General features: G+C 40.0%; 4 protein-coding genes and 2 long non-coding RNA genes across 8 annotated transcripts; 2 read left to right on the forward strand and 4 right to left on the reverse strand.

Annotated features, from left to right (window-relative positions):
* Positions 1 to 26,216: 26,216 nt before the first annotated feature.
* On the reverse strand, positions 26,217 to 37,265 carry RWDD3 (RWD domain containing 3). The gene is made up of 4 exons (XM_032118026.1): positions 37,156 to 37,265; positions 31,303 to 31,781; positions 30,476 to 30,591; positions 26,217 to 30,377 (listed from the first exon to the last, which is right to left on the reverse strand). Exons 1-4 carry the CDS (start codon positions 37,238 to 37,240, stop codon positions 30,263 to 30,265), a joined length of 795 nt encoding a protein of 264 aa, XP_031973917.1. The 5' UTR covers positions 37,241 to 37,265; the 3' UTR covers positions 26,217 to 30,262.
* Positions 37,266 to 41,825: 4,560 nt separating this feature from the next.
* Positions 41,826 to 45,717, forward strand: LOC116448258. The gene is made up of 2 exons (XR_004241857.1): positions 41,826 to 42,040; positions 45,577 to 45,717. It is a non-coding gene; the product is annotated as an uncharacterized LOC116448258 (long non-coding RNA).
* LOC116448254 (cytochrome c-type heme lyase) lies at positions 44,011 to 49,788 on the reverse strand. Of its 2 annotated transcripts, none has more exons than XM_032118409.1 (7): positions 49,683 to 49,788; positions 49,110 to 49,259; positions 48,269 to 48,417; positions 47,519 to 47,667; positions 46,266 to 46,385; positions 45,632 to 45,718; positions 44,011 to 45,389 (listed from the first exon to the last, which is right to left on the reverse strand). In XM_032118409.1, the coding sequence occupies exons 2-7, from the start codon at positions 49,222 to 49,224 to the stop codon at positions 45,191 to 45,193; spliced, it is 819 nt and encodes a 272-aa protein (XP_031974300.1). In that variant the 5' UTR covers positions 49,225 to 49,259; positions 49,683 to 49,788; the 3' UTR covers positions 44,011 to 45,190. The 2 variants fall into 2 exon arrangements, with proteins under 2 accessions (XP_031974300.1, XP_031974301.1); XM_032118410.1 differs by lacking the exon at positions 49,683 to 49,788 and adding an exon at positions 49,422 to 49,523 and having other exon boundaries at positions 45,019 to 45,389.
* Positions 49,789 to 53,383: 3,595 nt separating this feature from the next.
* On the reverse strand, positions 53,384 to 79,968 carry TLCD4 (TLC domain containing 4). 2 transcript variants are annotated; one of them, XM_032118411.1, is made up of 7 exons: positions 79,771 to 79,968; positions 74,581 to 74,746; positions 70,002 to 70,091; positions 67,095 to 67,153; positions 65,154 to 65,248; positions 63,156 to 63,229; positions 53,384 to 59,964 (listed from the first exon to the last, which is right to left on the reverse strand). In XM_032118411.1, exons 2-7 carry the CDS (start codon positions 74,733 to 74,735, stop codon positions 59,649 to 59,651), a joined length of 789 nt encoding a protein of 262 aa, XP_031974302.1. In that variant the 5' UTR covers positions 74,736 to 74,746; positions 79,771 to 79,968; the 3' UTR covers positions 53,384 to 59,648. The 2 variants fall into 2 exon arrangements, with proteins under 2 accessions (XP_031974302.1, XP_031974303.1); XM_032118412.1 differs by lacking the exon at positions 79,771 to 79,968 and adding an exon at positions 79,396 to 79,548.
* Positions 79,969 to 80,574: 606 nt separating this feature from the next.
* Positions 80,575 to 94,667, reverse strand: LOC116448257. The gene is made up of 4 exons (XR_004241856.1): positions 94,276 to 94,667; positions 87,806 to 87,971; positions 85,021 to 85,234; positions 80,575 to 81,672 (listed from the first exon to the last, which is right to left on the reverse strand). It is a non-coding gene; the product is annotated as an uncharacterized LOC116448257 (long non-coding RNA).
* On the forward strand, positions 94,618 to 115,491 carry ALG14 (ALG14 UDP-N-acetylglucosaminyltransferase subunit). Its single transcript, XM_032118413.1, has 4 exons — positions 94,618 to 94,801; positions 97,382 to 97,533; positions 102,108 to 102,230; positions 115,110 to 115,491. The coding sequence occupies exons 1-4, from the start codon at positions 94,669 to 94,671 to the stop codon at positions 115,338 to 115,340; spliced, it is 639 nt and encodes a 212-aa protein (XP_031974304.1). The 5' UTR covers positions 94,618 to 94,668; the 3' UTR covers positions 115,341 to 115,491.
* The last annotated feature ends 13,338 nt before the right edge of the window (positions 115,492 to 128,829 follow it).

A 128,829-nucleotide genomic window follows, 5' to 3' on the forward strand; every position in this document is an offset into this window, starting at 1 on the left:
AACAGTCTTAAGCCCTCCTTTCCCCCACTCCTCTTCAGACACTCCTCTCCACCCAGACAGACAGGTATGGTCACTGGGCAGCTTTGCTCTTTTTCCACACTGGGTTGGACGCTGGAACAGGCAAGAAAACGTAAGGCAGAGGTGGCTGCTGCGAACACATCAGCTGGCGTGCCCTCCCGCTCTACCCAAGGGAAAGTGCTGCCTCCAAGACAAGCTTGCTTATTGAGTAAACCAGGCTGAGGAGGGAGAAGATAAGCATGCCTAAAAATGAAGGAAAATAAACACACAAACATCACAAAGAAACTGTCCATGTCTACCTGCCACAGGAACAGTCCTGCACCACCGAAACAACAAGGGCACAGGAGGAGGTCCACATGTGCTGAATCCAGGCAACCAGAACTGTGTTTCAAACCACATTAAGCCAAGTGCACATGCTTAATCTGATGGTTCCCTTCTCCATTTTGGACATCGACTCTTTTCTTTCTTTATCCCATACACCTGGCAAGCTCCCTGAGATATCTCCCAAATTCCAGCAAATACACCAATTTCTGACCATTTGAATGAGGCTGTTGCTAAGCAACACCATTTTCCTTTCTCTTTTGGTTTGTTTTTGGGTTTGGTTTGGTTCGTTTGGGAGATTTTTTGTTTTGGTTTGGGTTTTTTTGTTGAATTGAACTTAGGAGAAAAGCAACATAAGATTAAAAATCCTTAATGTTTTTTATGAAAACAGTGCCTCAAAAAGAAGCTCACTTTTGTGGAGACTAACTGCATTTCCTATATTGTTCACACGAAGTCTTCAAATGATAAACAAGGTTGTTAATAACATGATGTTACTAATTCTTACCTACATCCCATTTTATACTTTTGGGGGCTCCAGAGCTAATCAGCTCCCTTACATCCATTCTTTCCTTCCCACCTGTACAGCTACTCCTCTATGTAAAAGAAGGAGGACCCTTTTCCCAACTGAGTTACAGTAAATATATGAGATTAAAAAATCCGCATAAGAGATGACCCAAAGTACGCAATACTAGTGGGAGATTTTCTTTTAATTTCAACAGATTTTGGATCTGAAAGGAGTCAGACCATTTATAAATTTCCTTGCAAACACTGCACATAAAATCATGAAGCTGTTTCTGTAAAGCGGCTCATTAATTTAAAAGGGTGGCTGATCCCTGAAGGGAAGACCCACTTCAACAGGAAGGTTCTGATGTCACACCGGGATTTCATTAGTGTACCGGCTAGAAAAAATGCTGAAATAAAATGTAAATAACTAACTAATTATGCATGCAGTGCAAAATGGAGCGCCTCCAAAGTAATTAGAAATGTCCATACATGGCAGTCGGAACTGCAAGCTGAGCACAGAGGGTTTGTGCTCTCCAGCTATGACAACAGAGCGATCACAGAGACCTTCTAGGCTGTGGTGGGGCAAAAGAGATGGCATTTCCTGTGTGCAGCCTGTGACTAAATTTAAATTAACAAAATTATGGGGGATTGAACCATTGCCAAACAAAGACATTGGTTCATCCTTGTCTGTCAGAGACTCGTGTTAAGGAAGGCTGAAATCTTACATTAGCAGAGAGGTAGAACTGGATTGTTTTCAACAGAGCTGAACCTCAGTAAAGACAAATATAGCTCTGTATATTGTCAGTGAAAATGGTGGGAGCAACAAGAGAGGATGAACATAGTGACGAGTCAGGAACTAAGATGTTTCCCTATCCCTTCACCAATTAAAATTTTCTTTTATTTTCATGTCATTATTCTACCTGTAAAACCAAAGGATTCAATGTAAATGCTTCATTATTTTTTTAGAACTCCTTGTTAGATCTTTTTAATCCTTGGCACAAAGAGATGTCATTTTGGAATTATTTTCCTTCTAATGAAAGTACCATCTTTGCTAGGAGATGTAGGAAACTTTCTTTGTAGAGAATACAATTATGTAGAATGGCACGAATTTTGCTGTCATTTGTAATCCTAAAACTCCTGTGGAGCTATTGAAGCTACATGGGCATTTCAGAGAAGAATCTATTTTAACTCTTAGACACTCTCTGCTTTTTTTACAGCAAGAGCTGTCACTTCCCACTCAATTCTTCTGCCAAGACGTCACTTCTCCTGTGCTGCAATCTGAACTGAGCCCTGTTCTGTCACAGTGATGTGATGCTTACTCCCCGGGCCAGAGGTTTCATTCTGTAAGTCAGGTCACACCTGTAGGAGCATTATTAGCAGCCAGAAAAAACACCACTACTCAGCCTGTGGGTTTTTCCCTTCTAAAGCCTCCCCTCCATTTTGATTTAGAAATTGGTAAACTAAGGAAGAGTGTCTCATGTCTCTTGTTCTTGGCTGGGTGTTGTAGGTGCTGCTGCTAGTCCCTTCGTTTTGGTTTTTTGTCGTATCATAGTAAAACAAGAAACACCCATCAGTTTTAAGGTTCTTTATGGTTCACACTATTGTCACGCAAGCCACAACATTTCCTCCTGTAGATCAACTTTCTGTGCTTCATGCAAAAGTCTGCCTTGTTGTTGCCTTTGTCACATCTATTCATACCATCTTCTACTCCTCCTCCAAAAATGCTTCTATCTAGGAAAGCCAGACTCCTCCTCCTATCTTCAGAGTTATTTAAAGTATTACATGTTACAAGAGGCTTTCCAGCTCAACTAGCAACAATTTTACATATGTTTGTGTAATTCCTTATATGCCACAGGTCTCTTACGTTTAACCCATACTAGATTAGGAAGCCTTGTTCTCCATCTCCCCAAGGATGCCCTGTGTTTAACCTCTTTTGCACCTTTAGGTGAAAGCAGAGCTTGGCCACCCCCTAAAACAAAGTCCTCCTCTGAAATGGCATTGGTCTAGTTAGTAGGAACTCCTGCAAAATGAGAGCCATCGTCATCACACTTGGCACAGTAACCTACATTTTGGAACAGATGCTAGATAAAGTGCAAACTACTTTTACTGCCTAGTTTCAATGTCTTACTCAAGTCAGGTTTCTGATGCATGCTTCTGGAGCAAGCACTGCTGTTCCCCTGCTCTCACCTCAGGTCAGCAAAGGCTGCTTTATTAATAACTGAATTTAAAAGTCAAATAAATTTAAGGCAAGTAAACACTCCTTCCCAAACAACGAAAGAGCTGATTATGTGATACCTTACCAGTGCCTTCTGGTAAGATCCCAAGATTATCATGGGCTTGGTTATGATTTCTGTGCAGTATTTTTTTAAAGTGTGATGTTTACTTACCTTGGGTGTTTGGGGTCTCTAACCCAGGGCTGATGTTCCCATGTTTTGAGGGAAGGAGCCTGCCCATTGGGAAGAGCACTGTGAGAGCGAGGCAGGGACGGAGCTGCACACCAGGCTGCGCCCATGCAGCAGGCACAGACCCCATGGTGCGGGGCCAAGGAGGGCTCACCTCGCACCAAACCCCAGCCTCACCCCTACAGGATGTCACATCCCCAGCATGGGGGAGTTGCCATGGGAACCACCTTATTTTCCCAGGCAGAGCACACAGATGCATGCAACCCACCAGGTTGCTCACAGTAAATTACTGTTTTCTCAAGGGTTCAGTAACTTATGGAGGTGCTTCTTCAGAAGCTGCTTGAAGTGTTATTAAATAAACTCTTTTTGGGGCACTGTAATGACACCTGTGCCACAAAAGGCAGGTGTTGGCCAGAGAGAGAAGGGCAGGGGGACAGAGGTGCTGGGGGGGGAAAGGCCACCTGGCACTGCTGCCTTCAGAGCTGCTGCACAGCCCTGGAAACACGGGGACACAGTTAAAGGAGGGAACTCCTATGTAGAAAATTGTGTTATAGAAATAAAATTTCATCTTAAATACATTGTGAATATTGTGAATTGATTGATCAATTATAGCAGACTTCAATGAAATCATTCTTGTAAGTTCCTAAAACCCACAGGAGTTTTTTTAATAGCCTGTAATTTTAAAAACCACCTGCAAGTTTGAAAACATACCTAGGTTGAAGTTTAGAATTGAGAACAGGGCATGAACAAGGTGAGTTTATTGTGGTATGGTTATTAAATAAAAATAAATTATCTTTTCAAAGTTTTAGAAGTGAAAAAGAAACAGTTTAATAATGCAGATACATACTGTATACCCTTTCAGAATGACCAACAAAAAAGGTCAGAAATCCCTTGAGCATAGAATTTAATGGCCAAAATAGATTAAAATAAATAAATAAAATAAAATCAGTGCATTCACAGTCAATTACTTCTCTGCCTTAATAAACTCTTCAGAAATAAACATACATTTCTTAAACTTGAAATACTCTATTCTGTTGAAGTCAAGGGGCGAACACCGGATTCTAAAAAGACAATGGATCCAAAGGGCAAGACACTCAAATTTCTTTGGGAAACATTTGCTCTGTGAGCAGAGCATTTACAACTCTCTATGTGCAGTCTTTGGTTTTTTCTTTTTTTCTTTTTTTTTTCTTTTTTTTTTTTTTCTTTTTTTAGAAGATAAAGACGGGGGGAAGGGGAGAGAGCTGCTTCTGGTTTACAGGCTACAAGATGAGATTTGCAACATGCCATATTTTGTGTGGTCTAGCAAGCTACTACTGGTTCAGGGAGCATAGTATTTGCAACTGTTTTCCTGGATAATAACACCACATGCAAGTGTTTTATAACCGAATCATATAGAAGGTTTGTAATCCAAATATATAAATACTCAAATAACCTCGTGTTAAAGCAGGTAAAAATGCCAGAGGGAAAACAAATAATAAGAAATCATGTTTGAGGAAAAAAACCAACCAAAAAACAAAAAACACGAGAGTGAGGGAAGGTGCTACTGCCATTTTTCTCATGCAGCAAGGTGGTTTGTGAGGAGGTTTACATCCCTGGAAGATAATGTTGAATTATAACCATATTTTATCCGTTCAAATCAGTAACAAGTCGATTTAAACTATCTCCTGCTGAGGACTTGATATGGGGGTAGGAATACACAAGAAAGAAGAAGGTGCTTCACTGCTTGCTGTATTCTGGAAGTATTACTTAAATTATATTCAAGTCATCAGATACTTATGAACTTTCTTTTCCTTTATATTTATATGGAATATTTATTGAATCGCACAGTGTGCTTTTACAAGAAAGTGCTTTTTACGTTGGTTTCTTTGTTCATCCAAAATAAAACTGACAGTTATCCTTTTATAACCTATTCTGAGAACATTTTCTCTTCTTTGAAATTGATTGATGCACTACTTTAAATGTTCCTGCAAATATCGTTTCAATTCAAGTTTCTGCATAATGTAATAAGAAGATAAAAGAATTCTATACTTTAACAAGAGACATTACAAAGCAACTAGAGACATTATCAAGGGCATTAACAAGCTCCTAATAGCAATAAAACCTTTTAACTGTCTGATGTAGAACATGCTCCCACCAAACCACCACATATTATGGTAATTAGCTCCAATTTCTGAATCTTTCATTGTAAAGTTACAAAGAGTTAGGTAGAACTGAAAAATGAACCTGGAATTCACAGTTCAGTTGCTTATCTTCTTTTTGTTATTGTTATGATGGTGTTTTCTGTACAATACACGGAATCAGCATGAACTCCAGCTGCAGCAGCATCATTTTATATTCTGGTCTAAGATTCCTGAGCCTCATCTTATTCTTGTTTCTCAATATTTAAAGGTATATGGTTTTAGTCCTTCCAACACCTTATCATGTAAAGACTGTTACAATGTGTGAATTAGTCATATTTCGGCAACCTCATTTGCTCATTCACTGCAACACACTTCTTCTGAAAGTTCAGAAAATGAAATAGAACTTAACTTCAACGTTCTAATTTACCTTAAGAAATAACCTGGGGTAACAGTTGCTTACTTCTCTTTTTTGGATTCTCCTCTCAAAAACAAAGTTCAGGCTTCACCCAGGGTCCCACAAAAATACATACAAAATTCAGTACACAATAAAAATGAAATGAGAACCTGCAGCAGAGAAGTGGAGAAGTGACATGAGGCTCTCTGGTGATTAACCTGCAGTGTAAAGCCATATGTCCTGCTGACATGTCTACAGCACCACTCCTTTCTTTACAGGCTGGCAACCTGTTTACTTGAGAAGGGCAATCCAATGGGTATCTAGAATCATGGTCCAAAAAAGAAGTTGTCATTTCATGTCTCTGGAACTATCCTGGCTTAAAGGACAAGACACCAAGAAAAAATATAATGCAAAAGGAACTCCAAGGAGAAAAAAAAAAAATCAACCAACCAACCAAAGAAACTTATAATGCTTCCAGACCAAAGCTTGTTGTTCAGACACCACCAAACCTGCCAGGCTTGATCTCCGTTTAACTGACAGGCTTTGGGGGTAGATGCGCAAGAATTAGAAAAGGGACACACACTGGAAACACCAAACAGGATAACTGGACTACACACCTGTCTCTCTCAGAAGAGGGAGGAACTACCTCATTTCTGAAGTTCTGGCTGATGGCCGGAAAGACAATCACTGGGACTTCAGTGAGATCATAAAAGCACAGCACGCAATTTCTACCTAGCCTGGAAAAGCAGTTCCACTATTTCCAGTAACATTTAATGGCACAATCCTTTCATTACAGTGTAAATTAAAGCAATCTTTTATTATTGCCATTATCAAAGGTTGCTTTAACTAGACTCACTTAAAGATTTGTTAAGGTTTTTGGCAACAGACCACACAACTATTACAGTTACAAACAGGCTTTCAGCATGGTTACTGACAAACCTCCTGAAACCTACTCAAAAGAAGAACATAACCAGGACAAACAAACTCCATTTCCCCTAAAGCTTTGTGACTGTGGTCCTTCTACTGCAGTTGTTGTAAAAGTTTGGGAGATTAAAACAAAACAAAATTAAACCAAACAAACAAACAAACAAACAAAAATTTAAAAAAACAGCTTGAGGAACAACAGACCAAGCATACCAATTATGTAGGTGAAACACTTTATCAAAGCATTTTAATTACCATGACTTCATTTTCAGAAAATACAAAATGGAGTTTTTGCTTGACACCAGGTTTTCTCCATAAATTCCAGTGAAGTCTGTAAAGCCTTGCCTTTGCTTACTTCAATCTATTGTATCTCTGGTATTAACTCATTAACTATTACAAGTGAGATATTAGCCTTGGGAAAACAGAAATTGCATTACTCAATGCCATATTACCTTACACATTTCTGTGTTGAAGGAAAGACTACTGTGGGGCTGGTCTCCACCACAGATCAACCTTTTGAATGGTAATATTGCTAAAGACATTTTTAGGGCGCTTTAGATTAATTCCATTGTTAAAACAATACCTTTACAAATCATTATTTTACAGAAATCGAGCAGAAAGAAGCCAACAACTCCAGAGCACGGCAAGAGGAATAAGCAGGGACCACGACACCGTCTTTGGCATATAGCCAAGATAAAAATTGCGTTGATACTGCCTCACGGAAGGGAGACGCGTGAGTTATCCCCCTGCGAACACATTCCTCTCTGATTATCGCTGGGGCTGAGCGACAGTCGGCCCTTCACAGCGTACCGGCGGGTCGGGACCCAGTTTAAATCGCCGCGCTCATGCCTTGGGGCAAAAAAAAAAAAAAAAAAAAAATCCCGTGCGGGGAATTAATTAATTACAGCCCGCATGGAGGGGCTGGCGGGGGGCGGCAGGGGAGCGCCCCGCACGCCGCAGGGAGCGGGGCGAGGGGAGCGCGCAGCGGGGCGGTCGGAGCGGAGCGGGGCCCGGGCCGGCCCGGCCGCGGTGCTCGAGCAGCCCCTGGCGGAGCCGGGGAGGCGCTGCCGCCGCTCCGCCCGGCCAAGGGGCAGCCCCGGCCGCCGCTCCGCCCGCACCGGCCCGCGGGTCCGGCTCCCCCAGACACGTACCGCTCCCTTCGCCTGTGCTTCCACACCGTCTGTCTCCTTCTGGCACTCGGGGAGAGGAAAAACCAGTGGGGAATGTTCAAAAACGTCGATTCGTCTCGTTAAAATGCCGTTATCTTCACACAGGTGATTTACCAGACAAGCTGGCAATTCTACAAAAATTTCGTCTCAAAAACTTCCTCCGATCGCGGCCTTTGCTGAGTTTAAAAGGGCACCTATGATATTTGGCGTTGCATACGGACCCCAGCTTTAGGTATAACGAAGACCCCGGGAGGAGCCGCGGAGTGTCAAGGGTCACCCCCGCCAGAGGCCACCTCCCCATCCCGGCTCCCAGGGGAGGCGCAGCTGCCCCCGGCTCCCCACTCCTGTCCCGCAGCAGGACGTGCGGAAAGCTCAGACTGCTCCACAGCCCCGGCCCAAACTTGGCTCTAACAAAGACTGTTGAGCTCTGCAAGGCTGAACTGTTCCTTCAGTACGCAGGAAAATGAAAGGGGCAAGATCAGACAGTTTCTGGTTACAAAAATCAGTTTGATTATGAGTTAAAAAGATCAATGAAATCAAATAAATCACTGAAGGGGGGATAAAAAGCTCCACTGTAAGTTTCTACTAAATGTCACTTTATTTGAACAAGAAAGGGAGGAATGAATGTGAGGAAAGCAAACAGTGTGAATAATCTCAGCCCTAATGATTAATAATTGCTACTTACCTGACATCCGAAGGCCTCTCGAGAGCCCTGGGGACAGAGCTCTGCAGGCACTGACGGGGCTGCTGTGCAGTGACTCGAGGGGTTCATGTTAAACCCCAAGCATGGGGGCATCAGGCTCCTGCACGTGGGGTCTCTACACAATCTCTTCTGCATCTTTGTAATCCACTAAACGCAGCAGTCTGGACACACTGAGCATGAAGTACAGGAGCCACCACTCAGTTCTGGGTGCCTGCTCAGGAGCTCAGGCCACTTCACCATGACACCCTGGGCCGACATAATCTCACAATGACCTCTTCATGAGGACAAACCAAACCACACCACTACCATTTCTTCTCCTAATCCTGCCTCCTTTTTACAGGCAGAGCTGTGCAAGCACAAACCCATCCATGGGTTAGGACAGCACCAGCAGCTTGTGTGCTGCCACTGAGCTGTGGGAACTGACTGCAGGAACTGCCGTACCGGTTGGAAGTCTGAGATGAAGCACATCTGCCTAAATCATAAACTCTAGCACAATGCATGACTCATTCTTGCACCTAGAAAAGGAATTGCTTTTGCTCAAGTGGCACCAGCAGCTGAATTTTACAACCAGTTTTCCAGCTTTGTTTGCTTCCTCCTATATAAAAAAGTGGGGCCCTGCATTTTTCAGACAGCTCCTGAAAGTTGTCTACTTCACTGTGCCTGCATAGTACTTAAAACACACCCCATCCTAGACTACCAATTTTTCAAAAAATAAGTGGGCAAAATCAATCTCTTAATAAAAAAAAAATCACAAAATAAAATCCCAAAAAGAAAAAAAAAAAAGGGGGGAGGGGGGGAAGGAAAAAAATACCTACCTTTAAGAGCCCCATCTGAAGTTACAAATATCTCCAGGGTCATTCAAGCACTAGGACAAGTAAGTGGGCCCAGGCTGACCTGAATAAAAGCAGGTAAATCAGCTCACAGCATTATTTTCAAGTAATTATCCAACCAGAACAAATACGAATGATTAAATTTAATCTAAACAGACTGCACTAGGCAAACAGATTCTGGGCTGAGGAGTCCACAGAAAACTAAGTGTTTAAGAGCCACAACATTAGGGTGTCTACCACTGAATTTTTGAGCAATATATTTTGATCAACTCTTCTTTCTTCCCACTTCCCCTCCCACCACTTTCTCCCCCTTTTTCATATTCAGTTGTCTGAATTATCAGACAACTCAAATTGGAAGGGAGGACAGGAGTCCATCCTATCCAGCCTGTGCTTAGGACAGGGTGAGCCAGGAGACCAGACCAAGTGACTCCAGGCTTTGTCAGGTTCTTGACAACCTCCAAGGGTGGAGGCTGCACAGCCTCCCTGGACCCTCGCTGCACTGCCTCCCACCCACAATGGGGAAAGTGTCTCCAGCAGGCTGCTGGTAGGGGACCCAATCCATCCATCCATGCCCTCCCCTGGCTGAGCAAGTCCCCTTCCCTCAGCCTCCGCTTACAGGGCTCCAGCCCCAGACCAAGTTGGTGGCCCTTCACTGAAATCCACTTTAAGGATGTCTTTACTGTATAGGAGCTACAAACTTGATGGATATCTAGACAAGATCTAGCAAGTCCTGAGGAGGAGATAATCACTTTCCTCAACTTCCTGGCTTCGCTCCTGCTAAGAGAGCCCAGGATGCTATTGGCCTTCGTTTCTGCTTCACTTTTCCACAGACTTGTCTTCAGCCCATCCCAGGGGAACCCTGGGGGTTTCTCCTTCCCCAGGGCACAACTTTGCATTTGTTGCTATTGAATTTCATGAGGTCCCTGGCAGCTCACTTCTCCAGCCTGGCTAATATTCCCTAAAGAGCAGCCCAGCGAGTATGTTGAGCAGTATCCCTCCCCAAGCTGCAGCTGGGGACATCTGCACGCTTCCAAGTCACATCCCCAAGTCACTGACCGGGATGTCAAACAGGACAGGTCCCAGAATAGACCCCTGCTACCACACTTGTGACATGCAGAGCAAGACCCATGACCCACAACATCTGAGACCCACCCTGGGTTGATATCCTCATAGCTGTCCACCCATCCAGGTTTTAGCATCCTAATCTGGGTGCCTGCCAGCCTCCTCCTATTTACAAGTGTTTTCTCTTGTACTGATGTAACACAAAAAGAAATGTCACTGCACAAACCTCCTCCATAGGCAGTAAGCAACCCAATCACTGGAAAAGACCATTACTCAAAGACCATTACAACAAAGATTGGAGAAGTAGGAAAACCACAGGAATGTCCTACACTCGACTTTAAAGACAAGCTCGTTTATGCAGCATTGCCTTATGCCATAAGTGCCTGAGCAATTCAAGGAGTCATTACAGAGCATAACAGATGTTTCAATACTTTACAGATCTAACAAGCAAGTAAAAGCCACTCCATGCTGCTGTCACCTGCTTCAGTGCAAGCAAGGAAAATGTGAACCCCAAGCCCATTTTTTTTTCACATCATTAACTTACTTCTTTCTTCAGTACTGCCTCTCCTCCAAGTCCCCACTGCCTGTGCCTTTCTGTCTCCCTGTGCCAAGGCCCCCATCTCCCCACTGTCCCTAGAGCCCCTATCTCAGTTTCTTCTCTCCTTTCTACTTTCACTCCTGAAGGACACAGGCAGCCAAAGTTAGTCAGGCCAAAACAGACATTTTCCATGGTAAGAGAGACCCAGGTGAGCCTCTCCTGACTCTCACCTGTCTCCTGCTGGGGCTTTGCTGCAGGTTGCCTCCAACATTTCATGGCAAACATTTTCCATTCCATTTTCCATTTCCAGCTCTCAACCTTTCTATCATATGATTTCAGGTTAAAACAGCAGGAATTTTGTACAGCTTATCTAGTACAATATGATTTTTCTGTCAGCTGCTGAAAAAAGATTGTAGATGTTAAAGCCAAAAGCCAAAATCCAGCTGTGATTCATCTCCAACCTCACCCTAGAAACTTGACCTCATCCCAAATACCAGAGTTTTTCTAACTGAAACCAAAGGCTTATACACATGAACCAACATCTGTAACCTTAACACTCACCACAACACACTTTCAGCTACCATAAACAGATTTTTCTCAGCTGTGTAGGGTTTTTACTGATTAACATAATACAGCTAAAATAGAAAATACTATGTAGTTTCAGCTACTGAACCTGTATTTAACAGCTGCTTTCTGCCCTGTGGGACTGCCAACGCTGCTTTTGCTCTAGGCAGATAAAGAAAGAGTGTGAGAAGAGTCATGTTGGCTTAGACCACCAGTGCATCCAGGCAAGGACTCTCACCACGGCCAACAGGGAAAAGGAGGAGAACACATACACCTACAGGGATATTCCCTCTGGCTATCTCTGGCCTTAGAGATAATGCCTTTATATTAATAAGAAAATATACAGGGAAGAACACCTCACTGCTGTTTCCCATTGCATTCCTGAAAAAGGGGGAGAAAGCTTCTGAAAAAAACAGTTCTTCCCCAAACTGACAGTCTGCAGTGCTCCTGTTAGAACAGCTCTTCCAGGACACCCGGAGCAAGCTCATGCCCTAAACCTAATGCATAACAGCTCTATAATGCACATGATTTATATGAATTCTACTGGATTAGGAAAGAGACAAATTATATTTCTACCGTTTTAAAACTACTCCCATATTTAGACTTTTTATATAGTTTCACAGAAGGCTCCATACTCTTGTGTTAGCTGTCTCATCTGTAGCAGGTTTTCCCATATTTTCCATTTTCCTCATGTCAAAGCAGTGATTCCTGAACTGTAGCCCACCAAAGCAACTGATCCCCAGGGAAAGGCACACAGATCTGCATTGCCTTTGTAATGTTCAATAAAGTTTAGTGAGGAGGACACTTCATTCCTCCATCAGCCACTGCTTGCAACTTCATAGTTGCCTGTGCCGGAAAGGCAAAAAAGCTTGGGAATCACTTTCTGCTCTCCGTTCCAAAGAATAATGGTTTTATAGTGGAATTTTCCAATGAAAAAATTCATCTGATCATATAACCGATTAGGATAACTAAGAAATTCACAAAAGTATGTCTCTGCAGCAAAAGACAAAGATTCCAGAATTTTGCAAATCCTACTCACTAACTGGCCTGATCTTCTAATTTATACTGACATGTTACAATGACCTGCCTACATCTGACATTAAGCATAATTTAATGCTTGTTAATCAACAATGAGGGGAAATGTAAGCCCTGTGTTCCTTATCTAATGCTTTCCCTTTCCTCTGCTGAGAGAGTTAGAGGATTTGCCTTGTTCTGTCTATCATCTTCTTTGGTAAATACCAATCGCTGCAGTAAATCTGGTAAGCAGGCTGACTTCTGACCTCTTTGTTCATATTTGTGCCATATATAAATATGTTGCTGGCAATATTTTCTGGTGGGTTTTTTTTAACACATTAAACAGAAATGCATTATAGAATAGAACAGAAGGGAATTTCAAAGTATTATAAATATAGGATTAGGAAACTTGCCAGCAATATCTATTGCTGACAGCTGACTTTATTAAAGTTCATCAGCATTAATTGCCTCATTGTTGAATGACTTTTGCATGTAATTATCACCAGTCTAAACACAGATTGCCTCAGGTACAGTATCTAATGTGATCATGCATTCTGAATCCTATTAAAATAGCCAAGATGTAGCAGAAATTATTCTCTCCCTACCAGTAAGGAAGTGAAAGATGCAACAGAAACAGGGGGAATTTATTTTGTTCAGCCTAAACAGTGTTATTTCTCTGTTTCATTCCAATGTTTCCAGCAATACTTTGGTGCCATGGATGCTGAAGCAAGACTTAAGAGATGCCAATTCTATACCAGTGTCATTTATCTCAAGGACAAGTGAAAATTCCTGTGCCCCACTAGAAAGACAATGCCTGAGGCATGATTGCTAAAATGGGCTTTAAACGTCATGCTATATTTTAATAGACAGAAAGATGGATACATCAATGTCTAAAATAATAATTCTTAGATTATATTTATCAGAACAATGCAAGGCTGGAATTGTAATTTGTAGAAGTCTGAGCTCCAGTACCGTGAGCTAATATCCAAGGAGAGAGGACACACAGCTCCTTCTTTGAACTTCTGTGCTGTTTTAAGATGTTTTCAAGATCTAAAGGCTCAGCATCAAATACAAGATTTCATACTTTTTTTACACCACCCTAAAATCTTCATACCATATTACTATCCCATTCCCAAACCCTACTTTCTCAATAAAAAAATAAATAACTCAATTACTATTCCCTTTCCTCAATGTACCAGCTCTTTTGAGACTGAACAGAATACACTCTACTCTTTGGAATCATTACATGCAATAGACATATGAAGGATTTTTAAAAAAAATGAAATAGAATAAAATTTTGCAATTTAGCTTGTAGATTTATTTAAATTTTTCAAAAGGATCATCTTAAAAGCTTCAATATCATCTTAGAAATGAGTTGCTCATCATAGCCAATTTTGTCAACGTCAAATACCCACCATTCTACTGCATACACCTCCTTATATGCACATCTACCTATCACCTGCCTGGGTTCTGGAGTGACTTTTCAGAGAAATTCATATTCAAGATTTTGCTTCGGCCACAGATTTAACAGAAGAGGGGTTCAAAACTATTACACAGTATTTAGAAAAACAGCATGAAAACCTGTGTTGAATGTGGACTTTCAGCAAAGAAAAAAAGATTTGACTATGGTACACAGCTTCAGAAGTTCTACAGTCTCTTTAAACGCTACTAATCTGTTCTCCATTTGATGTTGTCTGTTGTCAAGGGCTTTTGCAGTTCTCTTGTAAGAAAAGTAGCTGCAGACATAAATGCTTGAATAAAGACAAAACTTGCCACATGCTACCTTCCCTTACGCCTCCTCACATTGCTTTTTCTCTCAAGTTTATTAACATTAATAACTGGAAGCACTGATGTAGCCTTTTAGGGTATTAGACCAAACCTGTAAATTAATGCATTGGTTCATCACAATTCATTAATCAAGCCTGTGCTGGATTTAACAGACAGCAGATTATTAAAGACACCAAATTACACAGACGAAAAAACCCAGTTCCCAGAGGGTCAGCTGTAATGTGAATGGTTTTGCATAAAACCATAAACCTGCTATTAAATTAAAAACAGGAAAAAATTATGTCCATTGCTTATCTAAAGTAATTTTTTTTTAAAAGGGATGCTATGCTAATTTACTTCTTAACTGGTCCTGGTTACACAGCAAAGGACTAAAGGTTAACGGCAATGGCTCCTCTGATGCTTGGTTAAGCAACTTACACTAACATATCCTGACTGAGGTGAGGAAATTAATGAAATTACTACTGTAATTCATTACTAATGGAAAATTGTCAGTGTTTTCAGCCAGCAGTTCACACAAATTTTCTGCAGACATGAAGACCTAGTACAGTGACTCATGCTCTTAGACTTGCTACTCTTATTTCAAGTCCTGGCACCATTCATCACGGCCGAACTTTATGCCATGCAATCCAGCAAAGTTGAGCAACCTTTGATCTCAGTAGCTGAGGTCTTTCTGCTTCTGTGACACAGGTTTATGAAGGAAGAAAAAATAACATGCAATTTTCAGCATCAATCTAGGGAATGCTAAAACAGAGGAGAGAGGCAGAATCACTGCAACCAGAATCCAAAGTATAACAAACAGGAAAGGTTGTAATTTTCCAACTAATGATGCCAAAAACAAACAGTGTAAATTAGTGTAAAGTTTATATATCAATTACCAATTTAAAGGACAATATGTGTAACAAATAGTGAACATTAACAGTTAGTGAAGAGCCTAAACAAGATTGTCCTGTTGTGCTGCGTGGTCCTGGTTTCTCTTTATATTCTTCACTATACCAAAAAACAGAACATCAGACCAAGGATAGTAAAAGTTTCCATCCTGAAAGACAGATTCATCCGTGACTACTCTAGTAGTGGTCATATACAGAGAGGAAGAACATGTTATATTCAGTGACTTTGAAATAAATAAAGTATTTAATATTACTTGACTGCATATAACAGGAAAATCCTAACAGGAACATCCTTTTATGTTAATTTATAGAACAATGTTAGTTTATAGGACATAATTTTATGGTTGTGGAGTTATGCAGGGAGGAGGATAATGAAGATAATCTTTATGATCTTCCCATTGATTTGCTTTTCATTTGTGAGCAAGAAAGACACTGTTTCTAATGGCCATAAATGCCCAAGAGATGAGAATTGTGCAGCATGCTTCCCAAAGGAGCAGCAGGGTTACATTTATGCAAAAAAAATTGAAGTTTGAATATCAGTATGGTTTCCCCCTATGAGGAAGAGCAGAATTAAAAGTAGTAAGGAAATCCCTACCCATATAGGAACTCAACAAAGCACATCCAAAACTGCTTTGACTCTTCTGCGCATCCCACCACGTAAAACGGAAAGATCTGGCACAACGGTAGTAACATCAGCATAAGGAGAGTTTTTAATGGAAGAAGATGGCAGATTTGCTGTCACATTCTTCCCCCGCTGTGGGGAGTGGGGCTCTGTGGGTAACATGGCCAGAAAGTCCCTGTACATCACCTATTTTAAGTGATAGATGGTCTCCTCAGGAGAAGCCAGTGCGAGTAAAAACCAAAACATGGACCAGGGAAGAGCCTGCTGCCCATTCCTTGCTGTTGCTCTACAAGCATCCCATCAACTGCTCACAGGGAACAAATGCTGAGACAGACAGGACCTCAGTACACTCCAACTGGTATTTCTCAGGCTAAGCTGAGTTTAAAAATTAGCATTTCTCATAACTCAGAGCAGGGTATTATAAGAGCTCTTACTCAAACTCCAGCTAACCCTGGCATCACAGTGCACACCGGGAGCAAAGCGCTGTGTGAGAAAGTGTCTGCCCGCTTCGCTTTGAGCTGTTACTCCTGCGGATTAAAACAGCAGCAGAGTTCAGAAATGCAGCCTAGAAATCGCAGGAACAGTAATGTCTTCATGGAAAAAAGATGCTCAGAATGTATTCAGTGTAAAAGTTTCCAGTTATGTTATTTAATACATAAAAATTGCCTAGACTTCTAAGCTAATTCTCACTGAAATGAGAGGAGTATTGCCTTTGCATACACATCTATAATATACTGGGAGACTACAATGTACTGCATCAAGCACAGTCCTTTTGCCAGTACCACAGGCCAAATCTTCAAACATTGCACTCATCTTACAATGCAAATCAGTAACCCTTCTATCAAATTTTAAAGCATTTTAAAGCATTGTTTTATTTTTATTCTATATTAATGTTTTATTACTATTATTATTATTTTAATTTTAAAACATTCCAAAGCATTATTTTGCAAACCCTAGTCTAGCATTCAGTGGGATGGTACAACATAGTCCCATCCTTTATGCCAAGCGTCCCAAATCCCTGGAGGATTAGGGAAACACTTAGCACACATACACAACACTGCTGCAATAGCTGGACTTCTCTATATTACAAGCAGGTGAAAACAACAACTGTTTTAAGAGCAACAACAAAGCACACCTTCTTAGCACTATGGAAATTACAAAACATTAATGTTGAATGTGTTCCTTAATTATACAAAACTCTGCAAAGAATAACATGATTTAAATTTATTATTCAAATGCTTTTAATTTATAACAGATTGCTACTTCACATACAAGTATTAAATCTCTATTAGATTCGTTGAGGTAATGCACTAATATGCATGACTGAGATCTTAAATTCCTAAGCAGCAATAGTGTTGGCTAGATGCAATAAGGATTACCTTAATTAAAACACTCTCCTCAGCATCTCAGAAGATTTAATCCAAATCTTTATATAGGGCACATTCATTATCTATCTCCAGTTAATAAAAATATGACCTACTTTGGTTACATTTTAGAATTTAATCTTGATTACCATTTTGTTAATAGAAATAAGATACTAAAGACTTTAAAGACAAGCCAAAAGCAATTTTGCCAGCCTAATTAAAATACTATTTAATGGCCTCAGAAGGAGCTTTATATTTATTCATAACTGTGGATGTAGACTTTTTAGAAATGTTTTTAAAATATCAAATTAAACAACAGACTCCTAAAAATATACCTAAGAATAACAAGTGAGATTTATAACCAACAAGCTTAAAGTAGAGCCTGAAGAGATTCAGAGAAGAACTCCTAAACCCCACAGGGACACTTTGGAACACACGCGCTGTTCTGATAAGCTCAACAAGACACTGCACTTCTGTGGGAGGAGGCCCATACCATGTGTCTTTGCAGAAGCAAGGCTTAAATTAATCATAACACTCCAAATGTAGCATGAAGTTACTGCTAAGTAGTAGTTTCCAAGGAGACATGATGCTTATCAAAATACTCTGATGCACTGGAGGCTGCCAGATCTAAGACAGCATCTGAATGGTTTAGTGAACTTCTTAGCAAAATGCAGCTTATTCTGCTTTAAACCAGGGATGCAGCAGGCTCAGCGAGAAGGCAAAGTTTTGTGAGAGAAGGGGGAGGACACATCCACACCATCAACCTTCTCTTGTACATACTACTGCCATATTAAACAGGATATAAGGAGTAAAGAGAGATCACAGCCAGCCAAAGCATGTGATCAGAGCACCTATGGGGCCACCACTTCTTCAGAGCCACCCACTCACCTCCATGGATTTCTCAAGCTGAAATTGTCCTTTCAGAGCATTGCTCAGCAAAATGTAACTTCCCTGCACGTATCATTTTCTCCATACAGAAAGGTTGGACAAACGCATGCATCCTATGGAAGCAGCATGTCCTTCAAACCCCTACAAAGGTGTCACTTACAATATCCTAAAGCAAAATACTTATTTTTGAAGGTAAGAATGTCAAGTGATGGCTGAATCCAAAGCCTTGTCCATTTATCACCCAACAAAAAATTTTAGCATACAGAGTTCCGCTTGAGAAAATTAATTTAGATGGGACAGCTCTAGCTATTACTGGGTTTCATTTGTTGAAAGGTTTTGAGAGATGAAAGAACCTTGCTGCTTTCAAGAGACACAATGCTTATGGCTTTCTACTGAAAGTGATTATCAATTCCTACATTGAAAACATGAAAGCATTCTGGGTGAACAATGCCACAAACCTCTCACCAGGGCTCTCACCACAAGAGGCAATTCCCAGTTTAATTAAAGTCAGTACTCACTGTTTTCTCTTGATCTCCATCATGTAGAAGCCACCTGCTCCAACAAGGGATCCAAGCAGTCAGTGGCTACACTTGGAGTTTTCAGAGGCTGGGAGACCAAGTGACACGAGTGACACTGCTCAGAGGAGGCTGCAGGGAGACAGAGAAGCCTTGCTGCGGCCTGTGGTCTCCACTCACACTTTCTGCTCTAACACACTGTGCTCTGTCTGGCACGCTCTGCTCCCCTCCCTCACACTGGTTTTAGCATCAGTTTCTAGTCCAACATCTTTTCCCTTCTCCCTTGTTTAGTATTTTGATTCTATTGCTTCTCTATTTTGTAATTCTTTGCCAGTCCCTTGTCACTAAAAAATGATAAAAAAAGCCTCTTCCCAACTCTCAAATACAGTTTCAGAAAAAAACAAGGGTAATGATGCACTTTCATAGAATCATAGAATATCCTGAGTTGGAAAGGATCCACAAGGATCAAGTCCAACTCCTGTCCCTGCACACTACCATCCCCAAGAGTCTCACCATGTGCCTCAGAGCATTGTCCAAACTCTTCTTGAACTCAGTCAGGCTTGGTGCTGTGACCACTTCCGCAGGGAGCCTGTTCCAGTGTCTGACTACCCTCTGGGTGAAGAACCTTTTCCTGATATCCAACCAACAATTTTGGATGCTGTCACTGGTCACTACAGGGAAGAGATCAGGATCTGCCCCTCTTCCTCCCCCTGTGAGGAAGTTGTAGACTGCGATGAGGTCTCACCTTAGTCTCCTCCAGGATGAACATTGATTTTGCCACGTTCAGTCCAACAGCAGTAGCTGTTGCCCAGAGCCATTTTGACTGCTAAGTGCCCATGGTCAGCAGCATCTTGTCCTGTCTCTCTGTGGGTTCCCAGCTCCACACCCCCCCCAGTGCTCCCACTGGCACACACACCCGTGGGGCTGCTCTCCGCAGCTCCCAAAGGCTGATGGCCGAACATGAGGAGTTAATTTTATAAGAGAGGCAATTTTGTAAGCCTAAAAAAAACTGATGACATTAGAAAGCTCATCGTAAATTTTACATAAAGAGGTCTTGTCTCTTTATCATGTACATAAATGTCACCCACTGGAAGACTGTTGTCACAAATGCCTCCCATGAGTGCCAGATCTGTCTGTAATATGGCATATAAGATGCTTGTTCTTCTAGCATCTGCACTTTTCAGCAATTATTAATTCCTTAAACATTTAAAACAGACCTTTTCAATTGTGCTTTCACCTCTTGAGGTCAATGCAGCAAACTCAGCTTGTGTGGCTCATAGTCTCCCTTTTAACATTCATTTTCAAAGACATATAAAACACTCAGACAAACCAAGAGTCAAAAGCAGACTCCTGAGGCTAAGATCAGTTTTTCCCCGAAAACTCTTCCATATGTTAATATGGAACCCTTTTACTAGGCTTCATGCATGAGACAAGGGATTCTAAAATATTCCTTATCTCAGGGAAAGCACAATAGTCAGGATTTTTCCCCTTTCAACTCTCAGCTATTCCTCTCCATGAGACCATAGGCTGCAAAGATGATAAGGAGAATATTCTAGCAGATCTATCCCTCTCTCTTCCTCTATTATTAAGAAATGGAAAAAATAAAAAACCCATTACTTCCAAAATGGAGGTAGGCTTTTTGTAAGATAAGCCACTCCTCCACATCATGTATTCCACCAAAGGGATTCATATTGGGCTCAGTATCTTCTAATGGTTTCATCAGTTAATATTCAATTGGTTTCAGATAGGCAAAAAGAATTTTCCTTGCACTGCACTAAATAATTTGCCTTTATATAGACTGCATAAACTACATTTCTGAAGAGGAACAACAATTATTGTTCCATTTATATAAGTGACAGATTGACAGTCGACATCCCATACTGTCTGTAGTTTTGCTGTGTAGTTGACTTTCATCATTCAGTTATTTTCTTACTGCTTACAAATGGAAAGACATTTCATGGTAAAAAGACAAAAGGATGGTGTTCTATAGCACAAAGCTCTGGAATTAAGGTCTTCCCATCCTCATGACAGCAAGATAGTCCCTTTGTCAGGGTTAGAAATGCCCATATATACAAAACCACCCATGTAAGTTGGACAGTTGATGGGATAATGTGGCATATAATGTATGTGGGGTGACAGTCAGGTATCCCCACAGGCACTCTCAGTACCAGTTCTCATGCAGCCTAAAACCAGCTTTGATACCCACCTAACCCCTTGTGCCTGTCACAAGGTGGCCAGGAACAGCCACTGCTGCAAACAGCCTCTGCCCCCTTTGCCTGGACAGAAAGGACACTGCTTTCCTGTTTGTTCCAGCCCCAGATGCCAAAGCCACTTTCTCAGCTCTGGGGGCAGCCAGAGTGAAATCCTGCCCATCTGGCACCCCTTCAGCCAGCAGCTGCACCAACACAAATTGCAGGAGAAAGCCAGGGAGAACGCTGCTCTCAGCACGTGCCTGCTCCTGGAACAAGCAAACCTTTACTCTCTTTACAATACTCAGGTCAGTATTGGCAAGTGGAGACACTGAAGTAACACCAGGCCTGTCCTGACCACAAGCACCCTCCATGGAAAGCAGTGGCTTTACCATGCCAGATACAGTTTTCCAGGGCAATGACCCTTCATCACTGAAAACATCATAAGCCAATCACTACACCTTTAATTATAATTAATAATTAAATTATTATTAATAATCATTAGTCCTTTAATTACCCTCCTGTCTGCTTTCACTACACAAGGGGTTGTGAAACAAAATGGACCAAAGAGCAACATTAACCCATTGCATATTCCTGATTTTTACCATATTGTGTAATGATCTTCCAGAATTGCCAAAGTTTCCTATTCTCTGAAGAACTTCAGTCTTCATTTTATCAGCGGAACATCCACCTTTCTTACTTTGGCTCCAAACATAACGAGTACCTGTTAAGGAAGCTTCCCTCTCTGGCCATCCAGGAGCCATTCCTGCAGTCCCTCTCGCACCACCGGAGCTGGGCCTGAGGCCCTTCCCAGCTGCACATCCCACACTCGGTCACACCATGCTTCCTTACCGGCTCGAGCCCAGGTGTCCCACGGCAGAGCCTCAGACGTCCTGTTCTGAAAATAATTCAATTGTCATGCAATAACTAAATAACAAAGTAACAGCTGGAGCTGGTGCCTCTGAGGAAGGACCCCGAACAAAGGAGCGACGGGGCTTTTATCCCCTCACAGCCCAAGGGCGGGAAAGTCTGGGTTCCTGCCGTATCCCCGAGTGTCCGGTCCCCAACTGTGCCACAGGTCAAGGGCCCTTTGTGCTGCCAAGTGTCGCCAGTTCAGGCCCTTTTCCTGGGGCTTGGGCTCACCCAGAGCTCACCCTGCAGCTGCTCTCAGAGCTCCCTGCACTGAATGTATTCCTCAGCATACCTTTGGAACAACTCTCATCATGTTTGACCTTGAGGGGCAACCTGAGGTTTACTGCAGATTATTTGTTCGTATACTCGTTCTTGCTCAAATGTTTCAGCACATTCCAGCATCCCCTCTGGCTTTAACAGGAAAAAAAAAAGGACAAAACAAAACCAAACCAAAAACCATCCCTCACCTGTGCAGACAACAATCTCTCAAATACATGTGCACAACCTAAGAGCTATCACTTCAGGTTGCCACAAGCTGTATTTTACCATGAAAGTAATCTTTTCCCAGACTGTTCTGGGGTTTGCTTGTGTTTGGTTTTGAAACTTACAAATGAGGCCTACAAATTTGTTAGAAGTTCTGTTACCCCTTCACGGTATTCCAGAAGTATATCCCTTTTCTTTCTGCTGTCAGAAAGTTGGCATAAATAGAAACTCTTGCTGCTGGCTAAGAATAAAAAATTAAATCCTTATTGCTATTTAGAAAATTCTGACCCCCCTTGCTGCTAATCCCAAGGGTCCCACAAAATACTGAATAACAGGACTTATATTCACAATTTTCTGCTGTAGTTTATTCCACAGCAGTTGGAATTTTCTAACACTTGTTGCATTGCTTTAATGATTTGCTGTTAATAAGAAATTTTAGGGAGCTGTAAGCCATTCCTACTTCAGATCCATAAGAAACTTAACAGTTAAAACTTCTCTTAGAACTCTCTCACATTCTACCTAAAGCAGGAAAAATTTTGCTGATAAACAATTATCCACAACTCATTTGTTTCAACTTAGCAATTAATTTCTAGAAAAAAATCCATAATTAGATGAGCAAGAATCAATTTTTTCCCCTTTTTTTCATTCCAAGGATTAGCTTTTCATTGTCCCAGCTGCCAAAAACTATCCAGCTTTCAAAAACCAGTGTTCTCCAGTACTGAACAGCTTCACCCTCTACAGTCACCACCTCCCTTTGGGACTGATTACACAACTTCTATTTTGTTATCTTTTCCAATAGATTTGATCAGTTAAATAAGAGCCAGTACCAGAGCTCCTGTGGCTATTACTAACAGTGTTACACAGTGAGTAGCCCAGCTTTCATGGCCGTTGAAAAGCTGAGACCCTAAAAATTGTTAGCATGCTGCCTGTGCTTCCAAGCTTTACCTTTAGCTGTCCCCAGTCTTCCAGCACAAAAAGCTCTTTAGTGCCAGCATAGGGTACTACTGTGTGGAAATACCTGTTCTCCTCTGCTAAGCATTAACATCATCTTCTGCCAGAGCTCAGACAGATGGTAACTCTGGACCACTGAGGGGACATGTCTTTATTCCCACGCTGCTTTATGACTCTTCTTCGTCTGACAGATCTTTTTTTTCACAGCTCCAATATGTAAATTAACAGCTTCTCCTGAGATTTTATCTCTGTTCCTTTATTTGTTTTAAAAATTATTCCCCCGCTTCTTCAAAATTAATCTGAAGGAAACCTGTAGCATCTTTTAGTAATTAGTATTGTAAGAAGTAAAGAACAGAATTCATAGCAAGCAACTGCTATCTCCTTTCCTGCAGCTGCTTTCAAAATAAAAATTAAAAAATAAAAGGGGAGGAAAAATAAAGAAATCTGGTGCAATGCTGGAACAGAAGATACACATACTGTGCCAAGCACTGTACAGCTCAGAAACTGTGACTGACACCCTCACATCCAGCTGAGTTTACAGCATTTGGTTCCTTGTCAATACAAAGGTAACCCTGAAGTTCTCCTTTGCCACACGAGTACCTCAGAAACATGATTTTCTGGATTTCTTGTAGCTATTCCAGTGGAGTGTTTTCTTTCCCTCCTGTTTTTGTTCTTATTAGATATGCCTTGTCTAATTCATACTTAAAAGCTGTTTCTTAATTGCATTGCAAATCCTTGATCCAGAATAGGTTTGCAGTACTTCAATCTTTTCATGCCACTGACCACCATTATCACCCAAAATGATCTTTGAAATTGATGTGGAACTGAAATAGATCAACTTCCCAAGACACTAGACGCTATTTTAGCAAGGACCATCTAACGTCTCCATACCAGGTGTCTATAGTATCAATGCAGAAAAAGTCTTGTAAAAATTAAACACTTACCTGAATTCTCCGATTCCACAAATAAGCAGAATTTTTTTTCCCCAAAAGCGATTTGTCAACCCCCTTAGCCCTTGCTTTCCAGAATGCCCAAATTTTGTAGAAAATCTGGTCCTGGGAGCTGCTAGTCACCTCTTCCATCAATGTTCCCAATCGCTCGGAGCCATGACAGCCTGGTTTCCAAATGATGAGACTTTTGGAGTTTGTTGCCTCAACAAAGTCTCTGTCATTCCTGGGTCATCTGAGGACACTTTCTAAGAATTGCATTAATTCCTTCATGGACAGCCTACAGCTCTTGAGTGAGGTTTGTCATTCCTATACTCATGAAAACTTCCACTACTTGCTCTCAGTTCTACATGCCGCTTCTGCTAAAAAGAGAAATGACAATGAAGCTGCATATTTATTTCAGACATTTCTACTTGAAGCTTGGATACAGTAGCAACTTCTTTAGTAGCTCATACTCCCGAATTTCTTTCCAGAGAGAAATCAACGCAAACACCCCCTCCTTCTGGCTTCTCTGAGAGCCACATCACCAGTGTTTTTATTGCTGTCTGTCCCTTTCTAACACCTCCACTTCCACCAAATAAAAACCAGCCTCTGGCACAGCTCAATTCATACAGCTCAGCTTCTGTTCAGCATCTCACGTGGACAGTGTTCTCACAAGTAAGTCAGTTATTTTACTTCAAAAAAGAAGTGCATTTTATCGTATCTTGACTGAAAGGTAGTCGTAGCACCATCTCCTATAAAAATGTACCCTGCCTCTGTATACCACTACAGATGAGTGACTGACCAGAGACCAGCAAAATCATTTTCCGTTGGTCTTTTTCCAAAGTACAACTGAAAACCAGAATTTACCACCTTCAGTCTTAAAACTGTGGCACTGATTTTGCTGTGCAGTGTTCCCAGTGACTATCAAAAGTGTAAACTTCAGCATACTACCCTCCATGACATTAACATAAAAGGAGTACCAGAGAGCTTTCCTGATGTAAAGGTTGGATCAAGCAACAGCCAACCATTCACCTTCTGCTTTGGTGGAATTCACTCCCTCGATTCTCTACACAAAGTTCAAGAAATATCCAGCTAATCCCTTCAGTGGAGCAGTTAGATGTTGTCAAAAGTGGTCCCATAAAGGCCTGGAGAGCACCCTGCCTCCACCCAGCTGGCATCAAGATCTGATATAACACACTGGCTTGACTTGTCAAGTTCAGCTCCAGAAAACTCTGATCATTTGACAGCTTCCCATAGCCGCAGGAATGTAAAAGGTGACAATAGGAAAAGCAGCAGAAAAGTAGAGTTATTGTTCTCATGCAGAGACCTTTTGTAACAAGTTTCATCCTAAAATAATGCTTTGCATTCAAGGTGTAATAGATAACAATGTATACATATAAAGAGTCATAGATATTTACAATGGGAAATACTAATAAAATGTTGACCCAAATTCCACGATCAGCTATGTTCTAAAATAGGATACAAACAGATTACTGGTATCACATTATGAAACACAAAGAAAATTTAAAAGTGCAGCAGTTGCTACCTTATTAGCATAAAATTAAAGCATCTGAGTGCATAATTAACTCAAAACATTAAGGGATTCATTTTTAGAGTCCAAAGAATTCCTTAAATTAATGTATTTTAGGCAAATTTTTCTGTCACCCTGAAGAGTTCTCTTCACTGACGGTTAATACTTTGAAGTTAGACAACATAAACTAATATAAAAGCCAATACATGAACATAGCACAGAACAACAGCTGCAAAATGCTATCAGCATATTTATATTCCAAGTTCCGTTTATGTCTATAATTAAGAATATAAGCAATCATAACTCTTGCATAAGATAACAAAAAATTAAGTATACATACAAAATACAAAACCGTAACAGAGTGCTGCATGTGTTACACACAAAAAGACAGGATGATAATGCTTAGTACTACTGTAAGATATATTAAAGTTGATTCCAGCAATTGCACTATTTCATAATATAAGCAATTTCAGTCTCAAACTCTGGCAGAAACACAGTGAGTGCAACATTTCATCATCTTATTTCAAATGTACTATAGCATGATTAGGTTCATATTTTCACAGATACAGCTGAAAAAATCAAGGGACACTAGGCTTTAAATCATCCATATGCAGGGTTTATTAAACTATTTTTAAAAGAAACAACATAAACAAAGTATTTTTTCCACTATGAAGTTTCTTAAGGCTCATTACAGTACTTCTGCATATAATTCATACTAATCTCAGTGGGTTTGGTGGGTCATTCACATCAGAAGTAAGAGACAAATGATCTTATTATAGGAAAATGAGATGTAACTACAAAACCACAAAAATCAGCCTTATTCACAAAACAACCAAATCTACTTTCAGTTATTTTTAATTTATTATGTCAAGGATTTTCATATATGACTTCCTACAGTGTCTTCTCCTCCCTCTAACACCAAATAACAAATTCAGGAGTAGAGGGGGAGGAATTAATGAGACTGAATAAGTATGAAAAACAGGTAAATCCCTAATACTGATGTCCCCCATTTTTTCCCTTCTCTGGATCTTTCTTGTTTCCTTAACCCATTTTTTCTTTTGTTCACACTTAATAAGCCAAGGTATTCAAAAAGACCAATCAAACCTCAGTTTTGTCCTAAAAAACTTGATTCTTCAAGTTGTCAGTCCTATGGCAACATCTTTCCTTTTAGCCTGATTTTTAAAGGAAACTATGGTTATACATCTGTGCTGTCCGTACAGAAGTAAGCGTTATTTACACTACAAAGTCTTCCTAGAACTTTTGAATTTAAGTCACTTCAATTAAAATGAGAGATTAACAAGCTGAAAGAAACCAAGTATCTACAACTTTGATGAAAAAGTTAACAGGTGGGAAAATGCTATTCATATTTTAAAGATTTATGCAAGCAATAATCAATTTACGCACAATCAATACCAAGCACTGGGAAAGCCACCTGGGAGAACACCATCAGGAATGTATCTCTGGCAGGGAAGGCTTCATGTGTGCTACAGCTTAGAAACTAGCAAGGCCACAGGAAACAAGGCTTTACTAACCATGCTGTTTGAAGAACTATTTATAACACAATATCTACAAGAAAGCTAGCTTCTAATTTGTTAAATCATCTTTAATTTGTGGATTTCTTCTTCCTTTCAACTGAATTGTCAGATTCTGATAGTTACATACACTTCACTAACATTTTAGACACTGATATGCATTTTTTTCCCTGCATCTTATTCTTCTGTATCTGTGCATTTTGTTCTTGTGTGTGCTTCGATTCCCTTGGAAGGCAGAACATGCACCACAGGACCCATTTTGATGACTTTTGTGCCCCAGAGGCTTGTAGGCTAGCTCATCTCTTTTTACAATGAATGCAAACAAACCATCAGTTAACAGACAGCTGCAACATCCTTCCAAAAGAACAGCCTTTAAAAATATTGTTTACTTGTCTGAACAGAAGATATCCTCCTACCCTTCAAAGTAAGTGACTGTTTGATAGGGAGGAAAAGCACTTGCTTTAACAGAATCAGATTGACATCAGTTTTCATGTACTCTGCTGTCTGAACAGTACCAAGGTGATCAGATTTGTAATTCTCCTGAAGCACATCAAACCAAGCTAAAAAACTGTAGCCCTTTCCTACATTGAACTTGTGGATTTGTCCACTGTAAGCTAGTGAATAACAAATCCAACTAAGGTAAAAATCCATTGTATAAAATGCATTTTCCAACTCCTGAAACACAGAAATCATCTAGCTTCTTACAACAACTTCATTTTGGCAGGATGATGAGTAAATGATCAGGAGAGAGCTGCAACTTACCCAACTGGCACTTTTTCTTTTTAGTTGGCTGTTGCAGAATGCCAGCTCTGACCAAATAGTTGACTAAGAAGGCATCAGGCAATAAAACTCAAAAAAATATATGGGTTTATATTCAAGTGCAACTGGCAATCACTGATGGCCACAAATGGCTTTTCTAGTAGGCAGGAAAACTTTAGTAAGTCTGCATCTAATCTTGCAAGAAAGATGATCACAACAACTTACGCCTCCATTATTTTTGAAGTCACATGCAATTTGAGATCACATGAGTAGGTATGCCATTCAACCTGATTCCTAAAATCAGTGGATTTACAATGCATCTGGCAAAATCTGACAACATTCAGTTTTGCAGAGAGATACTGATTATGTTTTCTTATGCTGTACATGCATAGGCCTTTTCTTGAGTTTGATACTTGTCAGATCTGTCACACAGTATGAGGAGAGAGCCTCTGAAGCTTTTCAAAACTTTATACTGCACTGACACACAATTTTTCAACAGATATTTTACCTGAGAACAGTTTGATTCTGGAAACTGTAATTTAAAATACATGTTATTTTAATATTTTAAAGATACTTGTGTTTTGTTCTTCCTTATAAAAGCAAGAAGTCATCTTCACATACACTTAAAATGATAGAAAATTAGATTTCCTGTCTCTCAGGAAGCCATTTCAAAATAATATAGAACAGATTTGTAAAACCTGTTCAACCCAGTCTGTTTTCTACTGTGCCTGAAGTATTGTACTGATAAACATGAAAGACTCATTAAGAAGAACTTTGCTACTATCTCATTAAATTAGCATCAGTCCCTAAAATAGCATGCAGCATACATATTTTAGACACTCTTTATTAGGAAAATTACCAAACTCCTGAAAAACTTCAGAAACTTTCAAACAATCTACAACCCTTTATGCATCTGTTATCTCAAACAGTGAAACATAAAATCTTCCCAGTCTGCTTTAGCTGCTTACCGAGAATATACAAAGAAAGAGGTATGATCTCATGGTCTGAGTATGAAACAGGAAATCAGATCCTACATGATTAGCCAAACTGCACTTTCGGAACTAAACATATTGCACTGGTCTTCCCCCAGCAGAATGGAAATAAATTAGTTTATACTGAATTGATCAAATCTGTTTAATTAACACAGAATACATGAGACATTTGGCTTCTGGGATTGAGTTTTAGAGAGCAGTAAAGCACATGTTTAGCTACATGCTAAAACCAACTGAAGTAGCAAATGGCAGTGCTAAGTTACTAAGAAACTCATGACTGCAAGATTTTTATTGCTAGATAATTTATCTAGTCTTGCTACAGAATGGCTTCAGGTAAAATAAAAATCAAGGGATACACATTAATAATCCTAAGAAATAAGTATCCAATTCTCCCTAGGTAAACAGAACTTGCACAACTTGCACAATTTATAAAATTATGCATATAATTGGTAACACTATACAGATGTAAAACACAGACTACTGATAAAAAAAGAATATATAAGTTGGTCAAGGCCAGTGACCAATTCAAAGAACCCAAACAAACCTTGACAGAAGTCTTGAAAGACAGAAGACTGAAGTCTGCATATAAACTGCTCCAACAGTTTAATTGAATCAAGATATCTAAAGCTGCACAGACAGTAAAACCAGATAAAGTGTAAAAAGACATCTGTAAACTATCAAAGAAAATATTAGAATTGGCTTTAACTCAGCTTTTAATCAATTTAAATCCTCCATGTGGGTGTTTTTATGCATTTTAAAACAAAAACTAATATTCAAAAAGACACTTCTAAGTTTTTTCAGGCCCCAAGTGACATGAGCTTTTTCTTCAAATCAACCATCTAGCATTTACAGTCAATTAAATGGAGAGAATGAAAAATTAGCAGATGAACTCTTAAGGGATATTAAGTGTACGCTGTCCTCACGTATTCAAATCTGTGTTTGCTATGTTTCTTTATAGAAATATCTTCATATAATCTTACAAAGCAAAATTAATCATGCTTTCCAGCAGGCCATTATCAATAAACTCTACCATGAGAAGGAACAAAACATTGAAAAACAGGGACTGCAAAACAGAGTCTGACTAGAAGACTATGTTTTTAACATTATTTCTTCCCAATCTCTCATGCTTGCCATGCAATTATCACAATCAACATCACATTGGTTGGAAAAAGCTATTAATACATAAATGCCAAAAAATTATCAGTTCTTAATGTGCCCCCTTCTTGCAAAAGGATGACTACTACTGGTATTTTTTGCAGAAATGCTTCAACATTGTTTGCCACAAGTCCTTTCATCTTCCATCAGCATCTGCAGTCAACTACTGCTTTGGTCAAAGGTCCAGTGTTTTCTTTTAATTTTATTTAAAGAGAGGAGGGACAAACGCAGAGAAAAGAGTTTTAAGTCCTGCAGCTTCAAATTCCTTTTGTAGCTCCTCCAGTGCTGAATATTCTTTGATTTCGAATGTCTGAAACCTACATTGTGAAAGAGAAAGACATGAATATACCTAGATTTGTCAGAATGCAATTATCAATTCTGTTACTTTTCTATCCGCAACAGTACTAAATTATACCTTTTATGCTGTGACTGTATTTCTGTCTCACACAGTACACTCATCATTTTCTCTTTGCATTTCTTTCCACCTGAGTCCACATCTACCTTAGAAGTTTTCTGAAGAATCAAGTACTCCTAAAAGACAAAAAAATCCCAAAATATTACATGCCACCTAGTATTTTCAAAGTTTAGTAAAATAAAAAAGCCCATTGAAAACGTAGACTTTTTTTCAGAACATAGCAATCAAACTTTGAAAGTGCCCATCCCAAAAAGTGCATGACTGCTTCTATTAATCAGTTTTAAGTTAAGTGCATGCCTAACTGATTTAGAGAACATGATTAGAAAAGCCAAAACATTCTCCTCCAACATCACCACCAAAACCAACCTAATGCAATGGGAGGTCAAATGTACAGGCAAAAATTTCAAAGCTCAGGCATGCAGTAGCAGCACCATGTGGTTTTAAGTCAAGGAAAGAGACTGTTAGCAATGAGTTAGAAATATGTCTGTTATTAACTTCTCACCAAAAATTTTTCAACTTTCTGGGGCATTTGGGAAATACAGGAAACTGAATCTAGGCATATTAAGGTCAGGGAAAAAAGGGATACAGGGTATAATTACAGTGGGAAGCAATGCAATACAGGCCACAGGTGTACAGGTATCACTGTAGACAGAACAGAATACCTTCTTTTTTTTAAATACAGAATAAAGTTGCTGGGCCTTCCTACTCTGATAATGATCAATTTGTTTCCAAAATTGTTAATCTTAGAAAAACACACACAAAATATTCAGACATGGAGGTTTTAGTGGTAAATCAATAGAACTAGTCAACATTCATTGCTCCTGCACCTTAATGCTGCTCCTGTCACCCTGAAGAAGAATCAATATTATCTTGCCCATGAACATCAGTCTTCCAGTCAGCCTTAGATTTGAAGCCCATTTTTCCACAGTTTTCACATATTTTGCCTTTGCTCTCATGTGATCTAAATGCAAAAGGAGCATCCAGATACCATCTTCTGTTCCTTTTGACAAAGCAGTTTTTTCATTGCAAACTGTTGCTGATTGCTTAATGACATCTTTAAGATGCTGCTGTACCCAAAGAATCAGATCATGCACCATGGGTTCAGAAAGATGCTTCTTTGCTTGTTCAAGTAATTTATCTTTCACGTCCATGCATTGGGCCCTTGTAAGCTGGTCTGAGTTAACAGAAATATCCGGTAGAGTTGATGGGTAATTGACTGGTAAATGAAATAACAGCTTTAAAACTACATCTGTATCCAACACTTCTTTCACACTGATTTGAATTCTAAATGAGATTCCATGTGTTTCTGGAAAATATTAAAAAAAAAATAAACATCAATAGTTTGCTTGAAGTTGAAATACATATATATCACTAAACCATGTTATTTTCTTTAACAATTCAACACAAATAACTGCCATTTCCTCTAAAATAAAAGGAGGTGATTTTTTTTGCAGGGTGGGGGCTTGCAACCAATGGCTCAAGCTATACCTGCAGGGAATCCTGAAATGAAACACTTCCGTAGCATAGTAGAAAGAAAGTTATTAACACATTCTAAAAAGCATTCACACCTTTTGGTTCTTTCAAAGTCTAGACAAGCCAGTAATAAAGAATTGTCTCTCTCAAACACATAACTCAGCTTCTACAACTCAACAGCAAAATCAAGGACAACTGAAAATAGAGACTCTGCTGGATGGACTCAGCACTGCTCTAAGTTTGCTCCTAAAGAAATCTGTAAGACTTCTAACACCAATACTAATGCAAGGCAAACAGACTTGCACGGGGTATTTTTTAAGACAATCATTCAAAAGCAGTTCCACACTTAGGAGAGACTTGGAAAGAAAAAAGTCAGATTCTTTGTCCCCTACAACTTGCAGAAAAAATATGCTTAAATCTTTTCTGCCAACTCCTCTATAACAGTTGCACTGACATAAGGAAAACATCTCTGTTGGACACCTGACCCTAGATACCACATATATAAATATGCATGTACTCATATTAATGTATGTTTATATATCTTCATATCTGCTCAAAATATGTTGCAGGTCTACTTAAGAAAAGAATTATTTTCAGAGTGAAAAGGATACACACAGTATGCAGCAGGAAAAGCTAAAGACAACATCAACCTGATAAATCATAAAATCAAAGGTGCTTAATATGAAAGTTATGTACAGTCATTCATGAAATAAAACCTTCTTAACTGAAAGTGTCACACAAAAACAATACAAAACTTGACAAAGTGAAAAGCGGGGACAAAGACCTAACCTACTTTTGCTCCTCTGCCATGAAGTAAGAGTGTATCAATCAGATAAAAGATGATCTTCTTCAGATGTTCTCTGCTTCACCACTTTGATGCATTCTAAACACTTCACCCCTTTTCTTTCAAAAATTGCTAAAATGTCAGGTTGATTCACTCTATGAGGGCAGGAGAAGCCAGATTTGAAAGGCAGATTAGAGCAGAGCTGAGTTTCAGAGCAGGTCTTTTGAAGTGACTTGTGCTCTTCCCCCCATACCTTACCTTACCTTCCTTTACAAGGCAGTCAGTTGAATTATGTTTGATTAGTATTGCTGATCCCACTAACCAACCTCTCACAGTGCCCTCTATGATTTTATATTTCAAATCTACTAAAAAAGTGAAAGAACCTAAAAGTGACTTGGACAGATAGAAGTACTTTAGAGAGCTATCCAAGGGCTTGTTTCCAAACCTCCTTCCTGGGTCATACAAAGAACTCTCAAGGTCAGAGAAGCCACAAAGTAAAATCAGAAAACCCTCCAAGCCCAATAATCAAATCTAGCAGTACCATGAAGACCACCACCTTCAAACATCTACATCACTACCTAAGACTCAAATCCAGTGGTGAAAGCAGTAGATGCAGATCCATTGAATCCAATGAAATCACACCCAACCATGCCTGTCCTTATGGGCACCATATGTTAAAAGAGTCGCTTCCTGTCAACAGGAGTTTGTCTTCAATCCTCCAAGACCCTATCAAAGGCTCCAGACTACTTTTAGGGCAAATGCATTCCTCAGAAAAACACCAGCCTTGGAAGAGACCCTTGCAAGTGGTCAGTAGCTACAGAGGAGGACCTCAAACCTTCCCATTTCAATCTCTGTCTTCTGCTGTCCTGACAAATGTCTCCTCCTGGGCCCCAGCAGCGGTAGCTCCTCTGCCATTACGCCAGGCTCAGCACACATAACCACAGACACGGGCAGAAAAGCCTGTCCTGCGCATCCCGGGGCTGCGGTCACCCCTCTGGCCACCACAGAGGTGTCTGCACACACAAGCATTGCACCAGACAAAGTGCTGCTACCCCATGCCCTTCAGCTGCCCCCTCTCAGGGCAGCCCCACCAGGTACACAGCCAGCTGGCATCTGGCTGAACGGGATTAGCATTATTGTACTTCTCCCCATGAATCACTTTATTTTAAACTATGTCATCAAGAGATTTTAAAATGCACAGCCTATACAAATTGAAAAATACTACTCTATTGCCGGCTTAATTACAGTGACAGAAAAACATGTTACCTTTCTGATAATCCTCCTAAGATTTTTCCACTAGCTTGTCACAACAGATCTCACCACAGCTCAGAAGTAACAGAGGGATAGAGAGGCCAACCCTGCCCCTTTGACAAGAGCCTCCTGCTGCAGTGATCTTATCTTAAGCCTGCAAAAATCTCACACCTTTCCTTGTGATGAACTAATCTGAAGGAAGCAAAACAGCCTCGCATCCCAAGGTGTATCACCCTGAGCCATCGGGTAAAGCCCAGCCGTGCTCATTTACATCTGCTTCAGACTTACTTTTAAAAAGAAGAATCAGTTCAAAACCTTTGCAGGGCTACAGCATCTAAAGTTTATTTAAACCTTGCAGCATCCCTTTTCTGCACCAGCGCTGCAGACACTGGCAGAACAAAGAGCAAACCACCGGCGCCCTGCGCAACCTAGCTCCAAAGAAATATTTCCTTTGTTTGCACATGCTACAAGGGCCGAGTTGTCTTCACAGCAACACAGCAATTATTTCTGAAATAAAAGGTTGGGTATGACTGTTCTGCTGGCATTTAATGTGCTAATCAGACTAAACTCAATACATTTTAACTCGTTTTCCCCCATAGCTGCATGCTTATCAGTATATTTAGCTCTAGCATACTTCAGATTTTTTCTTATGTTCCATGTCAACCAGACAGATATCCCCCTCCTCTCCTGCCCAAAGGCATTTTATGCAACACATGCAGTCTATTTTTAAATTCAGAAAATGGCACCTACTAACGTACAAGCTTAGAATATCTAAATATACTTTTATAGCAAGCTTGGTGAACAGACCAAAAGAGAACAGATTAACAACTAAATTACGGATTTCTATCTGTAACACTAATCTTTGCAAATAGATATGTAAGGTAAAAAAGATATGCTATAATTAGTTTATTTAAATTCATCCACACATTGGTTTTGACAAAAACACATTTTGCATTCTGAATACTTCACTGTTGAATTCCAAAAAGCCAAAGTTTTTACCATACCAAGAGACCTGTAAAAGCATTCTCTTACATTCCTCAACACCATGAATCCCCAATGGCCTGCTTTTTGATCCCATGGATCTACACACAAATTACTCTTAATGTCTTAGAGATTGTATAACATAACAGTCTTCCTGGAAGTTATGTCTGTGCACCATTTGTCAATGACAATTTACATGGTTTGAAGAGATAAAGGAAATGTAAGCTAATGACTAAAGCAAAAGTTAATTGTATACTAGAGGATTCTGCAATTCCAACAAGTAAATTCCAAGAGGATGAAAAATACCAATAATCATTGTTGTAAAGAATCTTCTCAATTCCAGCAGAAAACTATGTAAATCAATCAAATATACCTGATCCTAACGTATCATGAACACAGCGTGGTTAAAGGCCCTCCAAGGTCACATAACATTAATATAAATAAAATAGCCTGTTCCTATTGTGCACTTGTGACACCTCATTTTATGTACAGGAAGGTTTCTAAACCTCTTACATTCTGGCAACTTATAAACACAAAATCATTTTTCCATATATGAAGCACAGAGAAGAATGTGCCTATATTTCTCAACAGATTTGGAGGAACAGACGTGTATATGCAATGTTCAGATACGCTCACATTTTTTAAAATTAACATCTGATAAGCCTGGATACTGTGTTTTTAAACTATGCCCAAAATTAACATTCTTGAACTTTTTCACTCAAAAATAAAGCTCAGTTGAAACATTTCATCAATCATATTTTAAAGATACAACCCTAAATACCAATTTTTTAAAAAAAAAGGCAGAATAGCATGCCTGCACTGGAGCAGGCGGTGCATCATGCATATTGAGATACAAAATTCTGGTTTTAGATTACTGTGATTAATTGTGCTCCCTGCAGACACTAATGTCTTCATCCAACCTCTCCCCTCAAGCACAGTCACCTACAACAGGAACAACTGCCCAGGACAATATCCAGATATTCTGAATATCTCCAGTGAGGGAGACTGCACAGGCTCTCTTGGCAACCTCCAGCACTCAGTTACCTGCACAGTAAAAACGTGTTTCCTTATCAATCCCAGTTCTTTAGGGCTCGATACATACATGTGCAGACAAAATCTGACACCAGACCACTACATCCATCTTTAGCAGCATTCCCCAGGACTTCACCGCAGTCCAACCTGCAGGAAGCTCTCCCTGTCCATCACTCTGCTGGGGAGCAGCCCTCTGCAACAGCTCCCAGGACACTGGGGACCTGTGATACAGAATATAGGCATATTCTGTGTGCATATGTGCATGTGTATCTCTCCCCAACAAATACATAAGAGTTGTCACATCTGTGGTAGGCACTAAGCAAAATTTACTAATTGTCTGGATCTGAACAGACACCAACACTTGCATATCCAGCCTGACAGCAGCTCCTATTATACACTGGAACTATTGAGATTCATTCTCCCTTGCTGAAGGGGCATCTTCACAGCAGTGTACAGTGCAGACTGATAAAAACCATCTCTTAATACTACGTTCTGATCAGTGGCCACCAAGACTGTTGCAAAAACCATGGAGGCGTCCAGGCTTCCAACATTCCTTGCCTACATCATCCAGCAGATGATGGGGGCAAGTACTACCAACCTGATCATTCCACCTACAGCAGACACATCAGCCTCGGTACCCCGTAAAACCTACAGCCGTACACATCTTGCTGAAGCAGGAGAACATCTGGCACGTCACAGTGCCCCGGTGGTCACCTTACCCCAGAAAAATACAGAGATGACCCAACGCTTCTCATGCACTGCAACAGCTGTACTCCTAGTCAGTCTTACCGGATAAATACCTCGTCTTCTTAACGCGTACAAGATTCACGTGCTTGTTTACCTAGAGGGCAGCCAGCCCATTCTCAGGCTGCCCCTCGCTTGCCCCCAGGGCGTGCAAGGGCCCTGAGAAGGTCCCTAACTATAACCGAGCAGGGCCCGCTGGGCTCCGTGTCCCAAGCGAGGCCGGCGGCACAGACACGCGGCGGGGCAGGGACACGCGACAAGCGGCAGCAGCGAGGGACCGAGCCCGTGCTGCCCCGGGGGCCGAGCCCCGCCGTGAGCGGCCACGGAGCGCTTCCTCCCGAGGCTCTGCCGGGCCGAGCCGCCGCGCGGGCAGCGGGAGAGCCCGGGCTGGGGGCAGAGAGCGCGGCCGCGTCACCTGAGGCCGCCAGCACCTCGCAGGCGCCCGGCTCGCAGTAGATGGCGGCGAGCGCCGACAGCTCCTCCCGCGCCAGCTCCGACATGGCCGCCAGCGCGCCGCAGCGCCCCCTGCCGGCCGCGGGGCCCGCACCATGGCCGCCAGGGGGCGCCGCCGCGCCGGCCCGCGCCACAGGGAGGAGAACAAAATGGCTGCTCTGCGGCGGCTGGGGCCCGCGCTCTGTCCCTCTGTCTGTCCCTGTCCCCAGGGGCCCGCGCTCTGTCCCTCTGTCTGTCCCTGTCCCCAGGAGCCCGCGCCCTGTCCCTCCCTCCATCCGTCCGGCCCTGTCCCGAGGAGCCCGCGCCCTGTCTCTTTGTCCCTCCCTCCCTCCGCCCCTGTCCCGAGGAGCCCGCGCCCTGTCCCTCTGTCCCTGCCCCGGGGTGCGGAGCGTTGTGCGACCATCTGACCCATAGTGAGGAAGAGCCGGCTCGGCCTCGGGCTGCACACGACCCACGGAGTTGCATTCGCACACAGCCCTGCACAAAGAGTTACTAGAATATAAAATTATGTTTCTTACAATCAACTACTGTGACTTCGCAATCCTGTTACAAGCGCTCATACCGAGGTTGTGCACTGCCAACAGTACAATTAACTCCCAGGCAAAATCATTCCGTATCTTCTGTTATTACAAAAATCACTTTAAAAAGCAAGGGCTGGGGGGGTTACTTTTCAGGAGATTATATCCTGCTACTTTTAAGCCCCTAACTTGTGTTGAAATAACAAGAACTATGAGGGGGCTTAGCAGGGGAGGAGGGAGATGCTGGGAGAGAGCAGCACTACACTTCGCAGCTGTCAGAGAGAAGGCTGTGGTGGCAATTGGCCTTAGAAGTGTCTCCATTCTATTATTAAGAACTTCCTTGCCCCGGTCTTTCCTCCTTCTCCTCTGCTACTTTGCATATTCCATTTCACATGTTTAAATAAAAAAGTCGATGTAAATGTCTTGAATTGACACTATCACTAGACATGGAGGTCCCTATGAATAAGTTACTGCACTCTGACATTTGGAAGTCATCAAATGAGACAGTATAATGTCAGCTTGATATTTTTCACTCTATGAAAAGATCAGCTTCATGTCAAAGATCTAAATTCCATCTTAATGTAATAATTTTTCTTGTATTCACAGACAACTGAAAATGCTAAATATTTAAATTTGAAACGAACTTCTACAGTTACAATCTGGCCTTCAGAGTCTATTATTATGAAATTGAAAGTCAAGATCTTATTTCCCCTCTTCCTTTTTTTTATTTCTTCAACCATTGCAGTGTTTGATAGAATATTAGCCATATTCTCTAAATGGATAGTTTCCCATCAACATGTGGCAAATAAAGTTAAAAAAGAAAAGTCTCGCTTTTTAGAGTAAGCCTATATTAAACCAGCTCCAACATCCTGTCACAAAATGATTGTGCCACCACAATCTTCCACTTTGCCTGACAAGGCAAACAGAATGCAACCTTTCATACATAGGTAAGATTAGTCTTCCCAGTGTTATTTGCAAAAGCAGTATCCTTTGCCTTCCACTCACTATAATTACAGCCTTAATTAGGTGTTGTTTCAACAACCACCAGTGAATACATATAAAATGGTGCGTTTAGACCGGTTTTTCCCTAACCTAACAAGCAAATCAGAGGAGTAGACAGACATTTGGAAAAGAGTTAATTTGGAACATCCATCTTATTCCTTTTACCATCATTTCCATGCCAGCCCCTTTGCCATCTCATTGATCGCAGCTGCAGGCAGTGCTAAAAACACACATTCCAGAAGGCATTAAAGGACTACTAGGAAGTCTAGATGTCACTGCAGTTGCCCATTTTGCGCTCATGAGACAGACACTAATGAGGAACCCATAACCACAGCGAAGGTGATGGCTGACCAGTGCAACACAAACCACCTCCGCCTTTTGGCACTGCTGCAGGACAGCTGCAGTTCCCATATTTTCTGGTACAACAGTGCTGCCAGCTCTAATGCAGCCAAAATGGCATTCTTACCAGTCAGAACTGTTCTTACCTGAGTTAAATAGCACTGCTTTTTCAGAGGCCTGAGAAAGAAGCTACCATTTCTCTAATAACAACTGTAAGTGTTATTGCAGTGGTAGAAGTCTTAACCAAAGTGGCTTGTACAAAAATGGCAGAGAGAAACCAACAGGAAACCTGTAAAATCTCTCCAAATAAACTAAGAGGCAAAAGCTTGAAGAAAACAGAAGGATAAACAATCCCAGTAATTGTGTAAATACATCATAAAACATGGAATTATTTTTCCCCCAGTATTCTCAAGTACAGTTAGTGCAAAAGTTTTCTTTTTTCTTTTCTTATTTTCTTTTTCATTTTTCTCTGTCTTTTTTACAGTTGAAATAAACTCATTTAATAAAAAGTTTACATTGCGAATTAAAGCTGCCAAAAGTTGCGTTGTTTGCTGTAAGGTTAAATTTTCATGAGATTTTGCTTTTCAATTCTTGAAAATGAGATAACAAATTCTCACTGATATATTAAAAAAAATCTCTAATTTGAGGAAAAAGCAAAGCGGAGGAAAAACCTTTTCTACTACTTTTCCATTACTTTTCTTTGTAAGTATTTTAGAAGCAAGTTTTTCATGGATTTGTGATCTAGCAGTGCTTTTTAAAGGCACTTGCATTTATCCTCCATGCATCAAACTGCTCTAAGTCAATTCCCTGAGACACTTAATCTTTTGGCAGATGGAAACTCATTTTGAAAGTGTACTAATGATCAATTAAAGCATTAGCTATCTCTGCAGACAGGAGGTTTATGGGGTCATAGTCTTCAGAAGCTGGAGGCAAGAACAGCAGCATGTTAGCAAAATAGCTAAAACTTTCTGTAGTTACCACAAAATTGGCAAAACATTGGAAAACAAAAAACATGACAGGTTGATTTTTTTTTGCCATATTATGTAGAAAACAAATGTAATGGTTTCTATATTATGAGAGGCACAATGGTTCAAACTGAACATCAGCAAAAGAAATGACCTAATATTTTAAATTTTCTTAATGAAGCCTAATAACTATCCCAATATTTCCAATAAATTTACATAATCCTTTGAAAATTGGATTCATTCAGACTCCAGTCAAAAATATGTACCCACGCCACAAATATGCAGACACGTATTATGAGGAGCTGCCATCGGAATCTGTGGCTCCCTGGTAAATAATGTGTCATTTCACACATGCTCAAGGCTCCACAATTAGGTTTGAAGCCAAGTACTCTGCCCAGAAGTTTCTATGCAATGTGATGTGCAAGTATTAAGACCAAATAGCTGTAACTGTCACATTCATAAAAGAATATAAGATTCTTCTTCTAGGAGGTTGACAAGCCATTTTTTCTTGAAGGAGAAGCACCTAAAAGTGATTAGCCATCTAATGCAAAAATCTAATGCTTTTTATGACATGACATGTCTAGTATGACCACAGATTCCTAATACTAACATTGGTGAGAGAATCAATACTTACTTGATTCACTGCATAAAGATCTTTGCATGCAATTTACCTTGTACAAACATAGACTAATAAAGAGAACATATTTTCTTTCAGTGAGAATAAAAATGCATGAAGTTGCCCACTAAAAATTTGTAAAATCTAGCAACCCTGCGCATTTTTAAAAAGAACATATGTAAAAATACTTGTGGGTAGGGAAGAGTATGATACTGAGGACATAAGCACATCTAGCATCAAGTAGTATAGCCTATCCTCAAAACGTTCAGCTTCCACATCAAGTACATTGACTTGTGGAACCTTACTACATGGATCCTCCTCCAGGCGTAAGCAAAGGGAAACAGAGAATTAGCATGCCATTCAATTTAGTAAGTGTTGGGAACAGATGTCTTTGAAATGTGATGATTCTGAAAAAGGCATTTCTACCCTCTATAAAAACCAAACTTCAGTAGGAGTCCAAATATTAGGCAGTGCTTCTTAGTCTACCAGTTCATTTTTAGCTGCTGAGCTACAGCAATGTGCCTGTGCCTCCATCTTTTGCGATTAGGCACATTAACTACTCTTCCCCCACACTTTGATACAGGAGTGGAACAAACACAATGGGAGTGCATAGGATGACAGACTATTTATGACTACTTTCAGAGCACTGAGAGGTCCTTTGCCACACTCACACCTTTTGAAAGTAGAACAGTATTCATCAGCACATTTGAGACTTCAAATTTACAGAGCACATTAAAGTCCTGATGGTGAATACATTATGTAAACACTAGACAGCATTTCACACTAAACTAGCATGCCTCTTTCACCTCATAATTCAAAAGTGGTAATTCAGAACATTTTGCTTTGGGAGTAGAAAGTAGCAATAATCAAGAAGGGACACAACTATCTTCTTACAGCAACACAGTCTCCTTCTTTTACAGCAAAGCAGGACAGAAAATTTGAAGGCTTAGCTTAAAATTCTTAGAGGAATTGAAGCTAGGACCATCAGCATAGTATGAAAGGAAGGAGCAAAGGTGTTTCTAGGGCACAGGGGAAAGAAAAATAAATGAACAGGAGAGCTACAGCTCCCCCTTCCAAACTGCCTGCAAAGGCAAAATGTTGCAGGCTCAACAGATGTCAGGAACTCCAGGCATCCCAGGAAGATAAGCCTCTGAATTACTCCCCAATTACAGAGCACTCGTGTTGGCCAGATCCTCACAGGACAAACTGCAGAAGAGCAGAGAGCTGGTCCATCGTGACTGAGCAGGGAGGGTGTTGGAGGCAGAGCACCCAGTCTGGTGCCCGTGTAGTGCAGCAGTGCCAGGCACCCCAGTGCAGGGGAGCCACTGCAGCCTGAAGCAACGCCAACAGCAAGTAGACAAAACCCATACCTGAACGCAGAATGGCTTCCTGCTCCAGGAAATAAAGGTCAGTACCATTCCTGACAGCATGTGACAGCATGTGCATGACCCAAGGCCTAATTACAGTTGGAAGTGTTATGCTGGAGTCCTTTTCCACCAGTCCCAGAGAGTGCAGTTTCTGGGCACTGCAACATCCTTCAGAACACGTCTCCAGGGCAGGCCAGGAGGGCACCCCTAACTTGTTTCGGCTGCAAGAGTCAAACACCATAGGTCAAGCAGGACTTTGACAGAGTAAAGCAGAACACGGGTGAACTTTAGATATCTAAATACAGAACTAATTTTAGAAGCAGCCTTTTTTTAGCGACTGTCTGCATTTTCCCTTTGGAATGTGCACAAGGTTAACCTTGGTTTGAGATGTTGGGTTCCAAAATTCTGTTTCAGCCTGACCGGGACTGGGAACCTGATGTCACTGCAGAATTCCCTGAAAGGGCTGGATCAGGGTACTTCTTCACTTTCTTGGGCTCCATGAACTCTCCATACCTTCCTATACTTACAAAGAAAGGATATAAATGTATTTATTTATGCATATACACAGATTTTTTTAATATAGCCTGAACAATAGCTTTTCAGTTAAAACATCCTTCCTAAGGATTAAAAAAAAAATCAATTAAAATCACTGTTTTTCAAATTTACATTGGAATTATAATAATTCTGACATCCATACATCATGCATCAAGAAACCCAAGCCTAAAGAAGAAAACTCCATTCACTTCCTTAAGTCTTACTGCTTGTAGAATTTAGTTATTTTCATTTACTCTTTTTTTTAAATTTCCTTGCATTCCTCTCAAGTTAGCCAGACTCAGGATGAATGTATTTTTTGTCATAATATGTAATATTATATAATATGTAATATTACATAATATGTAATAATATGTAATATGCTCTTATTCTCAGAACTGCTCTTTTAAGTTAGCAAACATCTGAATTTAGTTCCTTGGGTTTTTGTTCTATATTCACCTGAAAAATGAGTAAGTATATATTCAAAGATGTGACAATACTTAAGTTGTAGTAATATACAATAATACCTAGTAACGATATCAAATATATCCTCCATAGCAAGATTGTAGTTGCAACAGACTATAATCTGACACATGCAGAAGCTCATCTTAATAATTCTTACAGCTAAAAGTATGATCACCAAATACCAAAGTTAAGAAAAGTATATTTATTTGATTCTCCTTTTAGTTGGATGACAAAGTAGTACATTTCATTAACAGTAGCACAGAAAAGAACAATTTTGAATCTGTGGAAGATGGAACGTAACAGGAGATAGTAAACACATGAAGTGGCTTGTGACAGTTTCCCCAGATTTGGCAGCAATTCCAATTTCCATAATGCTCTCCACATCATACTGCTGAAATCAACAAAGCAAACTCGTGCTTTTGAAGCTTCTGAAGTACTCCCTACAGTGGTGTAGCCTTTCCGTATTTAGTTATGAGAGATACAGAATCCTCAGTGTATCAAGCTGCCAAATGCATAAACCAACAGCTACAAAAAAAAATCCCAAAAACAACCCACCACCCCAAAAAGAGTGCTCCTCAATCTTTACTGTTAGAACAGAGCAGTTCCTTCATTGTCAGATATGCTTCATACAAACTCACTTTTCATTTGTATCATCCATACAGTGCCTACTCAGATGGAATTTTTTTCTTCTGTTTATCATGCATATATCTATATCTGAATCACTGAAGGTGAAAAAGGAATAAGCAAAGTGGATATGGGCAAGAGCATGGTTTTCCTCTTAGGATTCTGCATAATATTTATTTCTACCTTGCACAATAGTTGCCTCTGAAGTAGGAACTATTTGTGACCAAAAAAAAAAAGCTTCCAATGTCAGTTAAATATAGGCCACTTTCAGAAAATGAAATGTACAGCTAGTTCCCCGTTAAGGCTGGGGAGTTTCAAGAAGGCAGCTTCCCCTATCTGAGAAGCTACAATGTAATATTGTCTTACTCCTTTCCATTCTCAAGTGTTTTGCACAGCACCCGAAACTTAATGAGTTGTGCAAACTTAAAGCTATTACAGTGGAAGACTTAAAAGAGAAAAGTTAGTTTCCCTTACTAAGCACAAACAATAATCAAATCTTTACACGGTGCATCACTCCTAGAAAACACTCCAATCAACCGTGGCACTTTTCATACCCTTTTAGCCCAGTTATATACACACCTGGAATATACCTCACTATACTCACACGTGTGACTGTGTAGTCACTCCCCCTTGTGCAATTCCTCATGATATAAAAACCCAAGCTGTAATATCATTAACACAGCCAGAATGCTGAATACAGATGCACTGCAGGAGGTTCTTTAAATAAGGCTTAGCTCTGTCCTGAATTCATTACATGACACACATTAAGGACATAAAAATACTAAAATAATGCATTTTCTTACATCAGAAAACCACCTTCAAATTCAATATTAAATATTCAAATAAATAGCCATTAAATATCAATTTTTTGTCCTTTTAAAAATGCTGTTTTAAAAGTAACACTCATTTCCTGCTTCTAACTGGTGTTCTTCTGCTCAAAGATAAATTGCAGATTAAGGCAGGAGTATATTCTCCTTTTCTACATAACATACCTTTAAAATACTCATACTACACTACACCTCCTTTAACTGATTAACTGAAGTTTTCTGAGGAAGTATGTATTTGAATAGGTAAAATGTGAAAACAAATACATGGTTCTACAGTGTAAATAAAACATGTAATTTGAAAGAGTCCAGATCTTTTACCCTTTATTCATCATGGAGGTATCCAAATACTTTAATTATGTGAAATAATTTATGAAATTTCCAGTTTTCACTAAGTAATACTCAGAACTCCAGTCAGAATCAGAATAGTAATGTATTCGGAGCAGCACTCAAGTCATTAAATGAAAAGAAGGCGAGCTTACGCAGAATCTGAGACAAAGTAAGAAAGGCTTCCCAGTTTTTAAGAAAATTAAGATACATGTTTTTGCCACTGTAACTTTATTATTCCATTTGAAACACCACATCACATTGGTGTACTTAACAAGAGATTTTCCCACCCCCAAAGAACAGTGGTGATGATGAAAGCAATGACAGCTGCAGTGAACTTCTCTCTCAAGTCCTGATATTCACATGTCCCTTGTCTAGGAGGAAAGTGGTTACTGTTTGAGTACACACCACAGGAGCAGTTAGGAAGTCCAGCGCCACCAGGCCACCTTCACTCTGTCCCAGACGGCCGAGAGCGAGTCCAGCGCAGGGCGCACATCCAGGATGGTGAACTGGTAGTTCTTGTCCACTGCCCCGCCATCATAGTAATCGATAACATAGCGCACTTCCTTCCCACAGCGGTCCACTATCCAGTCATGCCGATCAAAAGGCAGCTCGTACCTGGAAAGGACAGGTAACAAGCCATGGAGATATTTTAATGGATGTTATGAACCTGGGAGAAGGAGTGAAGCCCAATTCAAAGTTTATTTGTCTGTAAGATCCCATTAGTACTGCTATTTTCTGGCAATTCTAACTTGCAATACCAGTTCTGAAACATCTTTAAATTAATTCTACGCCATGGTTTCAGACACACATCTCTAGCCTCCCATCTCACTGGAAGACCTTCTTTCCTGCCCACGTACCCCATCCATGAACGTATCCTGGCTCTTGGTGAGTACTCCTTTGCTTTGCCTCCAAACCGCATCAGTGACGGCCCACATGGACATTCCCTGTGCACACAGTTAAAAAGGAAAATAGTTTTTACCTTTTAAAACAGTCTTATTTTCAGTGATTAAACCACTATGGTAATTTGTTTTAGTAACATAGAAACTGAGCAGAAGAAAAAGCAACAGTAAAAAATTAATTACACATGATATAAACCAACTTTTTTTTCTTTCTTTAAAGGTTTGAAAAGCCACCCAGTCTCTGCCAGCACTTACTGCTGGTACAATAAAGTATCTCGGATATGCTCCACACCATTGTTCTAATTTGTCAACAAGGCAGTTCTCTGCAAATCTAATCCACAGATTTAACAGATTAAAGAACAGAAAATCATAATCCAAACTACTGTGTAACAATGATCATGAAATTTCAGAGAAAAATATATAATACCAAATGCTTAACTAGTCTGTCTCTTGTAGGAACAGGGACTATGCTGACCTAAACAAAAAGTGACAGTTTGCTTTACAAGAGTCATGCTAATCTAAGTTTACAACTCATATCTTTGTCATAACATAATGACAAATATTCCATATGCAACATTTCATATGTACGTACATAGCATGTAGAGCTTCCCACTTCAAAATCTCCTTCCAAGCTTGCTCATTATTTTGGTTATGAATCTTAATAATGTTGGTCATGTCTTCACTTGTTATGTCATCGTCTTTCCACCTCCACCTAAAAAATAAGAAGTTGAAAACAGTTTATAAACATTACAACGTAACTACTCCACCTTCCTCAGTTTATCTGAGGAACTTTTGAATTGAGATTTAAGGTTGTATGCCAGACACAAGACAAGTATGCAAACTTCTGGCTCATCTGCTTAAGCATCTTGAGAATCACTTCATTTTCTGTGCAGAAGCGTAGTTATCCAACTTATCATCAGAGAGATCCACAAATCCTACATAGCTAAATTAACAGCTTAACTGGATCAGAAAGTTAACAGAGTGTGCAAACATCACCACATCCACAGTTTTCATAAAAATACTTAGGAAAAATCCCACTTGTATTCCTAATGCACGGAAGTCCTGTATTCAATACATTTTGCAAACACTTAGAAACACTTTTCATCTCTCTTGACACTGCACTGTGACTGTATGTGTGCTTCCTTTACAACTGGCATAACATTTAACACACTTCAATGTTTACAGGACCAAAACCTGTATGTTCATACAGGCTGCTCACGTCATACTGTGTTATGAACCATATCAACACACAGAACAAAGAATTAACTTGTTCCTAAAGTAAACCACCTGTAAAGTTCACCTGTTCGAGAATGACAAACAAATCATTACAAAAGAATGAGGAAACACAGCACAGGAGGGTTTTTAGACCACAGGAGACATTAATCATTCAGTTATTTCTTGTCTACGCTAAATTCCTGTAAATACCGAAAATATCTACTTGCAAATTTCCCCATTTTCAGCAATTCTGCAAAGTTAGATGCTCTCACATAGAACTTCTGCTGTCACTTTATATGATTAGCGTGAAACCAACTGAGTTTGAAAGCTGGCAATCATGGAAACTTTGTCTATGACTGTGCATGGACTTTAAAGATAATTTTCTGAGCCAGTAGCAGTTGCTTGACATTCCTTACTATCTTCCTGATCACTAGAAGACACATGGCCTTTGAGACCAACTCACCCTTTAAAAGAAAGAGGTTTATAAAAATAGTATTTTTTAAAAGAGCTACTTTATTATTTACTGGCTAAAATCCACAAACTCTCAAAAAATAATGAACAATAACTAATGATACTAGTTCATGAATTCCAGGCTCATAGACACCATCTGATAATTCACAGTCTATTTACCCTTTTCTTAGCATAGCATTCCAGAACATTTGCTCTGAAGGGTAGACCCATTTCTTGTCAGAATGTGCTCTAGGAATAGAAGATTCTTCTCTAACAGTTGACAGTGGAAATGGTTGACCTGGGGATGGCTGCTGATTGGGAGGAGGCATCTAGAGAACAAGGAGAATCAACAACAAATTAGAGTATTAACATTTTTTTAAGTTACAGTGTTCAAGAAAAATCAAAGCATAATCAGTCAGCTCCTACAAAGATCAAGAAGTTCAGCCTTTATTTAAATCCAGTGAAATTATCTTTTTTTGCAGCAGAAGTCTCTGCTCAAGTTTGTCATCAGAAGACTAAAGGAATGCTTTCTGCCTCAACTTCAACTTTCAAAAGAGCAATGCTTTTTGTAAATCAGAGGAAATCCTGGAGAGACACTAATCAGAACTCAACCATACTGCTATTACGCAGAACCTAAAATGCACTAATGTATCATAAAAAACATATATGGAACTAGTAAGTAGAGAGCAAGAGATATTTAAAAACTGGAAAACCACCAGAGATGCAAATTTTAATACAATGTTAAGTAAGATGTAATTTGTTTTGAAATAAAAATTTTCATACAAAAGGAGAAAAAGCAGCATTTAAAAAAAAAAAAAAAAGTTACTTCCCAGAGTTTCCAGCTTACATTGTAACACTATTTACATTTCCAGGTATAATACTTCAGAAGAAACAAGACTAAACAAAACATGTGAAATAAGCAAAAGTTACCATATTGCTGGGATCTATGTCATCTTTCACTTGAGAAGCACCAGACTTCACAGGACATGCTACAAACTCATAAGCTCTTTCTTGATGTGCAGGAACATCATCTGTATTCTCAGTTCTATGATCAGCAGTCTTCACGTGCATTGGACAACCTTAAATACAAGAGTAGTATACATTCTGCTACCAGATGAAAACTCTAAGACGTGAAATGGAAAAGTTCACTGAAGGCTCACGTAAATGCAAATGGCTATTTCACTCTTTCTTCTGAGCTTTTCAACAGTTTTAACTGCTCTCTTTCCTGCATCTCAGGACCCAAAATCATTATAAGATCTGAGTTTCCTGTGTAGTCTTTGAATATTCATTTCCTACCCCATGCTGGCCCCAATACTGAATTGTTTGTACTTAAGATTTCCTCAGGGGAGCTAACCCAGTGCGTTGACTAAGTCAACGGAAGAGCTGATGTCCTTCTCCAGGCATTCATCTCACCACCCTTCTGCAGCCCTTTTCCAGATGCACGGGTTTTAGTGACAACCAGTCAAGCAGTCACCATCTCTGTAGGGGTTCCCTGACCCTCTGTGGTGTACCGCACCACAGAACAGATTTATATGGCCCCTGTGAAATGGGACAACTGGGGGTAACCCACAGGTTCTACAGCAAGCACCTCCTGTCTCTCCAAACAAAGCAGCTTACACAGCATTCTGGTGAACAAGTGACTCTTCCTAAAGAAAGTTTACTTGAAAACGAAAAACTGAAGTTTATTTGAAGAATTTCTCCCCTACCCCCAAAATTTTTCAGTCTGGTTTCCATGTAGAGTTTAATTCATTTAGGTTTCAAGAATGATTACCGCTCATTTTTTCCTGATGCATGGGACATTCTGACGGCGGAGACGCCGTGTGATATTGCCTGGATGCATTCGGTGACTGCTCTGCAGCAGCCGGGGAGGACGCGGACAAACCCATGGCCTCTGCACACCGGGCCTTTTTAGATCAAGTTTCTGAAGAAAAAGAAAGCAAACATTCGTAACACAAATCTACACTGGTTATTTATTAAGGTGAACGGCAAGTGCAGATACAGTGCTGCACCACAATTAAAAAATTAACTGAAAAATCGATTTAAGTAACAAGCTTCTAGCCCAAACAGAAACCCAAGCGCCTACCAGGGCTGCCCCGAGCTCCTCCCCAGCCGCTCCTCACGGTCACTGGCGGGGGCTGTGCCCGCACACCCCGTGAAGGGCAGCGGCTCCCGCCGGAGCGCCCCGGCCCCCGCCGTGACCGACCCGCAAGGTCAGGGCAGGCCCGCCCCTCTGCGCGGCCCGGCGGCGCCCCCGCCTCAGCGCCCGCCCCCAGCGCCGCGGCCCCCGGAGCTGCCGCTGCCCCATCGCACTCCGCATCCTCCTCCTCCTCCTCCTCCTCCTCACCTCGCCCGGCCCGGCCCGGCCCGCGCCTCCGCGGCGGCCCCAAGCTCCTCGCGAGAACGCGGCTCCGCTGCACGCCTGCGCCCGCCGGCGAGGGGCGGGCACGGGACCGGGCCCCGCCCGCCCCGGGGCTGCGGCCTCGCCCGGTGCGCAGGTGCCGAGGTCTCGCAGCGCGGGGGAGCCGGCGGGGAGCAGCGCCGGGGACAGGAGCTGGGGCTACGCTTGCCAGCGACAGCGAGCTGTGCGAACCGAGGCTCGCGGTAAGCCCGGGCAGCTGCGCTAGCGAGAGCTACGTGTGCTTGTACCTCGTGCTGTGGGCTTGTTTGCGAAATCGTTATCCCTTATAAATAATTGTTTAAGTGTAGAAAGGACTCACAACGTACTAGCAGCACGCATCGTTACCGTAAAGGTGTATCCTTTTTAGTATTAAACTTGCAGAGATAGTAAGGTTCTTTAAGATTATTTTTGAACATCAACTAACCAAGAAAAGTATCACTTCTCTTTTAAGATGTCCTAAGAATATTGCCTTATTTCCAAGCCAGAAGATGCAGTTTAACTATATATGTGAAATACCGTGCATGACGCACAGAAGATGGAGCTCACTGTGCATCAGAGCATGGAATACTGCCTTCATCCCATCCCTTTTTGACCAACAAGTGATAAGACCTGGCTACGTAGTAACCACTGTAACAGTAGGTACAAACCCCACCGGACTATTTCAATGTTCATCCCACCACATGGACTCTCAAGGGGCTGTCGAATACAAAAAGCAGGTGGGGAGACGAGGAACATTCATTATAAATGTATAACAGTTAGAATTGATCCAAAAACAACCATAGCTTTTTCCCCAAATATTCTATTTCATTGCAACAATTAAGAATAAAACTAAAGTAGACAGGAATTTAGTCTTCAAGTGATACAGTTACTACAGTAGCTTAGGATGAAGAAAAATCAAATTCAAATCTGAAAGAAGGGTGCACATAAATACAGAAATGAGTGATTCTCTCCCATTTCTTTCAAAAAAAAAGATCACAAAGATTTAAAAAGACAAATTCTAAACCACACTGAAATAGTTCTAAGCAGCAGTATTTCAAAATATATAACTACCTGAATTTAAAAAACTTTTATATATTCCTCTCAAGAGTGCTTTTAAGATAATTTTCACATCCCATCTTTCAAAGTAGGATCTTTCTTATTAACAAGGACATTGCCATTCAGTGTGAACATGAAATAAAAATACAAGTATAAAGCAATATCAAATATTCATCCTTTCAGTCATTTTTGCCCTTTTATAGTCCTGATTACTTAAGAGGAAGTTGTTTTCTACCCTTTCTGCATGCAGAAATTATTACCATATTGAGAACCTTAAGACAGAAATGTAGCATCATGTCAGTAACTGAATCTCTACTATATGCCCTAGAAAACATTCTGATTGCCTCCATCATTTCCCAATTTAGGCATATTTGGCCTTTCTGTAGTATCTAAGACTACACTCACAGTAACTCCTGTGTAAGCAGCACTAAACAATCATTTTAAGTCTTCACTTGCTACACATACAGAACCACAGAACAGTTTGGGTTAGAGGAGACCTTAAAGATCCTCTTCTGCCAACCCCTCTGCCATAGGCAGGGACACCTTCCCCGACACCAGATAGCTCAAAGCCTCATCCAAGCTGGCCTTGAACAGGGGCATCCACAGCTCCTCTGGGCAACCTGTACCACAGGTATCACAGGGAAATATTTCTTCCTAACATCCAATCTAAACCTGTCCTCTTTCAGATTAAAGCCACTCCCTCTTATCCTATCACTACTTGCCTCTGTAAAAAGTCCTTCTCCAGCTCTCTTGTATCCCCTTTACATACTGGAAGGGGCTCTAAGGTGTCCCCAGACCCTTCTCTTCTCCAGGCTGAACAACCACAAGTCACCCATCCTATCTTCACTTAACAATACTGTTTAATAAGATCCTCCCACAGAGCAACTGAAATCTCTGCTTCTAAGTATTTCAAGTCAGTGGCAGAAGGACTCTACGGTAAAATAGATTTTCTCTCTCTGATGTTCTCAAATGGAAAATTGGTTCTCCTCTTTCCTCTCAAAGTACATAATACTGTAGATGTCAGTGTGCCATCTCCCTGCTTTCCGCCATCACGCTCCACCAGAAGCAACAACTGCACTGTGAGCCATTGTATACATAATCGTTTTCACCCTCTGCTAGATACGCCAAGTAGCAAATATTTTTTATGCAATATAAAGCACTTTTTACAAAGAAGACCAAGGTCCCAATCTCAATGAAGCACACGGTCTACCCTTAGGTATATTGCCCTGTGAACTCCAGAAAAGCAGAGCAAAAGATACCACAGTAGCCCACCATCTAAAAAATTACAGATATCCATTGCGAAGATTAAATAATTTTTTTCTTTAAATCTTAGTACAAAATTACCACACCAATACAAGGAGTGAAACAAAAGTTTTCAGCAAGAACATGAAGACTAATAAAAAAAATCCTGGGGAGAAAATGAAAAGCAACTTTGCACCTGAGTATGACAAAGAAGTGGATATACAAAATACTTCCTATATCCTACATCTTAGGGAGAGATAATGTTTCTCATGCTTTAAGCAAGACTTGTTGAATGCATCAGTTTAAGAATGGCTCACTGAAAGGCATCCCTTGCTCCCAGCCATGCTCAGCCCTTCCTTTCCACCACTCAGTGTTAAAAGCTGCCTAGTGCCAATACGAAAGCCTCTTACCAAGCCCCATTGTCCTTCCTCAAGCAGTTGGAAATCTGACCTATATAGCATCTGACCCCAAAGAATGTCTGTTTCCAGAAATTCCCACTCACTTTCTAGCAGACCAACTAGTTAATGAGTAGTTTACTACACTAGCAGTGTAAAATTAGTACCCTAAGTATATAATTTACAAATGCAACCAAATACCCTTCAAAAGATGAGAGGAAAAAAAGTAAAAACACTGGACTGCTTTATGTTTTCTTCTAGTAACTTAACCATTGCATAACTCAAAAGAAAACACAAAGAAACATGAGTAATTCCTGTGCTTGGAAGCCAGTGGTTAAGATATAAAACAGCAGCAATCTCTAAGGATGCTCGAAGAAACCTCTGGGCTTTACCACACAATTCATGCTTCCATGCATACGTTGACTGCACATATAGAACCTAGGAACTGCCATACTGAGGAACTGAATTGCTCATCTTAGTGTTCAGTAAGGGAGTGTGTAGTGCATCACATTTATACTGCACTGACAATAGCAGCTCTTTATCCTTAGAGCCTTCAGACAACTGTCCAGCCTATGCCCTGACACATGTGGTATTACAAGAGAGTAATACATTATATATATATATAGATATATATATAAAATATATATATATAATATAATGATACTATCCAATCCAAAAGTTCTTCCCCAATACACAACAAAAACTTAAACTGTAAGTTACATTCCTGGCCCCACTGATGTCCTACACAGAATTTCAGCATTGAAAAGTTCACCCACCTGAGCAACAGTGTGGCTCAGACCTCATACATTCATCTTCACCTTCTTTAAAATAAATAAGATACAGCATGGAATCTCAAGATACCATGAAAGCCAGTTGTTTCAGAATTGAACCCCGCAAAAATTGTTCTTTCATGATGCACTCATTATAGGTACATAAGCTCTTGTCATATTAAGAAAGAAAAATTCACAAAATAAGAAACTGTGTTCCTTTTCTTTATTATGAAGTACCAATACCTTGCATACAACATGCAATTTATTGCTTATTGACATTATTGCATATATCAAAGGGAAAAAAATCAGCCAATATCATTTTATGCAAGCTCCTAAACTGTTCAAACAAAATACAGAAATGCTTTACAATATCACTGAAATGCTAACAAATAATTCAGATTTTTTTCTTATAATAAAAAGTATATTTAAACCTATAATACTTAATCATTCACCTTACTATGACAGATTACTTTTATCACCAATCTTCAGAATCGTTATATTGCATTTTTAAGTTCTTGCGCCATGATAAGGATTGCTACTACAATCAGGTCACGTTACTAGTTGAATTTAATAATGTGATCCTGACATTTTGTGACAGTATTAGAATTTACTGCAATCCAGATTGTCAAGATTTACCAGAAATCAGTCTAGCAGGATCTACAGTTTTCATCCTTGCTCTGCACATCAGTTAGATAAACTCATCAAGTTTCTTCTTAGACAGAAGATTATATAAACGTTTTTGAATTACAGGCTCCATTACTTATGCCTAACTTGTAACTCATTTGTTCCAAACAGGTTTTGTAATTTGATTTTATAACAGGTTAGCTGTGCTTATTCTACATATATAGGTGTCTGCCAATATTGAAGAAAACACTGGTAAATGCATGCTAGAAGCAAATCCAGGATATTTGGATGTGTGCATATTAAGTGTGCAAATTATATAGCCGAGCTCATGATTAGCCCTTTTCCTCCCTTCCCCCTATGATTTGATGGATTTTTCTTGTGAAACTGGAATAGGATTACTATAAACAAAACCACATTGCATTTAAAATTTTGTATTCGTTATTACAGCTTAGTATAAATATTTAAATGTTGCTTTCAAACTTAGCAAATTTTTAAAAATACCAAAACTTTAAAACTTAGAAGACAATTTACATGCAACGTGTTCCATCTGGGTGCAGATTCTCATATACTTAAATACTTCTAGGCTCGTAAAAGCATGTCCTGTCCACAAGACAAGTACAATGTTTGACATCCCACACATAGATTAAAAATAAAGATACAATACAGAATATTTTATTTGCTCTTATATTTTCAATTTCAGTAAGTAGGAAGTTATAAATAGCACACTGAATCATTATATGGTTGATACCAAGCCATGCTGAACTCTTCATACTTTACTCTCTTAAAGACACTTCTTTTACTTACAAGAAGGTTAAAAATGTATATACTTCATAATAAACAGATGCCCTCTCAGTGCAGGACATCACACAATGAAACTGTTCTCAGAAGAAATTTTGCCAAAATATTTCTTATACCAAACAATAAAATTTATTCTCCATAGCTACCTTCCATTCTTCACTGAGCTATAAAGTGCTTGGTTATTATAAATAGAACAAGAATGTCAAAGGAGGTAGCTAGTAGAAATTTTTAATGGATAAGAAACCTTACGAAGTGTTACCATCTAAAAGTATGACTTGATGCTTAATCCCAGATCCCTAAACAACCCAGGCAGCACATATTTCATCTTCTCTGCCATAAAAACAACTTTCAGGTTGCTTTCAGAAAATCCTAAGACCTTCACCTGTCTAACAGAGATTTTATCCAGGTTTGGATTAATGTTAAAAGTTCATAAATATTATCACTATTTCCATTTGACTGCTATCAATCAGAATATCAGCAATGCTTGCTGATAGTACTGTTCTTTTTCTGGCTGTATTCCACAGACAGAGAAATTTGACCAGGAGCAAACTTCCCCTCGTGAAGTTCCTTGTAGCTAGATAATGCTGTTGTACAGTAGGCTATTAAAAATATCAAAGGGGCTTGTGATACTTTTCAAAGTGTTCTACACTTGCACTTTTTCATCTGAAAATTCTAGTCCCTTTCTGTTTGCTTTACCAATGGTTTTCAGCAGCAGCCAACACCACACCAGACCCTAAACTGGAGTAATTGTAAAGCAGCCCTTTATTTTCCTCTGAATGGCTCAGCAGAAGCATCACAAAATTTTTCAAACTTCTCTATTAAATGGTCTTTTACAGAAAGCTTGTACGTACATATGCTTAAACACACACAAGGCCATGAGAAAAAGTCCTCTTCATACAGTAATCAACAACTGGTATTCCATTTTATACAGCTTGAAAATTTTAAAGAATAAAGTTTCATTTTCCATTGCCAACAGAGACACAGAAACACCTAAACCTTTCTGCTACGTATCAGTCTGCTGTTGTCCCAGCTACAGCAGTAGGAAGACATCTGGATCTCTGTGTGTGTACTCAAAACCTCCTCCTCCTCTCCTCTTTAAGCCTGCCTGAATGCATGTCTTGGGGTGACTTTATGATGTGTATCCCATGTCGCTGGCCTATGCCCAGGAATTAACTTTGTGCCTTTCTATGCCTCTAAACTGATGCATTTGCTCACTCATGTAAGCTTTTATCCTTAGGGTAACGTTAGTTCTGCAATATAAGTAATCTTCTCCCACAATATTTTAAGTAAAGTAATTCTCTTCCAAACACTGTAACTAATTTACCTTTTTAAAAACTTTAGTACAAAATTTGGAATTGTTAAGAATTTATATATTAAGTCAGCTCTCCTCATTTTCCTGTGCATATATTTCATTATTAAATTGATTGTTTTTTATGCAATTAAGTTATTAAATTACTGAGCTCAGTCAAGATAGCAAGTACTTACAGAGGTAGAGTAGGCTTCAGAGATGTAATTCTTACCACTGAAGAGTTCACACAAATAACCCATACAGCATCTCGTTTTGTGAGATTTTCCACTGAAATCCACTGAAACACTCACTGAGAAAATGAGTATTTGAAGTATAATTCCTCTCTGCAAGTACTGATTCCACAAATCAGTTACAGAAAGCCTGACCTACCCTTCTCCTGTAGAGTTCTGAATGTGATATTTACTCATCTTTTGATGAAAAATTAAAGCCATAAAAAAGGGTTAACTTGCATTTCTACATACAGCCTAACGGGTACAAATAGTCTCTCCCGTGATCAGCGAGCTAATTTTATGTCACCTGGTATTGAAGAATGGAAAAGAAAAGATAAACAGCAGTTTTTACAAGAGTCACTCCTTCCATTTGATATGCCTACAGAAAAGACACCTTTTTGGTGACATGCCAAGAGTCTGCTTTTAGAATGCATCTGTTAAAAATAGAAGTTTTAAGCCACTAATAAGATATTACATTCAAAAGCATTTGTTACAATGCTAATTATCATGCATTTACTTTTTTGCATAAAAAAGCAAAGACACAAGCTTACAACATTAAATTTCATTATTTCACCACATTTTTAAAATTAATAAAGTGCAATTAAAAATGGGTTCCTCAGCTATCTAATTTGCTGTATTATAAGCTTTTAATGGCAGGTAAAAAGTGCCCTATATACTACTGTATTCAGTACATCACAACTTTGCTGCCTGTTTACTAAAGTCTTTGCTGAAACCACAACTGTTAATAGTTTTTTCATAAGAAAATTTTCTTCTGATGCATCAGGACATAACTGTAATAACTTTTTAAAAAATGATAAAATTTGAAGCTAATGCATTGCAAAATAAAATTTTAATTACACTAATTTTGTGCCGCAATCCAAAATACTAGGTGTTCTGAAAGAATTTGTCCTACTGCTCTTCAATTCTGGACTGTTGGCCAAAGTGTAGTATGCAGAGTTTTGGATTGTTTTTTGTTTCTAAATCTAGTTTTAACATTAATTTAACATTTTATTATAGCTTGACTTACTTTTTTTTTTTTCCCCTATCAAACACAAGTCTATCTAGAAGTGGAAGAAGTAGACCATTTTAATGAATGGCCTCTACTGAGACCAAAATATTTAAAATACTGAAATATTAAAATCAATGCTAAGAAATTATAAATTTCAGATACTTTTCATGAGTTATCACCCCAAGAGTTTCTCCAAATCATCTTCTCAATTTTCTCATCCTACTTCCCTAAAAAGAAAAGCAGACTTCTGCTTTCAAGCATAATTCTCCAAAATGCTTGAATTTACTCAATTTATTTTAGAAAAGAACAAGCTATTACAAAATTATTAAATCACAGGGATCTAGTGATTTAAAAAGCAAAGAAAAGAGTATTTCATATCCATCTTTAAATCATAAAGATGATAAAAACACAGCCTTTTCACAATTTTGCATTAGGTACACTGAAATCACATTTTAAAAGATACCAGGTTCTGCAAATTAGCATAAAAGAGAGTCTATTTCTTGGAGCAAAGCAAGTCACAGGATCAACTCTCACAGACTGTGGATTTACTGGTACCCAAACGAGGCACTGTGCTCACTCAGATCATACAGCTCAACAGATTAATTGCTAACTCTCCCAAGGCATAAATAGATTTTTTTGTCTGTAGGCCTGTGAAGTACTAATAATCACAGGGTCCAAAAAACACAAGTACTAACAATCCTTGCTATCTCCCTTAAAAAGGCAGGATTGGGAAACTGTTTTAGAAAAAAAGCCTGCCCAGCTGAGCAATGGAGCTAGGCTGTTAAAAGTGCATTTTACACAAGTCCAAACAATACTCCCTGACAGCATTTTAACTGGGAAACTAAACTCATTGCAGCTGCCTTGGTAAAAAGGCATTTCAGCCTATGCATTCCTCTTGGGTCTTACATCCAGCTTCTGTAAGCGGGGAACGCTGAGTCCCTCACCAGGGAGGACAGCACGGGGCACTCACACCTCTGACTAGGGAGGGGAGAGCTCACATCACCCAGCTTTGTCAGCTGGAGCAGGACTAGTCACCCAACACAGGGCAAATATGCTATCTTTCTCTTTGAAAAGAAATTGCTTTAACAGATTGCTACAATAATTGGGATGTGCGCTAAAGTCTCAGTGAAAACAGACACTTTTAGCAAACCTACACCAAGGAAAAAAAACAGAAGTTAATCAGTCCCAATTCCAGTTAAAAGAAGTGAAACAAAACAAATTTACACTTAAATATAGCTCTCAAAATTATTTTAAATAAAACAGAACTCAGAATTTCCTCGAATTGTATTATAATTGAGATTTAAGACTATTCCTAGATGGCAGGATTCCTCTCTGATGACCTCCAAGCCTTCAAGTTCACAGAAGGAGGAACTGAGTACCTATTGACAAATGTGTGGTATAAAAAAATATATGTGTCTACAGAGGTCAACTGTTCCTTCTGCAGAATTACCATACAGCTTTAGAGGAGTTTGGCACAGTTGATACAAGAGCGTTTTTAGTCAACACCTCAGATTTCTGACTTGATTAACAAGGAAAATGTGACCAAAATTCTGAACACTTCGTATCAAATAGGTCATTTCTGTGATAAAAGAAAAAGGTATTACTGAAAGTTACACATCACATATACAGAAGATTTTTATTTCTTTGCTATTAAACTTTGAATCCAAATAGCCAATGGTTAAAAATACTCTGAGAAGAACTGCAGCCCTTCTCAAAGGTAGTAGCAGCAAAGGAAAAAGCGCTTCAGTAAGAATTATGCCATTTCCACGCATCATCTACCATATTAACTTACAAAAAAAGTTCCATGGGGAATTTAGATGTACTATTGCATGTAACCTAGCACAGCAAATGGTAATCCTTCCCATCAAAATGGGAAATCTAACAACTTTTAAGAAATCATATGATCTTATAATACAGCATTTTAGATAAAATTATTTCATAAATTTCCCAAAATGGTTTGCATTCATATAAGGCAGAAAAAAAAGCAGTAAAAGACTTCACAGAATCAAAGCCAAATTTTTAGCTTTTCTTGCAAAAATTAAAAAGTTGTCAAGAATGAAATCTTGATTGTTATTCCTAGAAGAAACCATAGAAATGTGCCTGGAAAATTGCACCATAATCAGGAGTTTGGGGAATTTTTCATTTTCTAAAAAAACAGATACGTCAGTATTCACTGGATTTATAAAACATTTTGATCAGAGAAACCTGAGAAAAACACTTTGAACACACTGGTGGACAATAAGCAAGTAATCAGTCTCCTCCTTTCTAATTTCTGATGCTTGCAACTGCTTAGATCAGGCATGTGGAACTCATCTGTGTGAGCTTTTGCTTTTATTCCTCACTGGACAGGATCCGCAAAGCGTGGCCCTGGGTGTGCAGGCAGTGTGGCTAGGGAAAGAGTAAGATCAGTACAGAGGTAATACCTTGTTTCCATAATAGGAGCATTCCATGGCAGAAATGTGCACTGTTTCAGTGAACCCAAAATATTTTCATAGCAGAAATTTCATTTTATGTATGATTTCTAGGCAGATTTTCCATTTCTATGAGTTTTCGCTTCGTCCTGTCCAATAAGACAAATGACCTTGTAGCATCCTTTTGCAATTTTGACCATCCACATCACATTCATAATATCCAAGACAACACTTGAGATAATCCAGGCACTCTGGGCTGCAAATCCTAATCTCTGGAAACCTTCTGTTCCAAATGAAGAAATTACATGGCTGTAATATACAGGCATGACGGCAATCCTCACCACGAAGAACACAACTGTCATCAGCACACCATTGATGATGTTGGCCTTTGAAGATCTGGGATATCCCAGTACTTCAAAAAACCACCTGCAAAAGAAGTGTTCACAAATACCAGGCAGACTTGAAGCCATCTCATTAAAACTTATTCTACGTCATGTTTCTTTTTAATTCATCATTTATTAATTCTTTCTACCTTTATTATTTCTAAATTATTGCACTGTGTCTTGGCTTAGTTAAAAATTCTTCTGCTTAGCTGCACTTTTTACCCACCACTTAAGCCGTGTATGATATCCAGTATATTGCAGAATAACACACAGAATACCCTGATATGAATTGTAAACCAGTTGACAACCAATGTGCATTTCAGTGACTATTGTGTAATATACATTCATAAAATTATCTTTTAAAATCATAAAGACATATTTATTACTTGCTATTATAGTTCATACCAACAGCAGCTAAAATTCTCTTTGTTTCACTGAAAGCAATTCTAAAATTGCATTTGGATTTGGTAATCCAAGTGGAGCTCTAATTTCCCATAATTGGGATTTTCTGACTGCTTCTGTTCAGCCCAAAAACCAGAACATTTTCAGAACCAGACATTGTAAGCTCTTGATCATATCACATCTTGGAATATTATGCAATTAAAAAGATAAATCTCCCTCTCCATCTACTACTGGGTCATAAATGGGTTTTAAAAAAGAATTCTTGCAAATTTATTCCTCAGTAGCCAGGCATAATTTATCTATTGCCTAGCACACAGAACCCAAGGGTTGAAAAAGGAACAACAGACTCCTCTAATCCTTTGTTATTCACACTTAAACCAGAATAAACACAAGTAAAATTTGTGCAGCAATGGCAGGCAGAACGAGAGCAAAACAACTTAATGAGGGATGGGGAAAAGAATGAAATAATCTGGTTTTTTCCAGTAAGATACAAGGCTAAAATTATTTAACAAAAAACAGTTCTAAAACTGGTTTTAAAAGTAATGTTTAATTTAATTACCTACAGATTACAACCCAGGTAATTACAAATACACTAAAAAGATTTGCCAGACATCCAGTTCTAACAGAAATATTCCAGAAATTCATTAAGCATGCAATTAGGACAACTAAAATACAGGCACTCGAGGTGGCAGTCCAGCTCAGAAGCAGGATGCCTCACCACAGAAACACTTACTGGCATGATGAAGAGAAAAACCTGATATGTTTGGTCAGACTTTTACAATCAAAGCCTTTGCTTTCAATGATATATACAATGCAGAAAAAAAGTGATGTAAAAAATGGTTTTCAAACATACTGCAATATGCCAGTATAGGTAATTGGACATCTAGCAACTTCCTTCTCCCAGCAAATTAAAAAAAAAAAAAAAAAAAAAAAAGTCTGTAAATAACAGTTACCATTACAGTTTTACCCACACAGTTCAGAATTAATTATATAAATGCTGATACTAACATTAAATGATCTAAATGCTTGGCATGGAGACAACCTCCAATTAGAGAACCCTAACAACACAGACAGGAAATACACAGACAGTTCTGAGATTAGAATATCTTTTTATATTTTAATAAGAGCTCTTTTGGTAGTACTAAGAATGCAAACAAGAAACATAACGTAAGTCGTTATCATTATCCACTTCTTACTGTCTTAAGGGTCTGATTCACTTCAAATGTAATGGAAAAAAAAATCATGCACTAATGAGATGACATCCCTTAGTGCAAGGGACTTTATTATCTCCTGCAGCAATTTCTGCTTTTCTGAGAGAGTGTTAAATGTCAGTATTCAAAGACCCATAATCTCACCATAGGCATTTTGAAAGTATAACATAAATTACTTTTAAGAGCCAGATGTACCACAATACCTCCTAACGCCACAGTCCAAAAGGTAAGCGTCAGTGTAGGAACCCACAGGAACCCAGCATGACATCCTATTTTGGTAGAAGCTGGGACAACAGCCAGTCACTAGGGCATGAGTATCAATATAAAACCTTTTTTCTTCATTAAGTCTGAAGGAGCGTTTATTTAGTCTTTAGTTTCTCTGCACACAGAGCACAGGCTACGACACTGTAATCTACTCCTCAGCTGCACTGGGGCAGAGGAGAGCAGCCTTTGGAGAGCTCCATAATCTCACCCTCTCCTCCTGTATGTTTGAGTTTACCAAACTAATGTTCAAAAGGGATCTCAGCACAATCTTTTTTATTCGTAAGAGCTCTGAGGAATGCTACAGTGTCATAAAACACTTCAAAGATTACAGTCACAATGCAGTAATAGGCAATAGCCTGTCTGCAGGAGGAATACAGTTTCTATTTGCCTTATCCTTTCTCTAACAGACATCTGGAAAAGAAAACAGATGCTACACATGCATCAGTAAAGCAGGAATGCACTCCAAAAAGCATGGGTAAGAAAAAGGCATCTGATACACTGAAAGTTCTCATCCTACATTGCAAAAAATTGGAGGAAGAGGAGAAGACTGCAGCACTGCTCTGTACCAAAGCCCCTCACCTGAGGTGAAGCCTTTCTGGGCAAATTCCTATCCCCAGCTGCGTCCTGGTGGCTACAGAGTAAAGAGAGAGGCCACCCTCCCCACAGCACCATGAAACTCCAATGACAGCTTTCCCCTTGCAGCAAGGCTCTGACTCTGCAGGAAAAGCTTCTGCCCCTTTGTTCTCTAATCACAGGTGTGAAGACTTACTATTTAAGATATATTTAAGTGCTCAAAATACAGAAGTATTTTTGAAAGCAAATAAAGAATATACATTCATATTATTCTAGACATTCATATGCATATATTAATATTGATCCACATGTGTGGGATATTGGAAAATAGACTTCCAAGTTATACAGGGCAATGCAATTCCATTCTAGGATCCTGATGACAATATTATCTTGCTTCTTTTCCTGGTCCACGATACCAAGAAAAAACATCCATACTGAAGATGGCTTCATTATAAAAATTATATTAATATACAAAAGTTAGTAAACAATATTTTATTTGTGAACTTTTTTGTTTGGCATTCTCATAAAAATCTGGCATTTCATAAAAAACCTGGCCTAACCTAAAAAGGAGGTCAGGGATGAATACATTAGTTACACTGTTGCAGCTATAGCAGCAAAATGTTTTCATAGCAAAAAAGACTTTCATATAGTAATCCTTAGTTCAATATATATAAATTCCCTCTCAGCAGACATACAACAACTATAAAAAGACTTCCTAAGTGACAGAAATAATAATGCAGATTGAATTTTAAAAGAACTATGGAAAAACTCCCTGACCACTTACCGCTGATTGACAAAAGGAGTGGAGAACTCTGCAAGCAGACGGAAGTTTCCAAAGTAAGCCAGGAGACCTTTGCTCTGGTTAGCAAAACAAAAGACATACAAGAATCAACAATGTAGATGTGAAATTGTCATCGAGTCTCTAAGTGTACACAGAATGATACATTATCTCAACTTCTTCAATCAAACTGAGTTTGCCAGCTGAGGCCACCTTTCTTGCACTTTCAAAAGAAGGTTTATCACAAAAGCTGCAATTGTCCTTCAGGTATTTCCAATCAGTAGCTTCTTACTTCAAATAAATCTTTATAAGACCTACAGTTAAACGGCCATGGAAAGCTAACTAGAGAAGACCTGCACAAGTAGTCATAGATTATTAATTATCATCATAGTATTACTGTCTAAAAGAATTATAAGTATTTTTGACTTTTCGATGTTTAAACAAGCCCAAAGAGAAACACTGTATCCTGAAGAAAAATCTCCCTGCATTGTTTTAGGACCATATTTCGCGAAAGCGAAGACGAATTCTCAGCTCTTATGTGACAGCAGGAAGGGCACGTGAAGCCCTTTCTTCCCTCCTGCAGAGGGCAGGGGCGGCCCTTTCCAGCAGCTCTGCCAGGTCCCTGCCGTGCCCGTGGGTCGGAAGCCGGGCACAGCTCCTCCCTGTGCCACATTCACACCACACCCCTCCAGCTGAGCCCTTTCCTCCAAGTGACACAGCACAGCCTTGGATCTGCCTTATCAGCTGGTTGTGCTGGAAACAGTATCCACTTACACAATGGCTGGGTAAACAGCAGTTTGCAGATGTAGAGATAAAAAGGTCCGGGGGTTTTAATTTCCATAGGTTTCCTGATCAACCTATGGAGTGTGTGTCATGATTCTTCCTTCCCCCATCAAGCAAGCAAATACCCACAACTTCAAGCTTCTCATGTCAGTTTGCACTACACCAAACAGAAAATCTGTGTGTTTAACCAAATTCTTTCCTATCCTCAAAAGTCAATTTGGAAATAACTTACTTAGGAGTAACTTTCTCTGAAGACAACAGACTGGGAGCAACACACTGACATCCATGGGCAGAGCTATATCCACATAGTAATAAATGCTTCAGAAGAAGTTCACACTAACACTGTGCTTTCTGTTTCCTCCAGAAACAACTAATGAATTTTCTGTAACGGGGATTAGCCTTGGTAGTGGTATTTTCATTTATCTAATATTCAGCTCTAATTCACTTTCATCCATTATAATATTAATAGATGTAACTATCTTCAACCAGAAACAGAGTATTTATTTACTTGTCAGTGTACTTCAGCCCCTTTAAACTATTACATGGGAAATCTGACAGTAATCTGGCATCTCAACACTTTTAATATTATAAGCCTGGGATTCACACAGTAGGCAGGGAAAACATCATTACGGTTGGAAAAGACCTTCAAGATTGAGTCCAATAATTAACTGTGCTCACCACTAAAGCATATCCCCAAGTGCCACATCCACACCCCTTTCAAACTTCCAGGATGGTGATTCCACCACTTCCCTGGACACTTGCCTGACCACCCTTTCAGTGTAGAAATTCTCCTACTATCCAAACTAAACCTCCCTCACACAACTGTGGCCATTTCCCCTCATCCTCTCACTTGTTACCTGGGAGACAGAAGCAGAACATAAGCACTTGAAACCATTTCCTTCTAACTTTCCAAATATTCAAGCTTGTGGTTTTATTTAAAACCCTTTTCTATAACCATATGAAAAGCTCTTCTGTCAAAGTCTCTTTACAGCAAACACTGAGAAAAGTTTTTAAGTTCAATGAAGTTACACATTTTTGTTGGAGTGTAACATTGAAAAGGCATGCCCTTACCACAAATAACCGATAAAAACATTTAAAAATAATGATTCAAAGTATAAATATGCCTCTCATTAATTTTTTTTCAACATTAAGCAAATGAGGTCTATAAAAGCCATGTCTGTAATCTCATCTGCTTATGTTACAAGAAAATACAGCACTTACCAGTACAAAATAGTAAGCATACAGAGCTGCCAAGTGATGTATTACAAAAAATTTGTCACCAATTGCTTTCCAGTAGTAAATAATAAGCAACAGATCTACAAGAGAGCAGAAATAACTATAAAGAACAATTTATTATACAACCATTGACCTCAGAAGAGTTTTTCTAAGTTTTAGAGATATACCAAGATATGGCATCAGTAGAAACCCTCTGAATTAATGATCTCTGAAGAGAACATTTTTATCCTAAAGACTTTACTTCAGTCAAACCATTAAGCAGCAGTATTCTCCCAACAATTTCCACAAATGGTTACTTTCCACATCAATGGAACTACAGATGCAATAACCTTAGCCAAAGTATTTTGGAAGGAAAAGGTGGATCCTGAATCTCATAGTGACTTTTCACACTTATGACCCCAAAAATCTGGAACAAATGACAAAAAAAAAAAGGCAGGAGGGTCACCAGGGGGCATAGCAAGCATACAAATACGTGCAACAAATGCTACTATAGAGAACCTCTGAATCAAAAAGTAATTATACCAGTAAATAGGGAACCATTTACCAAAAATATTTTGCAAGAGGCATTTGGAGTAAGAATCATATTGGTTTTATTTAATCCAAATTTTCCAGTTACTTCAAAAATGACATGGCAGACCCAAGTTAGTGTTATAAAGAAAGCTTTAACATAAAACAAAGCAAGACAAACAACAACAACAAAAACTTTCTTCTCCCATGATGGTCTGAGAATTCAGAAGATTTTCTTTTCTGTATTGGAACAAGCAATTTCTGTCCCTACTTCCTGCAAATGAGTACTTTGGACTGGAATATTATTGACCAAGGTTCCAAATCGAAGACTTTACCCCTGTGCCTTGATCTCTTTTATATTCGCTATCCTCAGGCAGGGCTCTACATCATCTGACATAGCTGCTTCACTTCCTATTAATAATTAAACATCAACTATATAGGGAAGTGAGAGAGAATGAGTGGCCAGGTTGAGATGCCTGTTCAAAGGCATTCATTAATTCATAATGAAACTTTAATGTATAATTATTCAAAAATAGATACTGATTAATTTTAACATGGCAGATGAAGCTATGAAAAAAACCAGACACTTAAACTACTGCACAGTTTAACTGAGTATGCTGATCACCAGATTATCACTTCCACTGGGCTGAGAAATCTAGTGTGAGATAACTAAGTCCATGGCCCAGTCTCTAACCAGAGACTTCATCCTAACATGAGAAGTTTTCACTGAAAATAGTCCAAGTCACAAGTTTTTGCTTTGATAAGCCAGTATTATCCCCACACAACAAAAAAGAAAGCTCCAATCCATTTTTTGTAGCAAAATTCCCATGCCAGTGTTAGTTGACAGCAAAACTAAGAACATAAAACATATGGAGGAATAAATAACATACCAAGTAAATAATATTAAATTACCATGTTTTATACATGAATAAATTTTGACTTAAATGAGACTAAAAGATGGGCAGGCAGGATCCTATGGTATCATTTGCCTCAGCTTGTATCGAGGGTTACTAAAATTCTTCTGCCAGCATTGTGAGGTCACAGGAAGAAACTCATGATAGAAGAGTTAGGAGTTGTAGGCACTGTGAAGAGAGTGAAGGGCACTGCTCTAACACCTTCTCAATTGGCCAAGGGACAAAACTGAGCTGGAGCTGGTGGTTGCACATCAAACCATCACAAAGCCACACAGTGGCATTTCCTCAGTGCTTGAGGAGATAGTCCATCTTTCATATCCACTAGCAAGATCCTGTGATTTCCCCACAACCCACAAATCCATTAGTGATTTGAAAAGCCACAGTAGAAATTGTATTGTATGCACATATCACATCTTCACCATAGTGGCTCAGTATAAACATACAGGTATAGCGACTCAATAGAAATAAACAGGTTGTGCATGTTATATACATGTTGCATAATTACCAGAAATGAGGTAGCCTGTGGTAATAGCAATATTCAGCTTCACAATTGAAGGGTCACCCCTGCAAAGATACCAAAAATACATAGTTACAGCCTAATTTACAAAAGACATACACATCTCAAACACAATGCCCATCAGAACACATTATCCTTGGCTCATCAGTAAGGTATTATGCAATCTAGTTAAGAAGGGTTCTAATCATAAAAGTGGATTCCTTTCCCACCCAGATAAAAGATATCTACTAACCACCCTCATCACGATCAACCCCTGCCTTGGCATAGAGACTGCCCCAAGAGCCTTGCTAGAGACTTGAACTGACACCCAGCAAGCACTCTGAGCTGGCTTCTCAGGAAACTGAGGATAAAAGAGAACAGTGCAGTCAGTGCCTCTTAGCCCTTTAACTGACACTCTGTGTCTCCATTTTTGTCTTCTGCCAGTGCTAAAACTTTGGTAAGGATGATAAAAATATCTTGCTCAGCTGGTGCTTTTTATATTCATTTATAGGGATAAACAGAGCAGAAGGACACAGGAAAAGAATTATTTGCCAGTTCTTTGGAGCCAAAGAACCTTTGAGCAGAAATGCTTTTCAGAGTAGTTTCCACACCTTCTATCCCTTCCCTTTTGGTGCCAAACATTCAGCAGGCAAAGCTCTTGGTAGCACACACAACTTCCGTTTCTACAGAATGTTCAACAAACCCAAACTTGTGAATACAGCTCAAGAAAGGGAAGCATCCACATTACAGCAAGCAATGTTTGTTCTTCCCTCCACTGTCCTCTGTGCACTCCAACTTTGAGGAGTTTGGTAAGCAAGTCTTTTTTCCTTGGCATAAGGATTGGAACTTAATTTTTTAATTAAATTGTGCAACTAATCTAGCTATGTTTTGTGTAAATATGAATTGAGCTTCAAGTGACAGGTCAACAGATTCATAAAACGTGGACTGCTCAAGACAAGCTGTGAAAGTAAGCCTTGCTCTAAACCTTTCCAGAAAAAAGGAACCTAACTGTGCTTACAGCCAACTCCAATACAAAATCTGCCTCAGCCAGAACACAGTAAAATGCTATTACTTAACTATTTTTTCTTAATCCTGTTGGAATTGAGCAGTGGAAGAGATTTCCTGTATTATTACAATCTGATCACTAAATTCTAAGGCTTTCTTAGTGTCTAAAACTAACTGTTTCCCTCAGTGAGAGGATAGTTTACAGGAAAATAGGACTCACGAAACCAGAATTCTGCTGCTAGGTGAAGAAAAATCATTACCAGGAGAGTTTGGAGCTTACTCCATCTATTAAGACTGGCCACAGAGGCTCTTTTAAATACTGCTTGAAATAGGAACATTTTTCCATGGTTTCAAAACCTGATTTCATGAGCTACATAGGTTGTGGGCTGAGTGCTTCTTTAGGTTTAGACATAGAGCATAAACAGATGTGTTCTCATAACGTTAGCAGAAACTCTTTACATAGAGCCCTCATGTTAGAGCTCCCAGCTGCAGCAGCATCATAACTAAACTTTTAAGTGGTCCCAACACAGTTCAGCACATCACCACCAAGATTAAGCCTGTGCTCAAGAGCCTTCATATTCTCCAGAGAACATGCTAAGGACTGAGTATATGAAATTGGTTCCGTGATAATGGTAGACATGACTTAACTGGATGGGACAGGGAATGGTTCACTTTCCTTCTTTTTTTCCCCCCAGAGAATGGTCACTTTGCAACAAACCTTCTCTAGGCTTTCTAAACCAACACTTCAACAGCATATATGGCTGCACTGTCCATCTGTCACACCCCTTCAAGAGGAGTCCATGTTAGAATCCCAAATTAACCTCAATAAATGGAAAACTCAGAATTTAGTCTAAAATCTTCCAGATTTCTTGATCTATCTCCTTGAATAGAAAGTGCAATGGAATTAAAGGGCCCTGATGTTTGCAGGCCAGTTTTGATGCAAGCAAGAGTGTGGAATGACAAACAGAGAGTGACTTGAATAAGCAAATGGGAAGAGCTCTCTGGTGATTGCTAAGGAGGTATGTGTGGCAAACATGCACAAGCAGATAGAACAAATGAAAGCCCACATGACTGACTTTTTTCCAACTTCTTTGCAGATAGAGTCATATAAAATGCTAATCAAACACCAAACTTGAAAAACTGTAATGACTGTGAACAGTAATAGGAAAGAGCTTGTTCTCCTACGAAGCTACAACTTAATCCACTTATTTACATCTTCTCCCTCTCCTTATCTGATCTCTACCACCTCCACATTTTCTACCGTGTGATCCTCACCACCACAAAAACAATTTCTACACCATCTATGTTAGCTAGTCTCTAATACATACAGAAAAAAAGGAAAAGTTTTATGAGAAGTCCTAGACCATCAAAAAATGTATACATACACAACACTGATGCTTCTCTGGAGCTTACTGTCCAGCTTACTGCTCCAGTCTTTTTTATGGTCTACTGTATCCATTTTCAGGCATTACCTGACAGTAATACCACATTTTCTCTGCACTGAGCCCAACCCTTTGCAGGGTTCAATGGAGAACTTTCACACAGATAGACACTATCCAGATCTGCTACAGCTTTTCAATTTCACTTTTAAATGATTACTGTAAATAGCAGAGTTTCAGTCATACTGACTTAGTTACAGTTTACTCTTTAGCAATTTTATATGCTATTTCAAATCAATTGCTTGTATTTTATCTATTCCACTTCACAGAGACACACTGAAGACATTAATACTCACAAAATAATTATCAAATTTTCACATAGTACAGACATAAAAATGAACACATCACAACTGCATATTTTAATGGAAAATGAAACAATCATTCAGTACTTAATACATTGCAGGATTTTTTTTTTCTTCTCAATTATGTTATTTTTACTGTGTAAACACAACATATATGTAACATGCCTTACCAGATACGGTCAGCATTAACAGCATCATCGTACAATAAAATATATAGGCAAAACCCTCCAACCACCAAGGCGTGGAATGTGGACACTGTCCTGAAAAAGAGATCACAGTCACAAGGAGGTACTGCCATTCACAACTCCCCCTGCTTAAGGCAGGATGTTTCCAAAGGCATTCTCAACTGCACCCAGATACTTCTGTGGAAGACAATCATCTGTTCTCTATGCTACATCTGATCACTTACACAATGACAGGTGAGAAAAACAGTCAAAAAGAAGGACTCTTAAAATGGGGTGGGTCTCGTGATATTAGATACAAAATAGAGTCTATTATATCTTAATATAAAATATTAAGATATAATAAACTGAGATCCAAATTTTCCTCTAATTATTCCATATATTAATGAATCCTTAAATACAGTATGACATCTAGTTCTCTAACAAATGTTTTCTGTATTGTCCTATTTGCTGGAAAATTTGTATGCTTTTCATACTCAGATTAGCCCAAGAGTCCTGCAACAGCAGGTTTCTCCTTTCAGGCACCAAATTAAAAGACCCATAATAAATCTAGTTTGGGTTTGGAAAGTGGCATTAAATGAAAAACCCTAAATTTCAGATAGAATTTCTAGTGCATTTGAAGTAGATTCTGGTTTTCAAAGAGAAAACTTGTATAACAAAAGGTTGTAGCTGAGTACCTGAGGTATAAGAGCTACAGGTTTATATCAATTAGTAGCTCACAGCTTTGTATCGGACAAGAGAAGTATAAAATCAAACTCACAGTAATCAAGGTTGCCTTGTCCCTACCTGGGTATTGGACACTTTTTTCCCCTGAAGACAACAGTCTCCAGTATACAGGCTGCATGCACAGTGTAGATAGACTCTGCATGTTAACAAGCATTTACTTATAGAGAAATATCTATTTACAGAAGCCCCAGCAGGGTTTCTGCCAGCACACAGGCCAGGGCCACTCCTGCCCTATTGAGTCCACATGTATTCTTGGAAGGTAGAACAATGCAACAGGCATGAGTCCAAAATGTGTAACCTTCCTCCTCTAGCCATGGATTTAACACTGATATAAGCTGCATCTAATACTGTGTAACTACTGTCTGCTTTCCCACTTTCCAAGTGTAACTAGAAAGAAAAAAAATGATGTGAAAAAATATCCATACTGAATCACGGATACTGTTTGAAAGATGAGAACTAAGTTCAATGCTGTGTGATTGGAAACACTTCACACCATATTCACAGCACCAACAATATGCACACAAATGTACAGATGCTGTATTCTTGTCTTTGTACATATTGAATACATGTATTTGGAAGTCATTAATAATTTAAATGTCCTTAAGACACTCTCAGGAGTCTAAGCTCTACCATGCAAGATTTGAAGAAAACATCTTACTTCCTACAGAAGACTTTGCAAAGAAAGAGAAAGTTATAATCCCTACTCCATTTATATTGTTATCTATTGGCAATATGGAAGATTCTGTAACTTTTCATAAAGGAGACTGTATTTACAATTTTTTTCAAGAGTGTCCCTGTGCTATTTTCAGCAGCATTTTCAACAGTGTTCTAAAAAATGAATGATTAGTATAATATGAATAGTCAAAAGCTGGGTGAGAAAAATTAATAACCATTATAGCACAGGCTGCCCTCCTGCTCTCTCTTCTTTTAACAAAGACAGAAAATTTAATTATCAGAATTTTAATGATAATTAATAGTTTAATTAAAAGGTCTACTCTCGCAACACAGGATTTAAAAGGATAGGAACTTTTCTTTCTTCTTGAAAACAAAGTACAGCATGCAATACTAGTGTCTGAGAAATACCTGGAATTTTTGAACTTGAGGAGAAGATAATGCTGCAAGAAGGAAAATTTGTCCTAAAATATAGCTCATTAGTTTACAGTTGCAATTTGTCTCTGAAGAGGCTGTTTATCTGAACCTCAGTGTTTAGAATACAAGCTATACACAAGTAGAGCACTTGAAGAGGGTGAAATAAAAATAAAAAAAAAAAAAGAAAAGAAAAAGCAACAGATTTCCTCCTTAACTCTGGACTTTGAAGCTTCTCCGTAGAAGACAAGGCAGAAGGGAAATAGTACAACAGTCCATTTTAATATGGAATCTAGGTCAAGCTATCAAGCTCTGTACATTTCCTTGAAATTTTTGTCAAAGTTTACATCCTTTAACCCCTCATTAAGCTGCAAACAAAAAAAGTTGCACTGCTAAGCTGCAGATTTGCTCCTCTATTATTGAGTATACATATTTTTTTAAAAACTAATTAATAGCAGCACAAGCATGTATTATAGGAGAGATGACAGGAATATATGCACAACAACTTGAAGAGTTGGGACAAAATATAGCTTTTAACTCACTTTGAGTGTCTGCATACTTTAGATGCCAGAAGCAATTACTTTATTGGTTCATAATTCTTGGAAGGTCAGAATGAACAAACTGACAGCATGGAAAATACAGTCAAGAGCTGCAGCTCAAATGCTTGATTACAAAGCCCTCCAAACTGTAACAATATATTTTCAATGCTACAGCTCATTTCAGGCAGATGCCCTCTTCCAGACCCAGCTGAGCTGATAAAAATGCATAACCATCCTCTGTGCCAGTTTCCTTAGCACTGCCAACAGAATCATTTGTGTGTGCACTCCCTGCACCAGTTCAATATAGGACAAAATAGCAACCATCCACTTTTAAATAATTTAAATTAAACCAAAGGATTTTACTGGGACATAGTAACTGTCTCCACCTGCAGAGGTCTGCAGAATAAATACATACTCGTCTACATTCTCTGAACTTGCAAGGTACTCCTTGAGGTATCTCTTCATTTTGGTGAAATACTGGAGTGACAGGGCAGTTTGACAGAGCACTGTGTTTGGTTAGCAGAGCTGAAGTAACACAAGCACAGCTAGCCTTTCTTTCCCTTCATGCCCTCCTCAGTTATAACATCCACAAGATGTTGATGAACCATGCTTTGTGTTTCATGCCTTCTAACTCCAGAACTGGATGAAGCCTGGGATCATGACCCATCTGTGTCCTAACATCCACATCCTGCTATTAACCCCAAGGAAAAAAAATGTGCAAAGAGGTAAAAAAGGACATAGTCTGGGGTACTGTATCAAGTTGAGCAGTTAAACACCTTACTAGAAAGTAGCCCAGAGATTATGGAGCAGCTTATTTCCAGCACACTTGTGATGTGTAAAACAATTCATGTTATTATGCAAAGCACTACACCAGCATAGCGCTACCAGGCATGGGGTAAGTTCTCATAAAGCCTATTACGCAATTCAAGGGCCATTTGATGTGGCTTACAGACAATAGTTCAGCTTCAAATGGAAACAGTTTAGTTTACTTTCCCTGTCTGCCTCTATTGTTAATTGTAACAGAGAGATAAACCTAAGCTGCAGTGATACTGTGAACTGGCATCCTACACAGTTGTTCTGGCAGATAGGTAATTATTCGAAGATGGAACTGAAATCAAAATGGTGCCTTTAAGAACACTGCAAGTGGACATTTGCCAAATGGAAGGGCAAGGCTATTTGAGTTGTTAATGCTGCCTAGAACAATGGAAACCACTTTAGAAGTATCCACCAGATACTAAACAGCACTGAGGAAGAATCGCTTTAAATTAGGGGAACACCTGAAAAAATATTTTAAGGCTGTAATAGGCTACTCAAAGTCATACTGTACCAATTAATTCCAACTGGAGAACCTTGTGTACTATACAGACCCTTTCAGAGTAGTATGTTGCAAATAAAACCTCATTCATCATCCCATTTTCAATTACTATCTTAGGCTTCCTTTACGGCTTAAAAGATTCACTGGGTCAAACAAGTTTCTAAAAGTCCTGTATCTGAAGAGACAAGTGTAATGCAGGTAGATCCATCCCACTGACGGAAGTGCAGAAACACAAAGGGAGTGAGGAATGTTTTTGGACTGAGTTTCCACAACTCCTTCCTGCACGTGCACCCTGTGTCTGCTACAGCTTCCCCCTCCTCCTCCTCTTGCAGTCTCGTTCCCCAACACCACACACATGTACCTGACTCTCTTCAATACTGCACCAAAGCTTCATTAAATTCCTTGGAAAACATTAACTTATATAAAGCAGTTTATAGTGTAGTAACACCAAGAGAACAGAGAGCAAATTGTTTTGCTCCCAAAAGCATGACCAGAGATACACTGGGATTTAGAATAAATTGCAATAATTTTGATTTTCATATATGTTTGAAAAGGAATTTTATATGAATTTTATATCTCTTCTCTTTACTAGAAGCATCACAGAGCATCCCTTCAGCTTATTACCTCTCACCAGTCACTGTTTTCTTTTTTTACTCACCTTCACTTGGGCATCACTGTCTAAAAAAGCATTTAATGTACGAGTGTTTGTAATGCTGTGTTTCCATGAAAGGGCCTCAACCTTTCACATGCATAATTTGTTCAGTGCCTGGAGCCAGCCATCTGATCTTAACAGACATTTAACTAATAGGGCTTTCTGCAGTCTTACACATACACACACAGATGGTTCAGGTGTCCATGATTTCAGGTAGGTCAGTAGCTGCTGTTGTTTTGAACATCCTACCTTGAATTCCATTCAATCTTCCTTTTTTGGCTGAGATTGTTAAAACCAGGTGTTATTCGTGTTGACACCCAAGAACTTAAAACATGGAACAGGAGCTGAAATACAGTAAAACTGGCCACAGCAATGCCAATAGTCAGGTTGCTGAAGTAAGCCATTGTTCTTCAGCCTGTGAAGAGAAGCAGAAGGTAATTTCACTCTGTTCTCCATTTAACTATTTTAAGCAGACACAGAAAGTGTTTTTGACACCAAACTTGTCAACAGAAATATTATTCACTAAAAGTTTCTACCTGTTCAATATTTCTACTTAAGTATTAACAGTATAAAGTAGGCCCAAACATTTAAAATAAAAGTTACATTTTGGTTTTGTTTTTAACATTTGCGTATTATACATTTTTGTGGCCTAAAATTGCATATGTTTTATCTACACAGAAAGGGCAGTGGAGACCACTGACCAGCGCAACCACCAGCTCTGAAGCCTTCACTCCTGTCCCAAGAAGCTCTAAAGTTAAAACTTGTTTCATTATTGCCAGATTGACTGCTGCCAACACAATTTTAAAGTGCAACAATGAAATCTGCTAAGCATAGAAGAGAGGTTTTTGGGTCAGCTCAGAGAAGCAATATCCTCACTGCAGCTCTGTTTGTACACTTCCAGAGGCAGTAGTTCCCAATTCACACTGTGTTCACAGTTGAGAGCTTGTCCTTGTGATAGTCTGCAGGCTCTCACATTTGAGCTTTTTTCCTTCACAAAATTCCAAACTTCGCACAATTTCACACACACTGAAAGGCTTCCTATCATCACAGCTGATTGGCTTTTCAGTTGCTGGTTGTTCAGCTATTTCATGAGGTCTAAATACCAAAACAATTCCAAACGTAAGTGTCAGTCTCTAAATGCTTCAGCCATTTCTTCTGAGTCACCAGTATTTGCAACATTGAATGATATTTTCCCAGAAGCCACAAACTTCTGATATACATCTCCAATTTGACAGTGAAGTGGTTTATACTCCAAGACTGGCAAAAGTAACAAACTCAAAAAAATGTCAATTTATATTACATTGAACAGAAAAGGGGGAAAAAAGCCAAATGGCTTCATTTCAAATATTTAAATAATTATTTTAATATCTGTAAAAACCTGCCGTCGCTTATTTTAGTTTTATTTAAGAAAATATCTAAAAATAAAATGAAGATTTATAGCATAGCATAATTTGATGTTACTACAGAAACCTAATGGTCAACAAAAGTGATCCATTATATAATACATTTATGTCCACCTTTATTTCACATGGATTACAGATTGACTGAACACGCCTTAGATTTTCGCAACTCTATCTGCATTGCCAATGGTAAGAAACTTGAACTTCAGGAGAAAAAAATTGAAAAAAAGTCCACCATAATAACAAAATAACAACTTTTTAAAAAATTAAGAACACTGTTCTCACTTTGGGGTGTAAATGGTGAGTATATTGAAATACATATATCAGAAAAAATATACTTTCATCTTCAAAGATTTAGAAACAGAAGGTTCAATGGTCTCAAATTTCTCCCCCTCAACCTCTTTCTTTTCTATTTATTCTCCCCAGAACTGAAGTTAATAAAACTTCCTCTGACTAGTACCCACAGAGCTACATGTATAAAAACAGAATGCAGGACAAGTAAGAGCAGAATTTACTGAGTGAAACCTGCCTCTATCATCCGGATTTCAAGTGCTTACTTCAGACCAGCTTTAATTCTGTCCTAGGGACTCCACAGCTCTTGGAACATATTTGATGTGCTCCTAGGGCCTATCTTCCTGCCCAGTTGAACCCAAAAGGAATCCAGCTTGCATGCTCTGGGACAGCTACGCAACACAAATCAAAGGGGGTGACCAGATGATACAGTTTGTAAGTGCATTTTTAATCCAAACTAAAATCTTCATGTACACAAGCTGCAGTGCATTGTATCACAATTGATTCCAGTTGTTTTCTGATGACCTGTTCTAATGCAGCAGCATATAAATCCTGCATACTTTTTAATGTTACTCTATCAACACCTCCAATTTCAATTACTATCCTGAATATTCACTATTCTTGATTCTCCACATATTTCTCCCTTTGCCTCCACTGACCAAGAAGATACAAAATACAAACCAAACTTTATACCTTTTTCACATAGTTTAAAGTACCAGAGACAATGGGTGTTAGGCTAAATTTTCTAAAAGCTTACCATTTAAAGAATAAAACAATCAATTTAGTATCTACCAATTTAAAGCCGCTGAGAAGCACTGCACAGTGTCCAATTCCAGATTCTACCCCCAGGGACAAAACTTTGTTATTACGTTATCTCATTTGTAGCAACCAAGTCTTCTCTTGGACCATGTAAGGAAAAAAAACTCAGTTGGTTTAATTAATGAAGGAAGCTGAAATCCAGGTTAAGTACAATTCTCTTCAGAAAAATGGCAAAACCACTGAGCATCAATCACACCTACTTCATCCTTTTGATGAAATACAGCAATTCTCATGATGCTACATTTTATTCATCTGCAGTGACTGCACTAATACCTCTGAGTTTCAAAGACATTGACATAATCTCTTGGACAAGAGAAAACCATGCTTTGTTTTGTTTCCTTAGTACCAGAAGATTTTATTAGATAAGTAATGCTTCAGCATTTGACAGGTGTTCATTTTAGTACAGATTATGGAATTAAACAAACCTTCCAACCATCCCTTGAAAGAAATGCATTAGAAGACTAATCTTTCTCCTAAGGAGCCTGTGGAGGGAACTAATTTTTAAAAAAGGTACTTGCATGGAAAGCGTATGATCTGACTTTCAGCAAATGCAGAACCATGAGGTCCACAAAGGAGAAACCAATGATAGTTTTAGAGATGAAGAAAGGCAGAGAAGAAATTAATCACTAAGCCTCTGTGGTTGGTGTCACAGACACTCAAGTTTTTGCAAGTCTGATTTCATATATGCTTATCAAGATGCTGTTTAAGTATATTAACTACCAAGGGCAGAATAATTTCATGTTTTACTTCAGCAATTAAGAGCGTCATATTTTAATTCAATTCAAGGACCAGCTGCAAATATAGCATTTCACATGTGACGGAAAAACAGTTCAGCTATAAACACTTTATCATATCTGTAGGTTATTTTCTCATATCTCTAGGTTGTTTTCAACTGTATCCTGTTTAACATGAAAATTAACTGTTGTTTACCAGATATTCTTTCCATTTACAAGAAAAATTATGTGCGTTGCTGAACCTAAACGGTTTGTTGCATTGTGCTTGTTGACTTAAAACAAGCACAATAAGCTTCTGATTACAAATTTCTTTGACAGAGGCCAAAGTCAGTAAGTCAGGCAGCTTCAAATACACTGTGGGGTTTTTTCCAAGTATCTTCTTGTAGCTGTACAGCAAAGTCTGATCAAGATACAGAACTTCGTGGATTATGCATGAGCAGACACTTTATCACCCAAACTGCATAGTCATTGATTACTGTTCTGTCAGCTGATACAGGGTTTGAGTTAATGGGAGGCTGGGTGGGGAGGAGGTTTAGTGTAACTACTTTGTAATTCAGGAAAAACAGTACTGTGTACAGGTTGGTTCTTCACCATTAGTATTTGCCTTGCTTACTCAAAATTACTGTCTTAACCATTAAGTTAACTACATATGATCAGAACTTCACTCTTGCAGCTTTTCAATGTAGTCTTTAGGTAAATAAATATTACCAAATATTTGAAACTAACATTTTTCAGCAAGGTATTGCTTACATGCCTAGTGTAATTTCAAACTACTCTATTGACCCAGTAACTCTGGAAAGGTTAATAACAAAGGGTTTTTCATCATACTCCACAAGAGCTAAAAATACGTTGGTTTTCATTTGCTATTAACAAATATGCAGTGGTTTTCCTGCAGTTCTGTTTCTACTTGAAATTTAGAAGAAAAAACTCAACAATATTAAGATGCAACATCCATTCATCCCAATATGAAAACACTATGAACTCCTGATAGAAACAAGTTGGCACTTAATGAAAGAGTATAAAGGAGCAGAAGAGTTATCAAGTGTTGTACCATCAAAAGCATTTAGCATTTATGTTCTCCTCATCTTACTGTTTCCACATCAATTTTTCACATCACAAAAATAAGAAATGTAGCAGTATAGCCACAAGACATGGTAAGAAGGTGCAGTGGAAGGTTTAAGGCCCACAGCCCTTACTTTGCTCGAGACCGGATTTCAAGATGAGTTGGATCAATTTCCAAACGAGATTACACCGTAAAGCTGATAGTGATACCAGGACATCGCATGAAGTACTGTGCTCTCCTGATCCGCTTAAAACTGAAAGCCAAATCCAATAGCTGTAAAACTTGTCACACCTATGTGCAGAGAGCAACATTGGACTACTGACTGTTTGCACATTTGATAATAAGCCCAGTAATAAAACATCTGCAGTGCTGGAGCTTTGCTGTGCACTTGGTTCTGAATAGTAGTTCCTATTATTGATATCTTACTTACCTCAGTAAGCAGCGTTAAGGAGAACCGCAACAAAATTCAAGCTACTCACACTTAAGCCATTCCCTTTTCTATTTAAGGCTATTCACACCCTAAACTCCACTCAGCTTTCTGCTCTTAGAACACCAAAGAAACCAGCAGATAAGGTACGCTTTTCATAAAGACAGGGTAGCCAACGTGAGGTGCCCGCTGATACCATTTACCGAATTTCCTCAAACCCCCCAAGCAGTCTGGAGTCGCAAAGCCCTGAGAGGGAACCCGCAAGACTTGGTGGGCGCGGAGGGCCCCCAGGCTGACCCCGAGGGGCGCTGCCCCCGAGCCGGGCATTACCTCGCCGTCCCGGTCACCCGCGGCGCCCGCCGTTTGCACCGACCCGAGCGGCCGCCGGGCGGGCGGGCAGGAGCGCGGAGGCAGCGGGCAGGAGCGGGCAGGAGCGGGCAGAAACGCGCACCCACCGCGCTCGTTCCGGCCGCGGGCAGGCGCTGCCGCGGCGGCGGGAGGAGGCGGCCCCGCGCAGCCCTGCGCTGTCAGCGCGCCCCGCGCCGCCGGCTGCGGCCCTGGGTCCCCGGGGACGGCCCCGCGCCGAGGGAGGGAACGGACCGCTCCGCGCAGCCCCGCGGGGCGGGGGAAAGCGGCCGCGCCGCCCCCGCCCCGCCAGCCCCGGCCTCTCAGCGCCCCACCGCTCTCATTCCCCACCCGCCGCACCTGGGAGCGGGGCTACGGGGGCTGCGGCGCCGCCTCCTCCTCCTCCATGCCTTCCCCGCGGTGTCGGGGACGGGACAGCCCTTCCTGGGCGCAGGATGCTCCGGCGGGGATCGGGTTACGGCAGCCGTAGCCTTAAAGGGGCCGAGCCGCCGCCGCCACCTGCCGCCGGGCTCCGCTCGCCGCCTCCGAGGGGACGCGGCTTCCCCGGACCCTCCCTCCGTCCCGCCCGCCCCGTGCTGGCGGCCGCCGCCCCCTCTCCGCAGCCGCCCCCTCTCCGCAGCCGCCCCCTCTCCGCAGCCGCCCCCGCCAAGGGCCGCGCAGAGCGGGGCTCGCTAGCCCACGGAAATCGCCCGGGAGCATTCCGCAGCTCCTCAGCGCGACCCGGACTCAGCCGCGGTGACAGCGCACGGCCGGGACCGCCCGCGCGGGCAGCGAGCCCCGCCGGCCACCCCGGCTGCCACCGCCGCCCCTGCGAGCTGCCACCATGGGCTCACGGGGCCCTGAGCGCTGCTGACTGTACATGGTGTTCGTGTTGGGGCAGGAAAATGGCCAGTCAGGCATAGCACCTCACCTTCCAACAACATTTTAGTCAGTGTCTTTCAAATACACAGCCCAGTTGTCTGAAATGTGTCACGGGAAAAATGCTGATGTGACCGCTCGTGCCTTAGGAATGCATTTATGCACTCCTTGGGAGCACTGTACAGCACAGAGTACTGCCAAAACTTGCTCTTTTCTAAATTCAGTGCAGTGATTTATAACAAATTATTTTTTTATTTTACATTTTTGAGCTGTTGTGTTGAAAAACAGAAGCAAAATTACATTGACAATATTAAATATGATAGACAGACATAGTCTTTCACCAACTAGAAAATTTAATGGTCATGACTGCTCCTCTTGGCATCCTTCTGCTATCACCCACATCTTATACCCCCTCAACTTTACATTTCCATTAATGATTTCTGATCTTTCAGATCAATATATTAAAAATTCTCCTCTAACAAAATAATGATGAAGGTATTAATATATATGTCACCCTATAGATTAAGGTGCAGCTGACAAGTCATCTACCCCACTAGGTACATTGATCTCTCTGGAGAGACATCTCCCACTGCAGGAATGCTCTGGCTTAAGCCTGAACAGAAACTGATGTTGGCTTGCCTTAATGTGCCAATCCGCAGAACGCAGAAACCCAGGTGCTGATTAAGGAGGCATTGAGCCACTCCTGCTGCAGAAGTGGGAACCTGTGGGAGGTGGGCAGGGCATACCACCAGCATCTCTAACTGTTTCCAGCCAGTTTGGCTTAATCCATTGCTGGACATGAACCAACTACGAGGTGCTTGTGTAAACATCAGAACTACTGAAGTTTGATTTCGTGTGGACTTGTGTCTTATGATTGATTACCTTTTGCATTGATTTTTGTTAACAAAATCTCACATGACTTCCTCAGACAAGTGAAAGGGATCCCATTCCTGCTTCCAATCTCCTTTCATTTCAAAAACAGATGGACAAATAAAGACAGCAATACCATTTCAACACAATCTCTTAGTGAAATTAAGATTAAAACCTCGTATTTTAGTCTGATGTCATATCATTTTATTCCTGATATAAATGAATATTTCAACCTATTTTGCACTACATCTGCAATTTTTAGTGAATCAGAACAGCCACTAAATCCTAAGAAGTCCATGGTAACCACTTTCAAGATGACATAAGCCATAAAAATTCCATGAGAATTTTTTCTTCATTAATTTACTTTCCAAAGAACAGCCCTCAATTTTGCTTAATACAATATCAGTGACTTTGAAGCTTCTTTACACATACTCCTTGCTCTTCTAAGTTGTAACAGCTGTGACACCACTACTCCATATGGACAAGCACTGGACTTCTGGGGTGACAGAGGACCTGCAGTGGCAGCAAAGGCAAGAATGGTTGTCCTCAGGCGTGCAGGCACTAGCAAGGACTCTTTCCACTCATGGCTAAGAAGCAAAGGCCAAAGGCTCTGAACAACAAGCTCTGGCACATTTACTTGCTGTGTTTTAAGATGTGATTTCTCTCAACTTCCTGAGGTTGTGATCATTCTAGGAGAGTACAACAATGAAAGTAGGTGTTTTTTTAACAGAGTAAAAACAGACACTTGAGAGTGGTAATGTCTTAAACTGAACGGGTAACTCTGCCAAAGACCACTTATCAGAGCTCTAAGCCTCAAAACAACCCATCACCATTATGCACTTAGAGGTTAGGAAGCGTCTAGGAGAAGACAAAAACCAGACTCTCCCCAAACCTTTGTATCAGGCCTGTGTAGCACACAGCCTACCAAACAATTGCTTTGGCCCAGTGTGCTGTGTGGGTGAAAGAAACAAGTTCGACCTGCCTCACTGCTCTCCCCTTGGCCTGCGCTCAGCACGTTGCTGAGCACGCAGCAGATCGTGACCAGAGGCAATGCCCTCTTTCAACAGCCGCATAACATGTGCTGGTTCAGAGCTGCTGACTGTAAAGCTGAGAATGGTGATGCACTGGGGATTTCTGACTAGCAACTGCTCTCCACATGAGCATACAGCAGGGCACTTCTCACACTTTTGACAAAGAAAATTTGCCGATAAGAAAGAACTGGCTATGGGAAGCATGAAGGCATTGCATTAGAAGGGAGACCTATAGACCTGGTTAGATATGGCTATCATATTCAGGTTGCCTTAGATTCGTTGTCTGTCCTCTTTTCCAACCAGAATTGTTCTCTAGGGAGATTTTGAGAACTGAGTGTGTCTGGGATTCTTGGTATCTAATAATCTCATCATGTTACTGCATACATGCAGCAGTCTCACCTTGGATGTCCCATGTCCAGCAATCCCAGAGACCCTCAGAGCAAACACCATAGGCCCATATTGCATAGGCAATGTAATGCCAACAAAACTAAGGGAGTGCTCTACCACTCCTACAAAGCGTTGCATGAACATACCACACAATTACTTTGAGCATTTCCAGCAAGTCCTAGAAGTATTAGGCTTACTGTACTTGCATGATGCAACTGGTGCACCTTTTTGTGCATCAGAAATAGAGTAGCCAAAGGGTGGGATCAAGAGGCACCAGAGCAGTATCACAGCCAACTGGTTGCTGTACAGTGACCACAGTTTGGCCTTCACAACTAATACACCTCTTCCTCCCTCCCTTGTGATACGCAGCCACCACCTTCCTTCCAGCTGCTGCAAAGCACAAGCTGCCATTGCTAAATGGCAATGGTCAAGAGCTGACCTCAATAACAACTGCAACTTCTGAAGTCAAACTTCAGAACAGATGTACAGGCAATGGGCTTGTTGCTAAGGTGGGCTGCAGAACAGAGATTTAGCAACACAAGTGTAGTGGTTTTGGTCCAAAATACTCATTACTTACTTATTTACCTTCTGTATGGCATTGAGTGGGTGTACCATATCTGTTGCCATGCACCAGCTGCAGGCAAAGTGGAATGGTGCAATGGAATGTTCAGAAAGATGGAACAACACGTTGTGTACTGCAGGGAAATCTGACTGTTGGGTGAAAACCACCTGTAATGTGGAATACCTGTGTACCACTGCTTGCTGAGTGTCACTTCCATAGCTATGCTAACCCATGACAACAAGGCAAAAAAGAACATTATATTCCACATCAACACATATGTATAGGAAAGGTAGGGAGGACAGGGAGGTATCACAGTAGCACTTGCATGTAGCAGCATAATTCTGTTGGCTTCAGCTGAATCATTTACACTATGTAAGAGAAAAATGGGGCTGTGCTTTTCATTTATCCTTTAATTACAATAAAACTTATTGATTATATTGATGATTTTCAGCTTCATGTCAATTAGACCCATTAATTCCATAAATGAAGAACAAATTTGTATAAAATGGATGGGATTTGTTACAACAGGGTAGTAACTGGAAGGCAGCCCACCATAAGTAAGTCAAAGTCTGCAGTAATCTATCCTCAGCTAAGCTGTACACACCTGTTCCATACCCTTCTCCTTCTGGAATTACTTTCAGAGTGGCACTTCAGGTATGGCAAAAATTTTTGTCAGATGACTGTTCCCACTAAAATCTGCAAGAGGGATGTGACCATGAAAGAAAAATACTCAGTAACCCTTCCAAAGTATGCCTGTAATTTCAGAATCATGCTTTCCCAGAACTGAGCCCCCTTCTGCCAAGAATGAAGCCTTTATCATGGTTGCTGTACTAAAAAGTGAGACGTAGGTGAGAAAGAAAAATACTTTTAGAGCATTTGAAAATTATTTCAGTTGTGGTTTTAAATTTACACAGGATGTAACTAACCTTTCTGTCTGAATTTACCCATTGTAGTAAGAACAGATCTTAATGAATGTTTAAAGTCTGAGCAGTTTATGAAAGAGATTATATAACATAATATTGTAGAAGCAGTGGATTGAATTCAGTGACCCAAAAATGCTTACATTTATTTCTGTCTTAGGAAGTTCCTAGGTCTACCTGTCAGCAGCAGGAGATATTCTCAGAAAATCAATTATACATGTAAGCAAAAATATAATGGAGATTAAAGAACATAGGAAAGAGCAAGCACAACTCTTCCTTCACAACACTGTGAATCAAGAGTAACTTCACTGAAGCCAATGAGTTACAGTGGTGTGAGTGAGAAAAGAACCAGCTCCATTGTCTGAAAATTACTCGGACCACCCATGGAGTCCAATCACAGGAACTGCAGGCAGCTAATATTGCAGCATTTAATTCAGAAAGCCCAAGATTGAAAAGAGGAGACTGAAAAGAAAGGATCTGAATTTGGTTTTAGTAAAAAAAAATCCTGGAAAATGGTGAATGAAAAAGAAAAAAAAAATACTCCATTTCTAAAAAATCCTCCCCCTCCAAAAAGAATTTGCATAGACAAAAGAACAAATCTGTGTGCTCTGGGCTTTTTTTTAACACCCTGCAGGTACCCAGTTAACAGTTGCCGAGCTGTATGCCTCCCTGAAGGGAAAGTGTTATCTTGGCTTTCCTAACAGCAGACCCATTTTGTGAGTTGATGCATACTGTGCTACACCTACTCAGATGAGTGCTACAGAACGTGTGTCACACCTTTCCAGTACAGGTCACTGTAACATATCCAACCACATTTTTAGGTAGTAATATGCCGTCACTTTCCCTGCTTTAGTTCACTCCCTGTAAACACATGCTCCATTTTTCATCTGGTCAGTGAGTTTAACTTTCCCAGCTCCTGTCACCTCCCACTTGAGAGAGCACTTCTGCCAGTAGTACTTACTGTCCATAAGAGAACAAAAGCTTGTTTCTGGAAAGCTGTCTGTTCATGAACCTCTTCCTGTCCCTTCTTCAGTTTTTTTCCAGTTTTTCTGTCTTCTCCATTTATGTCTTTCATCACAGGCTGTCTCTTCCATCTATTTACACCTCACCTGCAGCATTACCCCCTCCACTGGTATTATTGTCCTGATTATAGCTGTTCAGAAGTTACTGAGGACCTGTAAAACAGCACATTGTGAGCTTACCATGCTGCACTACAAACCACTACACTGATGCACCACGTCACCAGTATAACAAGACATCAAACCTCATTAAGACAGATGTGCTGAGCATGATCCACAGAACTCACAGGAATGCCATCTCTCTTTTTCTTTTCCAGGTCATTCTGTCTCCTCTTTTACCCCTCTTCCACTTTATAATCTATTTTCTAGCACCTTTTCCTTTTCTGTCACTTTATTTTCTTCCTCCCCACAGTTACCGTCCCCTGGATTCCTTCACTGTCTACCTCACATTCCTCCATGCATTTTCTTCCCTCTGATGTGCCTGCACAAAGGAGTATAATGAAGGCAGTACTGCAGCTTTGTTAAATGTGTCTTTGGCTCTTTAGTAAACAAAGCTGTAACTGGGTGCATCTTTAGGATCTGTAAACCAGAAAGGTCTAGAGAAAGCATTTCATTCCCAAAGGCTTAAGCCAGAGAGCTCTGAGATTTAGAAAACTTCTTGGTTCCCTAATTTCTGACATGAAGCACATCACAAACAGCAGGAGGTATCTTAAATAATACCAGATTCTTTTCTTCACATGCACATATTTCCTTTTGCTTTGTGAGTCGAGGCTCTTAGCAACAAGAGCACTGTAGAACAGGGTAGTGACTAGAATTTGATGATGTCAGAACAGCAGAAAATGGAAGAAGATGTACTTTGTAATGGCACACAATTGCAAAGAATAAAATTGGTGCCAAACAGTGCTAAAACCAAACAAAATATTTCCCAACAATTCAGCATACAGAGGGTCAGAAAGCAATCTGGGTTTTAACATTCTTAACTGGTAATTAAAATCAGCATAATTCAAGTGGAGAACAAAACAGTGCTTGTTGAGAGGAGGTATTTTGTTTTATGTGATAGCATCAGATTTTCAGGTAAAAAGGCAGAGCACGTGCTTTGGATGATGCTAAAGACGGCTTCCAAGCCTTGCTCAGCTCAGCCTAAACTCTGGCACACGCCACAGCAGCTGCACTGCATGTCACTGTGCCTCCTTCAGCACACCCCACAGCGTGGAAAGAATGGTTTGCAAGGATATTTTAATGGCAGATGTGTTAGCCTGAACAGGTTAAACAGCTTCTTCAGACAATATAATTCCCTCTGAGTGCTTTGTCAATTTTTACAATTTTTCCAAAAACTTTCTATCCCATTTAGGGATTTTTTGATCCTCTGTTGATCTGTGAAAGCCTTGAGGAAACAAGGAAGGAAAATTGCTTGATGACACAAGGAAACAGTAAGACCTGGTCCACACTCACTTCAAGTATGTCTAAGTACTGTTGAAATCTATTTATAAAAAACTGAATAAGAAAGCGAGAAATGTTTTCCACATAGTTCTCAAATGCAGTACTCAATAATACTTGTAATAATTACATATTTTTCAGAGAACATGATTTAAAAATTTCTATTTCTTAAATATTAAAACTTTTTCACTTCATATTTGGGGATAGATATGAAAGTGGTGTAATACATTATTTCAAAAGTAAATATAATTTATGTCCTAATTTTGTCAGTTTAGGAGGTCCAGAATGTACTATTCATTTCTCCTTTCTTGCTAATAATGAACTCTAGCAAAGCCCCTGCTTTTAGCACTGCTACTTATTAATATTGTAATTCTTTTCTAGTTTTGCATTGGCACTATTACAGATTCTGACCTAGGGTTTAATTGTTAGTCTTTCTTGATATCAGGAGGTCTAGTGCTTCCCCACGCCCCCAAGGCCTTGATCTGCATGTTAATTCATACAGACATATTTCTGTTCCTCTATACAATTCTAGTTACAGGAAGGATATCATACTCTATACTGCTAACTTTGAAATCTAAGATTTAAGACAGCAGTCCTGATAAGAACATACAAAAAGACAAGAAACTACATTAAATACAGCAGTGCTAGAATTCAGAAAGAAAGCTTGCCTTTCAAATCAAGTGAGGAATTTTGTTTAGGCTCCTACTTCCAGTGACACTATTCAATACCATACATTACTGATTAGACAAATACTGGAAAAATATCGACTATAAAACCCAAGAATACCTAAAAATAAAGAAAATACAAAAATAATCCTAATTCTATATGTGAGATAGAGATAGATAGATAGATAGATAGATAGAGATTAAAAATGCTAAGGTGGAAGAGTTTCACCATGAAAGTGTGTCATGCAAACATTAGAAGTGGATTTGAAAAGTCATTTTGTGAATTGCACCAAATGTATTGTCTAACTGAATAAATTGCAGAAAAATTGCATTGTGATATACACAAATTAGAATATCTTGGTTGTGGGTTCTTTTTAGTGTTGCAAATTTGCTTTTATTTTGTAGTAAACACACACGTTTTTCTGTAATAACTCTACTGGGACTGCTTGAAGAGCCAACATTTCAGCACCTGCTCATCTGATTTGCTGAATAAGGGACATCACACATCTGGAGTGCCTCAGGCGATGTCCTCTTTTTCTGTGTGGAAATTTTGCCCCAGTGGAAACAGGAATCTCACCACTGAAAGTGGAATCTTTACAATTCAAGGTATGTTGGACAACTGTACCTGCACATACACAGACCAAAACATTCCAGTCCAGTGCCACGTTCTGCAGTGCCAGGTCAGGTGAGTTCCGGCCACACTGTACACCACACATATCCACTCTTCATTTGGAACAAACTTGTTTTTTCTTTTGTGTGTACAGTACTCTTTAAAGGTGATTGCAGTATACCTTAAAAACAGTTCATCAATTAAATAATAATAATGATAATAATGATAATCATCATCATCATCAAGACATATACAAGCTCTTGGCTTGACTATTAGCTACTTAACAATTGCTTGTATTTACAATTGTACCAGTCCTCAAACACAAAGGTAAAATCAAAAAGACAACATATTTTTCCTTCAAAGTATTCTAAAAAGAGTATGAAATCACACGTAAGGTTTCTTTTTGGAAATTATTTCTATTATTTCTTTGTTTTAGTCAGTATTAGTAAATTGGAAGCTGACATTGGAAGGTGACACAAAACTTGCGTTTCACATGTGTGAAGCTCTTTCTTTTCGGTAATATATTAATCACAAGTCAGCAAAATAATTAATACCATAACTTAACTCTAAGCAATTGTCTCATTATCACTGTTTAACTCACAGGCACTGGAGTCGACCAACTAACTCTCTTGACACCTTAACAATGCATTAAATTCACAGTAACTAACGCAAATGGTTTATAATTTCCTAGCATTCATTAAAACTGTAATAAAGGCAAGGACATTCTTTTCTTGTACTGTCAAAAAGAGACAGGACAGTGTTACACATCACCTGTGGTTGATGAAAAAAATGTGAGGGGTATCTAGTTTTAAATCTTACATTATCACGTAATTAAAGGCTGTTAAAGTACAGTGCAGAAGGCAAATTATATTGGCAATAGCTGGACTTTACACTGTGACATCTTTTTCTTGATGGGGTTTGCTGTGCTTGCCATCTTACATATTTTTGACTAAACAGAAGGAAAAAAAAGAATTTCATATTTTGAAATTTTAATATTTTGTCTTGCAAGAATTATACACAAACATACAGAAATTAAAACACTGAGATACCTTTGGCAGCCCTTGCAAACTCTGCAAAGAATTCAATTTATCTCCATAAGAGAGAAACTCCACAAGAGCTGGTGGAGTCATTACATTCAATTGCCTTAAATACTACTTGATCAAATCCCCAAATCCACGGCCACACCTAGCAACATCCCTAAAACAGTAGTCAATAAATGACATATTTTTAAACACAACTGCTTAAAGAAAAAATGGGAGGAAAAGAAAATGAAAGACAGTGTAGAGCAAAACCAGAAGACATCTTCTCTTCTCCTTTAATATGACCAGTTATTTCCAGCTCCAGCATGGCATTAATTCAATGCTAGACCTTTAGAAACATAAACAGGTCAGAAAACCATCCTCACTTGCAACTGAGTAGCCTTTCCTTACAGAGTAGGGTCTCAGTTCTGCTGCATTTTGAATGCTCATAAGGAGAGGTGGGTGAGAATGCAGAAGGATGAGATGCCCGTTCCTCAAGCCTAAGATTGCTGAGAGCTGAGCTCTGAAATCCAGGGCCATGACAGCAGCAGCAGCCCCAGAACTGCCTGGGTTTCAGTCTGAGAGAGGAAAAGCTGTGCACCCAAAACGAGCTGATAGCCTGGTCTCATCTATCTCTCTGCCCCAGCAATGGCCAGTTTTCTGACAGCAGGAACCCAGGAAAGGCTAAACCAATGTGCATTTCTCCTCACCCTCCTTACAGGTGCTTACGTGGAGAGCTGGGGAAAACCCCAGTCAAAATGCAGCAGTGAATATGTAGAGAATCCTACATCCTAACCCCCAAGTATCCTGAAAATTTCATTTAACATTACAGATCAGAAGACACATTTCCAGGAGATTAAGAACAGACTTCAAATCTATTTTTAGGAGTGTTTTAAAAAAAGGCCCTATTTTCACAGGCCAGGTGGCCTGAGGCACCCAAGTGACCTCCAGGACACTCAGTACTTTTAAACAGCAGTCTCTTTCTCTTGGCCTTTTGAACAGATAGAAGAGCATTATTTTACATTACGTTACAGGGACTGCTCCCTCAACACACTACCCAGTCATTACAACAAGTTGCATTATGTAATTTCGGTGCTGTCTACTACAAAAGTTCCTGCTTCATAAAAGCACACTGAGAATGCACCCAAATGGTTACCACGCCTTGTGTCATCAAAGCCACACATACCAGCCCTCCAGACACGCTCTCAGATGTAGCAGGTTAAAGAAACATCTGCTGGCAGTGTGGCTCATGCCTGTTAGAGAAAAACATTTTCCTTACAAATTGCTACGCTGATTCTAAATACGTACATGGTATTTAGACCCAAACAAATTTCTAAAAATAACCTCCTCTCCCACTTCCAAAGACTATTTTCAGAAAACTTGACATTGCCAACAAGGGGGAAATGTTCAAATAGTAGGAGTGAAGGATACCTTATTTATTGAGCTTTTGTAAACTCACATCCACTTTGCTGTCTGTCACTGAAAATTAAAGTGTAAAGAGAAGCAAATGTGAACGAAGGAAAAAATAAAAATTTTAAAAAGTTTTTAGTAGGGAAAAAGTCTCACTATTTGGGGAATTTGGTTCCACTTTTTTGGCTATTTAGCACAAGCACTGTTTAAGTGTTTGCAAGTGCTGTATTTTTATATCTAAACAAATGAGACTCATCTTAAATGTATACGAGAAGTGCCCTAATACCAGGACGCACAGCACTAACTGTAATGTTAACATAAATATTACAGCTGTTATTGATTGCAAATACAAATCAGGACTTCTAAGATTACATTCCTTTAATTCTAATGACTCATAAGAAAGTGAAACTGCACTTGGTCCAAAGTAATTGAAAGTAGCAGCTGTCTAAAGGGACAAATTTTGCCACAGACTGGCTCTGATAACATCCTAATTCTGCCTTCAAGTGAGATTGGCCAGTAGCTTGTCTCCAGCTGATCCCAAATGGTCTAGTCCACTGATTAAACTAAAAACACCTTTCCTTCCCAACCACAGATCTTTTTACAATACTTAGGATGTTATTGTTCTTCTAGAGTATTCCAGATGCAGTTTGCATTTCTAATATTAAAGAAAAACTGTGAGAAACCCAGTTAGAAGCCTTCAGGTTTTGTCTAATCAAAAAGCATATCACTTCTCTTAGTGTTTCTAGAAACACCATAAGCACATAAAAAGAAATAATTGCTTCCTGCAAAAAAATTAAATTTATTTATGGACTGTATCTGTTTTTACAACTCCCTTCTATGAAAATATCATGCAGAAATTAAGAATAATATTGAGATATGTTTAAATAAATTACTGAGGTTTAACATGATAAATGGTTCCACATGACAACTTTTTCCAGTAGCAAAGCCTGACTAAGTGATTCCTGCCCTTTTCTCACTCAACTGCTTCTACCATTTTGCTAGTTTACTCAGCAGTAGTGCTGATGCAACTGTTTGTGGAGCTGCACTCTAAGCCAAAACAAGAAAAAATGACCTCATTTTAGAAAACAACAGTACACTCACTCTTGTTCATAGGCCTAATTTTAGAACCCGTAATTAGAAGGAAAAAGCCCCAAACATTACAATTATTCAAAGTGCCATTTAAGAAATCATGAACATAAGGTGTATTTCAGTTGAATGCAAAGACTCTTGTTTAACAGTTAAGAGTCAGATCACTTACAGGTGGAAACTTAGAAAGGGAATTACTGATAGCCAAAGCTGTCTACATTTCATTTCAGGGGGGAAAAAAAAAAAAATTCTATTTCAAATACAGCCTTTCCTATTGGAGACAAAAGAAACTGAAACACAAAGACAGCGAGTTTTGCTCAGTTGCCTTTAGTACCCAGCAGTGTAACTTTCAAAGAAGACATGCACCCCATGTACCAGTAGGCTTCCACAGAGAATATTCACATATAAAAAGGAGAGCAGCATGTCTTTCTTTGGAACATTGTCTCACAAGCAGTACATGGAAAAATCCTGTACCTATTTTTGCCTATTCAAGAGTTTCAGAGTTGCAAAACAGTGACAGATTATTTAGAACAAGTGTGGTTCATGTCTCTTTCAGTAAGAAGTTCAGAGCAAACTTCCTGCATCAGTAGCAGAGGTGTCAGAGGCAGCTTCTGCACCTGCATCACTTTCTGTCAAATGACTTTTCAGACCAAGTGCACTGCTTCTCCCAGACACACGGGTCACTCACTCACTTGCAGCATCAGTGATTTTGCAGACTGGAGGGCAGTATCCAGCACTAATCACTGCCCTCCTCATGGAAATCCTATACTTCACCTGCTTCACATACTTAGCTCACGTGTTGTGCTAAATTTTGGGAGAGTTCTTGCTTTTCATATTAGCTTTCATATGCACAGCTGATGCTGAGATGAAGAATTCTCAAGACACTTCCCACATTGGAATCATGGCCAAGCATTCAGCACACAGCTGGAGGAGTAGACAGCAACCTGCTTTCTTCAGGACTGTTACAGCTGTTGCACTGAAGTCTCCCAGGCCCAGAAGGTGGTATCAAGGGAGCAGGGAGTTGCCGTGATGAAAAAACACAAAGACACCTATGTCCTGCTGAGAAAAGGCATAATTAGCAGTGTTACACTGCAAGTGGGATCTTCATGAGCTCTGCTCAGTTTTCACAAAGGAAAAAAATATCCACAAAACTTTATTGCAACTAGGTAGCAGACTGTTGCTTCAGTCTTTAGTTATTCTAACCAACCTTAACAAACCCTGACTCCTCCCTGAAGCCTTGCAATCTTCTGCGGATACTACTTGAAAGCTATATCCCTTGCTCTTGCAAATTTAACAGTGAATTAGCAGACTTCAAGCACTAGCTGTAGGAGTTTATGAGGTAAACTCACTGGTTAGCTTTTTAGACTCCTTGGAAGTCAAAAACTTTGCTTTGCATCCAATAAACTCTCTGCTCCAAAGAACAGGTATTTCCCAGTCTGCATCACTCTTATCTTTTCCTCTTGTTTTTAAATGCCTTCCAACTTCCCTGGGTTTAGGTCAGTTTCTCATTAATTTCACCAAATACCTTTACAGAAGAATTCTGTATTAGAGGGGGAAGTATGTACGTACAGAATAAATAACATGAAAAGGAGAAAAGGAGTTGAAGCTTTTTATATCACCCTCTATTGCTGAGTTTCCAGGACTGTTTCTTGGAATAAAATGCCTAATAAAAAGCAGTTCTTCAACACTTATGGTACAAAAAAAATAAGAGCAAAGGAAAGATCTTGAAAACTCTTGGAAAAAACACACCTTAAATAAAACGACTGCTAGCTACACCCACTGTGGCAACCAGGATAAATTCTACATCAATGACATTATTTTCATTGAAGAGAATACAAGCGGGGAGAAGATGACCATAGACAAAATTAGTATTTAAATTGTCTATATAATTTACTGTCTTGTTTTGACTTAATAGTTAATGTCCTGAAAAGGTACTGTGGTACTTTCTTCTGTCATTGACTTGCATCTCTATTTTCCCTACTTATTAGTTTTATGTAGCTAATTAAGTGGAAATCAAAATGAATTTTTGAAATTCATGCATCATCAACAGCACTTTTAATTAAAACCTTGTTGCTTTCAAATGTCAACAATGACCAGTCAGTGAGATACTTTTTGTGAGGTTACTCATTTGGGTGGAAGACGAGCTTACCATGGTAATACTGTTTTTAATAGTCTCTGCTTAAAACAACTGCAGAATTATATGTTACACTGATGTAAAGAAAAAAACATAATCTGTAAAGCTGTGGAGCATGAATCAGAAAGATTCACTTCAGAGCCAAAGATGGCAAAGGATTGCTGGAGTGTGTATCTTTTACTTGTATGACATGCAATAACCATTGGAATCCACAACTGGCACATTTTTGTTAAAAATGAGAAAGAAGCATTCAGCTTCCACGGCTGGTAGGGATACAAAAAGTCCAATTTGTTCAGAATGAGTAAGAGGCAAAAAAACAGCCGGAGAAACCATGGCAGACAGATGCAGAATTGCAATGTGTTTGATCTATTGTGTTTGTGCACTTGAGGTACAAGTGGACAGCTGTCACGTTTCATGTTTGACAACTCACCCCATAAAGCAGTAGCGTCAAACCTCTCCATAAAGCTCCAGAGTTCATCGCTCCTGATTCACTGGCCAAGAGGAGCGCCTTGCTCCCTGGCACATAATTTAAGGACAATGATGAACAAACTCTTTCCTAATCATAAAATGCAATATCTTACTCTTTCTAGCAAACACACGTCTCATCTGAGATTAGTCCGATGGCTGAATCATCGCCATCTCCCAACAAAGACCGGATGCTGACGGAGACAGAAAGAGTGCTGATCTGTTGCTCCACGCTTCTTACTGAAATAAAAAGCTTAAGTACTACCATGAATGAAAACAAGAACCACGACAAGGAGTGAAATGTTAATATTCTTTATTTTATGCATTCCTGCAGGCTGTGTAACCTTTCAGTCGCATGTGAGCAGACGTACCTGGGTCCGTACCTGTGCGCGGCAGCGGAGCCCCGCTGCGCTGTCCTACAGCAGGCAGGTCCCTCTCAGCTCCTGCAGCCCGCGCACAGCGGCAGCCTCGGCCCGCGGGCCCTGAAAGCGCCGGCTCTCGTTCCCCCCGTGCTTACAGGGGTATTTCGGAGCCCCGGGACGCGCGGGTGCCAGCGCTGCTCGGAGGTGCGGGGAACCCAGGGCGGGCACACGGGGAGCCCCTCACGCCGCATCCCCGCGCCCGCCGAGCCCCGCCCGCGGCCCCCACCGCCCCCGGCGCCACCACCGCGCTCACAGCGCGCTTTGAAGGGAGACTTGAACCGCGCCGGCCGCCGTACGGGGAGGTCCCACTGTCGCTTCCGCGCGGGGTGGCCCTGGCGGCGGATGGAGGAGCTGCCTGTCGTCGTCGTCCTGCTCCTCCTCCTCTCCTTACTGCTTGTCCCCCTCGTGCTCCTGGATAAGAGGCGCCGCGGCCGGCGGACGCCTCCGTTCAGTCTCCTGGTGGTGGCCGGCTCTGGTGAGTGGGGGTTGGCGCCGACGGGAGCGGGTGGCGGCGCAGAGCTGCCACTCCAGGTGCCGGGAACTACGAGTCCCGGCATGCAGCGCGGCACGCAGCCAGCGCAGTGCCGCCGCCGATGTGCCTTGGTGTGTGCCGGGAGTTGTAGTCGCGGCGGCGCGTGTCAGCAGCCGGGCCGGGGCCCCGCCATGGTAGCTCCCGCGGTCCGGCCGGGCCGGGTGTCCTCGGGGCCGCCGCCTGTCTTTGCCTGTTTTGGTTCTCGATTGGAGTCATTGTTATGCGACATACTCATCTTGGGCATTTTCGTCCGTGTTTATGTTCGGCAGTTCAGTTTCAGAACCTTTCCCTCCAACAGCACGTGCATTTCACAAAGTGACGCGCGAAGGCATCGATAAACTGGTGCAGGACTGACACGTGCAGCTTCTCGGTCTTCTGACTGAAAATCACTGATGGTGATGGATTACTGAGGGCACGGCTTTCCAAAGATTGGCACGTCCCTTACATACGTGGCATTTTGCAATTTACCCAAACCACCTTGCTGTGATTTACTTACAAGAGTCACACGTGAATCCATTAGAGGCTGGAATGTCACCCCACGCTCACAAGGGGGTATACTACTCCTTGTTACCCCTCCAGAGTTGAAGGGCAATTAATTTACCCCCCAAATTTTTTTTTTTTAAATTTGTAGTTGACAAATACAAGCCAGCTGTGATTTCAGCACCTCAGTATCCCTTTGGTTTTTGCACACCAATGAATTGAGTAATAATCCCAAAATCTTTCTGCAATCTGAGTTTGACTGGCAGTTTTATAATTCTTGAGGTCATCTTTACTTCCACTAGGGCTGGAAATGTGTGTGCTTTCCTTCAGTCCTTTGGAATCTAGTTTGTCTGTATTAAAAGAATACTTCCACTATATATAAGCTTACCAGGTCAAATAATGCATGTCAGTTAAGATTCATGTAATGTTCAAGCTTATTCTGTGAGACTTTTAAGTAGAAATCTCCTGCTCTTCTGTGAGTGCTCAGATAATTGCATTAAAATTTGTGAAACCTTTAACAAACACCACTCCGGAGAAAATATCTCCAAATGAATTTGAAAAATACCGTCATGAAATTGTACAGAAAGGTGGCCAAGTCTGGTGCAATGCTGCAACATTGCTTGTCAGTTCTTGTGCTGCTTGTCCTTGCTTGTCAGTTCTTCACCAGCTCCAAGTGCTTAACCTGTGCAGCAAAGGTCTCTTGGGAGCCTAGAGATACCGAACAGCAGGAGGTAGTAGGAATACATTTAGTTTACTGTTTTGATCTGCAACTTCCAGCAGAAAAGTAACACATCCAGTAAACACTTATGGGTGCGGTTTCATGTTGGTCTGATCTCTAACTGCTTTTCAGGAAACTCAAATGACCAAAAAAAAAAAAAAAATTAACCCAGCTCCCAAAAAGCACAGTAAGTACACCCTCCCTCCCCTTCTCTCTGGTTTAGTGCCAGTTTAGCTCCGGGACAGAGTGACCCTGCAGTAGAAGGTTGTGAAGGCCTGTTCAAGGGCAGTGGTCAGTCAGAGCAGCAGCTGGAGAAGGACAGCTTGTTCTGTCAGCACCCAGCGGCTGCACTGCTGTGGCTGCAGGGTGACACTGCTGTGGCTGCAGGGTGACACTGCTGTGGCTGCAGGGTGGCACCGCTGTGGCTGCACCGCTGTGGCTGCAGAGTGACACCGCTGCGGCTGCAGGGTGACACTGGTGTGGCTGCAGGGTGGCACCGCTGTGGCTGCACCGCTGTGGCTGCAGGGTGACACTGCTGTGGCTGCAGGGTGACACTGCTGTGGCTGCAGGGTGGCACCGCTGTGGCTGCACCGCTGTGGCTGCAGAGTGACACCGCTGCGGCTGCACCGCTGTGGCTGCAGGGTGACACTGCTGTGGCTGCAGGGTGACACTGCTGTGGCTGCAGGGTGATACCGCTGTGGCTGCAGGGTGACACTGGTGTGGCTGCAGGGTGGCACCGCTGCGGCTGCACCGCTGTGGCTGCAGGGTGACACCGCTGCGGCTGCACCGCTGTGGCTGCAGGGTGACACCGCTGTGGCTGCAGGGTGACACCGCTGTGGCTGCAGGGTGGTGCTGCTGCCTGGCTGGTTCGGTGTGATGAGCTGGGATAGTGCAGCCCCTGCTCTGGCAGGTCACAGCACAGGGCAGGGTCAGTGGCAGTTCTGCTTCCAAGGTGCAGCTCTGAGCCAGATCCCGTCCAGCTTCATTTTGACCATCGCACCATGGGGTGGCCTTTGAGTACAGATTACAGTGTCACTCTTTGCCCGGTGTTCTGCACTGTGTACAGGAGATTAAACACAAATGTCAGATGCCTGTGTGACCCTGATTCAATCCCATTTCACTGGAAAACATCCATCAATACCACTTCAGTGGGAGCTGAGTTCTTTCCATGTTACCGTTCTCTAACTGAAACCTTTACTCTCAGAAGATACTCTCACTTGTAGTAGTAGTACCAATATGCTTTAAAATGAAAAGTGACTGATTCAGCTGAAGAAATGGAAAGCTACGAAATTTTTCACATACTAATTGCAGCTTTTGTTTAACAGGTGGGCACACAACAGAAATCCTGAGGTTACTTAGCTGTTTGTCAGAGTCATACTCTCCTAGACATTATGTTTTGGCGGACTCAGATAAGATGAGTGAAGCTAAAATACGTTCTTTTGAACAAAAAAGAGCTGAAACATACTCCAACTCCCAGGTAACTTGTTAAATATACTCATGTAAGAAAAATCTTAACATGACATTCTAATTCAAGGCAGTTTGGAAGTGGTTCTTTGGAAGGATATTTATATAATCAACAAGTGTGTTTGATTTTCTAGGTATTGATGATCACTTGCACTAAAGCTCAGCTAAGGGTGCCATTCTATGCAAACTGGTTCTAGAAATAAAATAAATAAACACTACTAATTAATGCTGTACTAAAGAGACACTGAAAATGCAAGGTAAATATACCTAAAACCAGCAAATGCCATTCTTGCTCCTGGTTTGCATTACCACCTTCCTTACTTTCTCTTAATAGCCTTTACCTCTTGTTTAACATGTTAATCCACTTAAAGTGATGAGAGAATGTAATTGTAGTGAAAGTGACTGTACAAGGAAGGCTCTCCCTTGCTCAAGAAAAACATGCTGAAAAGAAGTCTCATAATTTTGTAAATCAGCTAGCCATTAAAGTGTTACTTGTAGCTATAAGAGTACTGGGGGCAAAAATATGGCAGAGGGGATTTTTTTTAAATTTGGCATTTCCCTCAGTGACACATAGTATTTTTTTTTGAAAGAAATTATATATAAAAATATTTTATCTAAGAAAACCATAATTTAAATTGTATTGGCTTTGTGTGTTTCTAGACTGTGTCTTGGTTGTATTTCTAAAATAAATTATTAAATGTGTAAAAGGGATGCAAGGCCTCTAAATGTCAGCTTTCTGACTGATAACATGAGCAAATGCTGAACTCCTAAAAATCCTGAAAAAATCATTAAAATATCTTGTTTATCTTTTTCTCAGATGTTTGCTTGCTTTCAACTAGTTTGCTGTATGATTAACAGACAGCACCGTAACTGCTGACCTAAAGTGGGATCTGACATCCAGTGAGATTAGTAGAGAGTATTAGTGGAATAAGTACAGTGGAAATGAATGTTCTGACTACAGAAATCGTAAGTTCTTTTGAGCAAATAGTACAACACACAGTAAATTAATTATTTACATGGTGTTGATTTCACATGGTGCACTTCCATTGTCGTCAGCAGCCCTATTGGGACAAAAGACTGTCGGACTCAGTACCAATGATTTTCAGAATAAACCTTTTTAATATAAGGCAACTGCTGCTAAGGTGAAGAACAGGCTCACTTAGGAATGACATTTTTAAGTTTGTTCACCCCAGCTTTCACCTCTCATTGTGCACCGAGGATGGATGCTTAATAAAGTGACCAGAGGTATTTCCTGTTCAGAGAAATCTTGCGGGGTAAATAGCCATTCACGCAGTCATGTTTGCTTACCTGAAAAATTTCCAACCCTAAATTATTTGATTTCTTGAAGATACATATTTTCAATATTAAAAGGTTATGTGGTTTTCATAGTTCACTTGTTTTTGCTAAGCAGCTTCCCTTTTATAAACCCTCCAACTACTAACAGATCCTGTAGTTATATTTCCCCTCAGCGTTGAAAGCCAGAGGAACGCTTTTGGCTGCATGTGGGTTTGATGTCTGGATAACAGATGCTGATGATCCTTTGACCATTCTCTTTCTACTGAGAAAAACTTTTTAGAGTGAAAATGAAAGATAAATTTTGGAAAGTAAAGATCACATGCCTGTAACATATATTTGCTAGCTTTCAGAGTGTGCTTTCACACACTCATACACCGTGTGTGTTTTGTTATTGGGGACACCGGAGATCACCAAACATTTAAAAATTATGTCTTAGCTTCTTACAGCTTTGCATAAATGAAAGGGAGAAGTCTGAATGCTTCAACATATGGTCATTCTCTTCCTCATCTTGTTAAGGAAGTAAAATTTTTCAGAACTAAGGACCAGATGGAAGACAAATTACAATGATGATGTAACAGAAAATCAGTGATGTAGGAGAAAATTAAACACACACACCTCCCCAAGTATTTTTCTTTTTCATCTGTGGTCTAGCTCCATTCTAACAGCTATTCAGGGAGAAGGAAAGAAAGCCAGAATGGGCATCTTGCTTACAAGAAGAAAAATGCTGCACCTTGACCCACTCAGTCTCTTGAAAAAGAAATCAAAAATGCCTCCTATGAAAAGTCTCTGGTTCTGCTATCACTGACCTTTTTGTTGCCCCCCACCTTTAACCACAGCTATTCCACATGGATGCCCCCAGAGCTGTTACTCAGGGAACCTTCTGTGCTCCTACAGAACCTGTTTTAGCTGCTGTCAACATCCTCTAGCAGCAGAGAGACAACTTAGATTTGTTGACTGAAGAACACGAATTCCTATACCCCCATTGCTCATGTCTGAGATGAGCAACCAGATTAACTAACCTTTACATAAACCTCTTCTGACCATATGTTCTTTTCCATTTTATGTTTCATGAGAGGTACTATGCTAAGAAATATTTTTTCTCAGCATAAAAAAGAATTAAGTAAACCCAGTTTCTTTGCAGTATATTCAGCTAAGCATATTATAATAATTCACAGCAGTTGCAGTTTCCCACCAGCTTTTCCTTGCATCCTTGCAAAACAACAATATTTACTAGGTAAAGGACTACATCACTGGTTTTGAAATTACATTATGGACTTGCCAGTTTGGAACATTTGTTTTCAAAGAAAAAAAAAATTCATCACTTACAAAGATGTAAAGAAAAAAAATGCAACAATATGACACCATAATAGATAGAGGAGAAATCTTTTTCTGGTATCAGACATATTATGCAGTATTCCAGCAAAATAGACAGGATGTACCTTTGTCTGGAGCATTGACAGGACTTCATGAGGTGAGAGTCTGGGATTACAGAAGCATCTGGCAGTGGCTTTTAAACAAACAAACAACAACAACCCCCCCCCCCCCCGTTTTGTTTTTTCTTCTTATTATTTAGGAGTTGTTTGATGTGTGGATTGAAGTCCTAACATGACATAAACACTGATGTGCAAAGTTTTCAGCATGTTTTTTGCAAAGTATAGATAAAATCGGCCTGATTTTTACTTGAATTCTACGAGTAAATTTCTACTTTGATACTGTTTGGAGTTCCTGCCAAGTTTTGCTGAAATTATTTGGGTTTTTTAATGATGGAGAAAATAATGTACAGTTTTTTTGTCAAATACTCTTTAACACCATTCTTACAGCGAAGGTTCATCTGAATAGTTCCACTGAGCCGTGATCTGCCTAAAACCACCTTACCATACCCATATTTCTTGCAGGGCTGAGTACTACGCAAGGGTCTAAACTCCACTTACAGCATTTCTTTTTATTACCTGAACTCTTCCAAAGCTTTAAGAAACAGAGGCAGTGATAACCAGAAACCTGTTGAATAGGGAGCAGGGGGGATGTTTATTTTTCCATATTCTGTTGTCAGAGTAATGCAATCAGAGTTTCAACACCTACAAATAAAACATTAAAAAATCAGTTTGTAACACCTGTTAATGCCTTCCAGCTATTAAAGAAACATATCACAGTGAAACAGGATCATTTCTGTCAAGAAAATTAACATTCTGCATTTACAAGTGTTAGGAGTTTTTTGATTCTTTCCACCTTATATATTAAAAAAAAGTCCCAGTTATTGCTATTCAAAACAGATTTGTACTTACAGTTTGTACTTACTGTACAGCTTTTGTCATCTCTCAGGGGCACAAATCACCAGGACTAAGCTCTGACAATTAGCAATGTGCATTTGAAGTAACTGGGCAATTTTCAGTATTTAGAGTTTCTCACACCCAATGTAAGTTCTTCCTGAGTAGTAGTGATCTGGTGTCCCATGTGAACTGAGATAACAACTACTGTCCACATGTCAGCATCACTGAACACTGCACTGCAGCCACTACAGTTGTCTCATTTAATCTGTCAGCAGTGTCTGTCAGGAGGAGTGCCTTCTGACATAGCAGTAATTCCTAGGGGCAGCTCCTCTGCATCGAGGTAAAGCCACCTGCGAGGAGGGCAGGCAGCCCAACAACTGCTCCCTGCTCCCAGAGTTTCAAGACAAAAAGACAACATCCTTGCTTTATTAATTTGGTACTTTTTACACACAGTGAATCGTCTTCACTTAGGAAAAGAACAAAGAAAGTTACTGCTTTACCTCTTTTTTATTTAATGATAAGATGTTCTTTCCTGTTTCTTTAGGCAAATATTTTGCGTTTTGAACATGCATCATGCATATCTTTTGAATACTCACTGAGTACTCCTTTAAAGGATGGTGAGAGTTGCTTTTCCGTTTTTAATAGCACTCCGCGGACATCGGCTGGGAAAAGCCGCTGCATTTCCCGCAGCGCAGCCCCCCGGGAGTTTCAGGGGCCGGAGGCCGCAGTGCGGCTCCGAGCGCCGCTGGTGCCCACGAGGTGCCGCACTCGCCCAACACTCCCGGCACAACTGCGGGGACTTGCCAGTGGCTTGGAGTAACCTGAGACGGGACTAAACAATAGCTACACAGTTCTGGTATTTCTCTGTACTTTTTATACTTTACTGTATGCTTTTTATACACAAACGTCTCCAAACTAGAGTAAAAAAAAAATTTAAGAAAAGGTTGCTACAGACAGATTTAGAAAGAAGGAGCCACAGCATTCTCAGAAAAGTAACAGCTCCTCTCCTCGTGCTCTTTTCCAGTTCACCCTTGATCGCATTCCCAGAAGCCGTGAGGTTAGACAGTCTTGGATCTCCTCTGTGGTAACAACACTATACTCCATACTTTACTCTCTTCCTCTGACCTACAAACGGAAACCAGATTTGGTAGGTAAAGAAAATTGTAATTTATTGAGAACTTGCTAATCCCCATCATAAAAACACTTGGAATATCAACAAACACATTGCAGACTGCATCTCATACGTATGCTTAGATTTGCAATTCACAGGAAAACTATTTTTAATGTTAAATTAAATAGTGCAGCAATACATCAAGAAAGAACAGGTTGCACTGCTGATGAATTAGAATAGCAAATACCAGTTTTCCCTCTCGAAGTTTGCAAGTAACATCAGAGAGTCACTCCCTTGTTATGCTGGTAGAGCTAGCAAAAACAAGATTGCTCCTTCCTGATAATATCTCTTCAGGATTGCAGCAGCACAAACTATGCCTGAAAGCCTGGTTATCCTGTTGGCTGGACTTGCTTCTAAAATGGTATGACCAGTCTGGCACAGACAGGTTCAGACCAGCACAAATATATACAGATTCAGTTCTTGTGCTTACATGGACTTTTGAGCTACAATGCATATTTATTTAGTCTTTGGCTGACTGACATTAATTATCTCATCTAATGACAAAAAGCATCACTGCTGAAGTAGCAACTCCTCAGCACTTTAGTAGCTTTTTCAAGCTGTTCAGAAAACTGCACTCTCATGCTAATTACATTTATTTTAAAATATTCCACACATTTAAACAAGGCAGAAGCATTCAGGATTGTCAGATGGTAGAACTACAATGGAGATATTCAATCCATAAAGTTTTGTGTTAACATAAAAGGTAGTGCACTGGTCTCCTAGATTTAAGTCTTAAAATTCTGTAAGAAAAAATTTGGTTACAGCTGGCTTCTCGCTAGAGTTGGTGTCATCTTAGGGAGTTAGTAATCTAAACTTGAAGGCTTTTTAAAAAGCATTATGTTAGCAGAACTTCAAATTCATATTTTATGAGTTTTAAAATATTTTAATGAAGCATGTAAAAACTAGTGCAGTTACAAGGTATTTTTCATAGTTTAGTAGTCGCATCCATACATGCACAGAGGATACTTGTAAAGAGACTTCTTAAAAATCCCTCTGTGAACTGTGTAACTAATTCTAAAGAGGCTTTTTAATGTTTGTGATATTTTGAATGTTTAGAGAGGCTGCTGTGAGTAATTTGATCTCATTTGCTTCAGTAGTACTGGTCAGTTCCTGTCAGATCAAAAGCTGCTTGCTTGCTGGACTTTTCAAAGCAGTTTAGTGTGCAGAACAACAAAAGTAGCTTTTTCTGCAGTTACTGTTTTTCAAGCCTATTTCGAAAACTGGAGATAAAATTGGGAGATGGGAGAAGGTGGCATATTCTTTCTGCAGTGATTTTGATTGGGGCAGAGGTGATAGTCAAGTTTGTTTACATGAGCAAACAGAAGAATGTGAGTAACATAATAATCACTTTGCTACACCATTGTGTTAGGTTAATGTATATTTATTTTTTTACTTATTACAAAAGAAATTGACTGGAAAAATATCACTGTGTAGCTTATTATAGGAAGCAGGAAGTTACTAATCTAATTCTACATTTTCTCTGTTTACCAAAGGAATTTAAAGTGACAGTGAGATTTACACATAGAATTATTAGAAATGGTGTTGGAGTTGTGAACTGTGACAAGCTATCAGAAGACTAACGTTTTTGAAGAACACTTGCCCTTGTAAAATTAAGGATACATTTTAGCAAGGTCTTTAAGCCCTTTGCAGTGTTTAAAGTAACCCCTGTCTCAAAATGAGATCCAAAGAGTCTTCATCCGTAGTTAAAGAGCTGCAGGGGAAGGCAACCCCAACTACTTTTTGTCAGGTGCAATTATCAACCACAATAGCAGCTGGCAGAAGCATCTCTGGCATTGTGGCAAATCGTGTACCAGTTGAAAGCTGCTTACATACTACTACTTGTGTGCATATCTTAGTTTAAGAGTTCTGTAAAATATAATAACTCAGAGAGCTGCAAAGATTTTAAAACGCTTATTTGAGGAGACTGATTCAGGGATTAAAATGCCTCACATTGCCAGTGAAAAGACTGTATGGTATGTGAAGCAACTGGTAGTATTTAATTGCCTTTCAACAAAAATGTTTGCAGTGAATTGAAACTCACTCTACTCTTGGCAAAATGCAATGCTTAGTAATGTAAAGAACTAGAAAGGCTGGGACAAATGCTGGCATTCACAGGACTCATCTATAACTTTTGGCATGGAAATCAACAACCGAGTTTAGAAACAAGCACCATATTACATCATGCTGAGAGCTTTGTATTTTTAAACAGCAGAGCTTACAGAGGGTGCTGTACATTTTCAGTCTAGACACTGGTTTTATTTAACTGCAGGAGTGAAAGACAACTTTGAGTTGCTTCTTAGTCATTTGTATGTATGAGTGATGCCCAAATCCTTACCTGTGATTTCAGGCTTGTCAGAAATATGTTTATAAAGGAATGACTGAAGTCTTCTCTAGGTACCCAAAATCTAGAGAAACACAGAAATGTTGCAGTTGTCAAGAAATGCAGGAAAAGAGAAGTACTGCAAAGGGAGCCCAAAACCATTAGGTGCACAAAGGCAAGATTTGGAACAGATATGCTAGTTATGCCAACCTAAGCCTATCTGTGGAGTGCAAATAGCTGCAAAAGGGAAACAGCAAACCCAGCTGCACAGGAGTTACTTGATGTATGCTTTACTTGATGAGCACTTTTGTATCTCACACTGATCTGGCAAAGCTTCTTGGTTTACTTTCCATGAGAAATCAGTTCCATCTAACCTTTCTTCAAGACAGTAAGTTCAGAAAGAACAGAACGACTTCCTGGAGATCTTTGCTTTCTTGCAGGACTTGACCCACAATTGAAGTGGGCCTCCAGAGAGTTTTAGAAATATAAAAGTTAGCTTAGTTGTTCAGCTTGAGATCATCTTCAGGAGGCCCATTTCTGAGTTACAAGCATCTGCGCTCTGCAAAGTTAAGTCCCTTTAGAGACATTAAGCCAAGTAACAATTAAGATGTCAGAAGTCATCTGACATGACTTGGCTTCTGTAGCCAAGAATTACAGAAATAATGTGTCAGAGTGTTTTGCAGGTGAATGTGTGGTGGGCAGTTTTTACATCATCTATCTGCCTTAGATAGGCTTCCTATACAGAGACCTAAAATTCCAGGGAAGGAAAGGCTTGTGCCAGCACACATTGCCTACACCTACCTTCCCCCAGAAAAGCTTTTAAAAGCATTTGTCAGCTGCAGCCAGACTTAACATGCAGTCTCAAAGATTGCAAATTCCTACCATGAAAACAGGCAGCTGGTCAGAGAAAAGAGACTTTTATTGTCTTCGTTGAGAGAAAGGCTAAGAAGAAACATAAAACCAGAACAAGATGTTATAAGATCTGTTATCTAGGAAAGGATGCAAATCCTTCGTATTTACAGAAAAATTAGACAAGCTGCACAGATATTTTTTCCAAAGATAAAGAAAATTACTGCATCTTACACAGATTGTTTGATATACAAGAAGGACAAAACTAAAGTTACATCTTTCCTATAATATGCTTGAGGTCAGTCAGTAGATAAAGTTCAAAGGAAGCTGGCCTTCTCTTCTCTTGCTGCTTACTGAACCATTGTCCTTGGGCTAGTTTGCCAACCCTGAAGCTAGGTTTTCAGGTGATCTAGCCTTTTGTCTGGGTCATGATTATCCTGGTCATTCTGGCATACCTGAAAGCCAAACTGAAAACAAAGGATGTGCACCTGCCACACAGCAGAAGCTGCAAAATATTCTATCCATAGCCATAGATGTATCCAAGCCACAGATGGGTTATGTAACTGGGTCAGTGATTTGCTATCCTTTAATATAATTAAATTTCACCTAGAATTGTGCAGAAATGCTGCATAAAGTTCCATAGTAGATTGCACATTCTGGACCCTTAGGACCACACTTTTTTTCCTTTTCTGGGGACACTTCTCAACAGTTCCTACTGCCTCAGGGCAGTACAGAGCCTGAAATAAGTAGATATTTTCAGATGACTGCTACTTGGAAAAACCTGGGTTAAATCAGGCTAAGAAGATGGTCCTCCCACATTAGGGCCTCCTTCCTGTGGGAAGTCTGTAGTAAGTTTACTTTTGCACAGCAAGTACGTGCTCTGCTGTTGCTCCCTCCTCACCAGCTGTCAGTTGAATGAGTCTCTCCTTTTTAAACTTCTTTCTAGAAGCCTGAAAGCTGCACAGCTCACCATGCTTGTAGCAATCTACCTATTCTTTTATGACTGCACATCACACATGCCTGGTCCCCTGACTGGTTAAACTGACTGAGGCGGCTTCTGGTTACAGAAGTGTTCACACAGTAAGCTAAATGAAAGGAGATCATTATTTCATTGAGCTAAGATTTTCCATTCTTTGTGCCCTGCCCAAAATATCTTAAGTTCATAACACTCTCACAAATTACTGTGACAAATAGTAAGTTATTGTCCCTTATATCACGGTTCTAATTGGAACTTTGTGGAAAGCTACAAAATCTGGGTGGTGGCGTTTTTTTCTCTATTCATTTTTTAACAAGTGAACTTTGTATAATGCAATATTAGGACTAACTGCTGCATTCTTTTGTATGCTGAAGCTTTCCCCAGTGTTTATAATTCTTTTCGACCAGATTGACAGTATGTCTGATCTACTCTTGTGCTTCTAGGATCAAAACATTCAAAATAAGCAAGAGTAAGAACACTGGATTAAGACCTCCAGTGATACAAATTGTTTCACCTAAAAAGAAACCAAAGTGAAAGCATCGAAATTTGTGTTTAACTTCTCAGTGCTGATGAAAATGAGTCTTATTCACCCCTCCTACCTTGTGTACAGCTACCCTGCAGCCACAATGCAGAATTACCCTGTGCTGAGCACAGATAAACATCTAAAGCTATTCCAATCAGCTGGTTCAAAGCCGAATTGTAGCTCTGCCCTTTCTGCCCTTTCTGTGACTGCTCATTAGACGTGTCTATAGACACTCCTTTTCAGAGGGAGGACAGAAGTAGCAGTAAAGATGAACTGAGATCTTAGCTTAGATTTAAGGAGGCATTTTTAGACCTAAAAGAGTCTTAACTCATCAGCTATCAGGCTCATTATGAACCTAATGAACACCCTGGTCACACTTCCACATGTGTTATAAAGCATAACAGTCTTGCTAAATCTAACCACTGGTATGCAGATACAGACTGCCAACACCCCTAGGTTTTACACTTACTTAGAAGGTATTTCAGGCAGGTATTTGGTGCACATTCCTGCTATACCAGCTTCAGTGATTAGGCAGTAGCTCGGAGATGTTTTATGTACGTTTAAATGTCATGTGTAGTTAACCTAAAATACTGCTTTCAAATTGAAGTTAAACGAATGCCCGATTAATGAAAGACACACTGAGCTTTGCAATAAAAGGCTCATTTTAGGCTGCTATTAGTAACATACATGAGTATATTTGAAAGTCCTTGGATTTAATTTCTCCTTTCAAGTAGAAGCAGGCTACTAGAATAAGCAGTATGTAAAAATTATTTGTAAAGAGGCTCTAAAAGGGTGGATGGTATTTCTCATGGTGACCAAGATGATGTAGTCAGGTTCAGATTCAGCCAAGGTGATGTTGCTGAAAGCCAGATAGTACCTAGTGTTGTAGCTAGAGATGTAGTTTAGTAGCTACCATTTAATTTACTTGGCAAAGGCCTTTTACTGAATTCTTTTATGACCAACTTTTTCATCTACACTAAGTCAAATTTCCTCTACTTCCTACTAATTTGTCAGCAGCAATAAACCACATACCCACTCCATAGTAACATAGGCAGGGAGTTAGTTTATTCTCCACCCTGTATCTGCTTTGGTAATCTTGTTCTTTCTTAACCAACCTTCTACCCATCTCCCACGGTTTCTCAAAAGACTCAGTAGTTGTTTTGTTGGTCCCACTGACAGCCTGGGTTTTCTTGTAATGTTTTGATAACCAACACTAACATTTTCACAGACTTGAGCCTTAGTACCAGTCTCACAGCTGTCATTTATTATTATTTTTAATTGAACATTCTGTGTTTCTCATTTTACGTTTGGCAGCTAGGCTGGGAAGTATGCTGATGGAAACTACCACTCCAAAGACCTTTTAATCCCAATGACAGACCTGTCACCTGGCATACAGGGGCAGTTAGGTAAGGTGCCTAAGGTTAGACTCCTTAGAAAAAATTAAAGCTTGCATGTTTCTTTAGACATCCAAATGAAGATTCTCAAACCTTCCTCACTAAGCCATTGCCTAACTTCTGACACTCTTAATGACCCCAGTCATATCTTTTATTTTCATCAGTAAAGCCCTTGGGCATACCCACAAGCAGACCTGAGCTGTTTTAAGTCTTTACAGTGTCAAATAGCCACATGCACAGCTAAGCTCCTGTGCTCTGCTGGAATCCGGGAGCTTCCCTCACTACTTTGTATGTGGATGCTGATGCAAATCACATCAGCTGAGCCTCTTCCCTTGTCTCTTGCCCCTGAGGACAATGGGTTGGTAACTCTGGGTCAGGCCTAGAAGGCAGAAGTGACAATGCCTAATGCTGTTATGATTAAATCCTTACATCTAGTTCCTAGTGCTTTTGCAGAAGCTCTCCTTTTCTCCTATAGAAAAATCCACTAGGTAGGATTTTCCTTTCTCTCTCTCCCCAAACCTTTAGAAAGTGAGAGCTGCATAAAAGATGATGCTTCCCAATCTATTTCATTCTATGATGAAAGTAATACTCAGAAACAAATAGAACTCCAGCTGTGTAGTGTACTGATTTAAGTCCTTGCTCTTCCACTTCCCCACTCTGGCATTCACTAATCTTATTTATCCTGGTTAGGTAATCTGCCTGTAGGACCACACATATCTCTGCTTGTTTTGAAGAGCACCTCATTTACTGGGTGTATTGTACAATAGCAAGAGCTACTGTACCAGTGAGATCCAGAGGTGAAGAAGAAAGGTTTTCATGGCAGTGCTACAAGCTCAGCTGCTGACCAGCCCGAACACAAGCTGTTGCTGTAGGACACTGTAACTTCCTTCTTGCACCCCTGATGATTCAAGTGATTTAGACAGTAGAAGATAAAAGTGTAGTCAGGTATAATTCAGTTCTACCTTAATTGCCTGATTTACATCAGACTACACAGCTAGTTTTTTGGCATTTTTTTGTCCTACCTTGCATTCTGCAGGTAAGTTCAAACAGCAAATAGGGTGTGAAGTTTTAGCTGGTTTTATATGCAGGTTGTGGAGGAAAGTGAACTGGATAAGATCTTCACTCTTCAGAAAGAATAAACCAGTAGGTATTTAACAACCTTTCTATTGTTGAAACAGAACCTGAAATTCTTCTTTCTCCCCATCATTAGCAATAATAAGGAACTGTTGAAAAAGGTTCCTGCTTTTTTTAAACCGTAAAAAGTATTAACAGTTCTAAGTTAATTTTTCTTAAGGTTCAAAACTTGAATTTTCAGACATACTAAAGAGCAGGACTAGCAAAAGCTTCAATAACAACACTCCCTCTCAACATGCTTAAGTATTTGAGTGTGAAGTTTTTTAGACAGTAATATAGTATTAAAACCAAGCAAGTGCTGGTGAGCTCATGAGATGCTGTAATTTACACAGCAGAATACAAATCAATTCATTGCAGATTCTCTTCTTGTGCCACAGAAACAACCACCTCCCCCATTAAAACAAAAACCACACAAATGAAAACATTCATTATTCCTATAACATAGAAATACCTAATGGGGTTTTTCTCCTACATTGTTAAAAAGTAGGTATATTGCATAGCAGTTTAAAAAGTAGGACTTGCATAGATATATATATTTCTATATCATTCAGTTAACTCAGCTTTGGTCCATTTTGTATCACTCCACTTGCCTTTGCCTCTCTTAGTAGTTGTCTATCAGCACCACCTCCTATTCCCTTAGTCCTATCTCCAGTTGTTCAGCGCTGTGGAGTAGGGAACAACGCCAGAATGAAGGAGGTCCAAGCAGTGTCCTAAAGGTCCTCCAGGAGGTCACTCCATGCCTGGTAAGCAGCACAGTCTTCAGTTCACACATGCACATCTCAGCAGCAAACAGCATTGCCACACTCCCACCAGCCCCAGCCCCAGGGAGCAGGGCAATTTTTCTGCTCTTGACCAGGTGACAAAAGGCCAATCTCTGCAGAAGACATTAAGGAGAACAGCAGGTGTTGCCAGTTTCCTATGCAAAGCAAAACACAAATTAGTTTTCCACTTTCTACTAAGTTTAGGGGGACTTATGTTGTGCTCCTTTTGATTGTTATAATTTGAGAACATAAGTAGTACTTAAACACTTGTTCTTTAAAAGATACACAGCAATTGTATGTTTATGTACTAACAAGAAGAACTGCAAAGCATTTTTGGTGTAACCAGTGACATTTAATCCCAGTGAAGCTGCAAGCTCTGCTTTCAGTGTTTTCACTGGTAAATGTCACTCTGCTACAGTGCTGCATTCACCAACTCTAAAGTAGCTTTTATCAGCAGTGGTGCCATGTGCCAGTGTTCCCAGCAGTTCCCAGACTGCTGGCTTAGCTTATTTTCTTTCAACAGCTGTGGAAAATATCTGAAACACAAAGGCAAGAACTATTCCATTTTTATATAGAAGTGATTAATAGGAAATTAGATTTATAGAGTTGCTGAAGGTAAATGTTGTATTCTGATCCTTTACTTCTAAACTTCCAGTAATATACAGCTTGATTAGTTTATTGTCCTGTTTAAAGTTTGGTTTGATTGAATTGGAAGTGAATTTTAGTATGTAGGACTTAGGTTATAGACCTGACTGCGAGCCCAGGCAGCCAGTGAGCCAATTTAACAGTGAGCTGGGCATTTCTTTGCATTAGAGGTGCATATAAATGGTGTAGAGAGACCTGGAGCACTGGCTTCTGGGACAATCCCTTACAGCTTCTTGGCAACAAAGTTGGAACCCCCAGTGACCCGGAAAGACCTTGGACAATTGCAGCTCAAGAGGTCACAAAAGTGACACAGAAATTGTCTTTGCCGCCTCTTTCCCCCTTTCTGCTGCCTCATTAAGGAAGGCTGAACTCAGAGATTTTCAGAGATATATATTCTACAGGCAGCCTTGTAGCTAAAGTAAGTAGATACTGAGGGAAGTAGATAATTGTAAATAGGTATTTGAGGGAAACACCCTCAATAGCTGTTTGACCTTGTAGAGGCCCTGGTCCCCTCTGGTCCAATAGATTCCTGCCTCTTCCCACAGCATACTGATGATTGCCATGGGGTTCAGTAGGAGATACTGGTATTCTGCTGGTGGGGAAAAGCAAAAGCCTTGGTCTTTTTGAGGTGTAAGACATCAATCATTCTCCAAAATTTACTTTTGAATAGTGTTTTGAAATTCACTAGTAGGAGTGCTCATCTTCTCATCTTTAAGGAAGGCTGTAGATGATTCAGTTCCTTTCCATCATCCTTTCTGGTTTGTGTGCTGGCAGGAGCTGAACAGCAGCATTTCTAGTTTGCACATTCCCAAATGATTCCTCTTCTTTATAACATACATATTTGTTTTCTCAGAAGTTTCCCCTGTATTCCTTGAAGAGTGTATGATGTTGGACTCCAAGCAGAAGGACCACTGGTCTCTCTTCCTGCTGGCAGTGTGAGAGGGAGTAAGTAGGACTGGTCAGACCAGATTTTTGGAGGGGAATTGCCGCTGCAATTGCAACTGCACCAGTTCTAGGTAGGACATGTCTGCAGACACGCACTGAAGATTAACTGAAGGTTAATCTTCAGTTCTGATTTACAGATCACAGGCCCCAGTTCAGATAGTGATCTATTTGTTTGTGGGCTTCAGCAGGTTTATAACAGTCTCTTTCAGGGGCCAGTTCCTGAATCTAAGCATTTTGGGATAGGAACACCTATAGTCAGAGTATTATGAGGATTTTGCATACAGAAATCCTATAGAGCCACATCTGCTTTGTCTTGTTTGAATTCATATGTGTGAAAGGGGAAAGAGCAGAAGACATGAGTTATGATCAGATCATGGTTTTTTTTAAAGATGCCAAGTCTATAATTTTCCTGGTCCTTTTTCCTGCATGCAAGTGCTTTTCCATGGATCAAAGGGCATCTGAGAAGCAGCTTACAAATGATAAACAGTCAGTAGAAGCTATAAACTGAGTACATCATATCAAAACCTGAATATAGGAGAGGTATTTTATTATGATTTTAATTTTGATTGTTGCCTGTTTTGTACCTCAGCAAAGTAGTAACAGCAGCTCAGTGTGGCGTTTAGAGCTACATAGAGGTTCACAAATAGACCCATTTAGTGTTATTTCATTACATGATGTTTTGTGAGTACACTTAGTTTGGAATTCGTTGTGGCAATTACCTCTGTGTGTGCATCTAGACACAAGGATACCAAATACTGAAAGGACTGGAGCTGCTGGCCAGGCTTAATAAAGGGGAGAAGTACGATGAAGTGTATGGCTTGAGGGAGACCATGATTGTAAAAATTCAGCTTTTTATAAAACCTGTTATACAATTCTCAACTTCTGGGCTCAGTAGAATGTTAGGATGGCTACTTGATCTAAATCATATCCACAACTGGTGTTTTTTGTGTCAGACAGTGGAAAGTAAAGGACCACTGCTTGAGCTTTCATAGTAGATGGAGACTAAAAGAATGCAGAGCCATTTAAGAAGGAAGACAGCTGGAAGGGTGCCTGAGAAGAGGGTTGCAAAGAGAGATGAACACCAGTGATCACAAAGAAAACTAGGGAAGAGGATGGGTGGGAGACATCTCGGAGGATTGGGTAGAGTGCAGACAGATTGATGGAAAACAATGGCAGTGAGGAAAGGACAGGAGAGAGGATGGCAATAGAACAGAAATGGCAATAGAACAGGTGGCAATAGAAGAGAAAGGGCTCAGGGAGCAGTGAAGATAAGACAGTATGTGTACTCCAGGTAGCTCTACTAAAGCAAAGGGGTTCCTGTTCAGCAGTGGTGCACATTTTTGTCTGTTCACTTAAAGCTGGATTTTGAATAGGAGATCAGTAGTTATACTGTACATTCAACTCACAAAAATAGTAAGTAGTAAATAATTTATTGGGGCTTTAGGTGCTTCTTATGCACTTGTCTGGAACAGCCCAACTTCTGCAGGGATGCTGGTGGGTTTTGCCTGCAGACACAGGAGAACACATTGTTTCCTATGCCTTTATTTTCACTACAGTAACAAATGTTATTACAAATAGACATACCTAAACATGCCTTAAGTTACATGTCGTGTAGTCGTGTACCAGTATTGCAGTCAACATTCCTGCAAATTAATTAAACTTTCCAGAAAATAAGACAAAATGCATCATTTAGTTCACAGATATGGAAAAGTTTCTTTGAAATGCAAAAAGGCAGCATGTGTGGTTGTTTTATGTCCTTACTCACCAAGCCAAACATATAAAAAACAGATCTTCATTCTCAGTAGATTGTAAAGTAGGATTTAAAGTCCCAGTGTGGATGTGCTTGAACTCAGGTTCAGCAGGAGGTTTGAAACCACAGTATATTGCTCTGATTTCAAAATTCAGGTATGCAAAGTTGATGCGTTCAGCTTCTGAGCTATAGAATACAAAAATAATACAAAATAAGTACACCATTGCAAGTTCCAAATTCAAGTATCTGTGAAGTTGATACCCTAAACTTTCAAGATTAAAACTGCATGCAGCATGTTACTTGTAAGGGACTTTGAGAAAACATCAACAAAGTTGTGCATTAATAAATAGTTCAATTAAGATCAACAATAAAATCAGAACATTTTTAGAAACAGTATTACAGTCTGTTGATTGTGGTAAGAAAACACAGCATTGCAATTATCACATCCCCAAGCCTGATTTCTGGGGCTATGATCAAGGCAAAGCATGGGTGAGAGAATTTGGAACTCTGTAGCTCCAAAGCTGTTGCTTTTAAGTGAGGCTTCCCCTTTATCAGTGGGATCTTGCCATGAAGCAGGAAAGGAAATGTTCTGAACTGATTGTTATAGCCCTGAAGCAGAAACTCAGATTTTTTCCCTCACCAGTGTATCTTTTACAAGCTGGTGAACTTGGAACAAAAAAAAAAAAAGGGGTATAGAGCCATGCTTTTATAAAAGAACTCTTTATTGCCATGTAACCCCAGCTGTGCAGAAAAGTACTGATTACATGGTAGTATTTAAGTTTAGTGAGAAATTTCTTGCCTGAAATTAATTTTGATACCAAGTGGAGTGCCTAATATACCCTGGTTTAAACCTTTTACTTTTAAGCAGTCTGTTTTTCAGTTGAACAATGTCTAAAATTAAAAGAGTACATTGTTTTGTTGTTAACATTTATACATGAATTTGAGATCCTCTGCTCCAAGGACATGACATGTTTTTGCCAAAACACCTTCCTCCTGTATGCTTGTAACTGTCTCCTACTGTTTATTAAAAATAAAAAATAAAACCCAGTCACACCTACCAGCTAATAGATTCTTGTGAAGGTCCTAATACATCAGCCCATTTTTGATCAACTCTGAAGTGTTTTGCTGACTTAAGCCAAGGTTTAAGAGGTTTATAAGTGGATCCCAGGTTTAATCCTAATTCAATTTCTTTGGCTTTATTATGTGCACAGATTTCATGACTGATACTGATACAACACAAAGCTGTGACTGAGAGTGGAAGCTGTTTTGGTTATATAACCATGAGTCAAGGAACTGTAAACTTTTCCTTCATAGAAATAACCATGCCATCTCAGAGCTCTTTTCCTCCTTCATGACATGTAAAGAAATATGGTATTTTTGACAGCTACTTTGAAATAATATCTTTTGTTTGCCCCCCCCCATTTTTTCAAATTCACCTGCCATTGCTGTTTTTGAAATATATTTTTTGTGTAATTTTAAATGAATATACACACTTCTAATTTTTTACTTTATGAAAATACTCATTATTTACTTTTGTAATGTGTTTCATTTCTTTCAGATATTGTGCAATGGACCAGGAACATGTGTTCCTGTCTGTTTATCTGCTTTTCTTCTTGGCCTTCTACGAATAAAGAGAACAATCATTGTGTATGTAGAGAGCATCTGCCGTGTGGAAACTTTATCCCTGTCTGGAAAGATTCTTTACTACTTTTCAGATTATTTCATTGTTCAGTGGCCTGATCTAAAGAAAAAATATCCCAAGTCAGTGTATCTTGGTAGAATAGTGTAACAACAGAAGAAAAGCTAAGCTTTACCTAAAATAGACTCTGTAAGCTCCTCACTCACATTCCTGTAGTAATTTATTTTCAAGAATTCCTGTTACAAAATTAGGCTGGTACTGAAAAATGAGACAATAAAGATTTCTCTACATTTCAGTAAAATTTTTGTGTAGTTGTATTTATTGCTATCATGTAGGTGTGTTCACCAATAACCCATAGTGGCTCTAAGTCTATGCTGCCTCTGTTTTCATCTAGTTTTCCTGCTATATGAATGGTAATTTTTGTCTACAAATAAATATGGGAATTTGTATGAATGTAGCATTTCCTGTAAGGAAACTTTGTGTCATTTAAAAAATTGTAAGCAACAAAGTCTTTTCTAGCACAACAGGCTTTATTTCCTTTATGCTAGCAGTGAAGTCCCTTGTGAATCCTTCGAGTATAAAGGAAACAGTTATATTAAGTTGGCTTCATGACAGTTTGTACTTTGTAGTCTTCCAAAACCCGCAGAGCATTTAACTGGTATTATTTTTCCTCTGGTCTTGTCAAAGCTGTCCTTATGATCTGTTGTGCACCTTTTGAAAATTGTTGCTCACTTCTTAAGATAAATAAAAGAGTGGCAAGTGTCATGCTACAGGCACAATACTTACCAATTTAAGAGGTAGTTTCTTCAAAGCTTATGTACAAAAAGCCATACCAAATCTACATCAGAGCAAAACTGTCAGCTGGGGAAATTGAACTGGTTCAAGCTCTAAAATAGAGAAAAAGAATCAGTAATAAGGGAAGGAACAGAGTTTCCCTCTTTTTCTGATACAGTGAATTTGACTTTCAGTATATCCTGTTTTCTCATTTCAAGGACCTTACTTTCAACAGTACAATATACACTTAAGACTTTGCCATGAAAAATGGTATCCTGTACATTGGAACAACTTTTAAAAGGTATTTTGTTGGCAGTAAGTGTGTGAAAGCATACTCCAGCATTTCACATTCATCTGGCAAAATGTAATTCTACAACTATCCCACCTATAAAGCAATATAAACACATCTGTCATCTGTACACACACAGAGCTATGTGGCTGGCTACAGAAACATAAACAAAAAAGCTCAAAGAGGAGTAGAAACGCCCTCGAGAGTGCACAGCCTGACTCTGGTGAAGCCAAGAGCAGCTCCTCACGCTGCCGCTGGAGGAGACTCTCGGAAGCCTTTTCCTCAGCGTCAGATGTCAAAACATTGCAGCAGCTATTCTGGTAGGGAATGGGGATGGAATTTAGCTCAGCAGAAACAATGGTTCCTGCTGTTAGGAAACAAGAGTCCAGAGGAATAGGCTGCTTTATGCAGAAAATCATTCTAAATCATCAGAAAACATTGTGCAGAAAACTACCGTCACGATATTGCAAGGCCCTGTGTGGGCCTGTGGGGAAGCCAGCTGTTATAACCTGTCCAACAGGCTTAATAATCCTCAGCATAAGCAGAGGCCCTTGATGTGGTCACATGTGAGTTCAGAACAGGGAGTTTTTGTGGGTTTTAACCAAGATTATGTCTGAAATTAGAGAGCCGTTAATAGGTTAAGGCTATGTGAGAAGGACTTTGTGCAGCACATACTGAGGTCCTTGAAAATGACTTGGTTGAAGTAAATCTGATGTGTCCAAGGGCTTTTTTTCCCCCTGAATCAGAGTGAGGACTATCTTACGACTTTCTGCACAGTTGCAGATAGCTTGATAAGTTGGAGATACACTGGACTTTATTATGGCGACTGGTAATTTGTTTTACATCAGTGCTTTCTCTCCTGAATCTTGCTTTCTGTTTTGCAAGGGAACTAGAGTAGAGGGGAAGAGGCCAGAGGCAGCCTCTTGCTCTGCTGCGGGTGCGGGGTGACGGCGCAGGATCAGTGCCCGGCGGCCGGGAGAAGCAGGGAGGAGCAGGGCGGGGGATGCGCTCCCGCTCCTCCCGCAGCGCCCCCCGCGCTCAGCAGCCCGGCCCGGCACCCGCCCGCACCCTGCTCGGGATTCCTACCGCAGCGAAAGCATCTCTGGCTGCTCTGTTACTCCCTCAGAGCCCTGCCCAGGGCAGGATTTGGGGTTTTGGTGTGCTTTCCAACTGCGGGTTCATAAACTTTGTGAGTCTGCCTTTGAACGCCGTGGAGTTCCAGGAATTTTCTTTCACCTGTCACCTGCATGGCAATGACTACTGCTAAAAGAAAGAACTTGCCTGTTCAGACTTGTCACCTCCCATGTAAACACTCTGAAGGTAACAGTGGATTTCTTTACAAGAGGCTGTCCTGAAAATCTGAATTGCTCCAGGCCAACTGATGTAGAAGAGTCTCATTTTCAAGGATTTGGGAAGACTTTTCCCACTTCTCTTCACTGCCAGCTTTCTGGGAGAGCAAAGCTAAGAGTATCTCAGCCTGTGTTCCCCCAACAGCACATTCTTTGCTCTGGTCAACGTGGGAAACACAGGTTAAAATAGCACATACAAAGCGGTTTCAAATTCAGATTGTTGGCTATGAGAGTGTGGGACACTACCTATTCCCTGGTACTGCTATTTTCCTTACTGGCTCAAGTGCCTGCTTGAGTTAAGGGCCTTTACTTTTCAGCTGTTTATAATTAGTTCTAGCAAGTGAAAACTTGGATTAGAAGTGACCCAGAAGTCTGTAAAGTTGAAGCAGGTAGAACTGCTCTGGAGAGCTCAGAAATGGGAAGATCACAGCCTAACTCTGACCAAAGCCCTCAACAAAATACTGCATGACAGCCTTAGGAGACAGTTCAGAAAAATCTGGCTCAAATTCTCTTAAAGGAAGTTTTGTTATCAACCAGAGCGACCTTTCCTTGAAGAGATTATCTCAAATAACTGCTAGTTCTCTCCAAAAGCACAGTGGAGCTGAAGTAAACTAGCATTTTGTTATTGAGAAGCTCTTTCTTATCTTTTGTTTTTAGAAGGTGGGTACGACCAAACAGTCTATTGTTCTAGGGGAAAACTGCATTCTTCCTCTCCCAGCACAGAACAGAAAACAGCCCTCCCAGGGTCTAGCAATCGACTTAAAGGTCGCTGACTGGATTCCTTAAGTTTAGATTCTTGGGGTTTGCTATGTCTCATTTTTTCTCTTAAATATTAATATTATGTCAAACACGTTTGCATTACATACAAGGAATGTTTGATATGAAATACATTACCTCTTTTTCTCCATTTCCAAAAGAGGAAACCATAATACCTTGTATTTAAAGCAAAATGAAGAAGTATATTCTTAAAGAAAGAAAATATGATTTTATGGAAATATCATCATCAAAATTGGCAAAGATTTTCAAAGAGAACAGAAGGCATCCAGAAATTCTTTCCCTGAGTCCTAGCATGAAAGCCAAATTTTAAATGAGTTTTAGTTATCAGATTGTTTTATCTAGATATGCATTAGCTGACAAATATTAAATATTCAGAGTTGCTTCTCTTTGGACCTGGTTGTCTCCTAGTGGAGAGTATGTAATGTACATTAAAGACAGGTTAATTTTATTTCTAAAAAGGAGGAAGAGAAGGTAAAAGAGGAGCACCAGTTAGAAATAAAATAACTATGTAAGAAAAAGGTTGACTCTTGATAAAAACAGCTTAAGAGAGTATTTCTATGTTGTACCAGAAGAAAGCTAAACAGACTGATCTGAAAGCTTAACAGACTGATCTACTTTCAGCCAATGATTCAAGTTTCTACAACTCAGCCATGGCCATTCCAATAAAGTTATGCTGTTCTGTTTCATTTTGCAAGACATTAAGGATTTCTGGGAACAGTAGTCAAAGTCTCAGGAACAACTTCTGAAGTTGTACTCACATAATTCTTTAGATACCTGTTTTTCCATGCAAAAACATCCTGTCATAACAAAGGACAGTTAATGCCTTGAAATAAAAGGCACATAGATAATTTTAAACATACAAATGCAAGTCATGTTTGTAAAGCAAAGAGATCCTCTTAAATCTGTGCAAGGGACTCTAGAGCATATCCAGACCCAAAGTGAACACCTTTTCCAACCTCATTTTCACCTCCAGATGAGCTTATCAGTGTGCCTTAGCCAATGTGCAATCACAGACTGCATCCAAGCAGCAGCCAGTTTCCCTGGGACAGGAGAGAAAGTAGGATGCCTACAGGGAAGAATAGCTCAGAGGGAGTTAGTGGCACTTGCACAAAAATCTTTACTTTGTTTAGTGCCAAGTGGCACCATCCAACTGAAGACATTTTTGCCCCACACTTCAGTCCTTGGCAAACAGCGCAAAAGACTCACTGACACCATTTCTTTCTAGCTACTGTGCCTCTTACATCTTCTTAATGGAAATGAAGGCTTCTAACAGACCCTCAGGTTGCTCGCAGCACAAACTGAGCTCTAGACCTTTCTGAAACTTGAATTTGACTTTTTCCAATAACCATACTTCCTGATAGTGTAATGGTAGTCTCATGACCAGTATTGTTGAAATCAATAGGAAGTACTCAGAGGCAGAGGTCATCTTGCATAAGCTGCTTGGTAACAACCAGAATTTTGCACAAGAATTCAAGAAAACCAGTAGCTCTCACAGTAACAGCTTTGGACAACATTTTTCCTCTGCATTGCTGTTTCATGCTGCAATGGCAATGGAGAAGGAAATGAAAGTGGCATATGATACATGAAGATGGACCTTTGTTGACATACTGCTTTAAACTCAGGTCACTATTCTTCAGAGCATAACATTTCCTATTTAGAATTTCTTACATCTATTTTACTTCCTCACCCAAAAATTTTTAACATGTTTTATAATCCAATTCATTAACTAGTCAGACAGAAATATGCATGCAACAGAAATAAGCAATCTCACATTTAGCTGTGCCAGGGATAGGCTTTAACCATGCATGCATCTATAAAAAGATGTATTTGTTGATTGATAATGTGAGTTTTACACATAACTTGTGTTACCTTTGCATGTACCTGAGGAACAAAGCTGAACAAGATGTTTGATGTGTTTGTTATTCTCTAACAAGAGACAGAGTAGAAGTACCAATATTTAACAGACAAAAATGGGGGAAATGAGGGTCTCTCCGAGGAATGTTTAATGTTTCAAAAAACTTAAAACACTTTATCAGTTATTATGCATATTAAACAAGTATATTGTAAATTGATGAATTAATGAACAGTAGCACAGCCACTAGTCCACTGTTCTACCCAGAATGTTTCATTTGCAGTTTGGAGTGCCTTTTTTTTCCCCGAGGAAGTGTGTTGGGGGTGAGACAAGTGCTCAAAGAGATTTTGTATGAACTTCAGAGGAAGACAGTATTCTTAGATGGATTAAATTGTCCTTGCACTATGTAGCAAATAATTTTTAAAGGAGTCCATAACAAAGTTACAGTATTTTTTTAATATTGAGATGAGCTTTAAGAAGTATTTTAGACCCTACAGTGAAGTTGCTGTGCATAATCCTACCTCTTCTATGCATCAGTGCACAGTAGGTTCTTAAAATCAAAAAAACCCTCTACTTGGTTTAAGAAAGAGTGGATATTTGTAATGCTATATCAACAGTCAGATCTGCTCAGTTAGCATTACTGTAAATTCTACTTTCAGCTGCCAGTAGCTTGGCAATTAGAGTTTCCTGCTTTATTGTTAAACACTGCAATTGAACTCTGCTGCTTTTCATTTGTGATCCAGCTTGGGATGTCAGCTGACACTGAAATGAATGTCCTAACCTCCAATTCAGTGGCTTAAAGGATATCTCCCCAGCATTCACTGCCAAGATGAAATCCAGAAATTATTATTCAGCAGCAGTAAACAGGGCCTGTTTTTGCAGGCACCCATTTGTAAAAAAGCAAGCATGACAGCTGGGAATTACAGTTAAATGTGCTTTTTATACCCACACTGAAAAGCAGAATATTAAAAGTAATGTAGCTGTATTTGTAAAGAAGCACTTAAGTGACATCTTAGCAGCTCTGCATTAATACTTGTAATAATTCCTTTAAAAAGTAACTTCATATCAAGGTACACTAAGTCACATTTTTCAGTGGAGTTAGAGGAAAAATAAATACCTTCAAAAGTTATTGGTGGAAGGATCTCCACTCTTCTGTCACTTCCAGATAGAAGATGACCACTGACAAGAAAATCTCAGAGCACATCCCAATTCTAAACATATTTTTCATTAAACTCCAGACTAGAGAGAATTCATTAAAATCTTCATCTAACTTTTTATTTGAATAACACTCGGGGTAGAATAGGAAGGCTGAGGAAATACAGACAGAGCTGCTTCCATGTAAAGTGTTACTTTGGAAAGATTGAACAGGTAATTCTGAAAGAAATTGTTACTGCTGCCTTGCTGCCCTAACACAGCTCCCCCCCTCAAGTTCCTTCAGGTTTATTGAAGAATCAGAATATATCACAAAGCAGTTACGATTTTATACTGGTTAGACTGAATTTACACAGTTCAGCACTGTGCCATGATGTAATGAACATTTCTATATGCTCGTTTGCCAAGCTTTTCCTCTGAAGGAAGTTTGTTACAGACTGCAGATACAGCTTTATTTTGTATCTGTTTACTTACAGTTTTAACCTCCATGACCGGAATTTTCCTCTGTGTTTACAAGTAAACATTACCAGTACCTTCTACTCCATCCCACAACCCCTTTTGGAGCTGGGTCAACACATGCAGGAACTGCAGATACAGAACTGAACCATCCCCACACTGCATTTATTACTGGGCAAGCACACCTAGCACACACTAAGTACATCAGATTGATATCACTGAGTTTCAAAAACTAGGTGTTGCTTGCATTAAAACTTAAGCAAACAATTATTTTAAATATTAAATCTTTGTTTCAGTTTGGGAGGGAAAAAAAAGAAAAAGAAGGGGAAAAAATACTTCTCCACAGCACCAAAAAAACACAAAGCCAAAATAAACAAGCAAAAAAAAAAAAAATTGAAACCATCAAAAAACCCCCACACTTAACATCATCTGGAAATTCTGAAGTTTTGTGGGATGCAATGTGAGCATAAAATGGACAAGATTAATGACCTGGGATAAAGTGGCTAAAAACCTCAGCATTCTGTATTCTGGTACAGTCTCAGTTATCTGAGCATCAGCTATTCCTAATTCCCTTCTCTCCCCCAAGTCTGAATCACATCCTCTGACATGTACTGAAGTACATTAACAGTGACATGGATTATTTGAAACCTCTCTTATTCAAACAGATTTGGGATCCAAACTATTGTAATAACTGAGTTTCCATGCCATGGTAGCCAGCGTCTGGCTAAATGCCACTGTATCTCAGCCAGTCATTCATGTGCAACACTCAGCAGTCTTTGCACCATTCCAGTCCCAAAAAACCCTATAAAGCACTCTGATGATCACTTGCTATTTTTTTTGCAAATATTGTTTTGCTCTTGAAGTTATCTTAATTCCTAAGTATAGCTTTTTCATGAAATTTCACAGAAGGATAATGAACGAAAATTAACAGAGAGGCAAAAACCAGCACATTTTCTCAAGCTTGTAAGGATACCATGTCAGAGGTGGAAAATATTTCTGACAAGGAATTAGTCTCATTTAGAAAGTACTGCCTAGATAATTAAAATTGGAAGAAGTCACGGAATTAGACAGCAAGGAGAAGGGTTTTATTCCTTTTTTTCTATGTAAAGATTTTGATTATTAAGACTGGATTAAGTTTATTATTACTGGATAATTAACCAACCTTTTAAAATATCAGCACTGCTCAAGAATAGTCTTGTTCCAATAAGTGAGCACAAAGACTTTAACCATCAAATAACTGATCTGGTTACAGGTCAATTGTTGTAATTATTTTGTGTTTGGCATCCAAATAAATAAATTTGAATAATGCAGCATGAAGTTCATGGAAAAAAGTTACCACATACTACTTTAAATCAATTATCTTGTGATGTTATTATTGGGGAACACAATGGAGAATGAAGAAAAAAATTGGTGTTAACACACCAGTCCTTGAAAGATGTGAATTTGTTCAGACCTGTTAAGAGCTGCACTGAAATAAAAGCAAGGAGAACATGCTCAAGTGGCATAAAAATCAATTTTAGAGGTTCAGAAAGGGAGATAAAGTGTTGAAATCAATCTCAGATCATGCTGAGCAGGCATCAGCCAAATAGTAAATGTAATAACTTCTTCTGCATCCTGGAGAGACAGAAATTGCTTCTTCAATATGTATACATGAAAACTTACATTTCATGTGTATAGATGGAAAGTTAAAGTGGTAGCCAGAAGCCAAGAATTACAGAAGCACAAAATACCACAAAGTTATAGTTTTCTCCCTTCCCCTGATTCCCTCACAGAGCTATCCCCTCCAAAAGAGAGGGCAAAACTGACTTACAAAGCTTCATTAAAAAATAAGGAATCTTTCAGGCTTTAAAGTCATTCTACATCAGAATTAATGTGTTATAATCATTAACTTTTGCATGCATTCAGAGTTTAAGAGTGGAACACCTCCTTAATATTCCATCTTTATAATTTTGAGGCAGTCAGGCAGCACCCCCTTCTCCTCAGGGCAAAGGTGCCTGTGCCTGGGGTGTTCCTTCAGCTCCCAGAGCAGCAATTCCCGTGAAGCTGCAAACAGCAGCAGCTCATGTGAAGACCACTTGGCCTTCCTCTCTGTCATTAGAGAATTACAGTTCAAAAACAGTTTTGGCAGTAGGTGTGTGTGTGCTCATCCTTTGTGGCTCATTCCTCTGCCACAGGGAGGACAAATTCTGGTGTGTGCTGGCTGGTTGGGCTCAGCCTTGGCTCATCCAGGGCTGCCAAGGAGGTGGCCTGGTGAACTTCAGGAGCTACAGTGTGACTGGTAGGAAGTTTTAAGAAGAGCCATCAGAAGCAAAATAATTAAGAAGGAAAAGGCCACCCTTTTAACAGGTCTAGTGTTTACAAGTAGCACAAAGAGACAGTGCCAAGTTATTTTCCTACCAAAGTCTGCCTTGAGTAGAGATACAAGAACTGAGTTGTTTTTTCTTCACACACGTGAAACAGAACAGCGAAGAAAGACACACCAAGTCTTGTCTTCCTTGCAAGGAGCAGTTCTGGTAGCACATGCTGTCCCTGCAGGCATTTCCTTTGTGTGTATTGCTATACTGCTGTTGTAGGCAAACATCGCTGTGAAACGAAACTGAGGGCTGTTAACACCGAGTCAAACACTTCGGCACCTCTGTGCTGGTGAGACAGTCTGGCTGCAAGTGTTTAGGTCTTACTGATGGAGAAGTGGAGCCATCAAGTAAGAGGGAGAAAGGGCCCTCTGATCCACCTGCTGCAAGCCAGCAGACTGCTGTTCCCGTGCTTGAGGAGCAGAATTGTAAAATATGTCAGGCATTTTGATTGCACAGCAAGCAATCTGAAGTCCTTTGTTGCCTTCTGCTTGTTTTAGCAAGTTAAAAACCAACACCAGCAGCAAGCCTTTCACCCAGTCAGGGAGGAGGCAGGGGGAGGCACATGACAACACAGGACCCCCAACAGTAATCAGGTTGCTGGTAAATTATTTTTAGATTTTTTTTTTTTCTATATTAGCACGGAATGTACTTCAGCATTCAACTGTTCTTCTAGCTATACCCCCACTGATAAGAATGCAGCTATCACAGCTTAAGAGACGGTCACGAACCTCAAATAAAAATAAAAAAAGCAGAAAAGTCTCCTTAAGCTTATTTATGAACAGCTAGCACCACAAGGTAACAAAACCCCCTATTCTCATAAAAGTATGGGGGACAGAAGATGACATCAGTGCTAGAATGAGTGAAAAAGTAATAGACTAAGAAGCAAACATTTAGATATTTTAACAAACTGAATATATTGTTTTGGTTTAAGTACAGCTTAATCTCTAAAAATACAAACATGTAGATAAGTCTTTCTCTTTAGCAAGTTATTTTATCATAAACATGAGTAACATATATGTCCTTAAAAAATAGTCACAAAGCGGAATCTTTCCCAATGTTAAGACCTGGGCTCCCAGTATTGCAACTGTCAGAACTGATGCTTAAAATCTCTTCTCAAATGAGGGACTTCCACCACAACACACTTTGAAGAAAAGTCTGTGTTTGAATTTCCTTTTTTTTTTTTCTACTTCAGTATTTTAGGTTTGGTCCTATGCAATTCTCTGAGCATTTTGGCTTCATGTGCATCTCAGAAAACATCTCCATATAAGGGAATTTACTCAAGCAACATAGGGAAAACACAGAACACAGATATCAGATAATAATTCCATCAAGGCTGAATTTGGCCCCATGATTCAGTTTGTGGTATTTGAAAGAAGTCTCTGTACTTAGTTTTTCCAGATGTTGATTTTAAGACACTTGCAAGCTACTTTTAGGTAGAATTAATGACTGTCGAGAAAATGCTGTCTTCTGCAGTCTGGTACAGAGGAAAGGAGAGTGGGCTACGAACATCTCTTAGTGCCTGTAATTGTTCTACAAGGCAAGAGGATCTCTCATGGGATGATAATGGTCTGGTAAAGTAGTTGAGAGGCAATCCAGCACACATACAGCATGGCATGTTTAATCAAAGTACCAAGGGCAATGCTGCAAACCCCCAGAATGTTCCAAAGTAATTAGCAGTATGAGCACAGCATTGTTGTAAAGTAGATATTTGAGGTAACATATGAATAAACATTATACCAGCTTACCTAGGACATGCATTATTTTGAAAAGGAATCCTAATAAATGAAAGATTAGGAACAGCTTCGGGTAGTACTAAAGCTCTTCTGTAGAGCTCTTATTTTGCAGTTTCAATGCTGTTGCTAATGCTAACCATCAGTAAGATTCAAGTCTTACTGGAGTCACAAGTTGTATTTATCCTACAGCAATTTTAATAACTTTAGTCACATAAGTTAATTAGGCTAAAACATTACTGAGCGTTGGTGTCACCACCACCCTGGGACGGGCCATTTCACAACTGGGAGCAGTTAACACGCTGACATGGCAGCCTGAGAAAAACTCCCCCAAATTCAAGAGAATTGCAAAAGGGCTTAGTTAGCTCCTTGCCTCTTAGCTGAGGCACATCAAAGGGGGCGTGAGCAGTACAGCCTTCCTTTGGCCTCACCAAGTCAGTACACTCACTCACTCACTCAGGAGTATTCCTTTTTCTTAATCGTTAGGAGACAACACAGTTGTAACTCAGAAATCCTAGAGTATCCTTCCCCTTCCTGAAGCACCGGGCTCTTGGCCAGCGCTGTCTTTAGCCAGCTCCCCCCGGTTACCTGCAGGCCAGCGAGCTCCATCGACAGCAGAGCAGTGTGGGATCCCTCCTCCCCTGAGTCACCTCCTGCCTGTACCAAGGCAGCACAACTCCTGCTTTGATTTTTCCCTGCACTCCAGTACTTCCAAGCTCTGTAGCTCCCACTTCCCACCCAGGAACCTACTCCTCTGCTCCAGGCAAAAATCACACCCATGACCACAAACACACACAGTGGTGTATTTCTTCATCTGCTCCTACCCAGCCCCACGGCTGGTACCACCATTCTCCCCCGTTCAGAACCCTATTCCTCTTCCTCAGAACAGCCACACCACTCGGCAAAGCATTTCTCCTTCCCCTATAGATCACCCTTTACAGCTCATCCTAGCAAATTATCTTCCTATACGGAGTTTAGCTCTCCCAAACTAACTCCTTTATCCTTTAGGGAAATCATCCCACTCCTCCTCAGCTGAGCCAGCTGCTTAAACCAAGGCCCTTTATCAGGATCAGATGGGTAAGAAGGAGACGATGCTGCACCTCTGAGATGGCTGGGCTTGACTCCACCAGTAGGAGTCAACAGTCTCCCTCCTGCACATCTTCAGCCATTGAGGAGAACACAGAAATCAAATGTGTTTCTGAAAGTTTGATTGAGCCACATTGATTCTATAGATTATGGTGGAATTACACATGGGATAATTTAAACTCAGGGAGTTTAACTGGACTACACATATGCTTATAATAATTCATGTGCAAGAATATTTGCAAGATTATGGTCCACGTTTCCAAGAAAACAGACTTAGTCTCTTCAGAGCTCTTTTTCTCTCATTTCCAACTGAAGTCATCAGCACGTGTTTATGATATTACATGTGGTGGCTGAAGAAGTTATTACAATGTCACAAAGAGGATTATGATTTCAGGTGGGGAATAATTCTTGTACAAATCCTCTTTCCATACAAACAGCCTTAGTAGTAAGAAATGTGGAAAAATAGGGCAAAGATAAGAGATTTACCCATAATGAGCCAGATTGCCCAGTATGCTCCAGCTGCTTTGTAGTGCACTGATGGGCTTAAATTTGCTTTGTGTTGTCAGAGTGATGCAAAAGAGAACGTGTTTTTAACTACACTCAAATATTTATTGTACAACCTCTTCCCCCAGGTGTGAGCATATTACCGACCACAGAATAAAAGGCAACAATGACCCCAAAAGATTGGCAGTTTCCTAATCAGATGTTCAGTATCAGCATAAAAACAACAAATGGTATTTGTGCCCTGCTCAGATGAGGTAAAATCCCCACAAACTACAGGATTTATTTGAGGATAATTTAAACTTAATTGTACAGCAAGAAAATGGCAGGCCATATTTTTGCCTGCTACTAATCAGGACCATTTTATTCCAAAATTGATGAAATGTATAATTTATGGAGCTGAGAAAATCATACGAACTGTAAATGTCTCAAACTTCCAAAGCCACTGTGTATTGCAGCAAAAATGACTGAGAGCATTAACAAACAGTGTCCTGATCCAACATTACTTAAGTAAATGGAAACATTTCCAAGGACTTTGGAGGATGTTGAATCTAGCCCTAAATCACATGTTCTCTGAGGTCATGAAAGATGAGTTTATCCCAACATGAATGTCTAAAAACTAATGAACTTTCATTATGTTTATGTGAACTGCCATTTCCCTCACCCCATTCTTCAGCTTCCTGCTTCTCTTGCACAGTTTCCTTTTCCCAATGGGTTCTTTAGGCAGTTCTGCTTCCTTTAATTAGGAACAGCCCTGGCTGTTTTCCTTAGAGGCAGTGCAGTGGAGAAGCGGTTTGAGTTGAGCTGATCCACAGCACCACCGAATGAAACAACCTCTGGGCTGCCCTGCAAATTCCTCAGGACTGTTACAGCCCCACCACAAGTCCTTTGAAAGAGGCGTGTTGGTTTCAGCTGGAGTTAGACCACTTAGCCCTGGTATTTTGCTATGAAATTGAAGCACAGACCTGTTCTCTCTGTGGGATACCAAGTAGGTGGCTAAGTGGGCCACAGCTCCAGCAGCCAGCCTTACAGCCTGCTGTGCCTTATCCAACTAGTCCTACCAGTGGATTATCTTAGGATATTTATTTTCAAATTTATTAAAATTTAACCGTATTCAAAAGGCTACTTTAACACTGAAGGAAACACACTGCTGTATTTTCGGGTCTTCACTCCATGGACCAAGTGTTCACTGTGTACTCGCTTTCCAGAGTGGTTTCAGTGCCGAAGCCAGGTCCATCGCTGGCTCGCAGGAACGAGCGCTCCCTGGGCTGGATCTGGTGTAATCCCGCTGGTATGCCCAGCACGTGTGTGCCCTGTGC

The sequence above is a fragment of the Corvus moneduloides genome, chromosome 9, assembly GCF_009650955.1.
Source record: "Corvus moneduloides isolate bCorMon1 chromosome 9, bCorMon1.pri, whole genome shotgun sequence".
NCBI classification, from domain to species: domain Eukaryota; kingdom Metazoa; phylum Chordata; class Aves; order Passeriformes; family Corvidae; genus Corvus; species Corvus moneduloides.

Coding starts and splice junctions, on each gene's coding strand:
- RWDD3 (XM_032118026.1), bottom strand. CDS start 37,240: ATGTCGGAGCTGGCGCGGGAGGAGCTGTCGGCGCTCGCCGCCATCTAC. Junction 31,782..37,155: donor CGAGGTGCTGGCGGCCTCAG/GTGACGCGGCCG, acceptor AATATTTTCCAG/AAACACATGGAATCTCATTT. Junction 30,378..30,475: donor ATACAGTCACAGCATAAAAG/GTATAATTTAGT, acceptor TTCACAATGTAG/GTTTCAGACATTCGAAATCA.
- LOC116448254 (XM_032118409.1), bottom strand. CDS start 49,224: ATGGGTTTGTCCGCGTCCTCCCCGGCTGCTGCAGAGCAGTCACCGAAT. Junction 47,668..48,268: donor ACATAGATCCCAGCAATATG/GTAACTTTTGCT, acceptor CTTGTTCTCTAG/ATGCCTCCTCCCAATCAGCA. Junction 45,719..46,265: donor TGGGAAGCTCTACATGCTAT/GTACGTACATAT, acceptor CTGTGTGCACAG/GGAATGTCCATGTGGGCCGT.
- TLCD4 (XM_032118411.1), bottom strand. CDS start 74,735: ATGGCTTACTTCAGCAACCTGACTATTGGCATTGCTGTGGCCAGTTTT. Junction 67,154..70,001: donor GTTAATGCTGACCGTATCTG/GTAAGGCATGTT, acceptor GTATCTTTGCAG/GGGTGACCCTTCAATTGTGA. Junction 65,249..67,094: donor CACAGGCTACCTCATTTCTG/GTAATTATGCAA, acceptor GCTCTCTTGTAG/ATCTGTTGCTTATTATTTAC.
- ALG14 (XM_032118413.1), top strand. CDS start 94,669: ATGGAGGAGCTGCCTGTCGTCGTCGTCCTGCTCCTCCTCCTCTCCTTA. Junction 94,802..97,381: donor CCTGGTGGTGGCCGGCTCTG/GTGAGTGGGGGT, acceptor TTTGTTTAACAG/GTGGGCACACAACAGAAATC. Junction 97,534..102,107: donor AAACATACTCCAACTCCCAG/GTAACTTGTTAA, acceptor GCTCTTTTCCAG/TTCACCCTTGATCGCATTCC.